The following is a 129,566-nucleotide window of genomic DNA, read 5'->3' on the forward strand; positions in this document are numbered from 1 at the left end:
GTATATTGATTTCGATAACATTTAAGTTGTCATATGAACCAATGGTGGTCTCCTTTTAATATCAATTTAATATATCATTTGGTATTTAAACTTGATATTTTTTTCTAATTTGATATTTAAATATTTTTGATTCAATTTGGTACCTAAATTTGACATTTTTTCTTAAGTTGGTACTTAAACTTTTGGAGATCCAATTTGGTACCTAAACTTGACAAATTTTCTTAATTTGGTACCTACTCTTTTTTTTGTTCGATTTGGCAATTGTCAAACGTTTTACAAATTATTCAACATACTAACAATATTATTTTTATGAGGTAAAAAATAATCAATGTAAGACCGACATGTGATAGATGATATGATTTTTGTATTTTATATGTTCAATTACTTTTAATTTTAATTAATTAATTATTTTATTAATTGAAAATAATGAATTTCTTTTAGTTTGGGATTTTAAAAATATTTTTCTTATTTAATATTAATTAGTTAAGCGTAACTCAATATTTTTTAACATGAATTTCCTCTTGTAGAATAACAAACAAAATTTTAACACTTAGTGTTCTGCGTACTTTGCATAATATTTAATAAATTTAGGTACCAATTTGAATCTAAAAAAGCTTATGTACTAAATTAAAAAAATGTCAAGTTCATGTATCAATTTAAACCTAAAAAATTTAGATACTAAATTAAAAAAATATCAAATTTAAATACCAAATATTATATTAAACTTTTAATCCATAGCAACCTTAAAAGAACTCAAGACTATAATCTTGTATGCGTAGGTGTAATTGAAGGCTCCATTTTCAGTTAGTTTTGTAATATATTTATACTAGTTTTTCTTTTGGATTTTGCTTTTCTAGAAATTTTTTAAAATTATATATAATACTAATATTCTCTCAATATTTATAATTTAAAATTAGTTTATTCAAACCGATTAAGTCATAACTCGACATAATAAAAATTATTATCACTACAAGAGGACGTAGGTTCAAATTCGCTGAAGCAGATTCTCCTTTTATTTATGAGTTGATAAAAGATTATGAATAATTTTAGACTTTATATAAAAAAAGAACTGATATAATAAAAAATATATAATAAGATTATTAAAAGAAAAAAAAACAGTTTACTCAACCTTATTAAAAACAATATACTAAAATAGTAACCAATAACATTATTCAACGTGGCAACCTTTAGACCAGTCGTACTAACACTAAGATTATCCAGCAGAAAATAAACTGAGGTGTGGCCGACATCTCGATAACGCCACCTGATTGTGAAGACATCAATGCCCTCCTCTTCTCTACCCTCCACGTGTCCTATACAACTCTCCCAATCTATATATCCGTACATTTTTCTAATTCCATTTTCCAGATCTAATCATCCATACAGTCAATCCCATCATTCATTTTCCTAAGGTCAATCTTGTACTTTCACAGCCCTATACCACTATTTTCGTAATTTTGTTTTCAAATAGGGCTAATTCTGTAATTGCATTTAGTCTGGTTACTAGAAGCTTTGAAAATAGATATTTGTCAGTCTTCAAAAACTTCTTCTATGCTTTTTTTTCACCCGATCTTCTAACAAATTCTCTCTTCTTCTTTTTTTTCGAATTTTGGAGCGAAAATTGTTGGTAAATGCAAGACATCCACTTGATCGAAGGTGGCCGTTTGTTTAACGGCGGCGGCGACGACGGAGGGGGAGGAGACAGAAAGTTACGAGCACACCACCAAGCACTTAAGTGTCCCCGCTGCGACTCTTCCAACACGAAGTTTTGTTACTACAATAACTACAACCTCTCTCAGCCACGTTATTTCTGCAAGAACTGCCGTCGTTACTGGACAAAAGGAGGCGTCCTCCGTAACGTCCCCGTTGGCGGTGGTTGCCGCAAAGCCAAACGCTCCAAAACCAAACCTTCTTCCGAAACCACCGTTTCCGCCACCGTCGTATCTGCACTGCCACATCCGGAGCAACAACAACGGCAACACCAAAACAGCGATCAACGTAAAGCAGATTCTCATTCTAGTACTGAGAGCTCGAGCCTTAATGCAGCAAATTGTAAGGTGGCAGTGACGAACAATAATAACAATAATAGCAACAGCAAAAATAACAGTTCTTTAGTCGGCACAACGGAGGCGGCGTCGGCAATTACATCTCGCTCTACGTTTTATGGAAACCCTAATAATTTAGGGTTGGAGCCAGGATTGCTAGAACAAGGATCGGATGGCGGGATTTTTGCGGAGATTGGTAGTTTAACGAACTTGATTACTTCACCAAACAATGAAACACTGTCGTTTGATTTCGGGACTGTATTAAATAGGCCAGGGCAGTGGCAGCCGCAACAAATGACGATGAGCATGGGAGGGGAGGAAATCACAAAGGGATTGCTTGATCAGACGGTGCAGATTGAGCAATCAAATTTGAATATTAAATTGGATAGTGGATTTCAGCCGTTGGATTGGGAAGGGAGTGAAGATCAAGGATTGTTTGGTCTTCCGAGCACCGTTGATCAAACATATTGGTCAGTGGACTGATGAAGATCATCCAACTCTCTATCCCCCGTAAATTATTGCTCACTCTTTTTCCTTTTTTTTTCACCTTAAATTATTCATTTACTAAAAATGAAAAAAAGAAAAGAAAAAGAGAGCTCTTGGGAAAAACAAAAAGAAAATGAGGAAAAAAAATTCAAAGAAAACCCCAAAGCTTCTTCTTTTTTTTTTAATTTGAAAAGAGTTATATTGATATATATATGAATTTGACTTTTTCTTGAATTTTTTCTTTTAATACTTAAGTTTTATTTGGGTGATTCTGAATGGTGTTTCCGTTTGATCTTCTCGAGTTTTTCCCTTAGTTCTTGTAAATATTCTTTTATTGTTTAAGATGGGTTGTCAATTAAATTAATCAAAATTATTAGTGAAAAATACTTTGTTAAATGTTATTGAGGTTAAATTCGATTGAAATAAGTATAATTATCAACACAAGATAATACGAGTTCTTGTGCAGTAAAATATCATGTTATTTTCTTATTTAAAACTTTATTTTACTTAATTTTAAGCATAATTAAGATACAATGCGATTATTCAATACCAATTGACATTTAGACATGGAAGTAAATTTCGGTTTTTTAGCATTTGATTTCGTATATTTGATTGGTAGGTTTTGTCTTGTAGCATTGTGCATTTGTTTTGCGATGGAGAAGCTGAGTGTGCGCACTTAGATTGACATCATGACACAATTACGTCATCTGCTATTAAACTAAATAAATGATCAATTTAATTTAATTAAAAGTGTTTAACTCATTAGGTGAGCTTAAGTGATATATACACACATATATGCATGCCAATCCAGCATTGTAGATTTCGTGTTTTCCACGTCTAATCGGTAGCCACCTTCTTGATGGCATTCAAAAGTTTCTTTGAAGATAATTTTTTTATCCTCCCAATATATAAATAGTATAAAGATTCATGTTTTGAACATTATAAATATAAGCTATTTTAAATATTAGAATAATTATTTAAGATATTGAAAGTAAATTTTTCATTTTAAATTGTTATATAATAGTTTTAGATATTATACCGTACTTAAATTACCAATCAGGTTTATATTTGGTATTAATATTATTTATTTATACTTTAAATTTGATGTGATTAAAAAATAAAATTATTAAATGGTATATTATGTTTTAGAAACTATTTATAGATCATCAAATTTTGAAAATTATAATTATACCTTTTAATTTTATTAGAAAATTAATTAAACTCTCTTAAAATATTAAAAATTTCATTAATCTCAAAATTTTCTAAAAAATTAATTAGCTAGACCCGTATTTTTAAAATCTCATTAATTTTTAAAATTTTTAATTAAACTCTCCAAAATTCAATCTCAAAGTTCGTCCCTAATCCTATAAATTACATTGTCTATTAGGATGGACAACAAAATTTCAAAGTGATTAATTTTTATAAATAGTAAAACATCGATGACATAAAGAAAAAGGAAATTCAATTATTTTTAAGTAATGGATTTATTAGGTTAAAAACACATGGGCCAGGGAATTAAGAGAATCCAAGGTGTATATTGTATAACAATAGCCACGTGGAATCATAATGGATCGTGGAACCAGTCACTACTCACTACCTTAATGGGACCCACACCCTAACTGACCAACAGTCTATTTATAGGAATAGCAAGTAACTACCTTGCTTGCTGTCCGTACACATCCGTCAATTTTCATGAAGATAATAATAATAAACACCGCCCGCCGTTGTAATTATCATTACCGTTTTCCTTGTTTAGCCATGGCGTGGCTTATTTTCAACCCGAACGACACAACATTGTTGATGTTTTATTGACTGCCATATGGCCTATGACCCAATTGCCCAACAAAAACAATAAATAAAGCTATATAAAAATACTTTTAATAGTTTGTACTTAATCAATGTGGTAAAAAATAATGAAAAAGATGATACAAGTAGAGTCAGGTAAAAACATATATAAATATATAAAAATTATTAAAACATATTTATGATAGGAGAAAAATATATAAACATGATACAAATATACGAATTTAGTAGGTTTAATTTTGATGATGACGACATGGTAAAATGAGGGCCCAATTTAGGTGGGTAGTGCTGGTGGTTAGTAGCAAAGTGGTGACGGAGGTGGGGTCCAAAGGCATGTGGTCCGAAGTCTAAGTCTCACCGCCCCATATGAGTCATGCACCAGATTCTGAACTATGATCATGAGTGATCCCCTACCCTTTCTATCTTTTAAGCATATCCAAGTTGTCATGGTTTGTTTGATTATTATTATTATTTCAATTTAGAGAGATTTTGGATAAAAGATAAAAATGAAAAAGAGTATGTTGGATTGTTTGATCGAGTGATTTAGAATCTATTAAATTGGTTATTGATAAAACGTTATTTGTTTCAATACCTTAATATAAATTATATATTTTATTTTTTTAATGATACCTCAAAGTAAGTATGTTAACATCAGAAGAGATAAAATTAGATGTGGCCCATTGCAAAAAAGAATAAAAACTTGAATTGTAACAATTTCAAATTAAACTTATCCACTAATTGAGCCTTTGAACAATAGGTTTTCAAATTCGGATAAATTCGACACAGTGGGAATTAAAATTAAATAATAAAAACCATTTCATTAATTTTAAATAATAGAAAGAGAAGTCAAATATGATTCAAGGACACCTGTATTTCAAACACATAGGTACAACCTTGAAGGAGGTTGCCTTGTCTACGAAGTCTAAAATTAGGGGGTTATTTTCATCAATCAACCAGGCTATTAGGAAGGGTCTCATGTCTAGATATTAGGCTGGACCACCAAATGCCGCCGCTGATAGAGGCATAGGGCCGGTGGTAAGTGAAAGTTTTCCAGCTGACATCTACCATTACTAATGGTTTTTTTTTTTTTAAATCTCAATTAACTCTATTTTACATGAATGATCCTTTCCCTATATGTTAACCTCTTACAACAATATAGCATTTTTATTTGTACTCTTTAGGTTTCGTAATTGAGTCATAATCATATTTAAGTTTTTTTTTATATATATATATACGTTTCGATACACTAATAATTCATATGAAATACATGAACAACTAAGTTTTAAATTCGTTGGCGGTCTCCTCCTTCCGAGATGCTAAAATGTAATGTTGATGCTTCGAGATTGGATCGAGATAATATAGTAGAGCTTGTTGCTATTATCCGAGATAGTCACGGCCGTGAGATTAAATGCTTCTCTGGGTTTGAAAAAGCTTTTTTATATAGTCCTTGTTTAGTTGAAGTGTTTGCTATCAGGGAGGTTCTCTCATGGTTAAAATCATTGCGATTAGATGATGTGATTATTGAATCGGATAGTCAAGTACTTGTGATTATTGAAGGAGGATTGGGTCTGAGAGATTTGGAGAGCTGGAAGAAGGCAAGTATACTACAGCATATATGGCTTATCCTTACTCAAGCAGGCTCTTTGTGGATTGCTTGGGTTGAGGCATATGTGGTAAAAGGAGAGTCTTTGATGCAAATCCCAATGAAATCAAACAGAAGCTGGCATTGGAGGAAACTTTTGAAGGGATTTGGCACCTAGATATATTGATCAATCAGGAATTTGGGATCTCTCTGGGCAGAATCAAATGGCTAGTAGGATCTGGTATGGGATAAGGGAAAGAAGTGAAAAGGTTCCATGGAGTAGGTTGCTTTGGTTCCCATTTTGTGATATCTTGACTAGCTATACAGGATCGACTTCCTATAAAAGCAAGGTTTATTCAGAAAGGGATGAATATTGATGGAAGATGCAAATTGTGCTTTGAGAGCAAGAAACTAGGGACCATCTGTTTTTTGGTTGCAGGTTCTCTAAAGTAATTTGGGAAGGAATTTTGCAGCTCTGTCAATTGCAAGGCAAGCTGGAAATTGGCAGCATGAATTGATGTGGGCAATGAGGAGATTAAAAGGGAGGCATTAATAACTATTCTTTTGAAGCTTGGATGGAATGCTTGTATTTACTGGATCTGGAAGGAACGAAATAATAGACGTTTTACAGCAGTTCAAATGACAGAGGAAGAGGGGCTAAACAGAATTGAAGAGGTGAAATTTTGAGACTAATGGGTACTAATATTAGAAGAATCGATACTGTAAACAATAGATTATGTTTAGCTTGGGGTATACATGATATTAGAGGAAATTATTAGTCATTACTAGTTCATTTCACTGTTTCTATTATAATACAGAGTTTCTTATGTAGCAAATTTCTGCTTTCTTTGGGTAGTAAAATCACAATGATCCAAATAACAAATGCTTTGTCACGTCTGTCAAATGATGTGTCAAAATTGGGATTGTTGATTAGTACTTGTGATGCTGAAGGATTAATTTCAACATTTTTCCTTCTGTTCGACTAGTCAAGATGCTAATTAGGCAACTCATTCTCTAACTTGAATGATCTTATTATAAGCAAACCATTCAAAATGCGATGCTCCTTCCTCATTTATTGCTTATGAACTTGATATTGACAGTATTATAGATTCCATGAGCCAAGCCTGTTAGCTCAGATTTTAATAGTCCTATCTTTATTAATTTGATTTATGGTATTTTGCATAGAACGATTTTCCTTAAAAAAACTGTTTTACAGTTTTACTGATCAAATCAAAGGTTAACTATTAGATAATTCATTACCCAAATATCTTTCAGATCAGCCAATCAAGGTTTCTTCTGGTTTGCTCATCTCCTTGCGTTGATAGGTGAATGGATCATGTTAAAGATTCATTGACGATGGACCCAAGATTGCCTTAGCATGGCCACTGGCATGGATCGCGACTGAAAGTTAGCACCTCGAATGTTGGCCACATGGTGGTGGGTCCTTGACTCGCTCCTTTGCTTTCTGGCCGTTGGTCATTGAACCTTAAATTTGTAGCACTGATTTTAATTTACGCAATCGTTGAGTCAATTTTAGTTGCCAAATTGAGGTCACCCTTTATTTGGGGTTTTCAGAACTTGTGGGTTCAGCAATTATGAACTCAACTAAGTCACCTGAAATTAGTTAAAACCTCCATAGGAGATTACCTGGATGTAGTCGCCACACTTCCAATAATGTATAGTTACAAGAATAAGCCATAGACAGCAATTAACAAGGACAGAAGTCACTCGGTTTGCCAATCTTTATGTTCTGTTCAGTTAAGAACCTTATAATTGCATTTCTTTGCCACCCCTTAAAACTCCTGAATCCACCAAAATGTAGCAGTATTTAGTATATTTTTTCCCCAAGTTTTCTCCACATATTTGGTGGGACTTTAGAGGACCATATCCTCGTACCCGTTTCTGAATATGTGGGTAAACCTATACTAGAAGTTAAATTACATTTTATTTATTCTATTAAAAAATGAGTAAACTAATCCTTATATGTTGGATCAAAGAACAAATTGGCCCTTTTAAAAATTACATCCATTTCTATTGTTAAAAACTGATTTCTGCACCTCAACATGAGGTGCACATGGCACATCATGTGTCACTGTCTAACTATTTCGTCACGCATGCCGGTTTTTAACAGTACAAATGAATGAAATTTTTAACAAAAAATACTAATTTTCTCTTTGATCTAATGTATAGGGAATAATTTGACCATTTTTTTTAGTAGATGGTACAAAATGCAATCTGACTCGTAGTACATGGGCCTCTATGATTCTTTTACCTAACAAATATGAAAAGTCGGAGTAATATACAGATTAACTCACTTGTGATCTAGATGTGCTAGAACTTCTCCTCCAGGGAAAGCCAATTTGGTGGTCTCAAATGCAACTCTGATTGTTTCTCTCCAAGTTCCACCAACAACAGTTGAATTTGTTGGTGATTTTGCTTCTCTAGGATCTTCCATCAATAGAGAATACCCAGGCAGCATATGGCCTATCCAAACACCATCTTTCCTGAAAATTTTGAACCCGGAATAATTTACAGAGCTTTTCATTTAGGGATCATGCTGAAAACACGAAACAGTTTCCGAAATGGGCTATATGAATTTTAACGTCAAGCGCTAGTTGACAACTATGTTGCTCTGATTGCTCAGTTTCTCTTCAGTACCAGTCGAGTCTCTGCCACAAATTCGGACATGGGCATGGAGATATGATTCTCCAAATATATTAAAAAACTTATAATAAGTTGAGTAATACCCATATTGGACACGTATCCGTATCCAATACCCACCTATAAATGCAAGTAAAATAGGTGGTCAACACAGTAAACAGTAAAAATGAATACAACTTCAGAATGCCCAATAAAATCTAAATTAAAACTAGTGTTATAACTATGCTACTTAGACTCAAGTGGGAGAGTCAAACACAGGTGTTTCAACTTTTTCTAAGTTTTTTGAAATATATGGAGGACCATTGAAGGTCAGTAAGTCATTTCTACCTCAAAAAAAAAAAAAAAAACGACCTGAATAACACAACATTAGGTGATACTAGAAAATTTGTGTAGTAACTTACCGAACAATATCCATATGCCTAGGTACGTAGTGACCACCGCCTATACCAAGAAGGATTTTGTTTCTATCATTGTCCCTGCATCATCATACTCTTTAATGAACAGCAGAAACAGCAAGTGAATTTCAGAGTATGTGGTTAATCGAAATTAAACTAATGCAAAATTTAGGTGGAATGACAACACTTTCCAATTTAGGTCCTTTTGTTTTCCTTCCCATAGAGATTTTCTTATTTCAGCCGGTCCAGCCCGACCCTAATTACAGTTTCAGTTTGTAACAAAATTATTAAAATATAATGGTAAAAGTATTATTTTAAATACTGATATGGGCTTCTGAGATAGCTTGAGCTTAAGAAAAAACAAAATCTAAATTGTCGCCTGACCTGACCTATAGATAGGTCTAAATACACAGTTCTCATAAAATAAAGAAAAAATTTAAAAAAAAAAAGGAAAAAGAAAAGATATCTTACAATGATGTCAACGCTATCAGATCATGCAAAGCAAATTACAAAATAAATGGCTAGCAGGAAAATACCTGCTCCAGTTTCCAACTGCAATTCTTTCTCCAAGACCCAGTCCTTCCCACACCAACTTCAAACGCCACATTATTAAAATTCAGTCCAAAATAAACAAAAATCTTTGGTTACTTGATGCTAAACCATCCCATGTGCATAAATCGAGCAAATTATCTATGTTATTCGGATTTCGATATGAGCATCGAATATGAGTATGTGTCTAAAGGTATGTTCATTTTCTTTTTGTAAGTTTTTTGATGTATTCGGAGGTTTTTGGAAGATCATATCCCTATATAAATTTCCATATGAATGCCGGATATGGGTGCTTCACGAAAAATGAAGAATTGGAGCAACATAGATGCTATTGTCAAAATAAAAATAAAAATAAAAAGATAGCATTTCTCAAAGTTATATTAATGAAGTGAATTCAGAAGAGAAGCAAAGGTATAAAAACATACCTTATGGAATGACTGCAACATGCTGGATATAAAGGTCAAATGAAATTTCTTCTGGTAAGTTCAATTATGCATGCTCATGCATTTCATGATGGTGAGTATGAACAAGCTATGCTACTTCGACTCTTTCTTTTCTTAAAGTACTTGTGTCTTACACCCATATCCAATGTTTCTTCAAACATGAACATAGAGATATAACCCTCCAAATGCATAGAAAAGCTTAAAATGATTGAAAATACTTGTGTCGATCACATACCTATATCCGACACATATCCAAATCCGAGTAGTGAGTACTGACATGATCATATTGAAAAAAATAAAAAATGATAAGCATTGCAAATATGCTTATCAATAAGTACTGAGAAGTGAGAAAAGCAGCATTTAGTTCTTACCGAGAATTTAATCAAGTATTTTGCTTTTATTAAGTTAGTTGCATTACATTTTCTAATGCTTGATTGCAGTCAATTTGGTTCAACTTAGATACCCACCAGAGCAATGGCTTGTGCAGCATCCTGTCTCTTCCAATACTCTTCTGTACTACCTAAGAGAAAGCATAAATCCGAATTTCAAAACCACTTCTGTTTGAATATGTATCAAACAAAAGTGTCAAACATGAGTACTTCAAGAAAAATGAAGAGCCAGAGTAACATAAGTTAACAAGGTTTTACCAATTTCCACGAACATGGTTGGCGAATTGATTTCAGGACCATGATGAGTAGCCTCCAATGTGACCTACAACATGATCAAACAACATCAAAAAGGAAAAGGAAAAAAAAAAAAAAACTTGTGCAATGCACACCACCTATAAGTAATTCAGAAGTCTCAACATTTGTAATTATCCAAGTCCATCAGTGGACTAAACAACAATAAAAACTTTTAAAAACTCTTAACTAGGAGCTCTAATTTACTAAATTCGAAGCTTCGCCTATTCGGTTTATGAAATCACTTTTAGCAATAGGTCTAGATTTCAATCTTAGCATTTTCAACCATGTTCTTTATCCGAGACCAGCCATTTTTTTTCTTTTTCCTGGTACAAAGAAGGTTGCAGTCAGAGAAATAGGAGAAGGGCTACAGATGCTAAGATTTGAAATCCAAGCTTGATAGATGCTACCGCTTAAACATGGTTTCATCAACCAACTAAAATAAGTTTCTGGTTCTTGCCGGCTTCATTTATACCATCATCATCATAAAGCCTTAATTTCCTAGAACAATGTATGCAATTGTACAATAACAATGTATTGCGTTGAATTACCTCAAACTCAGGAACTAAATTATGTGAATTAGCGATGTTCTTCAATAGTCTAAACCACGGCCCAATCCGGGGGTTAGGTGGTGCAGCCCATCCCGGCTTTCCGCCAGCAGTCAAAGCCTCGCCTTCACGAAGGTGCGGCGTGCCTAAAAAACACTTTTATAAGCTTGAGGAAATAAACACCATACTAACAGGGAAAAAAAATCAAGGGAAAAAAGATGAAGACCTATGGGGTGAATCGTAAGGGCAGGTCTATTAGAAGAAGCGACATGTTTGCTGAGAAAGACGACGTCGTCGACAGTCTCGCCGGTGGCTTCCTCCCAACGCTTGTCCAGATGGTTCTCTACGACGAGTCGCTTGTCGAGCTTTATAAGCCTCACTTCCTTGTTCGTATAACTCGCATCATCCTGAAGAGTGATATCGGGGACAAAATGCAAGACTAAAGAAGATAACCGAAAGGAGATTAGAGAAAAATGGAAGGCTGAAAATTGATTGAACCTGGAGAGAGGGGCCGGGGTGCCAGCCGGGCATAGCTAAGAGAGAAGAGGCCGGGCCGATGGAGGCCGGATCAGCGCTTGTCGCCACAACCAGTGTCACCATGTCTTCGCCACTCGAGCCGTCAAGGTTTCTTAGCGCGCCGTTATTTTTTCCAGGACTGACCCGCCATAACAATATAATAAATAAATTAACCTTTTTAATTTTATTTTTTTTAAATTGTCAAATATTGAAAATTTTCAAACCCCAGCTCAATTCATGAATGTTTTTTTAAGTGATAACCTATCATTTTTTTTAAAGAATTTTGAGTTAATACTTTTTCAAAATGTATTCTTTTTATTTATCTTATATTCGGTAAATTATAAGCAATACTTCAAATAAATTATTATTCAGTTTGTAACTTATGCACTTAATTTGAAGATTAAAATTGTAAATAAATGTTATTATTTAATTTTTTATATAGCTAGTGTGTGAAAATTTGTAATGCAAGTGCATGTATTAAATCAAATAATAAGGTGATAAAATATATTTTCCTCACTATAATCAAATTTTAAGTTGGTAAGTACTAACTATTTTGTTTTTATGTGATACGAATCAATAAAATAAAATTTAATCATTTTAAGTGTGGTTTGAGTTTGAATTGTGCTAATTACGTTGTTGTTAGGGCTTTACGTTAATTGAAGTTAATATTAATCTATTTAATCGATATCTTAACCTTAATTCTTATCTTGAAACAATCAAATTTATCAAAATAATACAATTTGATGGCCACACAAACAAAATAAATAAGCATATGACTATATAAATAAGTAGTAATGATAGAAACAATCGAAAATAAATTAAATTAATTAACTAAAAACAAGATTAATCATTGTTGTAAGAAATATAGTTAGTTCATGTTAATGTTAAGTTGTGTGAAAACCACATGATAAGAGATTCAAAATAAATTTTCATTAATAAAGAGTAAAATAATAATAATTTAAAGAGAAAATAGTTGTAAATTTTATACTGAGCACTCTAGATCTCTTTTATCTTTTGTAAGCTTGAAGTTTTATTTGTGCAAGAGAATTGTTCATTAACCTCCAAGTTAATTTAATACTATTTTCCTTCTTCTTTTTCTATAAATCATGTATTCCCTTGCTTAGATGTAGAAATTACAAAGGATTAGACTATTTACTATCAGAATCTTTGAATTGAAGATCGTGCTTTATTACACAGTATAAAGAGAAAAATAGTAAGTAAATCTAATTTAACTCTAAAATATCAAAATCATATGAAATATAATTAATTCAAAAACTACAAAATATAATAAAACTAACATAATTACTAAAATTATTTTCTAAAATACTATAAAATTATACTAAAATAACTCCAAATAAAAAAAGTTCTCAATCCTCATATGTATTAGATTTATAATTTAATGTATTACTGTCTATTAATAAATTGATCTCAAATTATATTTAATTCTTAGTCTGATAGTTAATTTTTTTGTCAATACTAATACCTAAACTATTAAATAATAATTTAAGTTTATTTAACCAAAAAAAAAAGATTTATTTGAAGAAGAAAACATTACCTTTTTTTCCCTTTAAAAACTTTCCCTATATTTACTTTTTCTTTGAAGAAAACATTACCTCTTAACCCAACTCAATCTAGACCGAGGAGAAAATGTTGTTTTGGAACCGACTAAAGTCAGACCTAATCCGAACCGGGCCCAACCGGGGGATATTTGTGAAAAAGGAAACTAAAACTCCCCGCCAAATTCCCTAAGCTACCCTTTGTCCCTGCCGGGCTTATATCTAATTGTTTCAAATTGATAAAATTGAAAGCGTGCTGAAAAAAACATCGTAGAAATTAATGTAAAAGTTCATGGCGGTGACGGAAATCGAAGTCCGAACACTGAGTGGTGAATCCACCACCATTACCGTATCTCCAGAAACAACAATTAACGATCTCAAACATCTCTTGAAACTTTCTTTCGCTCCCGCCACTTCGTCTCCCAATTTCCACCTCTTTTTCAAGGTATGAAGTACGAACAAATCAACATTTCTTATTCTCACTGTATTAAGCTCAATCGTTTTTTTTTTTTTGTTTGCAGGGCACTAAATTGAACTTGCAATGCAAAGTGAGTAGCCTCGCCTTTCAGTCTGGCGAATTCTTTGTTTTGATTCCATTTACTAAGAAAAACAAGCCTCAAGTCGAAAACCCTAGCTTTTCTAACGACGCAAGCGCTGCCTCAAGCTTTGCGGATTCTACTTATTCTGATATGATGCAAGAATTCTCATATTTACGCGACAATTCGAGAAAGTTTAGTGAAGGTAATAATAACAATAGTAATGGTCATGGTGATGATGATGATTATTCCTTTAAGAGTAGAAGAATACAAGGAGGAAATATTGATAAGGATGAGAGAAATGAGGGGCATCCTTATGATTTATTGTGGAATGTATTGCGGTCTTCAGATAGGGATTTGTTTGAGGAGAAGAATTGTGAGAAGTTTGTCGAGGTTTTACAGTCCATGAATTGTTTGTCCAGTCCATATTCTGGGAAATGTATGCTGTTAAGTGAGGCCATATTCCGGACTAGTGATGATCATGCTTCTTGTTTGTGTCCTGCTTGGTTGAGGGGACTTGTGGAGGCCTTTGCTTTATTAAGCATTTTGTGGGCGTTTCTTCAGCTGCAAACAGAGAGAATGACTACAAGTCGTTTGAAGCAAGTTCTGGGGCATTTAGAAAAATTTGGAGTTGGGATTTGTATGGAGGACATAGAGCATCTTTCTGTTATTTGTCCTAAGGTTTGTTTCTCTCTTAGGTTATATAGACCACCTCTTAGTCAAGTTTCTAGCTGATACAAAGCCCATCCATCAATGTTCCTTGTTGGTGGCTTAAGATTGAGATACTTTCATGCTAACTTTAGACATGTGTACTGGTTTCCACATGCTTTTCCATTTGGATTAAGTGGATAGGGTGACTTAAAAAGATGAAGTAGAAGGATTGTGCATGATAATTGCTGTATAACTATTGGAAACTTTTATCTAACTGTACATGTTGCATTTTGGGAGGGAATTTTCCCTCTGGCTAAAGTACCTGTGCTGTTAGCTACCAAACCTGGTAGTGCATGGATAGCTAAAGAATGCATACTCACATGTATGCAGCTGTGTAATCATGGATAAAATTGTTTATTGCATATTATCTTTGAGGGGTCTTTGTATATGGATCCACTTTTGTGTCGTTAGGTATTCTTCCCTAGTATGCTTTTGATGATGCCTTGCATAATTTGTGTGGTTTAACTTTATGTTTGACTTCATTGTTCTTTTTGAAAAGTAAACAAGAAACAGGGGGCAAGTACTCATGAAATCTAATGAAATCTAATGTTAAGTCTCGGAAATTTTATCCTTGTTCTTCTTGTGTGCTTTATGTCACAATTCCTTTTCAACTTAGCTTTCTCTGGATGTTTTTGTGGCTGTACAATTTGTAGTCATATTTCACAATATTGAATTTCTTTAATTATATTGTCATCCCTTAACTTGCTGTGACAATGCTCTTGAAGCACTTTTGATTTTTATCTGTCAAATAGTGCTCGTTTAGAGCTTCTATTTCATTCGCATGCTGGAGTAAAGCATTTCATTGTGCTTATCTCAGGTGGTGTATTTTGTAAATAATGATATGGAGCCTAAAAATTTTAGCAATGCACTTGTTATCACCCATTCTTCAACAAAGGAGGCAGACAAATTTGCCAGCAAGCTTGGAGCTGGTATTACTGAACATAAATACATCTTCCGTTTCTTTTGGTTAATTTTAGATAAGCTTCCAAGCTAGTAAAACATTTTGGACTGTTCAACCTGCTTGTTCACAGGTAAAACATGCAGGTCTCTTTCAAAGATTTTTAACTTAATGAAGAAATGGGAGAGTTCATTCAAAACTAGCTTGTGGGAGACTATCAAGTTGTTAATGGTAGTATTAACCGCTTCCAATCCTGATTTTGTTTCTGTTTATCCAAAGCATATATAAATATTTCCTTTGTCGATATTCTAGTGGTTCTTAGGAAGCTTGAAATCTACGAGGACATGTTTATTAAATTGATTTGATGAGCTCTTTTTTCCCTCTCCTTACTTTCCTGTGTGGCAAGTATTAAATTTGTCAAGCCTTTCCACAATGTCTTTTGTTTCTATTGTAACTCCACCTAACATTAAAGGATGAGTCTGATCCATCATCCATCTATTCTCACAGTTGTTTCTGTAGCTTTCAAATGACGGATAATATGAATGACATGATTTTCTGTTTTGGGGCAAGTTGATTTTACATGTATGTATCCGTTGATTTTTTTTTTCTTTTTCAACCATAGCATTTTATGATTGAAAAGTTCACTGTTACCAAATAATATGCGCTTCAGGTTCATAACTAGCAACGGACAATTTTCACTTTCAATATCCAATGGGGAAAGTATCATTTCTTTCCTCCGGATAATCTTGTAGCACTTTCATATTATTGATTCACCACTTCCAGTTTCTTGACTGCCCCTGCATTATGTTTTCAGCTGTAGGCATTTAACACACTTTTTCTTTTTCCTATTATGAATAACTGAATAATTATCTTTGTTTTGTGCAGTCTAAAAAGAATTATGAGAATCTCCTATCATTTTCCTTAGAGGATTTGCTTTTATTTGTAAAGAAAGGTGATTATGTTTTGGAAAGAAATGAAGCAAAACGGGCAAGGAGAAGCAGTTCCTCTGCTTCGAATTCTCATTCAGTCAAACGACGATGTCATGTATGTGCCAGTTCACACTCAGTACATGGTTATGGTGCTTTTTCAAGATCTAAATTTTATCTTTGCATAACAAAAAAATGTGAAAAAGGAAAAAAAAAATTGAAAATATAGATAATTTACCCTTGAGCTGAGTGAATAGTATTTTCTTGCCATATTGGGGTTAAATTGTGTCAAATACTTAATTTACATATCAATAACCTTTATTCATGCTGTTTGGCTATCATAGTTTCTCTAGCTCATATGTTATGTAAGCATTAGAAGTTATTATTTGTTGGAGATCATGAATTCTTTACGATAGGCTTAGAACAACATTTGAAGGTCAGTTTTGGGCTGTCTTTGACCTTTCTGTTATTAATATTTTAAAACTGTTTTTGAAGTCTAAGGGACTTGTATCATCATAACACCCTCTTGATTTAGCAGGATACAAGTCAATTGCTACCATCAGAAATGGTTGAGCACCTCAGAAAGAGCATTGGATCAGATGGACAGGTTATCTTCTACACTCTGTTTGGGTTCTCGGAAAGACATATTTCTCCGATTGAATTTCATAGCCGCTGGTAGGAAGGCTGCTGTGCAAATATAATGGGTTTATTTTCTCAAAAACAGCTTTGGGATCTTGTACATTCTTATGCCTCAGTGTCAAATCGCCCTAACATGCTAGCATTTTTATTGTCTCTTATTTGAAAGAATTTTTCTAATTGTCTCTTTATTTATGACTGATGCAGATGGTGCATGTTGAAAAAATTGGTGCTAGGAAAGGTTCCTATGTGGAGATACCTAATGAACTCTCAGACAAGTCAAAATCTGCCCTTAAAAGCATTGGAATCAATAAACTTTACAGCCACCAGGTATGGATTGTTTCTACCACTGCTATCCTATTAAAGGTAAGATCTTGCTTATGTCTGAGCCCTTGCTGCCTTTACAGGCAGAGTCAATATTGGCATCTCTTTCAGGGAAGAATGTTGTTGTAGCAACAATGACATCTAGTGGAAAATCTGTTTGTTATAATCTGCCAGTTTTGGAGGCATTGTCTCATAATTTGTCGTCATGTGCACTTTACTTGTTTCCCACAAAGGTTTGTTGCTACTAGGCTTTTCAATTTTATGAACACGGTCCATGGGCATTATCTCTATTGACAATTTTTTCTCCGATGCAGGCCTTAGCTCAAGATCAACTAAGAGCTTTGTTAACTTTGACAAATGGGTTTGATTGTGGCATAAATATTGGGGTATATGATGGTGATACTTCTCAGAAAGAAAGGACATGGCTTCGAGAAAATGCTAGATTGGTATATTAGCTAAAGTATCAGCTGTCTCAAATGTAGAGTTAGTCTTTTCCATCCCTTCCCCCCAGTTGTCATTTAGCTGTCTTTTATCTAAAGTCCTTGCCATTTTTGCATGCAGTTGATCACAAATCCCGATATGTTACACATGGCAATCCTGCCGTTACATAGACAATTTAGTCGAATATTATCAAATCTTAGGTGAGATTCATCAGAAAACATTCTTTACACTATATCTTGAGTCAAATTGTGGCCCGTTTAGATGTGATGTTCCTATTTATTACTTTTTCATCACCAAATTCTATCTTCTTGTCGTAAAGTTTTGTAGTGATTGATGAAGCTCATGCTTATAAGGGGGCATTTGGGTGCCATACTGCCCTTATACTAAGAAGACTTCGCAGGCTTTGCTCTCATGGTAATAAAAAAGAAATTTAGGGATTCCTACTCATATATATCCTCTTTTTTCCCTTGACTTGGTGAGGTCGATTTTGTAGTGTATGGAAGTGATCCATCTTTTGTTTTCTGTACGGCAACTTCTTCAAATCCTCGTGAGCACTGTATGGTAAGATTCTTAAAGACTAGTCTTTTCATTTGCTTTTATTTCTATTACTGCTTGTTCCCGTTATGATGGTTCTTCTTTTGTATTTTGGTGCTTCTGATTAGGTTGGGCCAGCATGATCTACAACCTTTATATTTATTCACTGAATTGGAATATTTTTTTCTGATGCTTCAGGAACTTGCAAATTTGTCAACGTTGGAGCTGATTGAAAAAGATGGAAGTCCTTCTTCGGAAAAGATTTTTGTTCTCTGGAATCCTGTTTTACCTTTGAGAACCGTGGGTCTTTTTGCTAATATTGTTGTCTTTTCTATTTTGCCATTGCTTTGCTTGGGTAGGTTATGATATATACCTACTAATACTGTTAAATTGCAGGAGCTAGATAAAAGTGAGTTTGGCATAGATGGTAGAAATGCTTCTGATAAGAGTTTGAGGTTTGATGTTATAGTCTTCTCTCTTCCTTGAAAAGAATGATGTTTAAGGGTCATAAGTTGTTATTCATTTGCATATCATAATGATGTTTCACTTTCTTGCTCAGCCCAATCTCAGAAGTTTCCCATCTTTTTGCGGAAATGGTTCAGCATGGACTTCGATGTATTGCTTTTTGTAAATCCCGTAAACTTTGTGAGCTAGTTTTATGTTATACGTATGTCTCACTTCATGATTTGATCATATACTAGTTATTCTTCAAGCTGTTATCCTATGCAAGAAAATGGTGTATAACTGTATTCATATCATATACTATCCAGGCGTGAAATTCTTGAAGAGGTGGCTCCCCACCTTGTCAATTCTATATGTGCCTATCGTGCTGGTTATGTTTCTGAGGTCAGTTTAATATTTGTGGTAATTATTGTCAATAAATTTTGACAATGAAGTTGATGGCATGCCTAAGTTACACCCTTGCTTCTTTGAATTCAGTTTTTGTTTGCTATAAATTTTTCTCAACATGGATTCTTGTCTTAGGGCTAATATTGTTATCCTACTTAAGTCTTGACTTTTCTTTTTGGTTCATTAAATTTCGGTGAGAGTCAATAATTTATTTATGAAATAGTTTTCTAGTTTTCATAATTATCTTGTTTAGTGCAAATTTGCATTTGTTGGAAAACAGGAGTTAAAAACTGTGACCTATGATTCTCTTTATTTTAATATCTATTGACTATGGAGCAGGATAGGAGGAGGATAGAGAGTGAATTTTTTGGTGGAAAGCTTTGTGGTATTGCTGCAACAAATGCGCTTGAATTGGGAATTGATGTTGGACATATTGATGTTACTCTGCATCTAGGATTTCCTGGTAGTATTGCAAGGTGTGGTGCAAATTCATCATCATTTGATTTGTACGAGTATTATTTTCATAATTTTTAATTGGGGGTGTTTCTCTTCTGAATTTAGCCTATGGCAACAGGCTGGTAGGTCTGGCAGAAGAGAAAGGTCGTCTCTTGCTGTGTATGTTGCATTTGAGGGGCCTCTTGATCAATATTTTATGAAATTCCCTCAGAAATTATTCTGTGGTCCAATTGAGTGTTGTCATATTGATGCTCAAAACCAGCAGGTATTTTGTTTTCAGCAATTGAGATATCAATTTATGTTAGAGGTTCCAACAAATGTGCAAATCAATGCTGAGATGCTCTATTCATTCAGGTGCTTGAGCAGCATCTGGTTTGTGCAGCTCTTGAACATCCATTGAGTTTGCTTTACGATGAAAAATATTTTGGCTCTGGTCTGAGCAAAGCCATAAATGCTCTTAAAAATAGAGGATACTTGACTTCTAATCCTTCAAATGATTCTTTGTCTAAAATATGGAGTTATATGGGCCATGAGGTAAGACACTTATGTTTAGGTTTGATAGCTGGTTTACTTCTTACTTTTGATGACTAAATATTTTCTTACACCCTGTCCTTTCAGAAAAGGCCTTCACGTTCAATCAGTATACGAGCAATAGAGGCAGAGAGATATATAGTAATAGATAAACAATTGAATGAAACCCTAGAAGAGATTGAGGAAAGCAGGGCTTTCTTTCAGGTATAATTTTTTGATGCATGACAAGTTCACACTTATTTATGGACTAAAATATTGAGAGATTTTATTTAAAATACTATATAAAAGAAAATATTTGTAGATTTGTTTTATTTATCCAATGCTTGGTAAAGTAGTAGCTTATGCATACAGAACTTATTCTGATTCTTCAGTAGCTTATGTTGATGATGAATGCAGCTATTGAGAATTGTTGTTAAAGAAGTTGGCCCCTCTTATTTCTCATTTCTTTCCTATCCCTAGGAATCCTCTATTTTCGGCCTTGTCCTTTGATTTGCCTTTCAAATCTCTTTTTCTTCCTCTATTTCTCTGTCAAATTTTATTTTCCTACCCTTTTCCATATCACTTCAGGCGTGCTTTTTCTCTTATTTAGAACTTAATTAAAAAAAAAAAAAGACTTATTCATCAGACCCTTGTGTATTCTCTTTCGTCATAGTTTATTGGTTGTTCCTAATTACTTCTACATGTATATACAGTGAATTTGTTCTTTCTTCACTCCTTTTGTTGAGTTTCTTTTATAATTGTTACTATGACACAGGTATATGAAGGTGCTGTTTACTTGCACCAAGGGAGGACCTATCTGGTGAAGGATTTGGATTTATCGAGAAAAATTGCTTATTGCGAAAAAGCTGTCATGGACTATTACACAAAGACTCGGGATTATACAGACATACATATTGTTGGTGGTAAAATTGTAAGTCAGACTTCTTTTTCTCAAATTTGTTGAGGTGCTCACACTTAAACTTTGTGTTTCTGATAAGATGTTTGAAGTTGGTATTGGCACCTCCTTAGTCTTTTCCTAGCCTCATAGTTTTTAAATTTAAAAAATGGCTGTAGGACTAGGTGTACGAGAGAACTTTATTACCTGATTTGACTAACATTGAAATACACTAAAAACTAAATAGCAAAGAAGGCAATCTTTAATGATTGAAGAGAAGTTTCATATCGGACATAAAATTGAAATGAACTGAAACGATATATTTTGCTATCAGATGTCCTCTTTTTCACCTTCTCAACATAACTTTTGTTGGAACTGGTATGCGAAAGCTTCACCTGCCATTCATCTTGGTTTTCCTTAGGCCTATCCAGCCCGGGTCTCAAAAGATCAACTCCCAAAAACAACAGCTCAAGCAAATCCTTGCAGTGTAACAACTACTTGGTTTGGTTTCCGCCGAATACGTAGGGGGAGCAACCAAGTCTTGGACACTGTTGATCTTTCTCTGCCTAGATATTCATATGAATCACAGGTTCTTTTAGGATCAATATTAACCATTTTTTATTTCAATTTGATTTTTGATAATCGTTTGGTAACTAGTATGCCTTATTTATATCAATTCACATGCTTGCAGGCAGTTTGGATTAGTGTTCCACAATCCTTAAAAATAATAGTAGAGAAGAAGTACTCATTCCGTGCAGGTCTGCATGCTGCTTGTCATGCAGTTTTACATGTTGTACCATTGTAGGTATTTTATATGTAAGATCTTTTCAATATCTCAGCCTTTCATATAAAAATGTTGAGCTCTATTTAACCTTTTTGAGCCTTTCTTACCAATGAACATTAGACATTGGTGCTCTTTTTGATCTTTTTTTACTTTTTCTCTTAATAATTCCCTGTCGTAGATATATGAGATGCAATTTATCCGACTTGGCTCCAGAGTGTCCGAATCCTTATGATAGCCGTTTCTTTCCTGAGAGAATTCTATTGTATGATCAGCATCCTGGAGGGACTGGTGTCTCGAAACAGGTAATGTAATGCTGGAGTCTTACTTGACAGTACTACTGGAAAGCTACGGATCTATATTTTTGCTTGAAGACTTTGAAGCATGCGAGTGAGTGTTACTTTGAATTGAAATTTGAAATAATTTCATTTTGTTCAAAATCTGCTAAAAGTGTTGAGTTATTAGAAACTTGATGAAAGATAAATCCTTTAACTTTATCTAAGGTACAGTGGCTTACAGTAAAGCGGGCCTCTTCACCTTCTGTCAATAGATTTTAGATCTGGTAGCCATTATAAAATATCACCTTATGGTATATGCTGCTTGCTGTTTGATGCAATTTTGAACTTAATCATCATAGATTAGTAAACAAGTGGAATAAGGCAATTGCATGTTTTCCATGGAATTGGAAGTTTTTATGCAAGTTTATGGATGCTTGGTTAGTTGAATCATTATCAAGAAAAATTCTACTTTGAGTCAATTTTTAATATGAAAAGTGAAAACATTCAAATATGCGACAGATCCAACCATATTTCACAGAGCTTTTGCATTCTGCTTTGGAACTTCTCACATGTTGCCACTGCTCATCAGACACAGGTTGCCCAAATTGTGTTCAGGTTTGCCTTAATTCTCAAGTAGTTTATTTATTTATTTGTGGTTCTCACCACCTATTTTATCCTGATTCTTTAGTTTTTCCTAAAGCACCTATGTCCGGCACTTGTGTCTGACATATATTCTAATATAGGTATGGAGGTTAAATCTACCAAATATATGGAAAACTTAAGTTAATCATACCCATATCTGGCACTCATCTTGAGTCTGGTAACATAGCAAACACACCACTCTAATAATTTATGGGTCTTGTTGATTTCAGAATCTGGCTTGTCAAGAGTATAATGAGCTAATAAACAAGGATGCAGCCATCATAATTATAAAGGTTATACTCTCTAAGCCAATGGATTTAAACCTGCTGCTTTTAGGTAAGACTGGCTACTGAACTCTTGTTTGTTCAGGGTGTTTTGGATGCAGAGAAAACATATTTTGAAGGGCACTCCGATTCAACACCCAGTTGTTGAGAACAGAAAACAAAAGATTCAACGTTATAAGTAAGCAACATTGGCTGATTTTACATGTTGACTTGCATTGCTTGTTCCTACGATCTGCTAGATTTATGTTGCTCCAGCTTTTCTTTAAGTAAAAACCTATGCTTGACACGCATGGATGTGGATACCTTGATATGGTCTTCCAATGACCTTCTAAACACATGAAAATCTTGAAAAATATTGCTAGATCTCCTTCACCTACGTATCCCATAGACTTCCAGTTAATTTTCTTTTGTACACCAGACATTTTTTGCTAACGTCATCTAATTACAGTAACACACGTTTTTTGGGTTAATTAAATTTCATTATTCAAAGGAGTGCCGAAGTTTTGTTTCAGGTTCAAGTTAGGACCTTCCAGTAGATCTGACAATCCGGGTATTTGCGTCATTCTCATATAACGTTGAATTTATATAAATTGACATGTTATAATAATTATTTTGTATGAAGTTTGATATGTTCATCTTGTTCGTGTTTGGTTTTTTGTTATTTTTCTTTTTAGTGTTAGTATCGTAAAATAGTGTCATGTTTAAATGGGTGCCATCAACCTTGCTATCCCATCAGTTGAGTTGGTTTCATAGGCGATTTAGCAGGGAGTGGTGTAACTAAACTGGAGCTAGCTCTGGTTCATGCTTGGATTTGCTTGCTGAACCAACCGTGTTTAAGTTTAAACCAAAGTTCCCTTTAATTTATTAATCTCACCTCTTTTTTCAAAGCTCCAATATAATATAATATAATAATGCAAAGTTTTTCTTTATACAATATAATTTCGAAGTCACACAAGTAAATTTGTGGGTCGAACCTTGGTCTCAGGTTTACGTGAACTTTCTTTCTGCCAATGAGTCTACCGCTTGGGTTAAACAGTGCGAAGTCTATGGCAGTTTGTATTCTGTTTATTATTATTATTATTATTATTATTATTATTATTATTATTATTATTATTATTATGAAAGCTTATAAACAATATTAAAATAATATTTTTTATATTTTATTATTAAACTTATTTTTAATAAAAATAATTTGGACGACTCTAATGAGAAAATTTACAGGATCAGCATTGAAATTGTCATTTTGTAGCCTAAATCTATAACATATATATTAAAGTATTTTTTCACAAAAAAGTATTAATGGTTATTTTATAAATTCCTATTGCAAATTTCAAAGATTGAGTTTTATTTTAAACTTTAAAGAATCAACGTCTATTGAAATTTGAGCTCTTTAATTGGATCCTCGGAGTTTAGTGAGGTGTCATGCAAATTATTTTAAAGTTCTTTTATCAGTGTTAATTGAAAAATAAATATAAAATGTGGTAAATTTTAAACTTTTATGGATTAAGAAAAACAGTAACAAATATAAAATTTAAAAATAGAAACAGGCATGAACTGAGATTATGTCAGATAAAAAACTAACCATAGTGTCTTACTCATCACATGTTTAGAAAATGAGAAAACATCATCCATATGCTTTTATATTTACTACCATTTTCTATTAGATTTCAGAGAATGTAATTACTAAATTGATAATGAAAATATTTTAATACCGAAAACTTCTGCAGGATTGAACCAAGTGCGGGCTTGGAATTTGGAATTATGTTTAATATATATATCATAAATATATATATGATATGAAGAGATAATACAAATAGGATATTGTGTCATAAATTATTATAGCATCAAATATTGAAATATTACATATAAATATAAAATTTTAAAATGATAATAAAAAAACAATATGCAAACATAATAGAAATATATGAACAGGGCAATTTGTTTATGGTCGACAAATAGTTTGACCCATACAAGTAGATCTGACCATTTGTATATTTATATTGTTTAAAGTATTATATATTTAGATAAAATTTTGATGTATTAATACTTCATTTTATAAGATTTTGGTACAATCATGTATCAACAAGTTGGGTTAACTTTCCTTTTCCATACTATATTTTAATTGTTTTTATATTCTCTAATTACATTGGGTTTAAATTTATCACCTCTATATTCGATTTCTAACTTATCGTAAGGTGATTGTTATTTGCACAAGATTAATTAAGTTAATAGAGCATGTGGCGCATTTAAAGAATTTATGATACCTAGGAAGCTCTTGTTGTAAATAAAAAAATGACGGTTCCGATTGGCGTTTAAAACAATAGAGAATCTTGATTTGGTGAATTTTTAAAAATTATCTAATTTTTAAAAAATTCAAGTTGATTAGAGTGATATATTTTGCTACATAATTATTAAATAATTTTTTAATTCCAAAACTTTCCAGCAAATTTAATAGAATTTTTTAATAATGTTAATAATTAAATTTGAATTTTAAATTAAAAAGCATTCATCTCATGCTAATTTCTTGAGTTAAAAAGATACAAGAGAGGGAGAGGGCATTTCGTGAAAGAATATTTGTGCTAGTTTCTTTTGTTACTTTGACTAGCCTACCCATTGATCTAAGCTGTTTGTACTGGTTTGGGTATGAGTCTATATTTACTTTTTTGAATGTCAATTTGTAGAATGTCAGGTATTAATAAATTTATATAAAAATATAAGAATAAAACAAAAAAATGTCCCTAGTTGATGCATGATGGTTTGTGATCCCAATTTAATTAGAGGTTAGTATAGTATAGATAACAAATGGGTTTTAATTTAAATTCAATGCTTATCACATAAAATGTCAGTTAAAAATAATTTAATAATCAATTGAGCCCTTAATCAAATTTAAGCAATCAATTAAGCCATTATCCTTTGACACCATTAACTTCATTATGTGGCATATTAAGATTATACCATGCGGCACGCCAAGGTTGTGCCATGTGGCAAAATAAAATAATTTTTGTTATACTTGTTTAAAAAATTCTAAAGTATTAAAAATAGAAAAAAATTTAAATAGACTTTTTTAAAATTATTAAAAGCGGTCTTCGATATCTTTAAGCTCATTGATAAGACATTTTCGATTATATACAACATTTTTTGACGACTCTGTTAACTTCACATTTGATTTAATCCCAGACTCAGACTCTTTTCCACTAAAATCTTCTATTACATTATCATCATCCACTGTATTCTCAACTTGTAAACTTGATTATTTACTTTGAAACCATATTACCTAAAAACCTACCATCAAAAAATGGAGGAAATCAAAAGGCCATAAATAGAATTGGGTTTTTTTTTTAAGAAAAAAAAACACACCATTTTTATTTCAACGTAAAGCAAATAAAATACCCAAACTGGACTTCAAAAAGCGCTTTCGTGACCCCTACTTCGTGGCGGCAGCAACCAGCAGACCTTAAATAACAAAGCTTGAAGATCAAGTATATAGAGAGAGAGGAGAGTAGGTCCGAAAATTTTTATAAGAAGCTTTTTATAATTTTAAAAATTCTAAATTTTATTTTTAAATGATTTTTCTGTTATTTTTTTATATTTTTAAAAATTTATAAATAAATATCATAAAATTATAATGAATAATTATTTCTCTTTAAAAAGTTAATTAAATTACGTAAATTAAACCCTATAATGAAACGATATTTACTCGATAAATAAATACTACCAAAAGAAAGAAAGAAAAAACCTATAAGAGTTAAAAAGGGAGGGGGGAGTTTTATAGATTTAAGACAGAGGAGAGGTGGGAATAAAATGGGGTGGGCTATAGCACTCCATGGAGGCGCCGGTGACATCCCACATTCTCTGCCACCAGACCGCCGCCTCCCTCGTGAAGCTGGTCTCCGCCACTGCCTTGACGTTGGCATCGCCGCTCTCAAAGCCCATAAGCACCCTTTGGATGTTGTTGAACTTGTGGTATTTGCTTATGTTACTGTATTAAACTTTTCTCTTTTTCGCTTTACTTCTGTATTCTTTGAGTGCTTCTACGATCTGGGTTCATGCCAAATAACTACAGCTTCACTTGTTTCTTTCTCATATATAATTGGTGACAATGGAGTCCCCAAAATGATCAAATGGTTGGTGTTTAGATTATAAGTAAATATGGGGGCATTTTTAATTGTAAAACTCTGCAACTCTGATACAAAGATGTACATATAAGTAAATGTAAAATGATGTTATTTTGATAACAGTGTTAGTGATGCATGAAAACCGAATAAATCTAAATTTCATATTGTTTTTTTATTTATCCCTTTGTTAATATTGGGCACATGTATATATATAGGTTCGTGAACTGGAAAACTACCCACATTTCAATGCTGGGAAAGGATCAGTGTTAACTTCATCAGGCACGGTTGAGATGGAAGCTTCGATAATGGATGGAAAGAGCAAGAAATGTGGGGCTGTTTCAGGTCTCAGCACCGTTGTTAATGCCGTATCACTGGCAAGGTTAGTCATGGAGAAAACTCCTCATATATATCTGGGATTTCATGGTGCTGAGGCCTTTGCTAGGGAACAGGTAAGTCACATTTATCATGTTTGCTTTTAACTTTTTCGTTTTGACACTCTTTTATGGGTTATTTATTTTTGTATCAAATTGCTCAGGGTGTTGAGGCTGCTGACCCCAGCTATTTTATCACTCCAGAAAACATTGAAAGGCTTAAGCAGGCACAAGATGCTAACAGAGTTCAGGTATTTTCATTTTTGACAGCTTTGGTATGCTTCAAGATATGCTTATCGGATATAGACCTGTGAAAAACTTCCATTAAATTTAATATGCTCATATGATGGTCATATTTAAACCCAAATAAATTAGGTCAAATTCCTGTTAGTTTACTCATCTTTGTAGCCTAGCTTCAATAGTGGATTCCTATCTTTTACGAAGTATTGTGTTTAGTATTCCTATCAAGTATGCTTTTGGATATGAATATAAAGATATTATCCTTTAGTGATCTTTCAAGTTATGTTAGTTTAATCTTTCTAGTTCAATTTTTCAAACTCGGGTTTGAATTTTGAAGTTTACATTATTGAATTTATGAACTAAAAAAAAAAAAACAAACATATAAATGATACTTTGATCATAAAAATATGAAGATATGAGCATATATATGCTAAAGAAAAGACTTTTTTTTTTAAAAAATCTACAGACTAGTGCTGAAAACATAGCACTAGTCAACACTTGAATTCTTTGGTTTTTAAGCCTTTTTAACTTTGTTTAAATCTGCAGATTGATTACACCCAACCAGTTCAAAAAGAGGCGAAGGATGCTGCTGCTACAATTCCTAATGGCGATAGCCAAATTGGTACGGTTGGATGTGTGGCGGTGGACAGCGAAGGAAATCTGGCTTCGGCAACATCCACTGGTGGACTAGTGAACAAAATGGCGGGTCGAATTGGCGATTCTCCAATAATCGGTGCAGGGACTTACGCCAACCATCTCTGTGCAGTTTCAGCAACCGGAAAAGGCGAAGCCATGATCCGTGGCACTGTCGCAAGGGATGTCGCTGCTGTTATGGAGTTCAAAGGTCTTTCGCTCAAAGAAGCAGCGGCTTACGTTATAGACCAAGTTCCGCCGGGCAATGCTGGGTTGGTCGCTGTGTCATCGACTGGAGAAATCGCCACGGTGTTCAATACTACCGGAATGTTTCGTGCTTGTGCCAGTGAAGATGGATATTCAGAGGTTGCCATATGGGATTCTCCATTGAAGTAAGCAATTAATATGCCTTTTAATTGTTTGCGTTTATGTCCGTTAGAAAAACTGGGAAATTGCTCTTAAACAACATTGATGAGTTCATGTAGTTTATAGACAAGATTCGGACATCATTTGGTTGCAAGTGTGCTAATATTTTTTAGGGTAAATTCCATAAATAGTCACTCATCTTTGGTGAATTTTCTCTTCTTTTTTTTTCACTAAATTATAAAAAGTTACAATTTGGTCACTAATGTTATCGAATTATAACGTTTTGGTCACTCATCTGTTAATAGTAATTGAAAAATAAGGTGACATATTAACTCAATGATTAATATTTAATTTGATCCTTGAACTATAATTAAAACATCCAATTTACAACGTTCAATTATAGTGCCAGATTTTGTGGGGTATTTTTGTCACGTAATCATGTGTCTTGAAATGAAAACAATTGTAGTGATGATTAAATTAATAGTGGCCCAAATAACAAAATTTCCTTAATTTTGTAACTTTATTGAAAATAATTTTTTATATATTTTAATTATTTTAATTTGTATGTAAATATAAAATCGATAATTAAACTGATCAAATTACCTACTCTTTATCCAAGGATAGTTAAAGGAAAAATAATAAAAACATATTAAAAAAATCATATTTAGTAGAATTGCAAACTTTTATTGTCAGGGTTTTCGGTTTTTTACTAGTTATTTTCAATTGAACACTATCAATCAGTCAGTCAAACCATAATGGATGCAATCAACAAGCCTTGTAAAAAGTTAGTATTGACCTCGGTCGCATACAGATGGGTTACAAGTTTAAATTTGGAGAAATGCACTTGTTTTGGTACTAATCCGATAAGAATTAATGTGAGTCGAGGAAATCAAAATATACAACAGAAAAAAGAAATCTTTAGACTTTGAACGTCTACCGAACCTTAGCTTCACATTAATAATAAGGAATTGTCTACATCCTTCAGCCGGAACTTAAAGACTGCTTCACGTTTACAGGGAATGATTCAGCTTACAATAAATATATATATGTAGTCCAAATGATCAAACAGATTATTACAATAATTTGTAAAAAAAGAAAAAAAAATTCTGAAGTTTCTTTTTCTTGCTTGAGGGGATCAACAAAACCCCATCAACCAAAAATGAATTTCCCACAAATCTTTCACCTTTTTCAAACTTTCTTGTGCATAAGAAAATCATTCCTTTTCCTTCTCAAGATACTATGATGAACCAAAAAAAAAAACTAACAAAAAAGATATGTCAAATCTCCTAACAATGTCAAAAAAGAATTTCCGCGATCGGCCTTTTCATGGGTTTATATCATTGGAGGTCGAGCAATTGGAACCAAAAATAGAGCACAGAGCACATTTGTCTAACTTGTGACACATTCTTGGAGATATGGGTGGCTAAGATTTATGTACCTTTCCCATAGAGGCTTATACCTTCCGATGGCTAGTTTTAGCCATGGCTTCATGTTTCCATTGAAGTGAATGACTGCTGCACTCTCGATCAGGCGGTTGTCGATGTTAAGATCGTAACCTAAACCTAACACATGCCATCTCCGATCAAGTGGTTCTGTCAGCCCGTAGAAAGCTAAAAGGCCAACAGGAAGAGTTCCAAGTTTCCAAAGTGTCTTATCAGAGTTTTGCTCCTGCCAGTAATGGTATCTTGCAGTAACATTCGCTTTCCTCCAGGCAATTAGATCAAAAACATTCATGCCAAATGCCCATCCACATGCTTGCGGATCGAATTTCGAGCTGATGATTGGATTTGAGAAATTCAGATACTTGTAGTAACGATGATATGCCTCGAGACAAGTCTCCACTGCCCCATTTACATTTCCATGCAAATCCAATGAGAAAAGCGGAGTTAGATCTTTCTGCACAACAACATCATCATCAAGGAATACTATCTTCTCAAGTTGCGGATAGATCTCTGGTATGTAAAACCGAAGGTGATTCAACAAGGAAATATATTTAGGGTTCCGCAATTTTGGCTCAACATCAGGATTTTCCCCGAAATAATAGGTCCTTGAATCTACATCCAGTAGCTGCTTTAGGATGGGAGCATATGAAACATTCAACCATGAAAATTCCTCGATGTTCTGCACCTCTATCGTGGCCCCCTTGAAGTCATTGCTAAGGAACCAAGCTTGCATAGCACCATAGCTAACCCCATTAGTGATAATGTGGAAAACTATTTGTTTAGAATGATCAGCATTGGAAATTGTAGAATTAATGACAACTGAGGTAGCCAGAACATTGTCTGAAAATAAGCAAAAATGATAGAGATTGTTGTCCACGAGTCGAGGAGAGTTTCTCCGCTCGTTTGCAAGGTCTTGAAGGGGCAGCCTTTTAAGCCAATCAGCCGAAAGCTTGAGAATGAGGCAGTGAAGACTCTTAGGAAATGCCTCAGCTACCAATTGTCCAAACACTGTACTCTGAACAGTTGCAGCATTGGCTCGCTCTTCAAGAGCTTGAATATGAGATTTCATCGTCACTATCGTAGTTGCAATGTCATAATGAGCATCTTCTGCCTTGTATATTAGAGACGATAGGCGGCTAATTATTGGCTCTGCTTCCTCCAGTGTGATAGGCTTCCCTCTCATTGCAGCTTTTGAAAGCAAAAGCTGGCAACTACGAATCATTGAGCTTAGCTCCCACGCAAGGTGAAAGTTATTGTGCTCTTTTGCAATTACAACATAAGCTTTAGCAAGTGTCATTTGTTCTGCCAACTGCCGAGACAATGATGTAGCACTCAATATCTCTTCAGTCAAGTTTAACTTCTCATGAACAACCCGCTCCATTCTTGAATCGTCCTCCTGGCAAAGCAAATGTCATTAACGAGTAACTCATGCATCAATCAGATCAAAAGATAAAATCAGTTAACCTTCAAATATTTAAAACTCATATTGATGGATGGAGATGAAAGATAAAATCAGACACATTGAAGACTACATAAAAGCATAACAGGTTGCACCCCAAAAGCACAATGAAAAAATAAAAGACACAGACATTCCATCTCGTTCTTCCTTTTGATCTTAAAAGAGAAATAGAGTCAATTTCAGGCACAAATTTATTTGCCATTACACCAAGTAATTATCATTTTCCATTTTCAGCTCTGTTCCTGAAATAGTATTCCTACCGATCAATCAAATGAAGATACAACCCAGGTACGCCTATTCATGAAAACCAGAACGAAAAAGCAACATAAGTTTTTCAATTTGCAGGTAGTCTGACAGATTATGAAGACACTGGAAAACACAAGTTTCAGTATAAACTGTAGTATTAGCATTACTATGTTTGTTGCCAGCAAAATAACACAAGTATTATGATGCTAGATAATTATTATATGGTTACAAACTCAAAAGATTTCTCTCCACTCAGGTTACAACATGAATCCTATTTTAAGTTATCATAGAACTTTCATAAACCAAGGTTACAACATCCATGTGTCTATCATCTTATAAATTTTATAACAATACTAGATTTAAGTGAAAAAGCCTTATCATCATAAGATGATTACTTTTTATATTGTTCCAACATTTATTTGTATATTTCCCTCCATAATACAAACATCTAATTATAATTTATTCAACATTGAAAGTATTTGACACAAAATATTATCGCATCAAAGCTTTTACTTCCTTTTTTTTAATCAAAGATGAGGAATACAAGACAGTTTCTGAACTTTTGCAAGTTGCGAAAATGCGTTCACTATCGACACTGGTAAAATCTGGTCTTAAACCTGAATAGCTCTAAATAAAGGTTGGTTAAGCAGCATATCATAATGTCATTTCGGAACAACAGTAATACTAAAAGTGGGAGGCTTATGCAAGTAACGGTAGTGACTCTGTCGCGCAGAAATATGATGGCGGCAAAGAGACAATACTGCAACTGACTAGGGAGGGTTATGCAAGCAGCAATACCTCATTTCGGATTACAGATTACAAGGACGGAAACACCAAGATGAAGCTTGAAAAATCAAGGTCATTTACTTCATCATTGGAGCTAAGGGTCACTACCTCATTTCGGATTACAGATTACAAGGACGGAAACACCAAGGTGAAGCTTGAAAAATCAAGGTCATTTACTTCATCAGTGGAGCTAAGGGTCACTGAGAGCATTGCTCCTACAAGCAATGCAGAAGGGCTTTAGGCTGGTTTCCTAGTGACACTTGGTTTAGGTTTTAGTTTCATTTCGAGACGTGAATTGATTTATGGGTTTTAACAGATTAGATCATCCATTATTATTGGGATTGTGCTATCCATTATATATATACATACATAACTGAGAGTACAGCTAAAGTAACACTAAAATAAAGAATTTCATATTCATCCTTATGCTTTAAATCCTATAACCAAGAATTGAATAATACAATAACAATATAAACCCACATAAACAGAACCAGATAAATAAACAAAAACATATAATTAAAAGATCAAAATTAAAACAAACCAGATAAATAGAAAACATATAATAAAATATCAAAATTAGACAGATATGTGTTGTTTATGTTCTTACATGAACAGGATGTTCGACCCGATCTTCATTATGATTATGATGAACTACAAATAAAACCAATACAGCAACAACAAACAGCCCAAGCAACGCACAGATCCAATGCGAAAACCTCCTTCGGACCGGGCGCCGGTAATCGGTGGCCCGCCGCCGCATCTTATAAACCAAATACCCTCCACAATTTGACCACCAAATCAAGGTTTTCTCAAATACCCTTTTTCTTCAGATTCGATCATAAAAAACAATTTCAAAGAAAAAAATTATATACAACCACTCCACTCTTCTTTTCCCACTCTATCTAGCAATAAAAAGAAACAAAAACAACACTGTTAGGATTGTTTTTAGATGCGAATCAAAGGCCTATATGAATAAGAACTGACAGTAATGGGATCTTGGTTTTCTTTGTTCTGCATGAACAGTTAAAGAATACAAAGGGTAAAGATTTTAACCAGAGAAGAAGGGTTTGTTTTTTGCCCTTTTTTTCTATTATTTTCGAGTTTTTTGGTTTAATATTTTGGTTTATAGATGTAAAGAGAGGGAAACGACAAGGAAAAGAGAAGGGGAAAGGGAACAAGCACATGAGACCATGTGATAAGCTTACGTTTTTTTTTCTTTTAAAAATCCAAATAATCCATATATTTATCATAAAAAAATAATTTATATATTTAATCATATTTATACTAGATATTAAAAGTTTAAATTATTATTTAATAATATATTTATTTTATTTTATTTATAAAACTTAAGTTTAATGTAATTTACTTTTAATTTATCAATTAGATCTATTTTATCCTTATTTTTTAAAAATCAATCTTTAAACTTGAAATCTAATATTCGTGATATTTTAAAACTATGTCACATCATCGTTTAATGAAATTTAAGGTCAAGAATTGAAATAAACCTAATTATAAAATTTAAGTATAAAATAAATTTTATATAAATTTACATTAAAAAAAGTACACCGTCATTTACATATTTTACATGTATACTAACCCATTTACATATTTTATATAAATTTTAATTTATATTTCATAAATATTAATATATTTATGTTATATTCTTCTTCTTCTTCTTTTGCCTGAGATAATAATGAATGCCCATATATACTCACAATTTTTTTAAAATTATTTGCCATTTATAAGCCAATGAAAAGGCAGGTGAAATTGGTATTGTATTTATATAATTTCATTTAACGTTTATTTATGTAAATTCTGAAAAAAGAAATTGGACAGATTTTTATGTTGTATTTATTTATATTTGAATTTGCATTTATTGTTACTTTTACGTTTAAAACTATGTGCTCCAATTTGGCAATTATATTATTTTACCCCACAACAGACAAATCCAATCTATCATTTACAGAAAGTTTGGATTCTACTATTTCCGGGTTAATTATATATGGACTATGGAGTAGAAATAAATTTAGTTTTTAATTTTATTTATTTTATTATTTTGGTCTAATTTTTTATGATCTTAAATTTTAATCAAATTACTTTATTTTGGATGAAAATTGACTACTCTATTTAAAAACATATTATTTCATTGTCAGTGGGGATTTAAAAATTATAAACTTTTTAAATGAATTTTAAAATATTTTAATTTTTTTTGCCTTTTATGAAGTACACATTAACTTCTATACAACTTGACATGTCAGTTTCGTTGAAGTGAATTTTGAATTTAAAATATTTAATTTGAATAGATTTTAAATTTTGAGAATTAAATAATCTAAAAAGTGACTAAAATAATAAAAAGGACAAACATTAAAAATTAAATTTATTATTATGCCATTATATATAGTAATAACCTTTTTGCATGGTAATCGTTAAATGGGTCGGATCATAATTCCAGCATTAAAAAAACACTATGTCAAAAATCATAAATAGCACGGCCATGGGCCATTTGATAAAGACAGTACAATAAAATTATGGCAATTTAATAATTAAAGGAACAGAATCAAAAACAATTAAAAAGAACAAAATATAAGTTATATTATTCTTAAAATATTTATTACTGAATAAATAGGGGTTATCATATTTGCAGTCATTTGATATTTGGCAAGATTTCGTATTTATATATTTAGTACTTATATTTTAATTTGATCATTTTAATTTTTATATTTTAAATTTTAAAATTTCAGTCCTGAATAATTGATAATTATTAAATTCATTAAGTTAATTTTATCATTTTCAAATTTTGATATAAATATATTATCGCATATGTAATGCTATGTCAGTTTATTATTTCTATATATTACTCATACAAAATTAATTAGTAGATTTAATGACGATTGTTTATGTTAAGATTAAAATTTTGAAATTAAAAAATATAGCGACTAAATATATAATTTTATGCATAATACAAAATTAATGGCATAATTTAATCGAACAGATTTAATTGCTACAATTTGGTCTAGACATTTGATATTTTATGTTTATTGCTTATACATTTTCTAATATAATTTGTAGTATGATTTAGCATATTTTTGTTTCCTTTTAATAATATTCTTTAATATGTTTAAAATTGAAATGGTAGGTGGCCTAGTTGTTCTTTATTTTTTTTCAATTTATTTTATCTTTGCATTATTTTTTAGAAACTTTTAATTAAATACTAATATGCAACTTAATAATTTTTTTTTAAATGCTAAAATTAATCAAGCTACATGCATGGTGGTGAGTAATAATTAAATTTTAAAAAAAAAAGACAATGACAAAATTGACACGTTTGAATTAATTCAAGCCAAAAGCCAGAAATTCTTGTGAAGCTTCGTGGTAATCAAGTAGCCACCAAGCTGGTTGCTCTTCCTCCTCACGGCCATCGTCTTGCACGACGAAGGAGCGTTTTCAATGCAGTAATCAACAACTCCGCCGCCACTGCCTCTTCTCTTTCCATACCATCTCCTTAATAAACGCCAAATCACGCATCTCTTCCTTTGCCCTAACACCAAAATGGACACTTTTCGTTGCTTTGCTGCCTCCACAATTACTGGACCCTTCTCCTTTCCTTCAACCTTCGCCACCTCAACTTCAACCTGCACACAAATGTGTACATGCGCATATCCATTACTTCCTAATGTAAACTTGGCTTAAAAAATTAGGGATAATAATTTAGTAAATTTTTTAAAATTTTTTTGAACCAAACTAATTATCAGATCAATCAAGATACCTCAACCTGTTCTTTCTTTTACGTTTTTACCCTTAAAAGTGAAGTGAAATTAAAGTACTTACCCCTGGCTTGTTCATCTGACAAATATTTTTCATGGAGTGAAGCAATTCATGTGCCCTTGCATTACGTTTCTTATTAGACCACTCTGCATAATATCAAAATGAACTCGTAAATTATTTGAAATCCAATACCAACAAACTTAGAAATAAATCAATCAACAAAACTCTAAAATGAAGTAACGAATATGCACAGAGAGATCAGTTTATTCAAAGAAACTAATCATTTTAGAGTTAAAAGTATCATTTATATATATGTAAACATAATATTTAGGAAAAACCTCTTCTTCTGGGCTTGGCTACATGAAGAAGAACAATGGAATCATGATCTTGAATAGCGTAAGATAATGCCCACTCAAGCGCTGCCTTAGATTCCAGGCTCGAATCAACCACCACCATAACCTTATTCCCGCGTTCATTGTAGATAAGATTATCAGTATCGCCGCCGTCACCTAAGAACTCCGCTGCTTGCTGATCGTTTTCGAAGCAATTCGCGGCTGATTTCCGCCGGAGAGACGGTGAGTGGACGCGAACTCGAGGCAGGGATCGGCCGAGGCTCAATTTTGGTGACCCAGAATGTGATCGACCCATGGTTTTTCACTTTTTTGAGTGGAAATTTAGGTGGGAAAATTGGTATATGTAAGGGCTGCCGACAAGTGGATATATGATTATAATGTGATAGTCCTCGGCACTTGCGTTGACTTTGCAACCGAATCCCCGTTACTCATTTTCTTGTTTGTTTCTTTCGTTTTCTTCGTGGTGGGGCATTTTTCCGGACGTGCCTGCCATCAAGATTTATGGTTATTAGTTGCAAGTCGGACAGGTTATATAAAATCCCTGACTTTATGTTAAAAATCAATCATATATCAATTTCATTAGAAAAATTATAAAAATTTATCTCCATATTTAAAAATAAATTATATTATTCTAAAATATTTTATTTAAAAATAAATTGATTTGATATTTATACTATTATTTACCTTATGTTTAGATTGAACAAAATAAAAAATAAATAAATAAAAGAAAGCAATACCATTTCCTTATTTGGTAACATTCTTTTGTTTAAGTAAGAGGGTTTGAATATATTTATTTTCCTTGAATTACTTAATTTTTAATTATCCTGAAAAAAGCTAGTGAAAAAAATGATATTTCATATAAAATATCGATTTTATCTTATTAACCCTTTACGTAAATTATTTTATAAAAAGAGTATAATTGAGAATATATTATAAAAACCATTTCCTTAACTTTCTCCAATTTAACCAAATAAAATAATAAAAATCCTTCACTTTCCTTTTCTTTATTAAATTCCTTTTCTTTATTAAACGAAATAAACATATATTGTTTCTTTTCCTTTACAATTATTTATTTACATAGTGTTAAACTCGTGGTCACAAATTAATTGAATATCAATTTAATTAAAATATATATAAAAATACTTTTTGTATTTAAAATAAACTATATTATTTTAAATTATTTTAACCTTTTAATTTTTTAAATTAATAAATAATTTACCATGCAATTTGCATTAATAAAATTTTAACTTTATAGTTAATTGACATTTTTTTGTTTGTAACAAGTTCTTTCTCACTATATATAACTGGGGAAGAGGAATAAAATTGAACCTAAATTTTCATGCCTACACTATAATAATAAAATAAAAAAAAGAAACTCAACATACATAACTATGGTACCAGCAAATATTAGGGCCCGCCCGAAATATGGGAGGGTTTGGGTAAAAATATAGGCCCGAAATATGGGTTTGGGCAAAAAAATGAGGCCCGTTTAAAAAACGGGCCGGGCCTCGGGCACGACTTTTTTGGCCCAGGCCCGGCCCGGCCCGAATATATAATAAAAAATATTTTTTTATATTTTTAAAAAATTGGTGTTTATTTTTTAAAAAAGGGCCGGGCCGGGCCGGACTCGGCTCGGGCCTAAGAATTTTTTCCCGAGCTGAGCCTAGACAAAATTTCAGGCCTATATTTTGGGTCGGGCCGGGCCCGAACCTAGTATGCGGGCCAAAAAATTTTTTATGGGCCCGGCCCGGTCCATGAACACCTCTATTACACTCCAGAAAAAGTTTATTTTACTCTAAATGTCATAACTTGAAACACTTTTAACAATTTATTACTTTTTGTTTCTAGTTGCATCCAAAACCAGTTTCTAAAAACTTCTGTTTGATAATTTTTACAATTTGAATTATTTTATTTAGTAAAATTTTCAATTTTTTGGGGTTGAAAGTAAGCCAAAATATGAAATTTTATTAAAATTTTCTTTGAGAGATAAGAATTTAACTAATAATTTTATTTACTATTTTTAGTGCTTTGTTCTTGGATGAAATGTACCTATTTGATTTGTAATTGGGTGGTAAGTTAAAAGAATATTTAAATAATCATTAGATTATTGCACAGTTATAATGTGAGTAAAAATATAATTATATAATAAATATATTTATAAAAAATAAATAAATGAAATTTTGATTGAGCTCATAAAATGTCTAAAATTGTAATGTTTTAGGCTCAAATTTATTTCTCTTATATAAAAGAGTTAGAAGAAATAAAATACATTCAAAATATTATATTTGGATAAACTATCAAAATAGTCACTTTTGTTTTCTTTAATTGCATTTTAATCACTTACGTTAACGTGTTGTAAGATTTTAGTCACTTAACCCGTTAATTACCGTTAATGATGTAACGGTAAGCTAATGTGGCATGTTAAATCATCATTTCAAACAAAATTTTAAGTTAAATTATACAACTAATTCTTTTTTTTCATTTTGAGCAATTTATTTTCTTTATTTCCATTCTCTTCGCTTCTCCTATTATTTTCCTTCATTCTCCATCTCTTTAAACATAAAAAAAATTGCTCAAAACAAAAACATATATGAATCAATTATATAATTTAACATAAAATTTTCATTTGAAATGATGATTTAACATGTCACGTTAGCTTACTGTTACACCGTTAACAAAAGTTAATGCTCAATAACTAAAATATTACAATACAATAGCGTAAAGGACTAAAACTTAACATTTTAAATATAAGTGACTAAAGTGTAATCTGAAAAAACAAAAGTGACTATTTTGATAATTTACCCATTATATTTTTATATGCAAATTGGAATATATATTAGACATATATTAAATGCTAGTACTTTCAAATAAAAGAGTAGCTTTACGAAGGAAATAATCTCTCAAATCATACCAAGTAATATGGTAAATGAATAGATCTAATAATCTCTCCATCATGCTAAGTAATATGGAAAAATAAATAGACGTAATAATCTCCCAATCATGCTAAGTAATATGGTAAATAAATAGATGTAATAATCTCTCAATCATGCTAAGTAATATGGTAAATAAATAGATCTATATCCCCCCCTGCAAAAATAATCATTCCAAGCTTTAATGCAAGACCTTGAACAAAAATGGATGATCAGCGATAAGAGCCAATAGCAGCTAAACTTAACGCGAAGTAAGCTTATTTCGAGGCACCATTAGGCAAATCAGAAGATTTTGAGGCACCTGATGGATTCAGCTCATCCCATGCTTCAATCCATGTCACCATAGCATCTGCAAGCTTGTTAAAGTAGTCATCGACCTTGCCGAGTTTCGCCTTCACCTGCTTGGCGATTTCAGTGTAGCATTTTTGAACGCTGGTGCAGTCCTTCGGAAGGGTAACCGATTGGAAGAATGGGATCAACTCTTCTTGCCAGTAGATGCCTTTGTATTCTTTCCTAAGATTCACGAATGGGTTGCTTGCTTTGCTGTGCCAAATGTATGGCAATCCGGTCTTCACTCCCCATCCGAGGTGATCGCATATAACCTGCACGACAACGGACAAACTATTAACGGCTGCAGTTTAATAGGCTGGCCATAAGACTATAACGGCAGCGACAAAGATAAGATACCTTGGTGCACCAGCCAGCCCACATATCATCGTATCGTCCAATAGGTTGGCCATCGCCCATGAGTCCAAAGTACATTGCCGGGCCGATCAACTCACGGTCGAATGCAAGATTCATACCACACATGGGAAACAAGGTTCCCTTAGGTATTGTCATAACAGCATCAACGTACCTGATCGGATTTAGACATGGTTTAGTCTTCGATTAAAACAATAACATGCGATCATCACCGGTTATATATATACACATTATCAATACCTGGTGTTCCTCTCAAGAGGCTTGACAAGCTGAGTTGGTGCGTCATAATCCGGGATGTTGAGCCAGAGACCGTGAGACACGGCGGTGGGAACACCCTCGCGGAGACTAAATGGGTACCCGCGAACAAAATCGGCACCAGCTCGGTATGGATCGTAAAGGGTGTTGAAGAAAAACGGAGTAGAGGGACTCAGAAGGTTCTTTATGTGCTGCTCCAATGCATTAATGTCTTTTCCAGATGGATCTTTAGCAACCTGTAAAAACCAAGCAGCCTCAAACTTTCAGATTCACAAATTCATCGGAACATAGCCGGAGCAATCGATTAGTGGAACATAACCGAACATTTATAAAATTTAAGCTCTAAGATCTCCGAAATCGAACTCGGATACGAGTGTGTGGGATATGTATAGTAAAATTTTTCTAAATTTTTTCATATATACAGAAAACACAGATCAGTGCATGTTATTTGATGAACAATGCAAAACAGATTTGTAACGGATGGATTCATAATTTAGCAGGGGGGAAAAACAATTGCAGATCCAAGTGCAAGTATCACAAAATTTACATTAAGAAAACAGATATTTTGAATTGAAAATTCAAGCCGCCAAAATACCAAATCAAATTTCAAATTAATTCAAGATCTAAACAGAAAAAAAAAATCATCACTAATTTAACCCAGATCTCGAAAAACACCACTAATTTAAAAATGAAATCAACAATACCAAGAATTAATAAAGGCATGAGAGATGAATATTGAGCTTACGAAACAATCGTCGTCAATGGTATAGATGTACTTCTTCTTGGAAATCATGTATCCAAAGCACCGACAAGCAGAGTCCTTGAAAGAGATGCAAGAAGCTTTAGGACCCAAAATCCTATTGATATCGTTCCTGTTGTAAAGCTCGTAATCAAAGCCTTCAGGAACTTTGATAGCCTTTGAAGGATCGCCGTCTTGAACTATGATGAGATGGTAAGGTTGGAAAAAAGGTCTCCACATCTCCAAGAAATCTAAGTTCCTAATGGTGGGAATCACGATGTCAAGCTCATCTTTCAACAGCGTGGCTGGTGAGATAGTCGCTGGATCCGCCATTGATGAGAGCTTGGAGTTTCAGAGCAAAGAAAAAAAACAAAACGAAGTAATGCAAAGCTGAAATTGAGTGGGGAAAGGAGGGTGGAGGTGTTTGTTTAAAAGGGGGAATAGCACGCGGATGGCACGTGCGAAGAAATAAGGTGACTGTTTGTAATAAAACAGCTTTACTAGATTCCCGCGTACACCTGTTCAAGGCTGGTAATGAGTGGTCCTCCTGACGTGGTGGGTCCGACTCGATTTGAGTCGAATTTGGGTTAAAGTTTTTTTTTTTTAATTATCTTGAATAGCTTGATTTAAAATATTTAAATATTAATATTAATATATAATATATATAACAAATATATTTATAAAAGATCATTTTAAAATTAAATGAAATTTTAACTTAAATGATAAAAATATTAAATAATAAAGTTTTAGATTTAAATCTTATTAAAGTAATATTAATTATTTTATAAAACGAAAAATTTTCAAAATTATTTAATTAAATTGAGATTCAGTTAAAAATTTAAACCAATTTAATAAACATTTTAAATAGTACTAGACTAAATTTGGATTTGAGCTTAGAAAATTTTTGAAATCATATTACAATTCGGTAAGATTCAACTATAAACAAATTTACCAGTCAAATCAAACTTAAATTAAATCGAGTTTTATAAAATATTTTGTAATTTGAAATTACCTATATTTAAATTTAATTATATTTATAAGTCCACAGAATTTCGAATAATAATTCTCAACTGGACCCGGCTTGACCTCCTATTCATCTTATATTATTAAATGATAGAAGGGCAATGTTAGAAATGACATCAATTAAAGTGATTTAAAAAACTAATAAATGTTCTTTCAATTTAATAAGAATAAATTTTAAAATGATAACTAAATAGTATTTAGTCAATGTTTGTATTAGCAATTGAAATTTTGATCCGAAATAAGACCGATTTATCCTCCTATATAATAATTTTTTTTTTTAATCTTAGAATTATTATACTTTTTTACCACCACTATTTATCCTCAGTAAAAGAAAATTCTAACAATAAAATTGGGACGTGCGAGGCCGGCATGGCCGACACGATGACTTGTCTGAAAGGTTTTGTCAACATGGGGGCGACTATTCCAATTTGTACTTCAAATTCAAACTCGCCGGTTTAGGTGGCTTTCATATTCGTACCGACGAGTGTATAAGCCAAAAAAGAAGTTAGGCTAAGGAAGAACACGTGGCAAATTGGTAGAGGGAGGTCAAATTTTTTTATTTTCAGATCTAGGCTGGAAAATTCGAAGTTGGGAAAAGTGACTGCTTTCAGTCAGTTTTACGAAGAAATAAATAAAAGAATTAGTCAAACTGGAAAGAAGTTGACGAGTGGACTGGATTCTGTTTTGCGCCAAAATTAAAGGAGAAAAGGGCGAGCATTGATTTGATTGATAAATCGTACTGGACACGTACAAAACCGCGCCAAGGGGTTTACCGAAGACTCATCATATGGAATATTTGATTTGTTAGTATATTCCTATTTGATACATTTTATACATTATTGGAATGTTACTCTATTTCTATTTTAAACGAGTAGTTTGACGAGTAACATTTTAGTATATCTCTATTTTTATATTTTGTTAGTTTATTTTATTTAACGAGATACAGATTGTTCTATTATGGTTCAAATATACTTCATAATGATTCGAATTCGATCAATATAATCGAACAATAATATGTCAATTTACAGTACGTCAATAATTGTATCTATTGTACTTATGACACGTAAAAATTAAATTAAATTAAATTAAATCGACATTTCATGTCTAATATTAACTAAAATCAGATTTCGTTTTGAGTTTTGAGATTTATACCTTTGAATATTCAAGATTACAAGACCATGCTTTTACATTTCAAATAGCATGAAATTAGGATACATCCAATTTGATAAAATATCGTCCCATTCTTGATTGTGAATATGATCGGATACGGTTATGGCGGAATAAGTGAAATTCAGTCTGTGATAATGTCAGTTTTTAAGCATGGATCAAAATCCAGGTTGGTTTTGAAGAAGATGATGGTAATTGGTGATGATGCGGCAACAAGGACAATTTTGCAGGTGGGTTGGCAAGCAGCTCTTCCAATGAAGATTGATTTTTTATTCCAATTCTTTCGATACATACATTACATACATACATACACGCATGCATACATCATACATACATACATGCATACAACCAAGAAATTTCAAAATGCTTAAACCTGATCAGCATGAAGAATCAATGGCCTACAATGTGTGAAGATCTACGTGCTTCTTATCCTACATATTTGTTTGTGTGCTTCAATTATGAGCAAAAGAACTTGGAGCATAGTAAGAGAAGAATGACGGATAACAATGGCCGTTCATTCTCCTCCAACCCCCCTTCCCCAACAAAAAACAACAAAAAAATATCAATCAATTAATGATCAAAGTGAAAGACATTGTACCCTATCAGGTAGATTCCTAGGCATTGGTATTCCGATAACGTATCTTTGGGAGAATTTGCGAGGACTCAAATTTGAGGACAATGAGGTCTCAGCCCCGTCAGCTTGCACCCGGCTATGGAACTTTGCAAAACGATTGATGACTGAAACCTTCTCTAGATCCTGACATTCCAGTCCCAAGTCCAAGATTGAGGCTCTCTTGTCCAGACTGCTTAAATACAGAGCAAATATTAGACACAACAACAAAATCATGATGAGCTTAAGGCAAAACCATAAATGGTGGCTGCATTGACCAAACAAAGCAAAGAAAATTATCCAAAAGTAACAAATAAATAGAGGTGCAGTCTAGCCTAGACTCGGCAATATTAGTTAGATACGGCATAAAACACAATGAGAATGCACAGATTACTAGGTTTAGTCGAGCCCCAAGCAAAATATTACTTCTAAAATAAAGCGAATGAACAAACAATATCAAATTCTGAATTCAGACATGTTGACACACCCATGAGACAACAAAATAATAAACTGAATGGGTGGTCTGTGACGGAAGTACTTAACACAAAATGTTGAACTTCAAGACTCCTAAATATACACTGGATGAGATATTATGCATGAAGATGAATGGTAAAAAGTTTATGCAAGTTACCTCTGTAAATCGTTTTCCAGCTTCTTTGCCCTGATGATAAACTCTTCTGCAGCCTTTAAGATGAGTTGATTTCTGTCCTCCCTAAGCTTTTTAGAGAGGCTAAAAGCAAATAGACAAAAAAAAAATCATCAGTAAGATGGTATGCTCACAAAAAAGAAGATGCTCAAGGATTTCAGAAATAATTAACCAGTTCTTACATGCTTCCACTTCCAGGAGGAACAGCTGTATTACTTTCAGGTATATATGCCGTGCTGCATGCATCCCCTAAAACTGATCTAGAAACAAAATAGGTCAGAGTCTCATAGTTTTTGCTGGCATCTGCAGAAAGAACTACTCTTGGAGGAGCACGAAGTAGTTGCTGCATAAGCTGTGTTGTCAAAACAAGCCTTCTTTTGGATCTAAAAACTGGCAGCCAATCTTCAATCATTTCAGATTCATCCTCAACCTGCAATTAAGATCAATGTCTGTAAGCTGAGAACTCTCGGAGTTTTAAGAAGGAAAAACAAACATTCAGAGCTGACATTGAACACACCTTCTCAATCAACCAATTTGCTGCATGAGCCCATTCCATTTCTGCCACACTGTAATCAATAGATAATTCCAAAAAGAACAAAAAACAATAGGATAGTGAGAGGAGAGCAATTATATTTTGCATGTTAGCAAATTATCAATCAGAAAATTTTGAGCACTTTGGACCATCAACATGTAAAATGTTAGAAGTCATTGCAACAAACGGGATATTGACTCCACTCACCTGATGTTCTGAGGCCCTTGAGAACCTTGAGTCACCTCTCTATGCCATGGTAGAAACTCAAACATCATACTTTTGCGCTTCTTTGCTCTCACAACCAAATTCTGATTTGCAATATCAGGTGGCAGTGAGTGAGGGGAGATGTACTCACTTGCTATTGGCATAAAGTTTGAGCTTTCCCGGGCTTTATCCATCAGACTAGCATCAGCAACGGTATTAATCTGCTTACTTGAATGAACAGGCAACCTGTCAGAAGCCCAGCCAACAATGGATGCTTTTTCTGTAGCATTCATCATGGCAATTTTCCGAGCATCATATATGGGCAACATTTTCCCATTTTTAATTGCCCCACACTGATTAAACCAGGATGGAGCCATCTCAGGACTGATCTGAGAGTGTTCAACCCTAATATTAGGAGCTGAATTATTAGAATTGAAGAAATGTTGGGGATCATTCCGAACAAATGCCAACATATTATCAGCAGATAACTGTGTCTCATGGTTATCTCCAGTGTTTGATAAAGAGCTCAGCATTTTAGAATCTCCAGAAGGAACTGAAGTACGGTTAACCAGGGCATCTCTCATCGTAGTACTGGATCCATAAGATAACTGCTCTGCACCCTGGGAACTTTCCTGCTGAGCATCCAAACCAGAGTCTGGAGGTGGACCTTTAAATTTTTTAACACTCCTTGGATCAACCTCTGTATTTCTCAACGCCTGTACCTGATGCAACAATGAATCATTCTGACAGACAGCACTATCTGGTCTTAAAGAACGGCCAAAAGCTTCAATGTCTCTTTGCATTCTTAAAGGATTTTGGATGGCATTATTCTCCGATAGTCCCAGTTGAGCTTTTTCTGGTTGCTCTTCTCCAACAAAGCTTTTTGGTTTAGCAAAGCCTGCAGGGAACTCAGATTGGCCACTATTTCCTGCCTGCGCAATTTGATCATCTAGCTTCTCTGATCCAGGAAGAGTTTTTTCTGAGTTAATATTTGACTGTTGATGAGGATTCAACAAATTTTGTGACGCCTGAGAGAACCGAGTTCCTAATAAATGTTCTGGGGCTGAGACACTGGTCCAAACATTGGGCATTTGCGTATAAGCACCATGCTGAGAAGATTCAGCAGTGGCAGAGGGTTGTGAAGCTGGCATAGCCTCCAACACCGGAAACTGCTGACCTGAATCCTGTGCAAGGTTTTGTTTTCCAGTGCTACTAATAGGAAAAGAAGTCTCTGAAGAAGAAAAGTCGTCATCTGGAGCAGTTTTACGTTTGCGAGGTGCTGATTTGCCACCCAATTGACTAGTTCGAGCTCTCTCAGAAGAGTCATCAATCTGCTTTGACTCAGATGCCAACCCAACAAAAGGTGCATTGACAGATTCATTTGGTGTCATCTGTCTACCCGCACCAATAAAATGCTGGCTTTGAAGATGACTTTTTAAATAAGAATAATCAGAGGTAAAACCCGCAGAAACATTGCCCTGGATATTATACTGAGAACATTTATTGCCGGTTAGACCAGAAACACTTGAAACATTATTCGTAATATCTTCATGGGATGCTCCATGAGTCGAGGACTGACCAGAAGCTGTTGAACCCAACCATGTACGATCCTTCCTTCCTACCTCAGAAGAAACATGAACTGAATTTAAAGAATTAACTCCTAGCAGAGAACTCTGAGATGAAATTACACGATCTGGAATAGTAAACCTTTGAGATGGAGGACCCAGTTTTAAACCAAAACCCTGAGATGCAGAAGGCTTATTATACTCAAATTGGCCTACAGATCCATCAGAAGTCTCTGCATCTGGCATTTCAGATGATTGATTGCGTTCAGAAGAGCTCAAGTGTGTTGCAGTACCATGTTCCCTTGGCTGATCAACTTTTTGAAGAAGCTCCAACATATTTTTACTGCAAAAATTTGAAAACTCAGGGCACAAGAAAAAGTAAATAGCACAAATGTAATGGTAAGGAAAGCAGAATTGTTGGCTTTACCATATTTCAAATGTCATATGATGATGAATGAGTTTTTACCATCATAGCTTAACAATCCAAAAGACTATATCGTACATATCAGTAACATCCACAATAAGAATTGAGAAAAGCAATATTCAAGTCGAGCTAAAAATTGAGAAGTACAAAATATTCGCCTACCTATTTGAAGCTGTCTTGTTTGGCATAAAACCACCAAAAGATCTCTCACATGAAGAACCAGGATTTGAGCTTCTGGAAGGTACCTCGTCTACTTGAATGCCCTGAAAACAACCCTAATATGCAGAAGAAAGTTAATAAAAGAATGTTTGGTCTTCTGAAGGCTACATTAATAAAAGAAAGGCTATTTCAAACCATTAACATATACGGCCAAACAAAGAAAATAACCTTTTCAGTGTCTGTAGACTCTCCAGCAGCATGACAAGTATATTTTGACTGCCCAAAATATCCTTGGTCATGAACTTTAGATCCTTGGGAAACATTGGGTATTCCCTGCATTTGTGTGACACTTTTAGTTCCATAAGAACGTTCAACCTCCGCATTCAGATCCCCCATAGGATGATACTGAAAGTTACGGGTTCCATAAGGTTTATGACTAACTTGAACAGATGACTTCTGTTTTGCTCCCTGTGGATCATTTGCATCCAACCAGACATTTTCTCTATTGCCACCAGTGGAAGTATGGTGGGATAAGTTACGGCGAAAACTGTCATTTGAATTTTCTTTGACATTGAGGTTCTCCATATTTGCTTCAGACAGTCCCTTGTCCAAGTAATTATTTCCAGAGGAATCAAAAGCTTGAGGACTCTTATCCAGATTTTCCTTAAAATTTGCTGGCATCCTGCTTAATCCAGAATTTACTTTAGAATCAATGCTTCTCCAGAGAGTAAGATTATGGCTGTTTGGAAGCTGCTGGCTGCTCTCCTTGGTGACCCTTGTGGTTCTTGAATCTGTTATTGCAGCAACATTATCCTGATCAAAGCCTTCCCTATTCACCTCTGGGCTTCCCAAGCTGGAATTCACATTCCGTGATTCAGGATGATCAAGAGCAGAACCATGACCTCTCTCATACATAGAACCTACGTGATCATTATTCTGAGACGATTGCAACGAGCTTTCAGCATCCTGACTTTTTGATATGGCACCACCACTACGTGATGCAGACTCAACAAAGTTCCAACTGTTTGGCTTATTGTGGATTTGACCACGAGGATCATATGCAGCTATGCCTTGGGGACTTGAAATGCTCCTTGCACTTACTTGCACATCAGGACTCTGAGCAACATTTTCCAAGAGTTGAGCACTTTCAGCTGCATTCCTTGCACTTACTTGCACATCAGGACTCTGAGCAACATTTTCCAAGAGTTGAGCACTTTCAGCTGCATTCTTTTGTAGAGGACTCTGATATAACCATTTGCTTCGTCCGTCTGTTAGCTGTTGAACAGACCTCTGAGGGGTATCATTATGCATCCTCATCTGTTCATTTGCAGTCTGAACTCCTGATTGTTGAACCCCAGGAACACTACAAAAGTCAAAATTGATATTGGCATCCATAGACATGGGAAACGGCTTAGAGTTCAAAGTCAGGGCCTTTTGCAAGTTGTAATCAGTCAAAGGGGATAGCTGTTTGCTGACGTCATTGACAGTTGATGCAGGCATGTTCCCATTTGGAGGTTCACAATTCTGCATACCCAAACCACTCCACTCTTCCTGTACCCCTATTTTATTACTCGGTGTTTCTGCTACAGCAGACTGCATAAGAGCACTCCAACTTCCACTTTGCAGAGAAGGAAATCCCCCTAAAGAGTCTGTAGCATCCAATACTGAACCCGAGTTGGTGCTCTTTCCAAAGATATCCCACATACTGTCATCTGAACCAAACAAAATCTTTTCTTCAGTTGGATCCAGCATAGCCACATTCTGGGAGGAGGAAACCTGAACTGCTGACTTCTCCAGGGATGCTTCTGGAGGACTGCAATGTTCTTGCCTCCGAGGAGACTGTTGCATCACAGCATTTTTTGGCTGGATAACCATTTGCTGCAAGTTCTGTGAATGAACGCTATTTAAACCTTGCACAGCCACAGCCCCAAATACATTTTTACCCTGATCATGCTGTCTAGAAATCAAAGTTCCATCTTGCAAGCCAACTTGATCTGAATACATAGCAGACTGATTACCCGGAAAGGAATTACTGCTAGCTGGCACCTGCTGTATTAAAGGTTTATCCATTTGAGCAGAAGAATATTGATATGGATTTCCTCTTGCACCAGTGGTAGAAATCCCATAAAATGACTGATCAACCTGTTGAGGAACCAATCCCATCAAATGCTTCTGCCCTTGTTCAGGGGAAAACATAAATCCACCAGAGGATCCCTGCACGGCTGGAGAGGCACCATGCTGTAGCCAATTTGCATTTGGTGTCATGTGCTCAGACTGCCAGGTATGATTTGAAACATCACGGACAGGAACACCATTGATTGGAGCTGGAGAAAGGCTGTCTGATACCTGATTCGTAGAGCTCAACTGCCTTGCTTCTGGTAGGTGAAACTGTGGCTTTGGAAGTTGTTGTCTCAGTAATTCTTGCATTATAGCGTGTTGCTGTAACAGCTGCATGTCAGTCATACCTGATTGCTGCCTTGGCAAAGATTGGATCATGCCAGGATGCTTTCCGCTAATTTGTTGTTGCCCTCCAAAAAAATCATAATTTTTGGGAGATTCAGTAGGTTCTAACCTTGATAAATTTTTTTTATGAAAATCAGGGCCATTTTCAGTTGGTGAATCAAGAACTGACAAGCCTCTAGATGATGCTCCTAAAAAGTTTGTTTCATTCTGCCTTGCTGAGAAAGCCCGATGCCCTTGTATATAGCCATTTGCAGTTGGTGATTGGTTTTGCAATTGACTTCTGGCAAAGTCAGGCCTCAGACCTGATTGACTGAAGTAAACCCCATGCTGCAGGCTTGAAGACTGACCACCATGTCCTCTGTCAGACTCTGCTAATGCCAAAGGAAAATAAAATAATGTCAAATTAAAAAGTAGTTTAGAAGCATGTAACAACAATGGATTAATATCTCGGTACAATAATTGTTGTACCAGAGCAAGTAGAGACTGAAAAACAATCAAGATGCCTTAATTATTACCTAATTGATGAACACTTAAATTCTTCAAACTGGAAACAAGAGGCCCGCCAACTTGTCTCTGGCTTCCAACCCAGAGATTGTTACTTAAGCCAGGCCAGGTACCATCAATAACCTGTGATTGATGCTGACCCTGGGAGAAACTCTCTTGGCCAAGGAAATTATGGATCCTGTCTCCAACTTCGTTCCCAGGCATAGATAATCCAGCCAAAACTATTCGGCAGCTAAATTTTTGTGAGAAGAAAATTACTACCTACAAGAAAAAAGAATTAAGTTAAAGTTTTCACATGCCTGAAATTCCATTATAGAGCACACAATCATATGAATCCTTCATTAAATCAAATTGGAATTAGAAACATAACTCGTCTGTACATTTAAAATTCACTCCAGATGCCATATTTCAAAAGATATTAGCTATTGAATAGTAGATGATCTTCCAACTCCAAAAGTCAAGCTAGGAACTCGAGTATTTAGCTAAAACAGCTATGCTTCAACCTTAGGTACAAGCAATAAGAGATTCTGTGAAGCCTCCCATTAAAATACAACATTTTGGGTATTGAATGAAGAATGCAAGCTCATTGAACAAACATTAATCAAATTCCATCTAGGCTCAACACAGAGATATAGAAGGGAGCGGACAATGAAGACCCAGTAAACACTTACCAAGGAAAGAAGAGACAGATGTATTTCCAGTATGGAGCAAGATGAACCAAGTACAAAAAGCTCACCCAACCAAGGTGAATAATCACTCATTGTCCACAAAATAGCCACCCAAGTGAAAAACCACACAAACATTTCCGTATAAAACCTTCACTGTTTTTGCAATCAATCTAACTCCTAATACAATATAAACTCATGAAGCTTGACATCCTCCTCCAGCTAACTACTATAGTATAGACTTCACAAATAATTCTACTTCCATTCAGACTTTCATTAGCCCACATTCCCTTGCATTCTTAAAGCTTCTTAAATTGGTATCTCAACCCAACCAAGGAAGCAGAATGAGGAAAGACAACATCCTGTATGTAAATTTTCGTAAGCACATTCCTGAATACCCTAAACAAGGGTGAGGAGCGTTCTGATGCTAAATATGCTGAAAAGAGTTTACTCTGAATTCATAATAAGTGGCAAGTTGTTCACAACCTAATAATTAAGTTTCTTATTTCATCACTCCAACAATCTAATGCCACTTTTTTGTTTGTTTTCTTATTTATGGTGCATTCTTGTTAATGGACATGGAAAAAGTAAAGAGTAAAAATACAAGCTTCATAAATTCATATAGGTCAAATTAATGAAGGTAGAGCTCACTAGATCACAAAATTCAGATGTACATAAAAGAAGCACGGTCTGGCAAACCAAACAAATAAAGATACGGAAAGCAGAAAGCTAGTACTAAAACCAAGTAAGCATCAGTGAATAGGAAAAAGGAAACAAAAATGAACATTAAAAGCATCAAAGACTACCCTAGCAAGCTCAATGAACTCCAAATACCATAAAAAGGAAAAGGACATTCAAAAAGCAACCAAAGCAGCCACTAAATGTGAAATACTAACATAAATCCACTACTAATGAGAAATATAGGAAACTAAATTAAATATAAACGCTAATAAATCAGAATAAAAATTTCATAACCCTTCACAGAGCAGGAAGAAAAGAACTATCATAACTTCAGCTCATTTTAAGCTTTGCAACTGCTCAAAATAACATTTCCCCAGCACAACCCATTTTCAATACAATCAAACAAACACTAAAACTCAAAATTACGTAAAAGAAACTCAAATTTCTAACCAACACAACAAAAGATCGAACAAAAAGCAAACAATTCCCACCACAACTAAAACTACAACATAAATAATATTAACTGCCCAGCCCTAGAATACCAGAGCCCTAACACTAACACAAATGCAGCAGCTCGATATGTGTTGAACAAACAAAGGCATTATAGTTTCAGGAGAAAGAAAGAAAGAGAAGTGGACTTACAGTAAAGTAGTGAAGAACTAAGCTCGAAAAAAACCGATCTTGAAGAGTGTCAAAAAAATTCTGGAAAATTTTAAATGAAAAAAAAAGTTAGGGTTTGAAAGCGAAAGAGATTTTTTCTTTTTCTATCTTTTTAGCTGGGAGAGAGAGATAAAGTGATTTAATTAATGCGAAACTTTCAACGATCAGAGAGCGGAGCAAAATGAGGTTTGGACCCGAAGGTGAGGTTGGGAGTCGAAGCTTAATAAGGATAGAGTTACTGAATTGTGCAAATGTTCGGGCAACCGATTTAATCAGTACCCATTTAATCAAATGGAAAAGTATGAAACTTATCTAAAAATACAACAAAACCCCTCTATTATCTCTTGAACGCATAATGACATTTTAAACCCTCAACTTAGGTTAAAAAAATCAATTTAGCGCTTTTTTTTGCTTTTTGTTTTATTTAGCTTTTATACTTTTAATTTTGTCAAATTGATCAAATAAATATGAAAATCTGATGTGACATTCAAGCGCTAACATAGTATCTTGTATAATTGTTCATGTGTGTTTATTATTGATAGTATATTATTGTTTTATATATTACGTCAATAAATAATTATATAAGTTAAAAATCCAAAATGTCATTATATCTATTTTGAATTGTATTTTAGCCTTTTACTAAAAATATGGTAAACTAACCCTTATATGATAGATGAGTGAGCAAAACAATCCTCTGTTAAAATTTGGTATTTATATAAGATATAATAGTAAATCTAGCCGTCAATCTTTACATATTTATTTAATTTAACCCCTATTCTTAACAACACCGACCCAATAGAGGAATATGGGTCAAATTGAATAAATTCGTAAAGTTTGAAGGCTAGATTTGCTATTATATCTTATATAAACATCAATTTTTAACGTCATGGTTGTTTTGCTCTCTCCTCTAACATATAAGGACTAATTAGCCCATTTTTCAATAAAAGGGCTAAAATGTAATTTAGGGTACAGTATAGGGAGTTTTTTTTTACTTTTACATGGAACTTACCAATGTTGGTAAAAGTCTTATGGAGGTCCTTATATTAGGAATCAAATTACATTTTCCTCCATCTACTCAAAAAGGGACAAATTAATCTTTACATGTTAAATCAAAAAATAAATTGTTCATTTTTGTTAAAAAAATTCATCCATTTGTGTTACTAAAAACTAATATGGTTGACAAAATAATCAAATAATGACACGTGGCATACTACTTGTACATCACGCTAATATGCATAAACTAATTTTAAAAGTAAAATAAATGAAATTTTTAACAAAAGATTAATTTATTCATTGATCTAATATATAGAGATTAATTTACCTATTTTTTTAAATTAAGAGGACAAAATGTAATATTGCTCTTAATCTAAGGCTTAGTGTTTGATATTGGAAAATATTCAACGACCCTCAAATATATATTAAACAGAATATATATATATATTAAATGAAAACTGAAAATATTTGTACTCTCTCTCAATGAATATCACGTTTTTTATGATTTTTAAAAAAAATTTAATATAGATTGTTTTAGATATTTTAATTAATGGCTTAAATTTACATTTGACCATTGATTATATTTTCTTAATTTGATATTTATGATTTTTTCTCATCTTAATATTTTTTTTCTTTTGAATAAAACAAAGATTAAAAATATCGGGAGTAGTCCCTGTACAGGTACTATCCAAAACCAGAATATGCTCCATTGCAACTGGCGGCTTCAAGATCGACCGGATTCTACGAGCCACAGCTATGCTCTGTCGCGCATTCCCCTCGTTCATTAGAAGCTTCACAGCAGCAGCGTTGTTCGATTCCACTACGATATTCCGGTACCCATGCTTCCACAGCAAGTCCAAACCATCCAGGATCTGCCACAACTCCGCTTCTAATACCGAGCAGCGTCCCAGGCTTCTTGTATATCCCCACAGCCACTTCCCATTCTTATCCCGAACGAACCTTCCAGCAACAGCTGCAGCCTGCACGGTCGGATGATCTCCATGCTCCATCAGTGTTAAGCTTCACGGAATTATCCGCTGGAGGTTCCCATCCTGTTGATATCCTTCTACACGTGCCACAAGATACAAGAACCAAAGCATTCCTTTTAACAGATTTCGCCCAACTCACACAACCCGTTATAATGCTGACAGCATTACTATGTATACCAGCAAATAAAAATTGGTTCCTTTGCTTCCATATTTCCATACAACAATCCCAAATAGGGTTCCCCAGTCCATATCTTCAAAGTCTATTCCCCATATTTTAGAAAGATTGTTGAACAACCACTGCACTAACGAACTAGATAAAAACTCATTAATCATCAATCTTCGAGGAAGAACTTGGGACCAGATCGTGCGAGCTAAAGGACAATCTGGAAAACGTGCAAAGCGTCTCCTAACACGTGTCCGCAACAGCCACAGGAGGGGTCATTAGAGAACCCTCTACGACATCCCTCGCTGTTCGTCAAAATTCGGCCATTCAAAACTAACCAAAAAAATTGACGGATTCGTTGGAAGCCCTTATACTTCCACGCCAAAGACCAAACCTTATTACTATTTTCCCAAGAACCTTCAACCAGTTAGAATAGGCTGATCGGACCGTGCAAATGCCGTCCGTATTCCATTTATAGACCAAACGATCAGGAACCGCATCAGGGGTGGGTGGAAAAATGGCTGCAACAAGCTCCAGGTCTTCCTTGCACAAAATACGTTTCCAATATTAATCCCAGTTCCAATACCCTGAAGCAGTCACGGGCTCCTTGAGAGTCAAATCAACGCCACCAGCTGGATCATTAGGGACCCCTTCAACCCGCGTTCACTAATCCAACAATCCGTAGATGCTTTAATGCTTTCCCCATTCCCAACCGACCAGTATAAATTCTCCTTCGAGAGGGGCCAAACTCGAGCTAAGGATCGCCACAAAGAAATAGTTTGTGCGATGAAGACTATCCAATAGGTACTGTCAAAGTTATATTTAGCCTTAAGTACTCTAGTCCACAATGCATCAGTATTTGAGACCAAATGGTAAGCTAATTCATCAAAAATGAAGAATTCTGCACCATTAAAAATCTCAAATCAAGACCACCGTTCTCTAGTGGTTGACAACACTTTGACCATTTAACAAGAACTGGTTTGAGCCCCATATAAAGCTTTGTGCAACTTTCTCAATTTCTTTACAAATGCCACGCGGAATTGTCATCGTTTGCATGAAAAAATTAGGGATAGCCATCAAGACGGACTTTATTAGAGTGGCTCGACAAGGAAAGGAGAGTTTAGTATAGCCTCTAAAGAATTAAGTTGCTGCTTGACTTTCTCCCAAAGATTTTGGAAAACACCAAATAATATAATGAAATTAGTAACTCAAAACGAATAGAGCAACGAGAGAATTGAAAAGCCACAATGAAGTAGTGCACACTGCACACTAATACCAATATATTATTTAACTCAATAATATTTGAATATAACGGGATTATTACAAATGAGGAAAAGATTTTTATTTATATTTATAGTTGAACTCTCCAAAATCAATAATATAGATTTGAGTTAGGTTAACAATCCAAATTAGAGTTTATCTACGATTGAGAGTACTAAGTGATTTAAACTCTATACAATTTTATTGGATTTACACTATTTACCTTGATAAGTCTAATTTTATTAGAGTGTTACATTGAGCCACCAATACTTCAAGTAAATGGGCTTCTCTATAACTTTCACGAATCAGGTCAATTCATAAGAGTCAAATGAGCCCCATATAATAAGTTGACATATATGGACGTTTTGTGCGTAATAGTCATGAGCTTTGATTTGCGATCCGTGACACATTGAACAACTAGAATGAGATAAGTTAGGTATAACCTGCAACTCAGGACTATCAATAACTTGAGTCGAACCACTACTTTAACCAAGGACCATAGTAGTAGGTTTCTTTTGTTGGCTACAATATCGCTACAATATTCAATTTCACTGTCATAGTTGTTTTTACATTACTCGTAAGTAAACGCACCGTTCATCCAAATTTATTCTTAACAAAAAAAAATTGTCCATTTTCAATGTCCATGAGACTGAAGGAAGGAAACGACTTCCATAGAGCATAAGCCTGATTGGTGAGCGCACTAATGCTAATACGCTTTCCAATAGCTTAATAATAATCGTGCTTGCCATACTGTCTTTGATAAGCTTGTGGATTCTGTCTGGAAACTTGATCGCCGGAAGCCCGTTGACAACCGATTTAGTTACGTCTCCCTCGTGAACTTCAACATATCATCTTCATCTACATCAAAAGCGATATTTGTACGCTTATAATCTTTCTCTGCACTATGTTCGATCGGTACTATATCTTTAAAGTATGGTCTGAAACCCTTTGAAAAGTCAACCACCATGTCTACGCCGCAGCAGTCATGTTCGTTTGCCTTGAATCTTACTTTTTTGGTTATCCAATCAGCCTCTGAGCTATCACCGGTCGCCTCCATCATAGCTTCCTTCAAACTAGATACTTATCTAAAATGTAGAAAAAGGACTGTAATCTAAAATTTTTTCTTAAAAAAACATCTTACACTTCACTCAAGGGAATTAATACCTAAACTTTATTCAGTCAACTATTTTATTTTATTTTTTAACAATGTTAGGTAGATACATCTTATTAAAGAATCATTTGAAAAATTATAAAAACATGAGAAATAATATATGGAAATGTTAAGAAACTAAAAAGTATACAAATATAAATACAAAAGTAAAATTAAATATAAATTTTAGATTTCACCAAATATATATATATATAAATCTTAGAAAATACAAAACCTGACTCAAAATTAAATAAAAAAGGTTTCTAGAAACTTTAACCTTCATCTTTTCTTTATTTTTATTGAGTTTGTCGGTGTATTCTCGAAGATTAAGACTTTTTTATATTCTTTTTTTGGGTGAAAAAATATTATTTTGAGTAGAAATTTTTAAAAATGGCTGTCTCATGCGGTAAGTTTAAATTTATTTATTTATTATAAATTTTACATAAAAAATATAAAAAATTATTGTCTTTGTTATTCTGTAAAACAATGATTTTTTTAATAGTTTATCATCTGAATTTCGATTAACTTCTCAAATGAATTTAATTAAATATTTTTTAAATATTAATCTCATTGTAGGTTTTTATTATATTTGTTTTCTTTTATACAAGGCTTAAAATTATTCATAGTCCTTTTCCATCCCTTAAATAGGAGGATAATGTGTTTCAGCGCACTTGAACCCACTCCTCCAACATTGGTAACATTTTAATATGATAATTTAAATTGAATCCATATTGATACTGACTTTATTAGGTTAGACATGTTTATGAGTCAAGTTTTTCATCCAAGCCAGCAGCTTAAAATTTAAAAGGGTTTGGATAAAAATTTTGAGCTCCAAAAACAATATTAGACAAAAAAATTAAACCCATTTAAAATATGGGTCAAGCTTGGGCTCAAACATTTAGGACCTAAACTTGGCTCGGCTCGATTTAACCCACTTTTTATGCTTATAATATATTATATAATTCATAACATATAAAAACTAAATCTATAATATTAAGATGTATACATATAAAATGTTAATAAAAGAGGAAATATTAAATTTAAAATAATCTATATATATTAGGGATGGGTTTGGATCGGCGGTTGGGTGCGGTGCGTTTAGCTTACTTTTTGTCTCACGCTACAGTATCTAATCTCACCGCCACCGCTGTTTTTACACTAATCGCAGGTAAACGCACCACCCATCCAAACCCACCCTAAATAAAATAGGCAAGCTTAAAATGAGTTTGAGTTAGTCATTTACAAATATGAGCGAGTTCGGATAAAATCTTAGGTTCATATTTCGGGCTGGATCAAATTTGAACGAGTATAAAGTATGTTAATATCATGAGCGCGCTTGAGTTAAGGTTTTTTAGTTTTGGACCAGCTCGTTTACTATTAAAAAATAACAAAAATTTATAATTAAATTAAAATAAGATATTTATTATTAATTTTTTAAAACCATGGGATGGATTAGTTGATGAGCTGAGCTCGGAACCGGCCTGAATTTTTTTCTGGAATTGGGCTTAGATCCGACGATGAACACCTCTATATATGGGCTTTGGACGAAATAAAAAGAAAGAAAAAACGATTTTCACATTTTTAATATCAGTATCTTCTCTTTGGCATTGCTTGCTAAGTAGCTATTGTCCTTCGCATTTCCCAATTCGTACGCAACGCATCCCGTTTTTCAGTTTGGGGCTTCGCTCACTCACTCTCTGCTTTATTGAAAGCTCACAAATCTTTCTTGCGCTCACCCTCTTAAGCTCAAATCACCCACGAATCTGGTACTTTTGATATTGCTTTCCCCATATCATTGATTCCAATCGATCTCTATTTGATCGTTATAGCTACAGTATATTATTGATATGCTAATCGCTTGCAAAATCTTGTTCTTTTATTTCCTGTTGAATTTTGTTGTTAAATATGCTTCATACTATTTATTTCTGTTAAAAGGGTTCTTTTTGGGTTTTCTTTTATTTATTAAATTGTCTTAGTTGTTTGTAGATTGAAAGAACTATGTCTATGCCTTATATCTTTATAAAGAGTTTGTTTCCAGTGATGGGTATTTATTGTTAGTTGTTTATTGATTGAAAATTGATAGTATAGTGTCTAATGTTAGCACAAAGATCTCTTAGATTGTAAATTAGCTTTATGGTGGAAAAAGGGTTTGTTTCTTAACATCTTTATGTCTTCTTGTTCTGCTTTATTCTGGTCAAAGTTGTCTAGGCGATTGAATATCCGCACTTTGCTTGTTGAGCTTTCGGCATTTGGGTTTATGCAAACATTTCATTGATCTCTACTCTCATGTTTAGTGTAATTTCTAAACATTACTTGCAAAAAGTACTTTTCTTTCATGCTTCATTTTCTGTTGTCATGAAATGATAATTAGTTGAAGTTTCGTTTATCGGTTACTTGAATATCATGTGCAGATGGCCATGCAGGAAGGAAGTCCTGCTGACACTCATACTCCCAGTGCTCAAGTCGTTGGAAATGCTTTTGTGGAGCAGTATTACCATATTCTTCACCAATCACCGAATCTGGTGCACAGATTTTATCAAGATTCAAGTTGTTTAAGTCGGCCAGATATGGTTGGCAACATGACTACAGTAACAACAATGCAAGTAAGTTTAGCCAGGAGTAATTTCCCATTTGAAGGGGGCAGGAGTCATTATCATATTGTAATCAAGAATTCAAAAATGTATGGCCTTTGTGTGGGAGATGCTGTTGCTAGACTAAGTTGATAACAAGTTTTTGAGAATAATTTCTGAAAATTTGTAATTCTATTGAAAAATCTACTTCAAAAAGTATGGATGTTTAGCCTTCCTAGGTGAAGCTTTTAATGGCTTCTTTGGTGGATATGCTAAACTTTAGGAATGGATATTTTTAATGTTTGTTTGTGGAGATATATTTGATACAGTAATATTAAATTTTATAAATTGAATAGACATTCTTTAAATTATATCTTAGCTTTAACGTGGTTTTATTGACTAGTGCACTGGTATTTGCTTTGGAGCAGGCAATTAATGAGAAGGTACTATCGCTGAATTACCAGGACTATACAGCAGAGATAAAAACTGCAGATGCTCAGGACTCTTTTGAGAAAGGGGTCATTGTAGTGGTAACTGGATGCTTAACAGGGAAAGATAATATTAGAAGGAAGTTCACTCAAACCTTCTTTCTAGCTCCACAAGACAAAGGCTACTTTGTCTTAAATGATATTTTCAGGTACATTGAAGACAACGAGTTGCAAAACACTATTCCAGTTAATGGCGTCAGCGAACAGGCTTCAACATCTGTCTTGACATCTGAACCAGGTTTGACCTGATTCTTTTCTTTTTAGGCATTGCGGTAGTATTTTCGACACGCTCAAATCATGGAATTGATTTACATTTTGCTTCCAGAGCCCTCTAATGACCACCCTGTGGAGGACCCATTGACTTATCCTGAGGACGAAGATATTAATAATGGTGCTGAAGTTTGTGACCCCTCAGATGAGGAGGAAGGTTCAGTAATTGAAGAAGAGGTTGTTGAGCCTCAAAAAGTTGTCAACCAGAATGAGAGTGTTGTGGTTGATGATTCAACTCCTGCAGTTCTAGAAGATGCTCCAAAGAAATCCTATGCATCAATTGTGAGTTAAAGTTAATTCCTTTTTATCTTTCTGTTGATATTTTAGTGGTTCCTTTGATGTTTGATTGAACTCACTGAATTACATATTAGGTCAAAGTGATGAAAAGTAATGCACCACCTACTCAGGTCAATGTTACTACCAGATATGCAAGGGTGGTACCTGCAGAGCAACGATCAAATGTTTCTGCAAAACCTGCTCCAGTAGCACCAATAGTAGCAGTACCTAATAGTGATAGTGCACCTGAAAGTAGCAACGAAAACGAGGAAGGTAATTGTAATTTCATTTATGGCTAATAGAAGAACAAGTGTTCTCTGTGTCACTCCAACTCTTCATTTTTCATGAAGTAACCATATCCAACGCATATCGAGGCATAGGTTATAGGGGTATAACCTTCTAAATATCTTCCAAATACATGGAAACACTAGGAAAGAAATGAACATACCTGTGCTGGACACTTGCCAATATTCGACACTAACACTTGAGTCCGAGTAACATACGCTGTTCTCTTTGTTTGATGAAGCTAGATCCTTATCTTTTCAATTTTAATCAATTATCCGATAAGGGAGTAAAGAAGATGTACTTGATTTTGACATGGTTAATTTTATGTCATATCTATTTTCTTTCCTCTTGATATGCTTAATGCGGATTCTTTGTTGTTTTAAAATATAACCTCACGTGCTTTCTTCTTACCAAAGCTGAAGGACACTCCATATATGTACGGAATTTACCTTATAATGCAACACCTGCACAACTTGAGGAGGCATTCAAAAAATTTGGACCTATTAAGCGCAATGGCATCCAAGTCAGAAGTAACAAGGTTAACTAATATATCAAATTGGCCTTCTGCTTCCTATTTGACATTTCTAGTTCAAATTCTCAGTTCTTACTGTTACATGTATTTCTTGCTTCCTGCAGCAGGGGTTCACTTTTGGTTTTGTCGAATTTGAGACTCCGAGTTCAGTGCAGAGTGCACTTGAGGTATTGTCTCACACCTTTTATCACTACCGTTATAAATGTGATGCCATATGATCACCATCATAAGTCACTCTTCCATTCAATCTTACACAACAAATGTTTTCATAGTTATAGTCTACCAAATATATGCCTAATGTCAGACAAGTTCTGTTAAGTTATTGAAGCACAAAAGTTGACTGAAACAGAAACGTACTCATTTATTGGGTTAACCTTTCATCAAGTGCTGGAGTATGTTAAACCTCATCCTTTCCCTAAGCAATTAAAATGAATAAACAAGAAGCAAGAAATAGAACCCAAATTTTAGATCAATGTCTTCTAAGTGGCCAGAATGATTGAATGGATTACCTGGGCTTTTTGGCTCACTTGAAAAGTGTTTCATTAGATGATTTCATCTAAAACTTTCTTCAAAAAAACTCTTCCTTTTGTGTAGGTACTCACATCAGCTGGTCTAAAAGAACAAATCCTCCTTTATTTGGCATCTTATGTTGCTCCAACTCTTCATGATTTGTTACATACCCAACATGGGTAGAAGAATATGATGCTCCTAGGATTTTTTATGTACATGCAAACTGTGAAAAAAATTTACACATACCTGTGTCGGACACACCTGAGTCCAAGTAACTTAGCTGTGTTCTCTTTCATTTCCTTTGTTACCTTTTTAGACAGTATATAGCCATGAAACAGGGACCTTGTATGTTTCTTATACATTTACATCTGATATTCTCCCTGACCTTATATTCATCTTGTAGTTTGTAACTTATTTACAGCCTTGTCAAATTAAGCTGGAAAAGTTGAATGCTTAACCCAATTAAATGTTAAACTTGGTGTTTTATGGATGTTATAAAATTTACACATTAATGGCTTCTAAGATCCTAAATCGAAGATTTAACTAAATATCATCCCTTATGTTTCTTTTTATGTTTGTGCTGAATGGCATTTCAGGCTTCACCGATCACAATTGGGGATCGTCAAGCTGCTGTGGAAGAAAAGAGGACAAGTACTCGAGGTAATTCAAAATTTATTTGGGAAAAATGCTTTTAACATTGAAATTTCATAAAAATTCCCATTTTTACTAATAATATTGTTTTGCATGAATTGGACTTTTTAGTTCATCTAATGATAATACTGAGATTAGGAAAATATGGTCTCAATTCAAATTCGTCACTGTGATGCAATATGTTCCGCATTTGTATAATATATCTATACTATTATTTAAGTTTGTGACTGAGTTGGTGTCATGATTCAACTCGACACCAACTTAGTCAAAGAAATTACTAAAATAACCATATTTCAAATAAATTATATCATTATAAGGGTACTTTTGTCTTTCACCCACATTGTTTGTATATATTGATAACTTGATACCAACTCAAGAAAATGACAATACTAGTTTATGATACACAATTGAGTGCATTTAATATTCTTGATCTGATGTATTTACCTATTTAAATTTCATTTACTCACAATTTAAACTATCATTTGTATTCTAATTTTGTACATATTGCATGTGTTATTATTATTATGTCCAAACCTTACATTTCATTATTTATTGTACGTTGTTTTTAAATGCTCACATTTGATCTAAATATGTGATTTCCATGCTCATACGTGTGTAATTGAATTTCTGGAAATATATAATATACTTGAGAAACTGCTGCTTTTTGCAGTTGGTAGCAGTGGGAGAGCAAGGTATACATCAGGTAAAGGTGGGTTTCGGAGTGACAGTTTCCGTGGTCGAGGGAACTTCAGCGGTGGCCGAGGAGGAGGCTATGGCAGGAATGAATTCAGAAACCAGGGTGAGTTTTCAGGACGATCAAAAGGTTCGGATGGACGGAATGGAGACAGTTATCAGCGGGCTAATCAGAATGGAACGGGTGGCCGTCAAGGTGTGGCCCCTAAACCATAATTCTATTTGTTTTCAGACATTAGCTGAGAAAGTGACCAGGTGATTCTTTTGACAGTATAAACTAAAGGTAATGAAGGAGCTAAAGATTCGTAGTTTTTAATCTTCATGAAGTTCCAACTGTTGTGAATGAATAAAACTATTTTGGATTCTTTGATCAATTTTCTTTTTTGGTATTTTTGATGATATGCTCTCAAATCTTCCCTTATTACATTTATTTACATGAAAGCATCAATCGATAGCTTATGCATGAAGGGGGTGTAATCTAGCTATAAGAAGCGCAAACTCGAATTGAAATTCTTGGCTCAAAGCTAGGTTCGAGAACAATCTGGTTCCATGTTCAAAGTTTGAACTTTATTTGAGGTAAGATTGAAATTGATTCAAGCTCAATTATTTGTGTTCAAACTTGAGTTTGAATTGAATTTCCAAGACTAGTTGGCATTCTTTTAAGATAAATGGATCTTAATGTTTTTCAATTCAATGGATAATGTAATAACAACAATAGGGAGAAAAATTGATAAATGACAGTGAAAATAGAAGCCCTCATAAACTTGTACTGCTAACATGGAATCCATGGTGCTTGTTCATTCATTGCAATGCAGTAGTAGTTCTGTCAAGAACCCGAAGAGCAACAAGAGAAGCATCCGAACCATTTTCTTGGACCTCCGCTTTTGGGTGCATTAGGTGCTGGAGACTTTGGGGTTTCCTTAGGGCTTTCTGAGGCTTCTTTAGGGCTCTCAGGTGGTGTCTGTTGTTTACTAGCTGTTTCTGATGGTATCTCGGGGATTGTTTCAGGGGTGGAGGGCAGTGATGGTTGGGTTTTGTTCTTTGTACCTGGCGCCTCTGTTCCATTTTTATCTGCTTCCCCTGTCAATCTTCATTACAAGGAAAAAAAATGTAAATCAGCATGTTATTGCCTTGCCTGTGATACTACAGCATTCAGTTTGAATATCTGCAATTTCCGAAATGTTGCAATAAAAAAAAAACACATTTTCTTGATGAAAGCTTACATAGGGAAGGCAAAGGATTTGAGACTTGCGTCCGAATTTCGGGACACACTTGTGGAATGAGGTAGGTCTGGAGGAACATTGTCCTTATGTTGAGATTCTTTCTCCATTGTTTCAGCCGCATTTGCTTCGATAACTCCATTGCTGCCCTCCTTTGAGTCACTTCGTTGCTCAGTAATTTTGGCTGTTATCTGATTATTATCCGGAGTTTCTGGTGGTGTGAGATTGTGACTGTAATTATGCTCGCCCGATTTCGACATCCAGTTCAGTTGCTCCCTTGTGTAACTCATGTTCCCCATTTGAATACTAAACAATGATTCACTGGAACACATGCTCCAGTCCGTAGGACCTGCAGTGGTTGTTCTAGCAAAGACATATGATGGAAGCCTATTTGATGAGTCTTCAGCAGGTTGTTCCATAGCTGCTGCTGTTTGAGGATTTGGTGTGGCTGAATCAGATTGTTCGCTTTTCGGCATAGAGTTAACCGGATTACATTCAACCAATCCAACCACTTGATGATCACGGATGAAGATGAAGATAATGAGAGAGGGGAGAATTTAACTTTTTGTCCAATGAAACACGACGGTTTTTACTCGGAGTAGCAACTCGGTCGTATTTAAATCACCGCTGATGTCACGAACTCCGTTCACATTTCAGGATTCTGATTTCATGTGCTGTACCATCTCAAGACCCAGAAATTAATGCTGTAAATGACACGCCCGCCAAATCAGAGTTCCAATTTTTTAAGAAGCAAAAACAACAAGCGAATGGAACTTAAAACCAGATAGTTTCTAACAAATAAAAACTAAAATTGCTTGTTTGTTAATTATTTTCTCACCAAATTAGATGATTAATCGTTATTAACCAAAAAAACCCATCAAATAATGAATTTCCCATTTACATTATCCTAACAGAAAATCAAACTCACACCAAGAAATAAGCATATACCAAAAAAAAAAAAAATTAAAACTTACATTAAAAATAAGAAAATAAAACGAAGGAAAACAACGAACTTTCAATGAATCCCAAATCAAAATCTCTAATTAATCATCCACTAACAGAGTAACAATGAAACTAAAAAAAAAACGAAACAGAAAAAAGAATTTTCGAAAAACAAGAAAACTAGAAAATATGAGAGAGAAAATGATGGAAAATTTTGGAAATTTTGGATGAGAGGGAAAATTTGAAGGGCCTGGCATTGGTATAGGCAGTTTTGTTTCTCTGTTTTAACTATAGTAATAAACGGACTTTATCCGCCCGCTTCCAACTAACGGAAAATTAATATCGATACAAATTAATATCAGTTCTTCCCGGGATGAAATTCTCAGGGTGACACGTTACTCTTTAGCCGTTAAAAATGTTCCTATCTAAAAAGTCAGCATAATCAACAGTTAGTATCCGTTCTCCCGAGATTGATTAGTGAAATAAACTAGAACCTGGTAATTTTTGCGAGCTTGATAAAAAAAAACTGGAGCAAGGTTCAAATTTGATCTCTAATTTTGAGTGCACAAATGGCTAAAAATCAAAGAGAAGACATTATAAGAATCCTAACCCCTAACTCAATAACCCAAATTATAAAGATTTTATATTTAAATTATTTATACTATGTATTTCTTAGCAGCGTGGGATTGGTAATGTAGCAAACTACTAAAATTCATTGGAATGTTTGTTGGTTGCATATTGGTTTACTCCTTTGCCTGAATAGACTACTTGGGTATTATTAGTTGCCGTGGCTTTGTATGATCTTGCTGCAGTTTTGTTGCCTGTTAGGCCCTTAAGGCTTCTTCAGTTTACGAGGCCAGACCCGTTACTCGTCGTGATTACGGTTCAAAGGAGGGTTTAGAGAGAAAAAGAGAAATGTTGGGCAGGATTCGGTTGATAGTTCAAATCTGAATGGCAGCGTTTTATATGGTTCTAATTCTACTCTAGTTACTGTTTAAAGCAGCCATAATGGCATGAGAATTGCTATAGTGGAAGAGAGGCGGGTTTCCGAGAGGAATGTTGAGCTTCCGGCACCATTAGTTGATCACCAAATGACGTCTCGGCCGAAAGTTCGGGCGAATCTAGGGGCTAGCAGGGCCCAGCCCTTTAAAATGAAAATTGTTATTTAGACTCTTTAAAAAATTTAAAAATTTAAAATTAATAAAGGTAAAATTATACTTTAGCTCCCTAAAATTATAAAATTTTGATTTAATCCTTTAAAAATTATAAAAATATAGACTATTAAAAAATAAAATTTCATTCGGTCCCCCTAAAAAACTTTTCTGAGTTCGCCCCTGTCTAGGGGTTGAGTTTCTTGCGGTGTTATCGAGCTTGGACCGGGGGACCTAATCTTCTATATTGTGCTAGTTGGTAGGGCAGCAATGCATGATCTTCATGACAGTGTATGCATGTTATCTTGCCATTGTAGCTGGTGTTTAGGATCAACTTCTTATGAATCATGATTAATTTCTTCATGAAGTTCTAGTGCTTGCCTTTAGGATCAACTTCTTTTAATTTTAAATTTAGTGTAAAATGTTACAATGAAACTTTATCGAAGTTGCAAAGAAGCTGTATGTGTCTACTCTGTAAATTTAGCTTTTTAATCTTTTGTTTAAATTCAAACCAAGTGACATAAGGGTAATAAAATATTTAAAATTTGCTTTCTATTAATATTTATATAATTTCATAATTAAATTCAAATAAAAGAAAAAGTAAATTACACCCAAGGTCACTAAGTTATTAGTGACTTCACATTTTGGTCACCTAAAATTGAAAAATTACAAAATAGTCATTAAACTATTCAAAATTTTCATTTAAGTTCTTGGACTTGTAATACCACGAAAATTTTTACAATAAGATATTATTTTGATATAGTAAGGAAATAAAGTGACAAAAGGAGAATTTTGAGTTATGACAACATTGGGAAGTATATTATGACATATTAATTCAAGAAAGGATTAAATTGTAAAAGTGAGAAAATTTTGTTACCCAATAGTAAATACTCAAAATTTGAGGGGTTAAAATGTAAATATGAAAAATTTGAAGTATCAATAGTGTAAATATTTTAAGGGTGGAGTAATCTAGAACCTAAGGAAAATGGATGAATTGGAACCAAAATGAATAGATGAAGAATTATGAGGGACCAAAATGTAATTTTACCAAATTAAGTGATGACTCAAGGATGGAATTTTAAAAGATCTAAAGGGAAAAATGGTCAATTAGAAGAGAGAAATCTAGAAAATAATGATGATGTTGGAGATATTTTAGATTAAATAAATAAATATTAGTTTATTATATTTTGATTTGATTTTTTTTTCTTAATGATATTTTATTATTTTATTTAGTATATACATATATGTGGAAAGAAAGATGGAAACCATCATCCCACCATTTTTCCATGCATCAACGTGAGAAGAAGAGAGAAAGAAAGAAAGTTTTGCTTTCTTTACAATTTGGTCCTCACACCAAAAATTCACCATTTTCACTTAAAATTCAAAGAAATTTCCATAGCCACCAAGAGAGAAAATTGATAAGGAGACTATTGGGAGCTAGAATATCAAGTTAGATTCAAGAAATAGAGGCTGGAGGAGAGAGAATCAAGTTAAAGATTGAAATCAATAGAGCAAGGTAAAAACATCAAGATTTCAATATATTTTTGAGTTTGATATTATTGAAAAAGTATGAAATTGATGTTAATGTAGGGTTTTATTATATAAGGTTCTATATTCTTGATATGTTAGTGAAGAAAAATAAGAGAATGTGATGGGAAATTCTATGGAGAAAGGGAATAAGGGTGTTATAAATTTAGTAATCAACATTTTGCACTAAAACAGCTTTTGGATGAAACAATAGGTTAAATTTGAAAATCACCATAAATTATGGAAATTAAATTATAGGATGAAAAATATGAAATTAAATCTTATTGAGTCTAGTTTCTCATATAAGAAACGGTGTAATCAATGGAATTGTAAATTATGAGATATAATAAATTTTGAGACACAAGGTCAGAATGAATTCTGGTTCCCCTGTCTTGACTTTAGAAAATCATTAAAAATTGTAAAAAAATTATTATAAGTTATAATTTATATGATTAGAATCCTTAATAATTCTATGTTAAAAAGGAACAAACGAGGAAATCATCTGAATCCTGTACAAGGAGATAATTAATTTTTAATGAAGAAGGGTCAAAACTGTCAGATAGCAGAACAGAGATGATTTTAAAGAATAAAATGTACTTATTTGCTGAACCAAAAATTATGAAAATTTTATGGTAAGAATGTATGTGAGTCTAGTTTCATAGAAAATTTACAGATCTCAATTCGGAGTTCTGTAGCTTAAGATATAATTAATTTAGTGACTATAACTCAAGTGAACGACTTGTTATGAGTAAACAAGTAAATAATGGTAATATATATATCAAGGATGTGGAATGGAGTGGAGGAGGAGGAAAAATAATATATGTGAATATTCAGCTAATATGAGTTTATTTTAAAATAGCTAATTTACATGTTTTAGGTTAAGGGACTAAATTGAATAAAAGTACAAATTTAAGGGTAATTTTGTAAAATGTCAAAATGACCAAATTGCATGAAATGAATTGTTTTATCATTTAAATTAATAAATTGAATGAAATATTAATTTAGATCAAGATTTGGGTGGAAATTCGAGAAAAATGGAAAATTACCAAAATGTCTCTGAATTTTGATATTTCTGCAATTTAGCCTGATAAGTTCGTGTAACTTGAATTATATTCTTAGATGCTTGAAATGTATGTTATTGATGAAACATTGATATATTTGATAAAAAGAAAAAAAATCCCAGTTGAATGGAAGGAAAATTCGATGGATATCTGAAAAGAAATTGACGGTAAAAAGGATCTAGCCCGGACGGGTGATCCTATCCTGATATAGCCCTCCCAAAGAATATGTGTGAAAAATATCTAGCCCGGATGGGTGATCTTGATATAGCCCTCTCGAAGAATACGTGGAAAATGGATTTAGCCCGGACGGGTAATCCGAATTAGGATCTGAATTTAGCCTGGACTGGTAATTCAGATCCAAGCTCATTAGAGTAATTGTCGTTGCAGGAGATTTAGCCTGAACTGGTAATCCCGACAATACTCTATGAGTTTATATTACAGGGCATTTAGCCTGGACTGGTAATCTCGCTGTAAGAAATGAGGTTCGCGGGAGTGTGCTCTCTTGCAGGGGATTTAGTGTGGACTGGTAATCTCGCTGTAAGAAATGAGGTTCGTGGGAGTGTGCTCTCTGAATTGAAAAATGTGCGCACGTGAATATGAATTGACGGACCCGAATTTGTACACTAAAGTGTACCCTTGAAAATTCATCGAAATTTCGAGAAATTCAACTGGATAAAAATAGAAAATAATAAGTACATAAAATCATGAAATTAAACTTGAAATACATAGAAATGATAATTATTTGATATACTAAAATATGACATGGAAAATACAAGTATGTGAAACTTACGATAATTATGCATATCCAAGATTATGAACTCTTTGGAATAAATATACATTGAACTTATAAAAAAATTATGGTACATGAAATATTGTCATAATGAATTGAATAATTTATATTTAAGAAGAAACAACAAGAAAATGATATGTATCATGACATGTAAATATGAGACTATCTTTGATACGTTGATACAAGGAAAATTATGTGTATTAAGACGAGTAATAAATTTAAGTGTGACATGGCGAGAAAATAAGTTTGTCAATATTAAAGTACGCTAACCAATGTTGTTGCTTAAAGTTTAGGCAAGTGCCAAATTATTGTTGAATGGTAATATGTTTAATTATAAGGTGCATTGGAATGGTAAGTGCTTAGATGAAAATATAATTGAGCTTATAAAAAAGTGGAAAGGTTTCAGTTATACAATTTCTTATGAAAATATTTGTTATGTGATACGCCCATATGAACCCTGCACCTAATTCGGAAATAAAAAAATTTTAAAATCTATATATATATTTAGGATTCTGTTAAAAATTCCTTATGATTCCGATTTAATCCCAGTAGGTTCCTAATAAATGTTTTGGGCTTCGATAGCCCAATAGAGGGATGTTATGATTATTTTTAGAATATGAATAATAATTTATTCAAATTTATTGAAAATGTTCAGTAAACTCCGGTAATGCCTCGTGCCCTATTCCCACAATGGATACGGGTAAGGGGTGTTACAGGGCTGTTAAAATCGCTGTTGTATGGTCTTCTTTGTTCACCCTGCTTACACCAATTAAAAGTTTTTTTGTCCCTTTCTCTTCAATTTTTTTCATGAAACAGCTTTAAATGTAACAAATTTGAAAACAAAAATCCAAACAACTTTCTTCTTCGATCTTTGACACTGTCATATTGACTCGGATCTAATGTATGTTTTTTTTACTCATCTATGGGTACTGATTCACCATATCGATCGTCGAATTATTGTTTGGAGCTTGCTAGTCAGACCTTTAAAAAAAAAAAGACTAACAACCCAATAACTTAAATAAAAACTTTGGAATGGTTTAGTAATCATGTTGTAACTTTTTGAAGTTAAGTGATTAAAACATAAACTTACTAATTGTTTAGTGACCTTGAGCATAGTTTAACCAAAAGCATATTCTATTATTAAATTACTATAATTTAACCTAAATTGAGTCCACCAAACTCTATAAAATTTTAAAGACCCATCGTAGGCCCGATGTTCTTTGTTCTAACAACCTGTTTTCAGTGAAATCGGAACAGTGGTTTCGGGACCACAAATCTGAGTTTGGAAGAAAAATTATTTTAATTTTATTTCATGGTTTGCACTATGATAGAAAGGTCGTATGAAAATTTCGTAAGGAAATTTTACCGATTACATGTTTAATTAGATGGAAAGGACCAAATTGTATAAAATGCAAAAGTTGAGTTCTAGTAGCTATAAGTATCAAATAGCTATGAAATTCAAAATTTGAGGTCCTTATATGGTAAATAGACCAATTATAAGGGTTAGTAGATAAGGATGATTAGTCATCAATGAAAAATTAAGAAAAGAAAATGATAAAATTGGAAAGATGTAAAATAAAGATGATAAATAATAAAATAAAGAAAAATATCATCATTTTATCATCATCTTTCCCAAATAAAATATGGAAACCCTATCCATGGATAATTGAAGAAAGACAAACTTATTTGGCCTAATTAGGTGAGTATTCAAGTCTCGTTTTTAATGATTTTTATATTTTCGAGATCGTAATAGCTTAATTTAGTTGTCTCTGGGATTAATTTGCAAAGTTATCAAAGTACTAGGGTTTCTCCATGGATGAATATGCATGAATTATGACATTTATGGTAGAAAATGAAAGGTTGTTGATAGATAAACAACTTTTGTAAAGTGAATTTTGATGAAATTGTGATTTAGGGACTAAATTGTAAAGATGTAAAATTCATGGAAAAATTCTAAATTTTATGAAATACATGGGCTGTTATTTTTATATGTAAAAATCAGCTAGGCTTGGAATAAGGATTAAATTGCATGAATTTTATTTTCAAAGCCTAGGGACGAAATAGTCATTAATTAAAAGTATAGAGGCAAAATGGTAATTTTGTCTAAGATGTGAATTGAATATGAATTGTATTAAATTGATGTTAAATTCTTTCGCGTAGATCCGAATAACTCAAATACGAAGCTAAATTGTGGAAAAGAAAAAGTATCGAATTAGTAGATTTTGCGTATACGAACACTTGTCAAGGTAAGTTCGTGTAACTAAATTGAGAATTTATATGTGTTAATTGAATTGTATGTATGTGATTGTATAATTTTCATTATATGAAAGTATTCACATAACCGACAATGATCGATAAGTATTAAGTCTCGTTTGAATAAATGAAATTCGATGGATACAGGGTTCCCGAATTGGTTGTGGTCTTGCATATGTTGCAGACACGCAATAGCTCAAAAAAGCGTCCCGTTATTAGCTCTTATGAGCATCCCGATATATGGCCCTCTCGAGCTTCCCGTTATATGGTTCTTGCGAGCTTTCCGTAAATAGCTCTTCGGAGCATCCCGATTGGTTGTGATTCTGCATGTGTTGTAGACACACCATAGCTCTTATAAACGTCTCGTTATATGGCTCTTTGTGAGCTTCCCGATTAAATGTTCTTTGTGAGCTTTTTGATTAATGACTCTCCAGAGATTCCCGATATGGCTTGTTTGAACTTCCTGCTATATGGCTATCCAAAGCTTCCTGATTAATGGCTCTTCGGAGCTACCCGTTATTGGCTCACATGAGTTTCCTGATTATAGCTCTTATAAGCTTCCCATTATACAGCCCGGATAAGCTTCTCGTTACATGGCTCACATGAGTTTCTCGTTATATGGCTAGTAAGAGGGCTTCCCGATTATGTGCTTAAATGAGCACCCTCAAATATGAATTGATGGATTTTAGATTCGCACACCTCATGTGTACTACACGGAATAATATGAATCTGAGATGAATTGTTATGAGTATATATTTGAAACACAAAGATATGATTTGTACATGTTTCATGAATACTTGACGTGAAAAGTATAAGTATATGAAAATTGATTATTGATGAACTCATATATGTTTCTTAATATTCATGTGAATTACATGACTAACATGCTTGATGAGGATATGTGTTTAGGCAATTGACCAATTTGCTTTGGATGTAGTTTATATGCTTACCTTAAATGTAAATGAATGGTAAGTTAATTTCCCGTTATACGAACTTACTAAGCTTTAAAGCTTACTCTGTTTATTTTCCTTGTTTTATAGTATTCAGAAGCTCGTAAAGGTTGGAAGCTGATCGGAGCTACATCACACTATCCTTCAGCTCGTTTCGGTATAAATAATAAAAATTCTTTTAGGTATAATGGCATTTACAGGCTAAATTTGATCAAATGATGGCATGTATGTGTTTGGTTGTGAATTGCCATTGGTATATGGCTTATGTTTGATACATTTTGATATATATATATATATATATATATATATATATATATATATATATATAAGTATATGGCCTTATCAAGGTTGATGTGTTTTGGTATAATTGATTGATGGTTAACTAATAGGCAAGTTGTAACATGGCTTGAGTTGATACAAAATATGAATATATATATATATATATATATATATGCAAGTAATCAAATTGTTAAGCATGGATACTTGATTATATAAGATGAAATGTTATGCATAAGACTTGGTTTTGGTTTGATTCAAATGTTTTATATTGGATTGGGAATATGTTTAAGTGTTAATGTAGGTGCAAGACATGTTTGGGTGAGAAATAAGGCGTGTCTCTTGGCCGTGTGAGCCACATGGCCTGATCACATGGGTGTGTGTACCCTACACCTAGGAAAAATTTTGAAATTTCGCGAAAAATTCTCTGAGTATCCGATTTAGTCCCGACTTGTTTCTAATGTATGTTTTGGGCCTCGAGAGTTCATATAAGAGACTTTATGAATAATATCTGACATGTATGTTAGATAATATGAAATGCCTATACTTGATTTGTTTAGTTCGGTAATGCTCTGTAACCCTGTGTCGACGACGGATACGAGTTAGGGATGTTATATTTGTAGCAAAAGAATATCTATTTATAATGAAAAAACCTCAAATTCAAACTTATTACAATCATGGGGATAGAACTTAAGTTTGACAAATTGTGAGGCATTAGACATTCTCTTTGCTTCAAATCCGCCTAAGTCAGCCATAAGAAAATAATGCATCAAACGATTGAGATTAGTTCTAATCTACAATAAGAGAGTCAGGGCCAAATCTAGGGGGGCTGGCAGGCCCCGACCCCCTTAAAATGAAAATAATTTTAACTCTTTAAAATTTTAAAAATTTTAAATTAGTAAAAGTAAAATTGTACTTTGGCCCATTAAAAATAATAAAAATTTGATTTAATTTTTAAAAAATTACATTTTTATTATCATAAAAATGACAATTTAATTTTGACCCCTAAATTTTTTTTTCTAAATTTACCCCTAAAGAGAATTCTAACAGATTTAAACTTAAATATTTGCAATTTAATCAAAATTATAGCAATAAACATCAAGGTGTGCCTCGATAGGGTTCTTTTGCACAGCGGGTGACATTACCAACTTGAAAAACACTGCCAATCACAAGCTCACACGTGTTAAAAAGGTTATTTCAAGGAGAGTATTTATAGATTATGAACGCCGCTCCGTCTTAAAAACCCCGAGGGTTTTACTTAGAGACGAACCGGCAAAGAAATATATCAGTCACTGTCCGTTCTCTGCATTCAGTTCCATAGGCAAGGGGTAGGCTTCGAAAAAACCCTTAATTTTTATCCATTTAATCCCTTATTCATTTTTTTTTATTTTGATTATTGACCTGTTCGTTAGACTGTTTCATTTATCGTTACAGGTGTTTACTTTTTCAAAATTTTCTTTAGTATTATATATTTTGTTTTTATATTTCAAATTAATATGTATGATTTGCTTTGGTTTGGTTTTTTGTTTGCTTAAGATCAGTGAAAGATTGGTTTTGGGGGGACAATGTTCGAAAAAGGAAAAAAAATGAGTGTTTCTTAGAAAAGTCTGAATTTTGGGTCTTCCTTTTTGTTCCTTTGGGGGTTTAAAACCAATTAAAAAAGATTAAATCTTGTAAAATATGTTTTTAAATTTTACCTTATAGTATTGGATCACATATTTTGATTATTTTTATGTTAATTTATGGCTCTTTCTTTAGAAGCTATCTTTGTTTAGTACTATATAAGTGATTATTGTAATAAGCCATCTCTTTTCTTCTGCATTTCTTTAGATGTTTTTATAGTTTGTTTAGGTTTTTGCCACTGATATGTTAGTCATGGTTTTGTGTTTTGGTTTGTCATAATATAGTTTATGCTTATACAAATTTTAATACTTTAATAAATTGTATTATATAGATTTTGATAAATTCATTTTTTTGTGTTAGATTTACTAATCGTGTTTGTATATTGTTAAGTCTAGGTATTAGCTTTTATAATTTATCAATTTCGTTTGCTGGTTTTGATCTTTCTTTACTTATTTGTTTACTAGGTTATAGCAATGGCTTTCTTAAGTAAAATTGGAAGTATACTTAGGCAGACCACAAGTATGCATGTCAATGCTGAGTTGTCTGCATCAAGACCGGGCCTATTTCAAGTGTTGAGAAGCATGTCAACATCGCCAAGCTCGAAACTTTTTGTGGGAGGTCTGTTGAACTTTCCACTGTAGCAATCAAGCCATTTTTTAAGTTCCCTGGTTTTCTTCCAGCTTATTGTAATAATTTTTTTAATTGCAGGTATTTCGTTCCAAACAGATGATCAAAGTCTGAGAGAAGCTTTTAGCAAATACGGTGAAGTTATTGATGGTATGTTATGATGAATGAATTCCTTAATTCAACTTGCTAGTGCTGTTATAACCAAACTGCAAAGTCTCAAGATGTTTTAATCTTGTTTTCTACATTTTGTATGACGTATTCACGTATTTTTTTAGTATGGGCTGTGTTGTGTGAACGTTTTAGGTGTCATCCACGAACTGTTCTATGAAATGATTATTTGTTTCTGACTTTGAGTTTGCTTATGTCTTGGTGCTTATGCTATTGATTCGTTAATTGAGATATGTTTATTTGTTTCCAACTTTGAGTTTGCCTATGTCCGGGTGCCTATGCTATCGGTGCACCAATTGATTTCCCTGTTGGTTTTCCAATCATCGATGTTGTTTGCTTTTTACCAGTTTCAACTTTGTAAAACTGCTGATTAATTTTATATTTCTTGTAGCACGAATAATTATGGATCGAGAAACAGGCAGGTCCCGAGGATTTGGCTTTGTCACTTACACCAGTTCTGAGGATGCTTCCAGTGCACTACAGGCCTTGGATGGTCAGGTAATAATATAGAAGTGTATTTGGATTTTGCTGATTCATGTGTTACTTTGATTAATGTTGTTCCAAGTATTGTACCAAAAAAAATGTTTTTACTCTTTGTTTTTCTTTTAAGTATTTATGCGAGACACATATTTAGACATGGGTATGGATGTGACTCTTTCAGGACCATTCAAAAACATATTTTAAAACAAAAAACATAACCATATCTTACACTCACTACTCGGGTCTGAGTAACTAGCCTTTGATTTTGGCAATATGGAAATATCAATTGGTTGCTGCTGGTAAACCTTATAGGATCCTAATATGTTCATACACATGTATGCATATGTGTCAAACACCAGTATTTCAATCAAGAATCAATGAAAAATAGAAACAACACATGTATTGAGTATTTTGTAAAATCAAAACCCAAAATGGTCCACTACCAAAGTGACCCTAAACTTGAAAATAACCTAATAATTTTAAGGCCTAAATTTACCTAACCCTAATTAATCGACCCCATCCAATTGACAGGTTTAGTCTCAACTTGTAACTTTTTGTTACTAAAACAATAGGTAAGAGTGTAACGCGTGGTTTTATCATCTTTTTTGGGAACTTTTGTGGCTGAATTCTTGTTTGCAGGTTCTCCATGGCCGTCAAGTAAGAGTAAACTATGCAAATGAGAGGCCTCCTCGTAACTTTGGAGGTGGAGGTTTTAATAGCGGTTATGGCGGTGGTGGATATGGTGGTGGCGGTGGCGGCTATGGTGGGGGCAGTGGTGGCTATGGAGGTGGTGGTGGGGGCTATGACAGAAATGATGGTTTCTCTTCTGGAAATTATGGAGGTAATGTTGGATATGCTAACACTGGTGGTAGCAGTTATGGAGGTCAAGGAAGTTATGGTGGTGGTAATAACTATGGCACAGGTGGTGTTAGCTATGGTAGTGATTTTGGTCAATCTGGTGTAGATGGCGGGAATTTCAATGTAGGAGGCGGTGATAGCTTTTCAACTGGTGGTTCGACCGGGTATGGAGGTGACTCAATGGGATTTGGTGGTGGTGAAGATGGGTACAAAGGAGGAGCTTATGATGGAAATGATGCCCTGAATGACAACTCAAGAGATGAAGATGAAAGTGGTGACTTTGTCAAAAGGGCATGAAATAAAGGTGTTTGAGCTTTGAGGTATAATTTAATGGCGGATTTCTTTTGGCTTTAGTTTTAGTAATCTTTTTCTCTGAACTAATCTTCTTTATCATTTTAGTTTTGTGTGAATCGTTATCTCTGTAAACCTTGATACTTTTCAGTGTTTATCATGGAGAAAGCTCAATATTGCTTGGAATAATAATTTATGCTCCAAACATTTGCTTTATTTTTCATTTGGCGTGTTGATTTTTGTCTGTGGCCAGATTATTTGTTTGGCTCAACAGATTTGTCCCCCACAGCCTTTTTTTTTAACTACTAATTTTAAAAAATATTAAAAATTTATATTAACTTGTAAAAACTTTAAAAAAATTATATAAACTTTTAAATTTTTTTAATTAATTATAAAAATGAATGTTTTAAAAAAAATTATAAAAATTAATATATAATTATAAAAAGTTATTTATTTGTTCTTTGTTTTGAAAATTAAACTTTTAAAATCAAATTAAACACGTGGCAATAGGTATAATTGAATAATAAAAGTTTAGTTTTATAGTATCTAACCATATAAAAATATAGGTCAAAATTACAGTAATGTACTAAATTATCAATAAAAAGGATAGAGTCCCACTATTATTATTTATTGGTGCAAGATCAAAAATATTTGATTCGACACGAAAATCACTTCAATGATTTGATAATTATTTTCATTATTTAACAATTGGTCTTATGTTATCACTTCATTCTGATTTTAAATTTATTTTCTAAAATAAGAAAGTAACAAATGTTTTTTTATAAATTTATTTTTTATATTTTTTATAATTTTAAGAATTTTTAATTTTATGATTTTTAAATATTTTAATCAATTTATAGGCTTACAAAGATTTTAATATTTTTAAATAAAATTTCACATCTTTTATGATTTTCATAAAATTTTATAATTTTTTATTAGAAAATTGAAAGATTAATTTAGGTTGTCATGTATTGTTATTTAATTAGTCCGTCAGTTGATTTTAATGATTTAATGCAGTCAAAGATAGAAATCATTAACAAAAGAACTTAATTGATTTTTTTATTAATGACAAGTGTTCAATTAAATGCGATTGCGAATTAAGTCAAGGAGGCAAATCGGTTTTTTCTAAAAGCATTTTATATTTATTAAAAATCCTATTACACGTTAAATACAAATTTAGAATATAAATGTGTGTTTAAAATAATATATAATAAATAATAAAATTTATAAATTGAAAGTAATTAATAATAACACGTTAAATATGTATGTTACTAAAATTAGACTAAATTATTTATCATAATGTTTTCATTAATATTGAATTGGTGTCGAGTTAATTTGTGACACAAACTTAATTAAATACATTATTAATACATATAATTGGTGAAAGTAATAGAGTGTGCATAATAAAATAAAATGTTTAAAAATATTAAAATAATGCTTTAGTTGAATGGTAAATAAAATGTTTTATTGATGTAATTGATGTGGTTCAATTCTACCATATAGATATTTTCATTAAGTTTTTGAAGTGAAAAAGATTTAAAAGATTAAAATACCCTCAAATAATATCACTTTTTTATTATAAGAGGATATTTTGATAATTTAATAATTGAGTTGATGATCAACTCAGTAAAACATAAATAATAGTATAAAATAATTAAGCGAAAATAAAATAAAATTAAAAATAAAAAACTAAGAAAAAGGGAGGGAACGTGGGGAAGAGAGAGGAATGAAAAAGTAAGTCTACCTAAATGTTACACACCTACCTCGGTGCAGTAAAATAGATATGGAACTAATTATTGAAACAAAGAAGATGAAAAGTTTTATGCATATCAGACGGTCAAAAACATACTGAATGATGGGCGTCATATCACCGATTATTCACCACGTGTCTGATTCTCCATGCAGGATCACCAAATTCGTTGTAAACCTCACTACAATTACCAGTTTCCCAACTCCTCCATTTTTGTTCAACCCCATCTCTCTTTCAGCTTCGATACACCAAACCTTACGTTCGGATCCAAGCCTCATTTTTCACTCTTCACACCTTACTGATCCTTGAAACTATGGCACTAATTTGATTCACTTTGTCTCCCCTGTCTCAGCTAAAAAAATATCCATTTCGCTTTCGAGCCCTAACTTTTTTTTTTTGACACTTTTTCAAGGATCAAGTTCAACGGCTTCACTACGTTACTGTAAGTCCACTTCTATATTTCTCTAGTAACTATAATGTCTTCGTTTGTTTAACTCATCTCGAGGCACTGAATCTCTGTTAGGGCTGTGGTATTCTAGGGCTAGGCAGTTATGTTATTTGTACTTTCGTTTAATATGAGTGGCAATTGCTTCGATATTTTGTTGTATTGGTTACAGTTTTTAGATTTTTACGTAAATTTTGAGTTTTAGTGTCTGTTTGGTTGCCTAGAAAATGGAGGATGCTGGGGAGTTTTTATTTTGAACAAATTGCATAGTTTAAATTTAACAAAAGTTACGATAGTCCGTTTGTTACTGCTAATTTGTTAGTGTTTATCTCATTAATAGTGGATATACGTTACTATTCATATTTAGTAGTTGCTTTGGCTGCTTTTTGAATGTCCCTTTTCTTTTTATGGTTTTTGGAGTTAGTTGAGCTTTCAAAAAAAAAAAAAAAAGAGTTAGTTGAGCTTGCTATGATAGTCTTTGATGCTTTTGATGTTTGTTTGTTTCTGTTAATGGGTAGCTGCCTTTTCTTTTTATCTTGACTGATGCTCCCTTGGTTTTATTTCTAGCTTTATGCTGTCAGTATCTTTCTTTATTTGGTCTGCCAGACTGCGGTTCTCATATGTACATCTTGATTTAGTGAACTCTGCCTGTAATCAACTTTGACCTATGTGAAGGTTGTTTTTCATGTTGGTCAACGAGGATGCCCCATAAATTGACTAGAAAACAAAGAAACATCGTGCCATTAGATTGCAATAGTGAAAAAATACTAAGCTTTAAATGTTAGGTTGGAGGCAACAACTAGCAACTTAAGATGAATTCAGAGCAAACACTTTTTAGTAGATTTACTGTCAGAATGCTATGCGCTCTTGTCTAGGCTATTCAGGAACAATAGTTTATTTCCACTGTTGTATTTTCTCATTCGGCTTCCTTGGCTGAGTTGAGATACCTTGTAATAAGCTCTGATAATGCAATAAAATGTGGGCTAGCGAATGTCTGAATGGCAGTAAAATTATTTAAGAACTTTATACTTTTAGTAGTTAACTGGGGGACAATTTCAGGCTTCATAAGTTTATGTTGTATTTAAATTTATATTAATTGCAAAAGGAATGAAGGTTTTATACAACCAAGTTTGTGTGATTATTCACATTGGTGGCTGTTCTGTGGATAATCTTGGTTCAGTGAGCTTCTTGTACCTGGTTCATCCTTGCTCCATACAGGAAATACATTTCCGTCCCCTTTTGTCTTAGTAGTTTCATACAAGAAAATGGAAGGCATTAATTATCTTTCTTCTTTTTGCAAAAAAAAAAAGAAAAAAGAAGAAGTGGTTGTATGGTTGAAGAAATTTGAGAATTGTTTTATTGAATAAGTTGTATTTGTAGCGTATTAGTTATTGAATTTATGCCATGCTGCTATTTAATTTGTTTGCTGGATGCCTTTTTTTTTGACATTTTTATACTCATTGCTACGCATTCCCTTACAAAGTGAAGAGAAGAGGTGAATTTGTTGCTTTAACCTTTTTTGCCATGAAGACGCAATATGTTGGTTTTATTCATGCAGGATAAGGTTGAGTTTTGAAACGTGGCAAGTGGAGTGAATATTTCAAATGTACAGGAGCTTAGTTTCTAGTTTCAATTTTATTTAACGAATGATTCCTATGATTGTGTGCTCTGTAATGGAATTCCAGGCATCTGAAAACTTTATCTTAATTCTTATTTCTTGTAGGTAGTAATTTTCTTCTCTCAAAATTGTAGTTGCTGAATATTTTTGGCTTGGATTATCTATGCCTGGCAACAAAGTTGGAGACAGGATCCATAATTTCCTTGGCCAAGAGAGTTTGTCCCGTGGCCAACATCAATCGCAGGTAATTGATAGTACCTGGCCTGGCTTAAATAACAATCTGTGGGTTGGAAACCAGAGACAAGCTGGTGGGCCTCTTGTTTCCAGTTTGAAGAATTTAAGCGTTCATCAGTTAGGTAATAATCAAGGCATATTGATTGTTTTAGTTTCTACTCTCTGCGGTGCCACAACTATTGTACTGAGATCTTAGGCCACGGTTGTTCCATGTTTCTACTGTTCATTTGACATTATTATATTTTCCTTTGGCATTAGCAGAGTCTGACAGAGGACATAGTGGCCAGTCTTCAAGCCTGCAGAACAAGTTGAACTTCACTCAATCAGATCTGAGGCCTGAAATTGCCAGAAGTCAATTGCAAAATCAAGCACCTATTGCAAATGCTTATGCGCAAGGGCACGAGTCTTTCCAGGCAAGGCACAATGAAACGAATTTATTGGGAGTGGAAATGGCGCACAGAGGCTTATCACTTCTTGATTCACCAATAGGAAATTGCCCTAATTTTCATAAAAAAAATTCATTGAGGTTGGAATCTACTGAATCTCCCATAAATTATGATCTTATTGAGGGGCTACAACAATTTAGTGGGAAGCATCCTGGCTTGGTCCAACCTTTGTCAAGTCAGCAATCAGGGATGACTGACATGCAGTTGTTACAGCAACAAGCAATAATGCAAGAATTACAGAAACACCAACTTCCAAAGCCACAGTTGCAGTTACCAGAAGCAAGGCAGTTGAGCTCTGCGAATCAGGTTTCCTCTGTTGTTAAACAGGTATCAGATAGCCTTTCTCCAGCTCTAATCAATGGCGTTCCTGTCCATGATGCTTCAAATTATTCCTGGCATCCTGAGCACATGACACCAAATGCAAATTTTCTGCGGCATGGTGCCTCTCCAGCAGTGCAGGTATCCTCTGGTATGTTTTCCCCTGAGCAAGGTCACATGCGTTTGATGGGTTTGGTTCCTCAACAAGTTGATCAATCATTTTATGGGATTTCTACCAGTGGTGCAAGGGGAAATCCATATCAATATTCTTCTTTTCAAATGGATAAGCCTTTGATGCAGCAGGTGCCAGCCAGTGGTTATTCCTTTCTGGATAATCAGTATGCTATGTTTTCTGATAAAGTGGGCTTGCAAGATGGAACTTCAGTTTCTAGACAGGGTGATCAGGATAATAATGTATTTGGGGCTGCTCAAGGTTTAAATAGCATATTTCATTCAGAAAACTTGCAGCAAATGGTTATCGAGCCAAAAAATGCAGTGATGCAGGAGTCTCCTTGGAGGCAAGAGCATCGCAGTCCTCCAGAAACATCCCTGGAGAAGTCAGCAATTCAGGTCTCCTCTGCGCAGAGTGTGGCTACACTGGATCCAACTGAAGAAAAGATTTTGTTCGGTTCTGATGACAGTATGTGGGATATCTTGGGAAAGAGCACCAACCTAGGTTCAGGGTTGGATGGTACAGACTCTTTAGGGGGATTTCCTTCTGTGCAAAGTGGAAGTTGGAGTGCTCTTATGCAGTCTGCTCTTGCAGAAACATCCAGTAATGATACAAGGGTACGGGAAAAATGGAGTGGTTCAGATATGCATTGTTGTGAACCTCTAAAAGGAAACTTGCCAGCATCAATTGTCAATGATGACAGTAAACAGCAATCGCCTTGGGCTGATAACAACTTGCCTGATGCCTTGTTCCTGAAATCTAATCCTTTAAGTATGGACAATACTGATGTCCCAGAGAATAATGTCAGCCAAAATCCTGCAAGCATGCAAAGAGACATCAAAGCTTTTGGCCATTCTGTAAGATCCAATAATGCTGAACATCAAAACCATTCATTGTTGCATCAGGTGCAGGCTGTTCGAAACATAGAGGTTGATCCAAGTAATAGGAGTATTAAAAGATTCAAAGGTCCACCTGCAGACTCTAGTTTGGATTCTCAGCAGGTAAGTTCCCCAGGTGCAGAACAATTATCTTATGGATCCAATAGTCTGATGAGAGATGGCCTCGTTAATAATCCTTCAGTTCCTTCTGGAGACTCTAAACTGCTAAGCTCTTTATCAAACATTGGAGATAATCATGAGACACAGTTATCTGCTAATACACTGGCATTTCTTCAGGATAATTCCCAGCATTTCTCCAATTCTAATAATTCAGCTGCTAACATCAGGGGTGAACACTCTCAGATCAGTCTCCAGATGGTTCTGTCCTGGTTTGATCAGTATGGGGCAATTAAAAATGGGAAAATGTTCCCCATACATGATGCCCAGAAAACTGCCTTGAATGGTACGGAAAAAGCATTCATTGGTGTTCGGTCTTCTGACAGTTTGCATGTTCATTCAAGTGAGCAGCTAAATGCTGCTGCTGATGCTAATCCACTAGATAAAGCCCAGCAAAGCTCAAAGTTTATGCCAGTAGCAACTGAGTATATCTCCCCTCACTCACAGCCACCTGATGTTGCAAGTCAGAATTTGGACACTGTGAGAGCAATGAAGCGCAAAATTATGACATTTGAGTTTTTACCGTGGCATAGAGAAGTGACACAGGGTTCTCAAAGGCCTCAAAACATCAGGTGAGTGGAGTAAATATGCCATTTCTTGCATTGCTTTTAACATTTTAGATTTCAATGATCCAAAGTGCTAAAATATTCCAAATGATAATTTGCAAAAATGCAAAAAATCAGTCTTTCTTCTCTTACTATTGTCACCTTTTTCATCTTTTTGAATTATCTATCACAGTGTGGCAGAAGTGGAATGGGCTCATGCAGCAAATCGATTGAATGAGAAGGTGCATTCAGTGTCAACTTTATTTGAATGTTTGTTATTCCTTATTAAAACTCTGAAAGTTCTCAGCTTACAAACATGGTCCTAATTGCAGGTTGAGAATGAACCTGAAATGATTGAAGATTGGCCACCAGTGCCTGGATCAAAAAGAAGGCTTGTTTTGACAACGCAGCTTTTGCAGCAACTAATTCGTGCTCCTCCAAGAGTAGTTCTTTCTGCAGATGCCAGCAAAAACTATGAGACTCTGGCCTATTTTGTTGCCAGATCAGTCTTAGGAGATGCATGCAGCACAGCATATATACCTGAAAGTGACACAGCTGTACCTCCTCACAGTGGAAGCATGTAAGTACATTCTTGGAATCCTTGACCCTGCTTTTTCTGGCTCTCATCTGGGGATCAATATTGTTAGCATACTATCTTACTATTTTCTTTTTCCTTTAAGCCTCCCTGAAAAGCTTAGAGAGCAGCGAAACCAATCCATCTTAAAGGCTGCAGAAGAGTTTATCGTCAGAGCGAAGATGTTGGAAAATGGTTTACAAAGGTAACTTCGCATTGATTTTTACCAATACCTTTATGTATAGCATCTCATTTAGTATATGAATCTTGAAATTCAACATTTAGATTCAGTTTGACTATTTTGTTCTCTCTTGGGTGCGAAGGTGTCATATATCGGTTAATTTATTGGCATGACTAACGAGTTTGATTTGGCTTTTAACTGGGCAAAATCAATCAGAAGGGTATACTTCTCAGATACCCATGGATAGTATTAATTTCCTTTCTGTTCTTAATAGTTTACCTGCACGAACTTACTAATCCTTTGGAGGATGCAAACTGCTCTCAAGTTGCATTTTGGTATTTTATGTGAGCTTTGGGAAAAGGGTATTCTATTCCGGTGCATTGTTTAATATATTTTGAAGGAGATTTTTGCTTTGATTTGCTTCATTGTTATTATTACTTTTGCTCGCTTTTACATACAAAGTAAATATGAAGATTAGAAATTGATTGCCTGAATTCAGTATATTACTGGATTCAATCATGACTGGCCTTCTCATGTCTTATCAATTCAGATTTTGATATTGGTTGGATGATTTGCTTTATGTAAGAAGATTGATTTTGCTCGGGGGTAATTTTCTTGGATTATGTTATGTCTAATGTTGTCAAGTTTATGCTAGACTGCACCTGTAAGTTCTTGTTGCCAATGGTATTCCCTTCTAATATTTGCTCTCTATTCAAGCAGTCTGGTCAAGAGAGCCTCAATCTTGGACTTAAGACTGGAATGTCAGGATCAAGAGAAGGTTTCAGTCATCACTCGTTTTGCCAAGTTCCATAGCCGGGGGCAAGCAGAAGGGATTGGAACATCATCGTTCCCAAATTTTGTTGCGAAAGTTAACAGATTCTTCGGGCAAAGATACGTTCTTGCAGTACCTATGCCTAGGAATCTCCCTGATAGGGTACAGTGTCTTTCACTCTGATCATTAATTACTGATTTCCCCTTTTTAGGGGGTCAACTACCGTTATTATCCCACCTCCTGCTTCTCTTCTATGCTCCAATTTCTTTTGCTCGTAATTGAAGCACACAAATGAAAATGTAGGATCAGAAGCACATAGGGATGTTCCCACATTGTAGGCCATTGATGCAAGTCAATCCCTAGGAAATTAGTCTTCTTGCTGATCATATTAAGCATTTTGATTTCCCACGGTTGTATGTATGATCATGCATGCGCGCGTGCATGCATTTGTATGGTGTATCGAATGAGCTGGAATCAAAGAACAATCTTCTTCACCGAAAGAAACGCATGCCACCCCGCCTACAAAACTGATCTTGCTGATATTATATGCGTGTGCAATGAGTTCAAGAGAACTATTGAATGATCCGAAATCCGTAACCTCAAATGAGCTTGGAATTTGATTCATATTTAAAAAAATAACCTTGTTCTACCATCATAACTCATTAGAGAAATTTAATATATACTAAAGATCCGAAAATATCTGATCTGATCTGAACCAAAACCATTTATCTAGTACATATTTGAAGGGACCTTGTAGCTACTCCTTCACTACTCAAATAAGAGTTTTTCGTGGCTAGAAACTGAACTTTGAGGCTCATAATTTCTAGGGGTTTGAGCTTTTCTGATGTTGGAATACAGGATAATGATTTTAATAGTTTTAGACATAACTTGCATTACGGCTAAAGAACGAATAGATCTGTCAAAGAGTAAATATACCTCATAGCACGTATTAGCAACCATGTCCCCTATTATATTCAAGATGTGCTTCTAACACATATATTTAAAAAAACTTACTTTAGAAGATTATACATGATACTTATGTATTACTATGATCCGAACACGAGTTGGAGATTGATGTTCTAGGGAAAATGCATATGTTTGAGCAGGGGCATGCCTGTGGCGAAATGGTTCTTTCAGGTCATATCTGAGAAACTATGAATATTATATTTCCATATTTGATGTGGGGAAGTGTTGACCATGTTCCACAGACGCAAAATGAAGTCTGGTGGCACTTGACAAACAATGTCCATGACGAATAATTCCTCCAGGGCCTATTAGCTTCTTTAGATTCAATTTAAGAGAGAGAAACATGAATTTCCTCGCCAACCACCGCAATTATTTCATCCACCCTATCAGTGAAAAACAAAAGATAGATAATCAAAACTTCTGAACCAATTCGCTAGTCAATCTAACCACAACCTATCTTGTTCACAAGTTTAACCACAATCTATGCTGCTTGGACTTATGAGCAAGTGCTGGATAAGGGTATGAGTACGAACATGTATGTTCAACTTTATTTAACTTTTTCATGTATTTAGAATATAGAGGATCATTTTCCTGTATGTGTTAAATACAGATGCTTAAAGTAGTGTGTTCAAGTGGAGAGTGTATGCAAGAATAACAATGGAAAATTTACTCTCAAATTCAATAATTTACCTATGAACATCTATGTTCACCTCTGCAAGCCAGGTTGTAATATACACCTGCAAAACGAACTATAACTATTAGCATCCATGGTAGCTTTAATACTTAATTATGGATGAGATTTAATAATCAACATTTAACCCTATACAAGGGCATTGAAATATGATCTTCCAATGACTCATAAAATGCATGAAAACTCTTCAAAGAAGCAAATATATATACAAGGGCATTGAAATACGATCTTCCAATGACTCATAAAACGCATGAAAACTCTTCAAAGAAGTAAATATACATGTGTCCAGCGCCTACACTTGAACCTGAGTAACGTGGGCATTGTGTGCTAACCTTTAGTGTCTACAAAAGTGAATTCAGATACTCCTAATTGATATTGGAATGTAGTTTCTCTACCACTATCCAATCATAACTAATACAAATGCAATTTAATTGATTCTATGGCAGAAGCACATATATGATCTAATCTGAGAACCCCCTTATTAAATCCCAAGTTCTGGATTAAGGATTTTGATCCATAATGTTATACATATATATATTGCTCTTCATTTTTCTTTAAGGAAATCTGTGTCCAAAACCAGTGTTTTCCGCATATCTAGACATAAGCATATGGATGTCCCTCAAAATACAGGATTTAGAAAAAATGAATATATCTATGCTAGACACATACCCATATCAGACACACCTGAATCCAAATAATATATTATCAGTGTATTTAACATCTCAATGTTTTTGCAAATTCACTTGTGCATACCCAAAAAAGGGTAGATCAGAAACTTCAAATTTGTTGTGTCATCATATAGTTAATTCAGGCCTAGAAATGTAGACACCGATTCATTTTATGGTAGTGCCTTATAACTCTAGACTAGGGTTTTAAAGTTGGATACATGCATGTACCCAAGACGGGTATGTTCTTTTCCTTTTAAATTTTTTTTCATGTATTTTGGTGTTTTTGGAGTATTACATCCCCATACTTATGTCATAATATGTTGGACATGAATACTTCAAGCAAAATGAAGAGTGAGAACAACATAACCTCCAGCAACTGTTGAAAATTACAATGCCCCTAATTTGCTACGAGATGCAGAAGCAATTATGCCAAATGCAAAATCTACAAGAAAGGAACATCGATAATTTAGCTAGGTTCATGAAGATAGACACTGATCTATTTGGGATGTTTCTGCAAGAAGATTCTACTGCCATGTTTCATTATGGACTGGGTTACTCAGACAGGAGTGAGTGTGGAAGGGGTATGGAGCATGTTCAATTAAATTCTTGAAAGGTCATATGCTATACACATGCCCCAAAATGCGTTGGACATGAGTACTTAAAAAAGTGAAGAGTAATAGCACCTGCAAGATTTCGTGGTCTGGCTGGTGGTTGCCTCGTAAAGTTGGCACATCAGATTTCCGATCCCTCAATCGTGGACAGAGTGGTTCAAAAGTTACGTCGGAAAATAAGTTGCATGCTTTGAGATCACCAAATTCTCCAGGATAAAGCTCTTCAGACCAGCAGAACTGATTGCCTTGTGAAACTTCACAACTAATGGACAGAAACTCCGATACAAGCAATCGCTGCAAAAAATGAGGGAATGAGAGGAATAAAGGATAGAAACATTAACAAAGAAACTCATGTTACACGGACTTTGAAAATGAGTGTCCAATATGAGTATCTGTTCAACCCAGGTATGTCAAATTACTTTCTAAATTTTTCTTGTATTTGGAAGATCTTCAAAATATCAATTTTCGTGCTCATGCTTGAATATTTGGATATCGGTAGTAGGTACACTAAAAAAATTGAAGACTCAGAACAACAAATAGAAACATATTCCATAAAACATATCAACTATGTTGCTTAACGCTTCATTTTTGTTGTTGTTCTACTGTGTCTAATACATATGTCCAACACATGGATATGAAATACGACTTCGAAGTATCCCCGAAATACATGAAAAAACTTTGAAAATATTTATCACACCCCTGCCAATGGCATACCCCTAATCCAACACTCATAGCCAAGTCCGAGTAATATAATAGATCTGTTGTGTGGTATAACACTTAAAGAACATTCCGTTTACCTTCAAACTTAGTTCCAACTTAAACATCCGAATGAGCTCTTCAGCTAATTTTTCTGGGGATCATTCAAAGAACATAATCAACCAAATGAAATGCATATAAACTCGTGCACATAATATCGCATAGTGTCTTAGATTATCAATTTAACCTGCAATTTCACTAACAAAATTCATTGTGTATGGCTCTGAATGATTCTAGTAATATTGTATAAACAACTAGCTACAACAAATTTACAAATCTAAGATTGTTAGGGTCAATGTTATTCGGATGCTAGCATGAGTGATGGATGCAGAGATGAGTGCCGTATATGGATTTGTATCCTTTCAATTATTATTATTTGGAGAGTCAAATCCCATTCTGATGTCTAAATGTGCTTCAGACACAAATTTCAAACATAGTTACTTCAGAAAAATGAAGAATCTAAGTATCATAGGTTGGGGTCTTTTGATTTCTTGATACCTTTTACCGTTGTTTGAAAACTTGGTCAAAATTTGATTCAAGAATTAATTCCTAAAAATAATATGCAGAACCTTTTGCCGTGATGAGTAGAAAAGGATGAAAAAGGATGATCCAGTCTATGTTACTTAGACCTGGTTGTTAGTGTCAGCTATGGATATGTGTCCAACAAGCGAGTGTTCATATTTATTTTAAAGATTTTCATATCTTTGGAAGATCCTTGGAAGATCATGTACCTATTCACATTTCTGGATATGCATACAAGTATTTTAAGAAAAATGAAAAAACAGAACAACGTAGGTCTTAATTTTTTGAATCTTTGCATGTTAAATAATCCCACAACTCCCTAAAAGCTATATCGCAGTTCAGATTAAAGGCTTACCAAATGAAGATATCGACCAAAATCCAAAGACAGCAACCCCACCACAATCACCGGTGTCATTAACATCCTCGCTTGAGCTTGAAAAGTGTACAAGTGAACTACTATTGCCTCCTTTGAGATAACATCTCATGGATTGACTAGCATTCACCATGTTCACAACAACCGCCACCTGTTGATAACTTACTAACATGAAAAACAAATATTTCAAATTCACTAATAGAGAACGACCATAAAGGCATTTCGATAGATAATCTAATAAAAGATCAATCAGTATGGTTGATTGAGAATTATATTTAATAAACCGACACGGTCAAGAAACCTTCAAAACCCAAACATCTAGTTAATGGAACTGATACAATAATGAAGTTCGAGTGCAGTTTAGCATAGATGCATATAACCATGCGTGTCTGATGGAGCCTATAGATATTATCATGATTTATCAAATCCAAGCCAATATAAGAAAGTTTAGACATACATATATTACTGTGAGATGCACTTGCAATGTCATAAGCTATATTACTAGATTCGGATGTAAGTGTTGGATATGGAGATGTATCCAACCCACGTATGTTCAATTTTTGTCAAGATTCTCAGGTCTTTGAAAATTCTTTTCAAGATCATACTTCTCTACCTATATCAGGATAGACTTCGAATACATATACTTTAAGAAAAATGAAACTTTGGAAGTTAATAACACCAATTATCATGAGTAAAAAGTACATACCATGTCCTTGTAAGATGATAAAAGTTTGCTGCCATGAAACTCCTGAAAGAAATATTCATTTAGTACAATTATATATGAGAAAAGATATTTTACATGAAATTTAAAAGAGACTAACATCTTGCATGTTCGAAATTCATCCTTTTTGTAAAAAAATAAGCCTTGCAGTTATACAATTTGATCTTTCTCTTAAAATTTCATCTATTTGTATTATTAAAAAACTAGCATGGCTGACAAAATGCAAAAACCCTAGAAAGGGATAAATTTTAATAGAAAGATCAGTTTACTTTTTGATCCAGCATATAAGGATTAATTTGCCCATCTTTTAAGTAGAGGGGTAAAACGGAATCAGACTCCTAATTCAGGAGCCTCTCCAGGGTACTTTTACAGCTAATATTCCCAAGTACTTTCAAGGACATTTTCATTTTTCATTAAAAATGAAACATCCATTAACATAATTTAACTGAAAAAGGAAACGAAAGAGCGAAAGAATGAAACTCAGATGAAATGAATAGCATACTTGCTGCTTAAATAACTTCAAAGAAGCTTTTTTTCGAATATCTGGCATATCCTTTAGAGCTCCCAACTCCATCAAAGGCATGTATCTGAAATCAAAATGATGAATAAACTAATATTTAACAACAAAAAGAGATAGACAATCGATGATTTCGGAAAACAAAATATGGGTTTTATTCACTTTTGAGATAAATAGACGTTGACGAGTGAAGTGGCGTGAGTTCTAGCGGAAGAGGAAGAAGAAAGCCATTGTTGGCGGTAAGACGCTATTTTCGACCACTGGTTCCTCATGTTTCGTTGCGCAGCTGGTCTCCATAGCCTTTCCGAAGACGATGATAGTGGGAACGGGGAAGACCTTGAGCTTAAGCTTTGTGGTTTAGGCTCAGGAGTTCCCATCTTTACAGTCGAGGTTTCAGTTTCCGTGACGGTGCCGCCATAGTTGCAAAGTTGAGCCTTCTTATATCATTTGCTTATAATTTAGGCCCATATTAACATAGATCGGTCTATTTGGACCCACCTTAACATCAATTGGCTGGGCCTTACGTCTCGGTAACGGGTTTAATATGTGTATAAAATTATTTAGAATATAATATATTTGTCTTCAAATATATTACATGCATAGTGGAAGATAAATATTAATGTTAAACAAATAAAAATATGTAATATGAGATTATAAATATATTTATTCTATGTCTAAACCTTACACTAATATATGATGTGAGTAATTTAATAAAACTTGACATATTTTTAAACATAATTGGAAATATTTAATAAATAAATATAAATATAAATTATTTATTTTTTAATCGTAAATAATATTAACATTAAATTTTTTTAAATAGCAACCACATTAATTGTTTCTTAAATATATTTACAGATTTTTTAACGTTCATAATGTTTTAGAAGATACAATTAAAAGTAATATAGATTTTAATTATGGGTTGTGGTGTGATGACTGTTCACCCCATATTTAATCACGAGATTAATAGTTTAATCCCTGGTATGACGTAATCTAATAGACACTAAATATATAATCTAAATCAAACTAAAAAGCAAAATTAATGTAAAATTTAAAAAATACCTATATACGTAATATATCTAAAGTTATTTTTTAAATGCAAATATATCCGAAGTTATGTTATGTTAGGGAATGTTTTAATTGAACACGCAAATTTATCATACGTAATATATCTAAAGTTATTTTTTAAAAGCAAACATTAATGTAAAATTAAAAAAAATTCAACCGATTGTTAATTATAAATATATTTTAAAATCAACCCATTATTTAAAATAATATATCATTAAAAATATTACAATGTATTTATCAAAATGTGAAAAAATTGTTTTAAGATACATCATTAATTTTTTTAAGTGTGACTTTATAATTTACGTTTTTTAATTTATCATTAAATTAAAATTAATATGTATAAAGTGATTATTTATCATTAAATACAGTTTTAATTCAATAATACTTAATAATTATTTTTATTTAAAAATTATGTTCAGTACTTAACATTAGACGCATATTAATTTTTTAAATAACTGTGGGTATAATATTATAACCTTTTATTAAAATGTGGATAACTTTTTAAAATATGTCATTAAAATAAAAATAAAATCTAATATTTACTATTTACAAAACAATAATATAAATATGTTCACGTGTTATAAAAAGGGTATGACAAGTGTCAATTAAATAAGTTGTTCACATCAACTGATCAGCATAGAATTTAAGAATTTGTAATATATAATATACTAGTTTACATACTCGTACAATGTACAGATTAAGCGTACGATATACACATTAGACAGAAATAAATTTACTATTCATAACACAATAATATAAAATTGATATCATATACTTTTAAATTTTTTAGAAATTATATTTTAATATGTATATTTTATTCATTTTAAGATATGATATCAATGGAATTAATTAATATATGATAGTTTCTAACATTTTATAATTTTAACTTGTATCCAATTAATCGAGGAGAAAAATAAGTTCAAAAGTAATTACAGACTAGTAAAAGTAATTTTTTTATCTATAGTTTTTAATTTAGAATACTTATTATTGAAATATTTGAATGATAAATTTTCATTTAGGCCTGAAATTTTAAATTAGTAATGGTAAAATTACATTTTGGTCGTCTAAAATGATAAATTTTAATTTAATCATTTAAAATTATAAAATATATGTTATTTGTTAGGATCAACCCGATTAAGCAACAAGTAAAAAAATAGCGGAATAAATTGAGAAATTGAACATGTAAATTTAACGTGGAAAAACCCCTCCAAAGAGGATAAAAAATCACGGGCAAAGATAATTTTACTATGATGGCAAAAGAACAAATAGTACAAAAGATGGAGATAAAAACTAAATCCCAAAACCCCAAAAAACAAAGAACCCTCAAAACGTAAACACAAAATTCTCTAAATGTGTTATGTGTTCTAATCTCTAATGGGTGTATTTTTTAATGTTGCAAAAGAACCTATTTATAGGCTAAATTAGTAGGTCAAATAAACTATGCTAATAAATGTTAAATATATTATACTAATAAATATTAAATCTTCTAGAAAGAAAATATATTTTGTTTAACTTGACTTGTAAGTGATCTCTTAGAATTTGGGTCACACAACTCTAACAATCACCACATCGACACAAATTCTTACAACGCCATCTTTGCCAAAGCCCGCCACGGGCCTATCTTGAACTATGTAGGGAATTAACTGGGTTGAATATGTGCTTAGAAGCTGGAAGACTTCTAGCCTTCGACTTGTATATTGCCAAATCAAAACTAACTCGGGTCTGATTTTCAAGAACATAGTGCCATAATTTTTCAAAACTTGCATCCAAAAGAGAATCTCTCTTCAACGAAACGATCATACATTTTTCCCTCCTATGACCAAGTTGCCTCCGCTCCAAACGAGTTGACTTTGACTCTGTAACAGACGAGGGACGTTCGATTTCACCGGTTACTGTAGAACATTCCATAATATAAAGACTGCCAGTTCTTTTACCTTTTAACAAAACAAGAGCTCCACAAGATACTTTAATGTCGCTCGACTTGATGTTGATTCTGCATCCTTTCAAGTTTAAAATACTTAAGGAGATGAGATTATTTCGTAACTCAGGTACATACCTAACATCTGATAGTGTCCTAATCGTCCCATCGTGTATCATAATTTTAACAGTACTAATACCAATTACCTTACTAAATGAATCGTTTCTCATGGACACAACTCCACCTTCAACTGAACTGTATGTGGAGAACCATTCTCTATTGGGACACATGTGGAAAGAACATTCTGAATCTAGGATCCACTCGGACGTGAGTTTGGAGTTATCGCTCGTTGACATTAACAAGAAATCATTACCGCTTTCATCGGTCAAATTAGCACCAGCTACATCTTCTTCGTTACTCTCAGCAGCTCTTTTATTTCGCAGTTTATAACAATCTGCTTTGACGTGACTTAACTTTTTACAATAGCGGCACATTTTGCCTCATTTCTTTAATGCTACCAAAACGGAAACTTGCCTATTTGTCTTACTATCCAAACCAGACTCATTGTCGAGTTTGTCTCTACTCAACAAATGACCCTTCATATCTTCGAACGAGAGTTTGTCTCTGCCATAAATTAGGGTCTCTCTGAAAGACTTGTATGAAGGGGGTAAAGAACACAATAATAGCATAGTCTGATCTTCATCGTCAATATGAACCTCAATGTTCTTTAAATCATTTAAAAGGGTAATGAATTGACTGATGTGATCTCTAAGAAGCTCATATTCATTCATGCGGAACGTAAATAGATGTTGTTTCTAACCTTTTCCACAAGGCAGATGAGGTATTCTCCATCAATACGTCCTGTAATACTGTATTCGCGAGGCACAACTGGATTACAGACATGGCCTTTTCATCAAGCTCTTTTCATTCTGTTTGATTTAGATTATCAAGCTTTTTCCCGGTAACAGGTTTGAACTAGAATTGTCATCATCCGAACTTGTCACAGATTAAAATTTGTCTCACCATTGAACTTCTCAATTTCAGAACTTGTTGCTGCCATCTTTGAACGGGCTAATCTATGAAAATTGAACTAGCTCTGATACCACTTGTTAGGATCGACCCAATTAAACAACAAGTAAAAAAATAGCAGAATAAATTGAGAAATTGAACACACAAATTTAACTTGGAAAAACCCTTTCAAAGAGGATAAAAAATCACAGGTAAAGATAATTTTACTATAATGGCAAAAGAACGAAGAGTACAAAAGATGGAGATAAAAACTAAACCCCAAAAATTCGAAAATAAATAACTCTCAAAACGTAAACACAAAATTCTCTAAATGTGTTATGAGTTATAATTTCTAATGGGTGTATTTTCTAATGTTGCAAAAGAACCTATTTATAGGCTAAATTAGTAGGTCAAATAAATTATGGTAATAAATGCTAAATATATTATACTAATAAATACTAAATCTTCTAGAAAGAAAATATATTTTGTTTAACTTGACTTGTAAGTAATCTTTTAGAATTAAGTCACACAACTCTAACAATATTAAAATGATAAAATTACATTTTTATTATAGTAAAAGTATATATTTTAATTTCACCCTAAAACATTTCTAACTTCGTCCCTGAAATCACTTGAGAAAATTTAAAATTTATTTATTTGTTTTGCTAGATCTAGTTTTACTTTATTATATTTTTTAGATACGAGGTTTTATTTATTTTATTCCTATCAATTTATATTTCAGCTAGGTTATTTAAGTGGACGATGCTTATGTGTTGTGTATTTTTACTTTATTTTCCTAAATCTAGTTTTACTTTATTATATGTTTTTAGATTTGACGGTTCAAAAAATTAAAAGTCTCCCAATTTTAAAGTTCAAATATTGTTTGGACTCAATCAAGTATTTTACCAAATCAAGTTAGGTCCCGTCACAAAAAAGGCGTTGTGAAAGTACAAGTTAAGATGAAGATTTGTTTAAATCGTAAATTATATTTTTGCTAGATTTCTAATGGGGTTTAGCTTTGTTGGATGCAGAAATGTAGGACAGATGATTTTAGAGTGAATGCAACTGAGTAAGTAATTTTAAGATTGATGAGTTCACTCTATTTAACATTGGGAATTGTATTTGGAAGTGGTTTTGACAGTTGATATTTGTTGTTTAGTATCCAAAATAATAAAACATATACAGGAAAGTCGAAAATTTTTGAAAGCGGGTAGGTGTCAACAAATTGCCAAAATTTCCCACCATTAGTTAGTCCCATAGATTATCCAATCAAATTTTGTTGGTTCGCCAACCTCTTAGAAACCCCCTTTATTCAAACAAAATGTATACCCATTAGCCAGCCTTTCTCATTATTTTTTTCTCTTTATTCGAGTGGCACTCCTCGTAATTATCACCTGATACGTGTCCTTTTTTCAGGCTTTTTTCCATTTTCTGTTTACGAAAAAAAAAAGAAAACGAAGGTAAACCCTAAAATTTACCCCTCTTTTCGTCTTTAACGAAATCCTCAAATTCGATCTCGATACATGTAGTTTCTATTTCAGTATGTTTATTCTAATCACGCTTAGATTTGATTCATTTTTCTATCGACCTTCCTCATCTTTTTTTTTTTTTCGTTTCTTAGATCGTTTCTACGGTTTAGGGTTCCTTGTTCTTTTTAATAATTTATGGATCTGTAAAGTTCGGTTTCGAGTTTCGCCATGTCTTTTTGTGGATCTGTATTTCAGTTTCTGATTTGAAATTATTTCTTTAAAAGAATCAATTTTTCAATGGTCATTTTATTTCTAGCATTCGATTCGTAAAAAAGATTGTTTGATCTGTAGATCGTCTTTAGAGTTAAATATGTTGGGAATAGATTTCTTTTGTTCATGTGTCGGCGTCAATTTTGTAGATTTCTTTGCAATTTCAAGATCTAGGGTTAGGTTTTTCTGATATTTGGGGCTTTTGGTTTTTTCGTTTAATTAACTTAGGGGAAGGTCAATTCGCATCTAACATCGCAATCTTAATCCTTTTATTTCTTGTTAATTAAGACGTAATTTCCCAATTGTAACCCGATCGATCATTTCAAGAAAGGCCCCTTTTCCTAAGGTATTAAAATAACTTTTTTATATTGGTTAATTTCAAATATAAGATTCCCACATGTAAATTTTAAATAATTACCCCAAATTACTTATCTCAGCTTTCTCTTAATAATAACAGTGACATAAATGTCTATACATATATACACACATGTATATATGCATATATAGATATGTGTGTGCATATGTATAATAGTTAAAGCAAAAAACTTTTTCCTGAATTTATAATCTTAATTGTGTTATGTCATAGAAATTATTAAAGTAAAATGGCTGTTAGTTTAGGCTTTTATGCTTCTCTTATGTTTTGGATTATTAGTATTGTTTGTGCATTTCTAACATGTTATTGTTCAATATCTAGTTCGGCTCTAGAATGTGTTGGTTGATTATGACATTCTTTTACTATATCCAACTTTAATGAGTTTCGAGTCGTATAGTTTTGATGTGTAGATTATTATTAGGAAATGACTTAGAGTGAGCAGGGATATATCCTAGTGAAATTTGTTAGTGTTATGACACATTGGTAATTTCATCTTAGTACTGCCGTTAATAATGATTGATTAGTCGTTTAGAGCTTGTTATAGTGAGCATGATCTGATGTTTTCCCCCACTGTTCATCTATCTTTATAAGCTGTGTTGTAATTTGACTTCTGTCAATGACTCTGTTTGGCCGGAAAAAGAAATTACTGGCTGTTGTTGTCGCTATTTTTCAGTTTTCATCGCCATTGAATATCTGTTTTTGGTCATTGCTTCCTTGGTGCAAACCCACAGTTGGCTTATTTTGTCAGTAATTCTTTTACTTTATTATTCTCTCATCACTTCAATGTTTTGGTACAGTACAACATGGTACATAAGCGGCCTTTTGCTGAGAAGGACGAGTTTGAGGTTTCATTCAAGCAACCAAGACAAGTGGAACATAGTGATCCGCAGGTTTTAACTTCAGAACCTTTTTTTTCTGAAGCCCTGATTTCCGATGGTTCAGGTACATAACTTCTAGCCTGTAATAAACTACATTTGAGACACTGAGGCTGTGATTTGGGCATGTTAACTTGACATTCCTATTCCTGGTGATATGTATATTGTAACAGATTATGTAAACCCCATATTAAACAGACCATATTCATACTTAAATGAATTCTTTTTGGCTCCTAAATTCGATGGACTATTCAATCTTGTGTCACTGTTCTCTATGCTTTTTAATTATTCCCAGATGTTGATTTCGTGTGCCTGGATCGAATTCATTGTCTATTTACTCTCAAGTCAATTTCATTTGTCTTCTGGAAACAGTGATTGTATTTAAGTAACACCAAAGTAGTAAATGATTCAGTTGTAAATATGTCAAATTTATTCTCCCCTTTCTGTAATTCTTTTCAATTATTTCTTACGGCATTGTAATGTGTAATTGGTAAAGGTGAGGGCAGATTCACAAACACTAATATTAATAGCGATGAGAAGCATGCAAATGCCTTTGATACTGAACACCCTGGACATGCTGATGACTTTGAGATCAATGTTCCTGGCTGCATTGCCAACTCTTCCCAGGTTACCTGTAGTGCCAGTGAAGCGGTCTCCTGGCCAGAAGAACCACTTCACATCACTTCTTGTGGAGAATGTTTTAACCCTGAACGTCCAATGAGGATAATATCTCATTTGGAAGATATATATTCTATACTTTTGCAATATCCTCCGAGGAAACCGGTTCTTGTTGGACCTAATTACCAAGTGGATATTCCAGAATGGGAAGATTCACTGGTTGCAAGAAACATTTGTTATGATACTGATGTATCTGAAACTGCTGCTGGTAGATATGAGAATGAACTGATGGGAACTTGTATCATTCCAATGCCGGCTTTGGAGTCTTCTGTGTCTTATGACAAAGTTGGACGTGGCAGAACTGATTGCAATTGTGAGGATAAGGATTCTGTCAGGTGTGTCAGACAGCACATATTGGAAGCGAGAGAAGAACTTAGAGAATCGCTTGGGCATGAGAGATTTATTGAGCTTGGTTTCTGTGAGATGGGTGAAGTAGTGGCTGATAAATGGAGTGAAGAGGAGGAACAGCTATTCCACAAAGTTGTATTCTCTAATCCTGTATCCATGGGGAAGAATTTCTGGAAAGACCTTGCTTCGGTTTTCCCTTATCGAACCAAAATGGATATTGTCAGTTATTACTTCAATGTATTTATGCTGTGGAAGAGGTCAGTTCAGAACAGATGTGCATCAGTGAGTATCGATAGTGATAATGATGAGTGGCAGGGAACTGATGATTCTGGCAACAATGAAGTTTTCTCAGACGAAGATGTATGTCAAGGAGATTTCCCTTATCATCAGAATCAGGAAAGCGGATTGTGTGTTTGTGATGAGGATGCTGCTGATGAAACTTGTGATAATCACAGTATATATTTCGATAGTGCTGCAGACAATATCAAAGTTTCAGAAACGTATTCGGGTAAGCTGTTTAGCAACCAAGGTCCCATGGCTCAGCTGCATGAAAACAATCTCAAGGATGAACAAGCAAAGCACAAGAAACTAGAGATCCAAGATGATTCATGCACATCTTCTGATACAGGGGCCGCATCATAAGAAACACCAGTGGCTGCTGACAACGGTGATCAGCGGCAAGGTAACCCAAACGGGTTAAACAATGGTGGCAGCCATGGATATGTTTCAGAATCATGTGATACTAAAGTTTGGGATTCTGGATATACAACAACTTGCCAAAAAACCAAGATGGACTTCTTACCTACATGTAGTATGATTGAAGAAGTTTTTGGAGATGGGTCTTGAATTGAATCTTTATATTAGAGAGCACAATATATATACATATGTATGTATGTATGTATGTATAACTTTGAGCAGTTTTGTCTGAATTGTTTTGCTGTGATGGGTGGTATCAAAAGAGGCTACCATCAGAGATTTACCGTTAAGGTAAATCATAGGGGAATTCTCTCTTCTTTTAGATTAAATTCTCTTCAATAAATAGAATTCAAATTTTTTACTTTGTACATATAGACAATTTTAGAATAATGATAATCTTTGACATAATTGTTGCAAGCGTAGAAATTATTTATTGCAATGTTGTAAACTACTACTGACAATAACATTTGTATAAAATCAATTCTAAATTCCAACATACCCTTTCGGTAACTCATATATTATATAGTCTTCACTTTTTGCTTCCAAATAGAAATGTTTGTCCAATGATGAAGTGAAAAATGAATAGTATAAAAGATAGAGATAAAATTAAATCACTCTTAAAACGTAAACACAATGTGTAATGGGATATATTTCTAGAGTGAAAAAAGGACCTATTATATATTATATAGTCTTCACTTGTTGACACCGACAAGAAATTATCACCTTTGTCATTGACCAAAAAAGCACAAATTAAATCTTCTCGTTGCTTTCACGGTCCTTTTATTTCATACTTTATAACAATCTACCTTGATATGAGCTTTTTTACAATAGTGACATCTCTTGTCTTGCTTCCTTGAAGCTACCAAAATCAAGACTTGCTTATCTGACTTGCTATTAGAACTAAACTCATTGTCGAGTTTGTCTTTGATCAACAGATAACCTTTCACATCCTCGAATGATAGATTATCTCTGTCATAAATGAGGGTCTCCTTAAAAGACTTGTACAAATGGGGTAAAGAGCACAATAATAGCATAGCTTACTCTTCATCATCAATCTGAACCTCAACGTTCTTTAAATCTTTTAAAAGAGTAATAAATTGACTAATGTGATCTCTAAGGTGCTCACCTTCTTTCATGCGGAACGTGTACAACCGTTGTTTCAACACTAATCGGTTAACTAGAGACTTAGTCACGTAAAGGGTTTCTAACCTTTTTCATAAGGTGAATGTCGTTTTTTTCCATCAAAACCTTCTGCAACACATTATTTGTTAGACATAATTGAATCGTGGATAAAACCTTTTTATCTAACCTATCCCATTATGATTTATCCATGTCTATAGGCTTCTTCTCTATAAGGACATTGTCAAGATCACCTTGAATCAGAACTGCCATCATTCGAACTTGCCAGAGATTGAAATTTGTGATGCCATCAAACTTAATAATATTAAACCTTGTTGTTGCCATTTCTGAACGAGTTGATTATGAAAATCGAATTAGCTCTTGATACCAATTTGTTGGGGATAAACCTGGTTTAAGCAATGAACAAGTAAAATAACGAAGAAATTGAAAATATCGAATACAAATATTTTACGTGAAAAAACCTTTCTAAAGAGGATAAAAAACTACGGGTAAAAATAATTTCACTAAAACGGAAAAAAATGAAAAATATAAAATATGAAGATAAAACTAAACCCCAAACCGAAATAAAAACTCTTAAAACGTAAACACAAAATTCTTTGAAAGCTTGTAAAAACTTAATATGTGTAATGAATTATCTTTTAGGGTGGAAAAGGAATTAATTTATAGGCTAAATTTGTAGGTCAAATAATATTAAAATAACCTACACTAATCAAAGTTTAAATAGAAAACTAATATTAAAATAACATATATTAATCGAGTTTAGGTGTGAAACTAAAGACAGTTTAATTAGGAGAGAAAAGCTAAAAATACGAGGCATTCATACACATGCAATAAAATTTTTAATAAAATTAAATTTTATAACTCAGTTATACTTATATATATGGAATAATAATCCTTACATATTTGGATCACATTCATAACTTTTAAACTGAATTATATTCACATAATAATTCTATTTATTTATGTATTTATTTAACCTATTTTTATCGAATAAAACGTGTCTGTATTATGAAATATTATTGATTGTGGCATATGTTTAATCATATGGATTATACTATGTGATTACTTCATACTCTTTTTTTTATATTATACACAATAGTGGAGTTAGAAAAATTTTTAGGAGACTGAAATTAAATTGTATGTTTTACAATAGTAAAAATATAATTTCACTATTTTAATAGTCCATATCTTTATAATTTTAAAAGATTAAATTAAATTTTTATAATTTTTTAGAATCAAAATATAATTTTATCACTAATTTAAAATTTTATAAATTATAAAAATTTAAATGAAAAAATTCATTTTAAAGATCGGAGCCGAACCTGCCAACCTTCTTAACTTCATCATTGATTATACCCCATTTAATGAGTAATTTTTCTACCGTCTTTTAAACGATTACAAACACGTTTATTTCATAATTATTCAAAATAATATTAAAAGTTTTAAAACAAGCGTATATACATATTAAATTCGTATGAGACCAGTTTGAATTCATTAAAGCTATGTGCAAGCCGATTTTATTATTTAAGAAATATATATTTATATATGATTATGATTAAATTTAAATATTATATTATTAAAATTTTTACATCAGTCGGTCCAACTCGAGTTACACTAAACCTATCAGACAAAAATGGTAGCACAAACATTTAACATGTCCTAAATATATATCGATGTTAATATAATACTTATAGAGGGACCAATATTAGAAAATATAAACATAAGTATGACTTATATAGGGAGCTCGATTGCTCAATACCTCTAATTTAAACTCTCATTATTGATGTGTCAAATAAAAATCATTAACTACTTTATATTTTTATTTAAAAAATAAATTATTAGCCAAATTCGAGTTAAGAGGTCAAGAAATCTGAGTCCTGGCCCAGGTAGGCCCATGAAAAAGGAAAAATAAGGCAATAATGGGCTTTCTTCTTCTAATATAAAACCCTTTTCTTCTCGCTTCCCTCCTCTCCTTCCTTTGTTCCTCCATGGAAAAGAAAAAGTTAAATAGAATACTTGAAAAATCCCATTTCCTCAAAAATCCAAACCTTTCCTTCTAAAAAGATAAAATCTTTTGTCGTAAATTACCCATTCTTCTTTCATTTCGCATTTCAGGTTTTTTTTTCTTCTGACCGGTTCAATCACCCACTCTTTTGTAAAATTTTAATTTACCCAATTTGATTTTGATCATGTTGATCGTTTCTGATTAACAAGGTTTACATTTTTATCTACAAATCGGGAGATTCTTTTTCTTTTTTCCTTTTGCTGTTGTAACACTAGGGCTTTTTTTTATGATCAATTATAATCCTTTTGTTGTAAAGTTCTTATTTTCAGAGGGTACTTTGGGGGATTTTATTGCTTGGAGATGATGGAGAACAGTGAAGAATCAGCAGTGGATGATCAAGGGTCAGGATGGTTTCAAGTGAAAAAGGTGTTCTTCCTTAAACCAATGTTATTAATTCCCCTTTCGCATTTTCATAATTTGTTGATTTTTGTTGCCATTTTAGTTTATTATTTGTCTGATTACTATGAAAACTGGGGATATAGGAGAGTACTTTGTCTCTTCATGTTATTAGCTTAATTAAGTTTTATTGATGCTGCTGCATTGAGCTTTACTAACTGATTTTTGTTTTAGTATGGAATATATATATTTAAGTATTGAAGTGATTGCTTTTCTCAGCAACCAGCAATATGCTAAGTAATTTATTTATGTATCTTTATGCTGATTTCTGAGCTAGGATTGGTCATAAGGTTAGATTATGAGTGGAATGTCCTTTATTTATAATCTGATTAACATTGGAAAGTGAATTGTTTGATTTCAAATTATCATTATTAGTTTGATAATTGAGGTTGTTAAGGTTTAATGCTTGACCATGGGAACTAAGAGTCCAGCACTTCAGTACTGAACCACTCGACTATTGGCAATTACAAATTATTTGGGTCTATCAGCTTGAAGGAAATATGTTCCATAAGTTTTCATATGATTTTAACTGAGTACGATTCCAATGACAAGTTTGATAGGTGAGTGTTTTTGTTAAAAGATAGAATCAGAGTCTTAGACTTAAAAGATTCTGTTATTCAGTCAAGAAGTTTGGAAACTTTGCTTTGTTGAAGTTGTTCATTGCAACCCGAGGCTTCGTTTTGCTTAACTTTGTTCTTGATGTGGAACTTTTAGTGTTATTGGTTTTTCTGGCTTGTGAGATGATCAGTCTTCCTTCTTGGATGTCATCTGCTACTCCTAGTTGTGCTTTTGGTCTCTCGTCTTAACTAAAACATTTCTTAGAAAACTACCTTAATATTCTAAATCTCTCTCGTAAACTAGATTGTTATTTGTCAGTGTCGAATGTTGTTTTCATTATTAGTTCTTTTTATTTCTTTCCCAGAAGCACAGAAGCAGCTCGAAGTTTTCTGTACAAAGTTGGGTTGGGGGGTATTCGACCAAAAATGCTAATAATTTGGTGAGAGGTCAGCCATTGTCAAACAAGAAGGGTGGAGCTGTGCAAGGAAAATATAGATCTTTGCTTCGATCATCTGGGGGGAATTCAGATGGACATACCCAGGATGGTTTTGCAAATTCTACTGCCGAGTCAAATGAAGATGAAAAGAGCGTGAATTATCTAGATAAATGTGTTCTTAAGAAAGACTGTGAAGACCCCACATCCCCCACTTCTTTTGTCAAAAATTCTAATGGCAGCTGTGCAGTTAACCCAAAAATTCTATCAAAGGATAAATCCCATATGGTTCACAAAATCAAGTGGGGTGATTTAGAAGAAAATGTTCTGGTAGCTCATCATGAAAACAATATTGGAGCTGAAATCAAGTTCGGCGATATTGGAGATGATAATGTGCTTGGCTGTTCAAAGAATGTGAATACTAGTAATTTGATTTCGTGTTCTTGTACTGACCTCCAAGAAAACACAGTAGAAGCATCCATGGATGACAGAAGTCATTCTTGTGAGGTATCTTCATTGACTCCTAAGGATCAAATAATGGAAGAAACCTGTAAAGAGGTTAATGAAGTGTCTTCAGAAATTGTGGAACCACAGATTGATAATGAAAAAATAATTTCTGCCGAAGACGTTTATAAGGACATAAACACTCAACACATCAAACCAATAGAGAATAGTGAAGTAGATCCTAGTTTTCTATCTTGTCAAGCCTCTGAAACGGTGGTTATACCTGAGGTGCCTGATATCAAGATGGAGGTTGGCGAGCCAAAAACATGTGAAATTCCTATTGTAGATGGTGATTCAAGCATCGAGATGGTTTCACTGGATGCAGTGTCATTTCCACCCGAGAACATTGGACCTGAAACCTTGAGACAATCAAATGTGACTGATTGTGTACAGGATGGTAAAAAACCTGATCTGTCAAAAGCTCAAATTATAACTGCCCTTGGAGAAGATGATGCAGGAGAAAGCAAAGAAAGGTTTAGGGAGCGGCTGTGGTGTTTCCTTTTCGAGAATCTTAATAGGGCAGTAGATGAACTTTATCTTCTTTGTGAATTAGAATGTGATATGGAGCAGATGAAGGAGGCTATTCTTGTTCTTGAAGAGGCTGCTTCTGACTTTAAAGAATTAACTACAAGAGTGGAAGAGTTTGAGAATGTGAAAAAGTCCTCTCAATTGGCTGACGGTGTGCCAATTACTCTAAAGAGTGAACACAGAAGGCCGCATGCACTCTCATGGGAGGTAAGGATGCTTAACTCTTTTCTTCTTCTTCTTCTTCTTCTTCTTCTTCTTCTAGCATCATGTTCATGCCATCTAACCATTCAATATGGAACACTATAAATGCTTTATCTTGAATGCAGGTTCGTAGAATGACAACTTCACCTCACAGAGCAGAGATACTGTCTTCATCCCTAGAGGCTTTTAAAAAAATCCAACAAGAGAGAGCTAACCGACTTTCATGTAACAGTATGATGTCCCTGGGGCAGGACAATTCCAATTGTGCTTCTACATCTGGTGATAATTTGAAGAAGCCACTTATGCCGTCTGATGTAACATCCGTCGATAAAGAGTTGGGGATAAAGTCAAGAAAACTCCGTGGAGGTTCAGATCTTACTCAAGCGAACCTAAATGGAGAGAAAAGAAGCAATGAATCAGGCAAGTCCAGCAAATTAAACTCTGTTCAAAATGGTCGTGACCCACCAAAGAACTATATCTCTTCTGATGTTGCTTCATCTAGGTCACTTCTTAAGGACAATCCCTCCGCATCTGTTATCGGAAAGAGCAGGAGAGAATATCTTGGGTCTGAAACTGAGAAGCTGCTTTCTAGGAAAGATAAAACATTAACAGAAAATATTGTTGAAAAAAAATCAAAAATTTTGGATCAGGTTAGGAGGCAAGTTCCTCCTGATAAGGACAAGGATAAGAGAAATGCTACTTCATGGAAATCCATGGATGCATGGAAGGAGAAGAGGAATTGGGAAGACATACTTTCATCTCCCTTCCGTGTTTCTTCTCGTGTATCTTACTCACCCGGAATTGGCAAGAAAAGTGCTGAACGTGTCCGTATTTTGCATGACAAACTAATGTCCCCTGAGAAGAAGAAGAAAACTCCAGTTGATTTGAAGAAGGAAGCAGAGGAAAAGCATGCGCGGGCATTGAGGATCCGAAGTGAGTTGGAGAATGAAAGAGTTCAAAAACTTCAGCGCACCTCAGAGAAACTCATTCGAGTCAATGAATGGCAGGCTGTTCGGACTATGAAGTTACGAGAGGGAATGTATTCCCGTCAGCAACGTAGTGAATCACGACATGAAGCTTTTCTTGCAGAAGTTGTGAGGAGAGCAGGTGACGAAAGCAGCAAAGTTAATGAGGTTCGCTTCATTACTTCATTAAATGAAGAAAATAAAAAGCTTATGTTACGTCAGAAACTGCAAGATTCAGAGTTGAGGAGAGCTGAAAAACTTCAAGTGATGAAAAGTAAACAGAAAGAAGATATGGCTAGAGAGGAAGCTGTTCTAGAACGCCGAAAGCTTATTGAAGCTGAAAAGTTACAACGTCTTGCTGAGACACAGAGGAAAAAGGAGGAGGCTCAGCTTAGAAGGGAAGAAGAACGGAAGGCATCAAGTGCAGCTAGAGAGGCAAGGGCCATAGAGCAGCTTCGGAGAAGGGAGGAAAGAGCTAAAGCTCAGCAAGAGGAAGCTGAACTCCTTGCACAGAAGTTAGCTGAAAAACTAAGTGAAAGTGAACAACGTCGTAAATTTTACCTTGAACAAATACGGGAGAGAGCTTCAATGGATTTTAGGGATCAGTCTTCGCCTTTACTGCGTCGGTCAGTTAATAAGGAGAGCCAGGGCAGATCCACACCAACCAACAGTGCTGAGGATTGTCAAGCAAATGGCAGTGCTATGTTAGGAAACTCTGCACTTGCAGCAGGCAATAGTGCTTTGCAACACTCGTTGAAGCGAAGGATTAAAAAAATTCGACAAAGACTTATGGCTCTGAAATTTGAAATTTCTGAACCTCCTGCTGCTCCTGAAAATACTGGTATTGGATATAGGACTGCAGTGGGAACTGCTAGAGCGAAAATTGGGAGGTGGCTTCAGGAACTTCAGAAACTTCGACAAGCAAGAAAAGAAGGAGCCTCAAGTATAGGGTTAATTACTGCAGAAATGATCAAGGTATACCAATTTTTAGACCACCATTCAAAGATATTATGATCTTAACATCTACCACGGTTGTGATTTATCAACATGGGATGTCTTCTTTAAGGATATTATGAGTTTTAATGGAATTTATATGAACCCTTTAGTGGTAACATTCAGAAAATATTTTCTTTGAATCATTCTAAGGAATACTTCAATTAATTCACTCTTCTGATATTTCAGAGGATTACAAGTACACAGATCTACTTTAGCTTATTAATGTCTTTTTTCACTATATGCTGTTAGGATCATCAATGCTCTTTTATAAAATAGAGTAGCTATGCATAAATTCACGTTCTATTCAATCTTCAGCACCCATTCAAATGGTGGGCGGGGATTTGATGCTCTCTTTCTAACTTATTTCTTATGAAAATTTCCTGGTGATTAGTTTCTGGAGGGAAAGGAACCCGAGCTGCATGCTTCTCGCCAAGCTGGTCTGCTTGATTTTATTGCTTCTGCCTTGCCTGCTTCACATACATCGAAACCCGAAGCTTGTCAAGTGACGATACATCTTTTAAAACTTCTGAGGGTGGTGTTATCTACTCCTGTGAACCGGAGTTATTTTCTTGCTCAGAATCTTTTACCTCCTATGATCCCCATGCTGTCAGCAGCACTTGAGAACTATATAAAGATAGCTGCATCTTTAAATCTCCCTGGAAGCAGCACCTCACTTTCATGCAAAACATCTCTTGAAAATTTTGAATCAGTCTCTGAAGTATTGGATGGTTTTTTATGGGCCGTCTCCTCAATTATTGGTCATGTAAGCTCTGATGAACGGCAACTCCAAATGCGGGATGGCTTGCTCGAGTTATTAGTTGCCTATCAAGTTATTCAACGGTTCCGAGATCTTTTTGCACTTTATGATAGGCCCCAGGTTGAAGGGTCCCCATTCCCTTCATCTATTCTCTTGAGTATCCATCTACTGGTTGTTTTGACATCCAGTCCCGGAAATAGTTGCATCAATTGGGAATCCTTACCTATTGAAATGGAACCAGGTAGTGAAAGTCAAGAAACTAAGATTGCAGCATCTGTGGATTCTAGATGTTCCTTTGTAAATAGCAGTACTGGAGACATTATCCCTCAATTTTGTGCGCTGAATGGTAGCACAGTGACCCAGCTATCTGAAGTACCAGAGGATAGACCTTTGGATGAACCTTGTGGAATAAATAAAAATGATAATCTAGTATTCATCGGAAAAGACGGTGAAAAGCAGATGACGGATAGTTCAGTTGAGTTGAACAATCTTAGCACTTCCAAGATGGATGTTACAGATGCATCACAGAAAACTCTGGTTGAGCAAAAGGAAGAGAAACCTGTCATAGTTGCCAGGGAGGAGAAACCGAATGAAAACATATCAAGCTTGAAGCAACCAGTGGCATTCCTTCTTTCCGCTATATCAGAAACTGGATTAGTGAGTCTTCCTTCCTTGTTGACTAGTGTGCTACTTCAAGCAAACAATAAACTACCTTCTGAGCAGGTAACTTTGCCACCTTTTGAAAAGTTACTTTTCCTTCTTTTCTTCTTTTTGATTTTATGTCATGGAATCAAATAAGATCGCTTTATGGAATCTTTTAAAAACTTCTGCTCCTTCAGCCCTTTTGTTTTTGATCCTTACCTTTTATTCTGATTCTATGATCATTTCATGTGCCTATAATGACTTGGGTATCGGCTTATGTTATATTCAGTATATTGTCTTTCACTCTATGCTTATTGAGCAGGGAAAAGGGATTCATGATAGGACATGACCAATACAAATCTGAGCTGCTTTATTTCTGATGAAAATAATTTTGGTTTGAGCAAATTTTATCACAATCTGTTCATGGTTTGATGAGACCGTATTTTATCTAAATTGTTATTTACGAAATATTTGGAATTGGAATGTTACCAAGGGTATGGTTTTGAATAGATAAAGTGGTCAACATCCCTAGAACCAAGCCACTTGTGGGAAAACGGTTACTTTGTGATTGTTTTCTTCATACTGAAGATATCATTTTTGTTATTGACTGTCAATTCTGTTTCAGGCTTCAAATGCCCTTCCCTCTAATTTTGAGGAGGTAGCAACTGGAGTGCTGAAGGTTCTGAATAATTTGGCTCTATTGGATATTACTTTTATACAGAGAATGCTGGTGAGTGAATTTCATGCACTATATTGGATATTGGTTGTATGATAATGGTGATAGAGGTTTTAGCTTGACTCCACGATTCTCGTCATATTTATGCTGATTTTGATATATGTCGTGATAAAGAGAACTAATCCGGTCCCCTTTTTACCCCCTTCAGGCAAGGCCGGACCTGAAAATGGAGTTCTTCCACTTGATGAGTTTCCTTCTTTCTTATTGCACAAGCAAATGGAAAGCAGCTAATGATCAGGTGATGTATTTTGTGCTCGTCACAGTTTTCTAATGCATACCATCTTTCGTTAAATGCATGCGTGAGTTAAAACCGATATGAGAGGAATCATGCTGTACCCAAGAAATCAGTTTGAGTTTCAAAAATCATATTCTTGACATATGCTATCAAATTTGTCTTAGATTGGTTTGCTTCTCCTTGAATCCCTGCTGCTTCTTGGTTATTTCGCATTGTTCCACTCCGGGAATCAAGCTGTTCTTCGATGGGGTAAGAGCCCCACTATCCTTCACAAGGTCAGTGATCTTCACAGTTTTTTCCCTCTTTATCTTTAAACATTTCTCGAGATACTAACTGTTGAGGTGGAAGGGTACAGGTGTGTGATCTGCCATTCGTGTTCTTCAGTGACCCAGAATTGATGCCAGCATTGGCAGGGACGCTTCTTGCGGCCTGTTATGGCTGTGAACAGAATAAGGATGTAGTTCAGCAGGAACTAAGTATGGATATGCTACTCTCCTTGTTAAGATCTTGCAGAAGTATCTTACCAACCGTCAAAACATCCAATCCCCACCCGGAACTTCTTTTAGCAGACGAATCGAGCGAGTACAACCAGCAGGGTTCTGATATAAAAAGATCTCAGGCTGATATTCCCTTAAAATCTAGTCGATACAACACCAGAAACACAAGGATCACTGGCGGAAAGGGCGGCACCATAGGAAACAGCCTCAAATTCAGCAAGGCGAGAAACCAAAGAGATTGCAGAACAACCAAAACTTGTGAAGAAACAATTACCAGACATAACAATAACCTGCCAGTTTTGGGGACATCACTAACGTTATACTGCAGATTCCCGAGCAACTTCATCGACAGAGCTGAGCAGTTCTTTTCAGCTGGGATCTCCGATGACAGAACTGTGAGTTAAACTAACATGAAATACCACTCATCGTAGTTTGACATATACAGGCCTTTTTCCAGTGGGTGAGTTCATAAACCCTAAATAACTGCTACAGTTGATCAAGATTTTGTTCATGATTACTGATTTTCACTAGGCTTTTTCCCAAGCTATCTGTGGTTAAATAAATTCTTTTTAGGGAAAATGCTAACCACTGCCTGTGTATTAAATGAAAAAAAGAATGGTAACTCGTAAAATTATTATTGATTAAATAATCCTTAATGTCTATAGGCAAAAATGTTGGCTCATGAAGGTAGCATATGTTTCAACGGTGGTCTGGTTTTTGCTTTAAATTTTATGAAGACGCGAATTATTGATATGAAAACACGAAAAGTATTTAAATTTTATGAAATATTTAAAATGATTATGACAAAAATATATGTATTCAACATAAATAGACAAATTGTCGAGTGTAATTGACGCATTATTCTGTGCTAATTATACGGAGAAAAGTAGGATACAAAATAAGCTATAATACAGAGCATGTAAAATGAATATAAATCTATTTATATTATATATTAATTATTGAGTTGGTGTTTATGAATAGTTGCAATAAGCTTCTACTAAGTAAGGATGAAAGTTCGATCGAATCAAATGAAAAAGTTTTGAGTTAACAAAACCAATTTTATTATCCTAATGAAATAAATGAAATTTAAGTCTAATCGAATTGAGTAAAATTATTTGGGTTAAATTAAAAATTAAACATATTAAATTAAAATCTTGTTATAGTATAACTCATTCAATAATTTTGTTATAGTATAATTCATTGTATGTTCGAGCACATAAATTTGAAGCCATAACTTTTTCAAAGTAAAATAAGGTACTTTAATATGATAAACTTGAATTATTATTAATTTATATAGGTCTTAAAATTATTGTTTTAGAAAATTTTAAAATTTTAAATTTTTATATATTTTTAGAATTTATTTAAAAAATTTTAGTTTCTAAAAAATATAAAATATGGAATTTTTATGAATATTCTGAATTTTAAAAATTACTTTGAAAGTTTTTGTAATTTTTGTTAAGAGTGATCAATTTGTTTATTTTCAAAACTGACAAAGACTAAAATAGCATTTACACTAATCTGCTATTTGAATTTAAAATTATTTTTTTCGATTTTTTCGAATCGAATCAAGTTTTACTCATTTCTAATTATGATCAATTGCAACACACATTAGGCAAAAGTAGTAGGGCCTCCTAGAATAAAGCAAACCACTAGAATAGCGACCACACAAGTGACACCATTGCCGATCAAGCAAGGGCTTCAAGGTTGATGGCGTTTCGTTGAAACCAATGGTGCTGGTTCTGGATAATTCAGCACAGGTTTTGTGAAGGGAGAAATTGCACTTTGAATAATCATAAGATGGAGTTGAGATTGGGAGCATGCACCCATCACAGGGCCTATCATTGTCCTCTTTCATCTTGTCTTCTAACACCAAATTGTCTTGGCTGAAATGTTGCACCCCTATGGTTTTCTCCACGTACATTCAAATTCAATCAATTAGACAATATGTGTGTAAACATGAAAGATAATCCTTAAAAATCATAAATAAAAAAGTTTAAAAAATTAAATAACTGATAAATTTCATATTTTTGAAATGTTGGATATTATTTAAGATGATAAATAGGTGATGACTTGTCAACTATGAAATAAATTTATTTATAAATGAGTATAATTATGGTATGTATTTTTTATTATGTTTAAATTTAAAATTTAATCTTTATAATTTAATTTAATATAACTTGGCTTCTCTCTTTTTATAATATTATTAATTAACTCAAATAGCTCTTAATTATTCTCGTATTGATGTGAATTTAAAAAAAAAATTCTAATCTATCGGGCTGACATGATTTTTATTATTATTATTGTGGAGTGTTTTTAATAGATCAAGGCTGCAACATACTTTTATTACTTAAAAAAATGGGAGAGGAGAATGATTGACAGGGGCATCAACTTGAACTCTTGGTGCTTTAATGGACTCTAGGGGCATGGTCGTTGCTAATGAAGGAAAAAGATTGTATTAAACATTGATGTCATGTTATTTGTGTTCTTTTTTCAATAATTTTATGTCACATCAGTATTTTTATATTGGATTTCAGTATTTTTATTTTGAAAAAAATTAAATACAAATTAAAATCTTGAAATTCAGAATAAAATTTTTGATGTGACATAAACTATTGAAAATGGATAATATCTCTGTTTCACGACCAATGAATGATGTATAAAAAAAGGATAATCTGAATAAGATATAATACAAATCATGACATGTAAAAGCAATGAAAATAAGATATGATACAAATTTAATACTGAATCTATCTATATTCTATAATAAGTTTTTTAGTTGGTGTTATTAATAATTTGGGTTTTAATTTCTTTGTAAAATTATAAATAAAAATTAATTTTTTATAAAATAATAAATATTATTTTAAAAGTATCTATGTTTTTTATATTTTTGATAAATTTAAAAAGATACAAAGTAACAAATATTAATTTGAAAGCATTTATTTTTTAAGAAAATAATATACAATTGACAAGATTCATGAGACTTAAACTCAAGCCATCATAACCTTTGTTATCTCATTATTACTGGTTATAAATTTATTATCATTTCAACTAAAGTCACATTTGATTTTTTCACCTGTTGTGTAATAATCTAATATGATATAGAATGAGTAAAACAAATTATATTAATATGCTAAAATTGAAAGAAAAAATTTATGCGATAAAATAATTCTCTTAAATTTGAAGATTTTTCTTTAAAAAATAAGATATTCTTTTGAAAAATTAAAATATACAATGTTGTTTTGATTATTCCTTCTTTATAACGTTATTTTGGATAATGTGCATAATTTTCAATAGCTTTGATTAAAATAATTTTCATACATCCTCAATTTTTATTTAAAAATAATAAAAGTTCTTAATTCTATTTGTAAATTTCTTATTACAATGGGTATACAAGGCAACTTTGGTTTTCTTATCGATCCAATTTTGAAGAAGGAAAAAAAAAAGACCATTTTCCATATTTTCAGGTGTCTGAGATTCTAAAAACAGAGCGATAAGTAAATGCATGTTTTATTAACAATTTATTAGATTTAATATTTATTTTTAGCTTTAAAATCCCATTTAAAACAACCAGCTGGTTTCAACAGGATGAACCAATTACACATTGGAACCAGAGGTAACATTGGTTTAACTCCACCTTTGGATAGTTTCACTACATCATTTTCATTGCCGTTTAAACTTCATATTTAACAAAACTTGATCCAATTCAAAAAAATAATTTAAATTTTGAGTTAATCAAATCGTATTATTCAAGTTTATTCAAATAAATAATTCGAATTTCAAGTCGAATTAAATTTTACAAATCGAATAACTCCAATAATTTAAATAATAAATTAATATAAATACCCTGTGATCCTTGTCAATTTTAAAATAAACAAATTAATCTCTCAATAAAAATTGCAAAATAATTTTTAAATTCAAGATGTTTAAAAAGATAAAAGAATATATAAAAACCTAAAATTTTTAAAAGTTTCTAAAATAACAATTTTAAAACCTAAATAAGTTTATTAATTATTCATGTTTATTATACTAAAATATCTTCTTCTTTTTTGCCTTGAAAATTGAGTATATATGATTTCAAATTTAAGTACTTTAACATGAGATTAGTTATACAATAATAAGATTTTAATTTGACATGTTTAATTTTTTAATTTAACTCAAATAATTTCACTCTATTCGATTCAAATTTCATTTCACTTCACTCGATTCAATTAGAATCTGGAACTTTTTTCACACGCTCACCCCTACCTCCCCTACCTCAAATAGCTTGGAGATGCAAAACAACTATTTTATAAAGAATCCATATAAAGGAAAACAAAAATGTTCCATGCCTTAAACAATAACTGAAAATTTCATGAAAAACCAACCAAACAAGACATAACATGTAAGTTAAGATTCTTTTAAGAAACAAAACAGAACTTCATATTGCTACCCTATGCAGCCAGGCAGGCTTTGGAAGGCGCAACTTACTAATGACTCGTATATCGGGAACTATACGTCCAACCTCTCTGCATCTTCAAGTACAAGGGTCTTTGCCGGCTTTCCCAACAGATCGGTATACTCTTGGAAAGGAGACCTTGTGAAACGAGTCTCTTTCCAGAAATCGGGAGTCAAGAAACCATAAGTTTTCAGAAGACACTCAAAGGTGGCCTGCAATTCCATTTGCAACGGCAACAAAATCAGATAAATGAAGAAGCTTCTCCACATAAATCATGCAGTAAATATATAACTATCAAACTATGTTAAAAGGACTAGGGCCATTAGATGTGTTCAATACAGGTACATCCCCAACAGCAACAGATAATCACCGATACGAGTGCGTATTTTTCATATGGGTATTTTCAATTTTTTATGCATTCTTCATACTTGAAATATCACATCCCTATATACATGTTTGAATATGTATCAAACAAATCAATAACTTAGATCACTCATGTAATCTAAAACAAATCAAGCATACAGTAATAACGGTTAAAGTACTTGGGAGGTCCCTATATTATAGGGATGGGACAAAATTAGTCCCCCTATTATTAAATGGATCAATTTAGTCCCTATATTGTTAAAAAGAATAAACTAACTCCAAATTGTAACTAAGTTAACATCTACAGTATAAAAATGTCTTGAAAACTTTTTCTTTTCAATTGCAATTCAATTCCATACAAGAGATTTTATTCACAGAACCATAGAAACTTTGAAAATATTAACTCTGATAAACAGTACATGTTAACTCTATTCCAATTTGACCTTATTTGATTCTTTTTAATAGTAGAGGGACTAATTTGGTCAGGTCCCTACAATAGAGAGACCTCTCAGGTAGATTCGCCCTATAATAACTCAATCAAAGAAACTAAACCAACAACCTCAAAGTTCAGGAACAGGATCTAAAACATTTAACAACCCATTTCCAAATGCATCTAAATAAATCCATAAACAATATAAAATAACAACAAAGCTGAACTAATTTGAAGATTCTATATAGGAAAATTCAATACCTTGACAAAGTTACCAAGAGTCTTAGTGGATCCCCTGGAAGAAGTGAAAACATCTTCGATCCCTGCAAACTGAAGAACTTTCTTGGGGACCCTAGCAGCCACAATCCCCGCACCTCTCGGAGCAGGCACCATCCTAACAGTAACGGATCCACATTTCCCGGTAACCTTACACGGCACCGTATGGGGTTTCCCGATCTTATTCCCCCAGTAACCTCTCCTCACCGGGATAACCGACAACTTCGCCAATATTATCGCCCCTCTTATAGCCGTCGCAACTTCTTTGCTGCACTTGACACCCAATCCGACGTGTCCGTTTCCGTCTCCGACGACGACGAAGGCCTTGAAACGCGTGCGCTGGCCTGCACGTGTTTGTTTCTGGACGGGAGTGATCTTCATGACTTCGTCTTTCAAGGAAGGGCCGACGAGCTGGTCGATGATTTGGTACTCTTTGATAGGGAGAGAGTGAAGGTAAATTTGTTCGAGGGACGTGATTTTCCCGGATTTGACTAAACGGCCGAGTTTCGTGACGGGTACCCATTTCTCCTCTTCGTCCTTGCGGCCACGGCGCCTGCCTCTTGGACCACGGTCACCCCTTCCTCCACCGAAGCCGCGCCTAAAAGCGCCACGCTCTCCGCCGCCTCTTTCTGCCATTTTTTGCTCTTTTTTTTTTGTAGGCTTTGAGGGATCAGATAGTGGGAGAGATGAAATGGGGCGGCTAAGTTTAGGGTTTTAAATGGGGTGAGTGTTAAAAAGGAAAATTAGGGTTTGGGGACATGGGCTATGGTATATGGACTTTACTTGCCCGAAAATGTAAGCTTTTTCTTTTCCTAAAAAAATACAAAAAAAAAAGTTTGATTTAATCGTATTTATATTTCTATGGAAAATAAATAATTAATTTAGAATTCAAAATTTTAGTAATAAAAGTATTTCTGACTCATTTTATAATTTAAAGATTATCATTAATGGATTTTCCATGTTAAATCATGTATTTATATCAATATTTGTATTTACTTTTCAAAAAATCAATATTTGTATTTTTATTAATTTTATTATTAAAATTTTAATTAAATTGAGTGGAGTTTGTTGGAATCAAACCTATAATTTTTCAAATTCAATTTAATTGTATAATTAAATTTTAGGTGAGTCTAATTTTTATATAATTCTTAAATTATCATATCCATTTTCATAAATGTTATTAGAATGGATGGTTAAATAAAAAATCAATCGATTTTCTAATTTGAAGGAGCCAAAGGGTATTAAACCACTTTTTAAGCGAATTATCCACAATTACTTTTCAGAAACTTGATTTTTTGAGTGATTAATAAAATTTTGACCAAATAAACTATTTTTAGCTCAATTGTTAAATAAATAAAAAACCAATGAACTAACATGAATCAAAATAATTAAAATTATTGGGTATTTGGAAGATCTTAAATTTTAATTTATTATATTTAACCCAAATACGAATCAAAATAATAAAAAAATTGATTAAATTCTTTCAACATAATGAATAGGAAAGTTTTGTTTACAAGAAGAATTACAACAATAAGAATACAATTTCTTGTGTATTTTAATTATTTGTATATATTTATGAGTTATTATTTGACATCCTACGACAATTATCATGAGATGCCATAGTTGAAATCTGCTCGGTTGCTTGTGATTCTAATTAACATACCCAACACCTCTTTCATGTTCGGTCTATCTTGTGGAGCTTCGGCCGTGCATCGGACCCCGATCCGAAGCAGCTCAAACATCTCCTCGGCACCAACCGACAGTCCTGATCCCAAAAGCATAACCGGTATCACAGCTCGACTTGATACATTTCGTCCCTTTCCCATAATACGTTTGCCCCATTCCACCAGGCATTCTTCACCTCCGTCCACAGCTCGTCGACCGGTTGCAAGTTCCATTGCTAATACTCCATAGCTGTACACATCACCTTTTGTCGTAGCTTGCCATGTCTGCCCGTATTCCGGTGCTACATAACCGACAGTTCCCGCCACCATTGTGCTGACATGGCTATCGCCAATATCGACAATTCTCGCAAGACCGAAATCCGTGACTCTAGCCCTACCATCTTTATCTAACAGGACATTGCTAGCCTTAACATCTCGGTGAACAATGGCGGGGTAGCATTCATGATGTAAGAACACTAATGCTCGTGCAATATCAACCGCGATATCGATCCGTTTCCACCATGTTAATCGGATTCGGTCCGATATAATATCTTCCAAACTCCCACCTCCCATGTATTCATACACCAATATTTTCTCTAATCCATGAAGGCACCAACCATAGAGCGTTACAAGGTTAGGATGTGGCCAACCAAAGCCATTGCCACTGAGAACTTCCATTTCAGCCCTGAACTCCTTTTCACCTTCAATTCCTTCTCTTTGTAGCTTTTTTACTGCTACTTCTCTTCCATCCGGCAATACACCTCGGTACACTGTCCCGAACCCTCCTTTTCCGAGAATCCTATCGTCCGAAAAGTTACTTGTGGCCCTCAAAATATCAGCATGTGTAAAAGCTGTTTTGTCCAAACGGATGACCTTGATAGTATCCGATGATCCACTAGAGCTAGATGCTAGATCAGGTCGATACTTCGTATCTTGTAAGAGATATCTCTGGGGTTCGGATCGGGAATTCACCTGTCTGCAAACCAAAACCGATAGAACCACAAAAGCGAGAGCAGTTAGTGTGAGAGCTACTGCCACTATAAGCACAGCAAATCTGGCTGATCTTTTTCGTGTACCATTATGGTTGGGTAAATGATCTGTTTTATTATCCATGAAATCTGGAACATCCAGTAGCGGATTTCCAAGGTACGAGTCTTTCTCGAACGTTCCGAATTGTGCGGTTGTTGGAACAACCCCAGAAATGTACCGATTGTACGAAATGTTGAACTTGGTGAGATCGGTCAGGTTGCTGAAACTTGTTGGAAATATGCCAGAAAAGTTATTGTATGACAAATCTAGATTCTGCAAGCATTTGATATTGCCAATCTCTGCTGGAATTAGTCCCGAAAACTGGTTTCGGGTTATATTCAGGACAACAAGTGGCAACTGACCAATCTGTGCAGGCAGTTCACCACTGAAGTCATTGAAACCCAAGTGCAGCATACTGAAATTCTGCATTGTACCGATATCCGAAGGGATCGAACCCGAAAACTGGTTACCGCTAAGTTGAAGATATCCCGAGATTTGAAGTGTCCTAACCGTTGAACCTGCAGTGCAAACTGGGAAAAGACCGTAGCCTTTAAGCAACCTGTCCCATATGCTCCTACAACTCTTCCTAGTGAGAATTGTATACACAAAACTGAAAGGTGGATAGTCTGCTGGTATCCACCTCATCATTGCCGAGCACTCTCCCGAACCAGCAATGATCGTGTCGTTGCGCAACCGATTCAACTCAAATGTTCGGGTAGCGCTTCTTCCAATCTTAGCCAACTCAGGAGGGATTCTTCCAGATAGTTGATTGTTAGCAAGATTTAGCCATAACAAGCTAGTGCAGTTCCCAATCTCTGAAGGAATTTCGCCACTAAGAGAGTTGTTTGCAAGCATCAACCATAACAGAGAGTTCAGTTTCCCGAGCTCGGGTGGGATCGATCCCGAAAGCCGGTTGAAGGACAGGTCTAGAGTTTGTAACTGTGAGAAGTTTCCATATTCAGGTGGTATACTACCTGTAAACTGATTGTTGGACAGCATCAAGAAATTCAAGCTTGGCATTTGACAAATTTCAACAGGCAATGAACCAGAGAATCGATTATTACTCAGGTCTAATCGAGAAATGTTCTGTAGCTTGAGAATACCGGACGTATCGATCCCTCCTGTGTATGCATTTCCATGTAACAACAGAAACTTCACCTGTTTGAATCTCCCAAAAATCTTTTGAATCTCCCCACCAAAACTGTGTTTGCTCACATCCAAGAACTCCAAATTCGTTAAGTTCAGTAAAGATTCTGGTATCGAACTCGAAAACCTGTTGTCCCCTAAGAACAAGGCTTCAATACTGGAAATCGATCCCAATTCTGATGGAATTGGCCCTGTAAAGTTGTTTCCCCCTACATTCAAGATAACCAAATCCCTGCAGTTTGATATCTCGCCTGGAAGTTCACCATGAAACTTGTTTTCAGACAGGTCTAAATCGTGTAAACTACAATTGTCTGCAAACATCGAACCCGAAACCACCCCGGAAATAGAGTTCTCCGACACTGAAAATCCAACAAGCCTCGAAAATCCACTCCATAAACTACCAGAAAAATTGTTGGAACTCAAATCAAGATGCATCAAGTTCCAGCATTCATCAAAGCAGCTATCGATTTCACCAGTGAAATTGTTAGTTGAAAGGTTTGCAACAATCAGATTCTGGCAAATCCCTGGGAAACTAACTTTGATATCGCCATTAAACCTGTTCGTAGACAAATCAAGCTTTTCTAAACGATTCAACCCTTTAAACACTAGGTTTCCTCCAAGGATATTATGTGACAAGTTGAGGTACACAAGGCTTTTGCATCGGTTCAAATCGTCCGGTAAGGCTCCGCCGATGGTGTTGCTCGAGAGATCGAGGTGTTGAAGATTTGTTAAAGCTGAGAAATTATGGAAAATTTCCCCAGAAATGTTGTTTTCAGACAAGTTTATACCAATGACTCTTTGTTGTCCAACAACAGACGATGAAGAACAAGAGATTCCTTGCCATTGACATGGTGAAATGGATTTATCAACATTCCATTCTGAATATATTCCTCGGTTTACTCGATTGTGTTCTTCAAGGAATGCTTTCAAATTCAACAGAGCTTCCTTGTCTGTTTCTAGTGAATCTCCATTGACAACATTAGCTGTAAATTAAAACCAGACACAGAAATCAATGTCTCAAACATGTTGTAGACATAAAATTTCAGTTTAAGTCAACAGAACAGAATCATCCTTGGAAAACACGAAATCATTTCAATGCATGCATGAGAAAATTCAGTATCAAAAAGCAAGTTTCAAACAACTGAACTGAACAAAGAATCCCCAATGGAGAATCCTAAACTGATAAAACGAAGATTAAAATTACATACCTGAAATCATAAGGGAGAATATGAACAAAGTGAAACAACGCCATGAAATAGCTTGGTCTCCTGATATGATGAACTTCTTCTTCATGTTTTTTTTTCCCAGCTATTTTTGTTTTCGAATAATGAGTTACTTAATCAATTAAGCACCCATCAGATGAGAACATTTGAAGAAAAAGATGAATGAAATTTAGAGTTAAATTAAACCCCAAAAAAATTAAATTAAAATGTAAGAGAAAAAGTTGTGAACGTTTTCTGAAAAAAAAGAAAAGAAAAGAAGAAAGTCAGTTTAAGAACACAACGCCTACACATAAAGACCAGAGACCAATACTTGGTAGACAAGTTTGCCAACAATATCTTCTTCAAATAATTCTTTTAAAAAACATTAAAAACTATATTAATTTCAAACATTGTGTAAATTGGTCTTACTCTTAATATAAAACAGTTATGTTTTGGGGGTAAAGTTATGATCCTGCTAATTCATCATTCATTTGTAAGACTAAACCATTTGGGAACTTAATTGATAATATAATATCATTATTTCTATTTCAACAGTCTCATCACGTGTTGATGAAGATAAACAAAAGCAATATAGTATCAACTTCATAAAAATTATATTTTCAAAAATAGGTTTTATATAAACATAAAACAAGTATGAAGGTAAGCTCACTCGTCCTGCATGCATAATGCTTTGGGTAAGGCATTTTCGTAATTTAAATAATCTCGATTAAATTGAAATTAACATTTAATAATTAATTTATCTAAATTATTAATTTTTATGCAACCAAACCCAATTTTAATTCCACTAAGATACAAATGTATCAAATAATTCGAAAAAATCAAAAAGTTAACCGAAAAAACTAGGGAGTTGAAGCAGAGAGGTGGGGATGGCCGCCTATGTTGACTGGGGGTTCAAGTATAAGATGAAGGCATATATAATGGCAACCTTGAGTACGATTTCACATTTTTTTTTCTTCTAAATTTAGATTTGTATTTTTTTTTTCAACTTTAATTTTTTCATTTTGACTAAAACCATATATGTTCACGATGAAAATTGAAAAGGTATCACTCTTTTTGTTGGTTGGTTCTAAGAAAATCCTCCATAAAAACAAATGAACAAAGGATTAGAATTATATATTAAAACAACCCTAATTATTTCCTTAAATCTGATAATTTATCTATTTACTGGTTAATTATTATTTTTCTTTGTTTGTCACAAAAATTTAATATTAAGTTTTCTAACAACCCATTTAAAAAAAAAAGTGGCTAACGAATTTGGTCCACTAAAAATATAAATTTGTTATGTTTTTTAAAGCAATTGTGATGTGAGTAGAGTTGTCTATCTAACCCAACCCCAAAAATAGGTATAATTTTTATCTAGATTCAGTACGGATAAAAATGTTAAACTTGTGTTTGGTCGTATTAATATTTTTATTTTTATATAAAAAATTTAAGAATATAATACACCAAATATACTAAAAGATTAAAATAAATATTTTCTAACAAATTAAAAATAAATTAAAAATATTTATACTTAAATAACACTAAGATAAGTGCAACTTTACAAGAAAATATATCGAAAATAGTAGCAAAATTAACAACAAAATAAGTATTGTACAATACCCAAACATTAACATTAAAATAGTAGCAATATAATAGTGAAATAATAGCAAAATATGAAAAAACAGTAGCAAAATAGCAAGTTTTTTTATTACAAATTTGGGTTGGGTCGAGCCAAAAAACTTACCAGAGGCCCGGCCTATTTTCTAAATGGTCCTTATTTTTTCGTAAGCCCATTTTTCGAGCTTATATTTCTATCCAAACCTTCTAATTTTTCAAGTGGACCCCGGTCCGATCCATTGACAACTCTAAATGCGGGTAGCCTGTTTTATTTTCGTTGAAGGTTATAGTGGTGTCATTAGCTGTATTTTTTTTTTAGTTATTATCACATTTAGTTTTTTTTTTTAAGAATATTTTGAAGATTTCTGACATTATCGTCATAGTGTTCAAATTTTATTATCAACATAGTTTGATGGTGGCAAGACTATGATGCAATTCACAGTAGTTGATCACAATAGTGCATCTATAATAGTCTACCATTACCAATATAGCAGTCATTGCCATCTATCTCTCTCCACCAAATTTTTCATGACGAACGCGACATGCCGTAATTTAATTGAAGTATTTTATTTTCCTAAACCATTTTATTTATGATAGATATATGAATAAAAACAAATGGTTCTAAATTATGATTTCAAACTTAATTTTTTTCAATATAATATTTTTTTCGTATTTGTAATTGATTTCCGTTACTTAATAAGATGTGTTGTTATTACAATTGATATCTTATTAATTTATAACTTGCGTTACCGTGTTGACTTTTAGAATTACTACAATTCAGGTAAAAAATCCTTGTCTAAATAAAAAGTAAATACGTGTCTTAGCCCTTCAATTACCGACCAGTCTTTAAAGCATGTTTCACATGTAATTTCCCATATACATTGTTATTCTCGTAGAAAAGATAAAAGTCAAAAGAAGAGATAGCAATTAAAATTAAGATGTAAAACTTTACGTGGTTGGATGAATTATATTTTAACAATCTTTTATCCATTAAAATGCAAGTCAAAAGAAGAAATGGCAATAAAACCCGGTCTCAAACTTCTGACAATCTTTTATCAGGTTGAATTATTAATACAAATTACTTTACATCTATTACATACGTATGGTGTATACATATAGAAATCACAAATTTAGAAAATAAATTTCTGTTTAAAACAACATAAAATAATAATGAAACATATGTTTTGAAACTAATTAATAATAGCATATGAAATATACATTATTAAAATAAAACACATTATTAATATATACAACTGATGGATGTAGTAAAATATGCATAATAAAATTAAAACGTATAAATATATTAAAATAAAGTTTTAGTTGAGTGGTAAATTAAAAATTTTACTAATGCAATTGGCATGGATTCAAATCCTACCATATGTATGTATTTATTTTTAAAAGTGAAATGACTAAAATACCCTCGACAATGTTATTTATTTTAATTACGAAGGGTATTATTGTAACTTCTTAACTAAGTCGGTGACCCGGTTGAGGGTGACACTAACTCAATCAAGGGTTTTGTTAAATAATAAATAATTTGGTACCTAAGTTTGATACTTATTTCTAACGTGATACTGTTTTTTTATCTAATCGATACTTGTATTTGACATAAATTACACATTTTGATACATAAAGGTAAGGATATTAACTTTTAATGTTTAATTCAAATTTTAGTGTATAAATATTTTACATGTTTATAATTTATTTCAAGTAAATTTTGATGCATGTCTGACTTTTTAAGTAAAAAATATTTTTTATATAGAAAATTTAATAATAAGGCTGGCAAATTAAATTTAAACATGTCTTGAGGGATAATGATAATGTTACTAAAGGATAGTGATAAGGTTATTGACTGCATAACCAAAGCAACAGAAGGAGGAATGAACCAGTTGATCGTTCTCATAGATCTACCTGTCACATGTGCGAAGTTTATTAGAGAATGACATAAACATTTCGCTGCATGAAGCGACGCTTGGACATTAATCTTGTTGGAAATTTAGTCATGTACTAATTTTATTTTCTACAAAAAAAAAAAAAGAAGACTATGTATTAAAAAACAATATGATAGAGTTTATTTATTTGAGTCGAGTTTTTGAGAAGATTATCTTCGATTTGAATTACGTTGACATGAATACAATATTCAAATTATTATGTTAATAATAAAATAATACTTGATATAAATTTAATTATAAAAGTATAGTCGATTGAGTATTAGCTTGATCGTTATCGGTATTATTGTGAGTGTAGGAGGATATGAGTTCGAGTGCGCTGAAGCACATTATCCTACTATTTAATGGTTGAGGAGGGGTTATAAGTAATTCTAAACATTATGTAAAAAAAGAGTAGAAATATAGAGATTATGTTAAAAAAATATTTAAAAAAGAAAAAATAAATCAATCAATTTGTAATTAAGGCATTAAGGGAACAAAGAAGAAGCAATTTCTCTACTCCAATCATGAATATAATAAAAAATATTAACTAGTTGAAAATCGAGCCGCCCATGATGTGCTGGGTGCGGACCATTTTCTTATGATTATAAATTATAATTTGAATGAAAATTTTAGAAACTATATATATATCATACTCCAACTATGTAATTCTTTTTTCTTTCTTTCTTGAACGGGGAATAATAATATCCAACTTACTTTAATCACTAATCTAAATACTTATTGGTAATTTAAATTTCATTTCGATGTATTTATAATAATTAATAGTGTTAATTGCATCATACGTTCTCAAATCATAACTTTCATTTTGAATTGGCCTCATATTTCCAAACATTTTAATCACATCATTAAATTATCGATGTTATATTAATTAGGTCTTTCAATTATTAAAATCATTAATTTAATCTTTAAATGACACGAGTCTTATATGACATAATTTAAAATGAAAATTAAAAAGAGAGTAAAACATTGTCCCATAGCTTTGAAAATAAAAACTAAAAATAAAGTAAAATAGAAAAAAAAATCAGCGATAAATTTGTTGTAGTTAAAATGTTTTACAATTTAGGGACTAATATAAAACAAATGTTATAAGTTAGAGATGTATCGTGAAATTAACCCATAACTAATATATGGGATAAAGGTTGATAGGAAGTATAGATCTAAATTATCCTTACCTTGAAAAAGTTTCAAGGTTTAAAATCATTTTTTCTTTTATTTCCTTTTATTTTTCTTTATATTTATTCAATGAGAGTATTATAGAGGCTTTTTTTTTTAATTCAGTGATAGAAAACAAAATAATAATCTTCCAATGGAGTGGGAATTGACATTTATAATTGAATTTAGTTTGATTTTTTGACAAGTCCTTTCATGTCAAATAAAAATTTAATTATTCCAATTTTAAAATTATTGTGAAAATTAATTTAATTTAAATTCAAATCGTGATTTCGAGTTATTTTTAATTAATTTAAGTTTATTTTTGAGAAATTTAAAATAAAAATTAAATTATGAATTCTTTCAATCAAATAATATTAAATTGAATTTAAATTCAAATAATTTTTGAGTTAACTTTAATGTGTATTTTCAAACCATAAAAGAACAAATAATTTTTTTATTAAATCTATGTGGTTTGAACTTTGAACACTTTTTCAAATAAAAGCAGTTAATTGAATTTAAAATTGAGAGAGAGTCAAATAATACAAAATTTAATTGATAAATTAAATCAAACATATATTGTAAAAATTAAAACTCATTCAATATTAATTTATATTATGTTAAAAATCTCTTTAAAATATAAAAGCAAATCAATTAAGTCCTATATTAAATTCGCCATAATTAAACCCCTACCGTTAACTAAAATAATCAATTAAGCTCTTCTATTAACGGTTTCATCATTGACCAAGTTGAGTTTTAAAATGAATTGACATACCAATTAGATAGTGACACATAACAATTTTTGGTTTAATATAATATTTTTCTCATCAAAATTAGGAAAATATAAAATTAAATATTAAATATTAGAATTGATATAATTTTATTAAAATTATAAAACTTACAAATACTATAAAAATATAAAAAATCTAATAATTTATAATATATAATTAATAAAACTTATTTAAAATAAAAAGTAATAAAATTCTTAAAAAATAATAAGAAATTGTAAAAAAATATTTAAAATATTAAAAATTTATAAAAACTATTAAAAGACTATAGAACTTGAATTAAACCGGTTAGCTCGAAATCAGCAAGGGTGCCAATTCGAGGAAAGTCATGAAACAGGTTTACTTGGGAACCGGGCAGTTGAACTAATTTTTTAATATTTTTATCAAACCAAAATTTTAATATTCAACTATTAGCATATATCAGAATGATAAATTTTGACCAAAGATTTCAGAACTAGTAGTCAAACTGATCAGGCCATTGGTTTTCAATTGAATTGATCCGTCCAATTCAATTAAATAATATATAAAAAAACATATTAAAAAATAAAAAACTGGCTCAATTGTCCGGTTCCCAGGTCAATCAATCTAATGGCTTTCTTCGGATCGATACTCTTGCCGTTCTCGGTCTAATCGGTTCAACTGACTGAATCGATCTAATTCAAGTTTTTATGTTTTTTTTAATTTTTTGTAAGTTTATATCAATTTTAACACTTTTAATATTTTTTATGATTTTTATAGAATTTTAATATGTTTTTATAAAAATGTAAATATGTTTTATTAAATTTTATCTTTTTTAATAAATTTTATATTTTTTTGATGATTTTTTATATTTTTAATTATTTTTTATAAGAAAAAATTAGATTAAACCAGAACTTGTTACTTGTCACGTGTCACCATCTGATTGACTTGTCAATTTTTTTTAATGACGAACGTGATCAATGAGAAAAACAATTAACGGAGGGATTTAATTGATTATTTTAATTAACGACAAAGACTTAATTAAATGTAAATTTAATAGAACGACTTAATTATTTTTTGTTTTTATTTTATATTTTTAAGAGCTTTTTGACATATAAGCGTTGAATTTTAAAACCATGAATTTAATAAATATATAGTTTTAAATTAAACTAATAAGTTAAATAAGAAAATCATCAATTTCAACTTTCCAAATCCATTTATGTTATTGGTTCACGAGTGGTAATGACTTGTAAACAAAGCCAAATTTGGCTGCTCAGTCAAAGCCATCTTCAATTAATTAATTATTTAGTTAGCCAAAGAAATAGGAGGGCCCTACTTAATAATCACAACAAAATATTTATTTTGTTTATTGTGATACAAACAAACATTTTGCATAATTACATCTTAGTCGATTGAATTTTAATTTGATTGACATTAACATTATTATTAGTGTAAAAGATGTAAGTTTAAGTACATCAAGTATATTATCCTCTTAAAAGTCGAGGAGAGACTATGAATAATTTTAAGTATTATATAAAAAATAAATATAATAAGAAACTATAATAAAAAATTAAAAAATTACATCTATATAATTTTTCTTTATTTTTGAAAAAGAAAACCTTTATATTGTCAAATAAAAATTCAACGAGGGAGGTGGAATTAGTACCATATACACGTCATCAATAATATTATATATTGTCAACTGGTGGATCTAATTAGATTTGCTCACGAGCGGGATTTTGTATAACAAAGGGTTCTAATTTTGGATTGGATACTAACCCTAACTAAGATTAGAAAATAAAATTAAATTATAATATAATATTAAAGGTAAAATTAGACAACTCCGTATAATTGTCGTCGTAGATGTCTCTAGATGTCCCTTAGTGTAATAAATACTCTCCTTTTTTTTTATGAAATAGATTCTTTTCTCAGACTTTACAAATGTAAATTGAGAGGTATTTATTATTGAGTCGGTTTAAATATAATATTAATATATTCTATATTTACTTGAAAGTTTGGTTCGATTTAAAATATGAGTTTAAATTTTATATAATTTAGTTTATATTTATAAATGACTAATTCAAACTCATTTTAAGCTTGTTCATATTATATTTTATATTTTATAAATATTTATATTATTTAAAATTTAAAATTTAATAATTTTATACAATTTTTCATATATCAGCTTTTTATATGTAGACAACTTAATTTTTTTAATGTTCACATTATGGTATTATATTACTATAAAATTAATTTTTGAAATAAATTACAAAAGATTATAAAAATAACATAATATATTAGGAAATTAAAGAACGAGCTAGACTCGAGCTTGAATAAGTCTAAAATAAAATGTAATTTTTAAATGAGCTTATTTTTGTTTAATCTCATTTTTCAAGCCTGTTATTTTTCTCATATCCTCTTAAATTTTGAATAGGCCTTTGGAGTTAGGTGGATAACTCAACTATTGAACAAGTGTAAAATATAATATAATTATAAGTATAATTCAATTACAAATACATGTAATGTTAGAGCAATTATAAAATATAATT

At 33.2% G+C, this 129,566-nt stretch overlaps 15 protein-coding genes and 1 pseudogene across 34 annotated transcripts; 8 read left to right on the top strand and 8 right to left on the bottom strand.

The window, feature by feature from the left end:
- The first annotated feature begins 1,366 nt into the window (after positions 1–1,366).
- LOC105802085 (dof zinc finger protein DOF5.4-like) lies at positions 1,367–2,915 on the top strand (annotated as a pseudogene).
- Positions 2,916–7,091: 4,176 nt separating this feature from the next.
- On the bottom strand, positions 7,092–11,865 carry LOC105802084 (D-aminoacyl-tRNA deacylase). 3 transcript variants are annotated; one of them, XR_001136104.2, is made up of 10 exons: positions 11,691–11,865; positions 11,419–11,599; positions 11,196–11,338; positions 10,612–10,675; positions 10,432–10,484; positions 9,509–9,564; positions 8,979–9,053; positions 8,232–8,420; positions 7,564–7,718; positions 7,092–7,401 (listed from the first exon to the last, which is right to left on the bottom strand). XR_001136104.2 is itself a non-coding variant. In XM_012633526.2 (9 exons), exons 1-9 carry the CDS (start codon positions 11,790–11,792, stop codon positions 7,625–7,627), a joined length of 957 nt encoding a protein of 318 aa, XP_012488980.1. In that variant the 5' UTR covers positions 11,793–11,865; the 3' UTR covers positions 7,510–7,624. The 3 variants fall into 3 exon arrangements, 1 of the variants encoding a protein (XP_012488980.1); XR_001136103.2 differs by having other exon boundaries at positions 7,092–7,416; XM_012633526.2 differs by lacking the exon at positions 7,092–7,401 and having other exon boundaries at positions 7,510–7,718.
- Positions 11,866–13,481: 1,616 nt separating this feature from the next.
- LOC105802082 (uncharacterized) lies at positions 13,482–23,572 on the top strand. Of its 7 annotated transcripts, XM_012633519.2 has the most exons (27): positions 13,485–13,709; positions 13,786–14,481; positions 15,329–15,440; positions 15,543–15,640; positions 16,295–16,453; positions 16,874–16,942; positions 17,179–17,301; positions 17,379–17,528; positions 17,610–17,741; positions 17,857–17,936; positions 18,056–18,150; positions 18,230–18,297; positions 18,469–18,570; positions 18,667–18,725; positions 18,830–18,937; positions 19,041–19,116; positions 19,459–19,595; positions 19,681–19,840; positions 19,930–20,109; positions 20,194–20,310; positions 20,861–21,016; positions 21,402–21,569; positions 21,672–21,781; positions 21,943–22,066; positions 22,559–22,654; positions 22,912–22,974; positions 23,051–23,572. In XM_012633519.2, the coding sequence occupies exons 1-27, from the start codon at positions 13,557–13,559 to the stop codon at positions 23,111–23,113; spliced, it is 3,654 nt and encodes a 1,217-aa protein (XP_012488973.2). In that variant the 5' UTR covers positions 13,485–13,556; the 3' UTR covers positions 23,114–23,572. The 7 variants fall into 7 exon arrangements, 5 of the variants coding, with proteins under 5 accessions (XP_012488979.2, XP_012488978.2, XP_012488973.2 ...); XR_001136102.2 differs by lacking the exon at positions 23,051–23,572 and having other exon boundaries at positions 13,484–13,709; positions 21,943–22,151; positions 22,912–22,962; XM_052624334.1 differs by lacking the exon at positions 19,930–20,109.
- A 3,183-nt stretch (positions 23,573–26,755) lies between these two features.
- Positions 26,756–28,899, top strand: LOC105802081 (isoaspartyl peptidase/L-asparaginase 1). Its single transcript, XM_012633518.2, has 4 exons — positions 26,756–26,928; positions 27,296–27,529; positions 27,616–27,702; positions 28,238–28,899. Exons 1-4 carry the CDS (start codon positions 26,767–26,769, stop codon positions 28,718–28,720), a joined length of 966 nt encoding a protein of 321 aa, XP_012488972.1. The 5' UTR covers positions 26,756–26,766; the 3' UTR covers positions 28,721–28,899.
- A 708-nt stretch (positions 28,900–29,607) lies between these two features.
- Positions 29,608–33,728, bottom strand: LOC105802080 (hexosyltransferase GAUT11). The gene is made up of 2 exons (XM_012633517.2): positions 33,231–33,728; positions 29,608–31,528 (listed from the first exon to the last, which is right to left on the bottom strand). Exons 1-2 carry the CDS (start codon positions 33,381–33,383, stop codon positions 30,080–30,082), a joined length of 1,602 nt encoding a protein of 533 aa, XP_012488971.1. The 5' UTR covers positions 33,384–33,728; the 3' UTR covers positions 29,608–30,079.
- Positions 33,729–35,840: 2,112 nt separating this feature from the next.
- LOC105802079 (uncharacterized) lies at positions 35,841–37,186 on the bottom strand. The gene is made up of 3 exons (XM_012633515.2): positions 36,727–37,186; positions 36,452–36,534; positions 35,841–36,255 (listed from the first exon to the last, which is right to left on the bottom strand). Exons 1-3 carry the CDS (start codon positions 37,034–37,036, stop codon positions 35,959–35,961), a joined length of 690 nt encoding a protein of 229 aa, XP_012488969.1. The 5' UTR covers positions 37,037–37,186; the 3' UTR covers positions 35,841–35,958.
- Positions 37,187–39,602: 2,416 nt separating this feature from the next.
- LOC105802078 (probable UDP-arabinopyranose mutase 2) lies at positions 39,603–41,778 on the bottom strand. The gene is made up of 4 exons (XM_012633514.2): positions 41,374–41,778; positions 40,614–40,864; positions 40,359–40,527; positions 39,603–40,273 (listed from the first exon to the last, which is right to left on the bottom strand). Exons 1-4 carry the CDS (start codon positions 41,698–41,700, stop codon positions 39,929–39,931), a joined length of 1,092 nt encoding a protein of 363 aa, XP_012488968.1. The 5' UTR covers positions 41,701–41,778; the 3' UTR covers positions 39,603–39,928.
- Positions 41,779–43,806: 2,028 nt separating this feature from the next.
- On the bottom strand, positions 43,807–52,922 carry LOC105802076 (uncharacterized). Of its 4 annotated transcripts, none has more exons than XM_052623048.1 (9): positions 52,653–52,922; positions 50,676–50,921; positions 47,926–50,528; positions 47,701–47,813; positions 45,553–47,457; positions 45,331–45,379; positions 44,996–45,243; positions 44,799–44,897; positions 43,807–44,360 (listed from the first exon to the last, which is right to left on the bottom strand). In XM_052623048.1, the coding sequence occupies exons 2-9, from the start codon at positions 50,866–50,868 to the stop codon at positions 44,135–44,137; spliced, it is 5,436 nt and encodes a 1,811-aa protein (XP_052479008.1). In that variant the 5' UTR covers positions 50,869–50,921; positions 52,653–52,922; the 3' UTR covers positions 43,807–44,134. The 4 variants fall into 4 exon arrangements, with proteins under 4 accessions (XP_052479008.1, XP_052479007.1, XP_052479006.1 ...); XM_052623047.1 differs by having other exon boundaries at positions 50,676–50,925; XM_052623046.1 differs by lacking the exon at positions 52,653–52,922 and adding an exon at positions 51,336–52,187 and having other exon boundaries at positions 47,701–47,801; positions 50,676–50,925.
- A 5,878-nt stretch (positions 52,923–58,800) lies between these two features.
- Positions 58,801–63,889, top strand: LOC105802074 (nuclear transport factor 2). Of its 3 annotated transcripts, none has more exons than XM_012633509.2 (9): positions 58,801–58,991; positions 59,637–59,828; positions 60,224–60,521; positions 60,609–60,835; positions 60,925–61,102; positions 61,531–61,652; positions 61,754–61,813; positions 62,753–62,816; positions 63,478–63,889. In XM_012633509.2, exons 2-9 carry the CDS (start codon positions 59,637–59,639, stop codon positions 63,714–63,716), a joined length of 1,380 nt encoding a protein of 459 aa, XP_012488963.1. In that variant the 5' UTR covers positions 58,801–58,991; the 3' UTR covers positions 63,717–63,889. The 3 variants fall into 3 exon arrangements, with proteins under 3 accessions (XP_012488963.1, XP_052480076.1, XP_012488962.1); XM_052624116.1 differs by having other exon boundaries at positions 60,961–61,102; positions 61,751–61,813; XM_012633508.2 differs by having other exon boundaries at positions 58,802–58,991; positions 61,751–61,813.
- Positions 63,890–74,841: 10,952 nt separating this feature from the next.
- Positions 74,842–77,940, top strand: LOC105802073 (glycine-rich RNA-binding protein 2, mitochondrial). The gene is made up of 5 exons (XM_012633506.2): positions 74,842–74,998; positions 75,758–75,911; positions 76,002–76,070; positions 76,480–76,586; positions 77,208–77,940. The coding sequence occupies exons 2-5, from the start codon at positions 75,767–75,769 to the stop codon at positions 77,721–77,723; spliced, it is 837 nt and encodes a 278-aa protein (XP_012488960.1). The 5' UTR covers positions 74,842–74,998; positions 75,758–75,766; the 3' UTR covers positions 77,724–77,940.
- Positions 77,941–79,656: 1,716 nt separating this feature from the next.
- On the top strand, positions 79,657–86,531 carry LOC105802070 (uncharacterized). Of its 4 annotated transcripts, none has more exons than XM_012633500.2 (7): positions 79,657–79,909; positions 81,636–81,886; positions 82,026–84,327; positions 84,494–84,542; positions 84,633–84,880; positions 84,981–85,079; positions 85,776–86,531. In XM_012633500.2, the coding sequence occupies exons 2-7, from the start codon at positions 81,694–81,696 to the stop codon at positions 86,008–86,010; spliced, it is 3,126 nt and encodes a 1,041-aa protein (XP_012488954.1). In that variant the 5' UTR covers positions 79,657–79,909; positions 81,636–81,693; the 3' UTR covers positions 86,011–86,531. The 4 variants fall into 4 exon arrangements, with proteins under 4 accessions (XP_012488954.1, XP_052479133.1, XP_052479135.1 ...); XM_052623173.1 differs by having other exon boundaries at positions 81,640–81,886; XM_052623175.1 differs by having other exon boundaries at positions 81,665–81,886.
- A 159-nt stretch (positions 86,532–86,690) lies between these two features.
- Positions 86,691–92,084, bottom strand: LOC105802072 (uncharacterized). Its single transcript, XM_012633505.2, has 8 exons — positions 91,815–92,084; positions 91,638–91,722; positions 91,121–91,162; positions 90,397–90,565; positions 89,561–89,613; positions 88,836–89,057; positions 87,484–87,530; positions 86,691–87,176 (listed from the first exon to the last, which is right to left on the bottom strand). The coding sequence occupies exons 1-8, from the start codon at positions 92,027–92,029 to the stop codon at positions 87,122–87,124; spliced, it is 888 nt and encodes a 295-aa protein (XP_012488959.1). The 5' UTR covers positions 92,030–92,084; the 3' UTR covers positions 86,691–87,121.
- A 4,797-nt stretch (positions 92,085–96,881) lies between these two features.
- Positions 96,882–100,763, top strand: LOC105802069 (uncharacterized). 4 transcript variants are annotated; one of them, XM_012633494.2, is made up of 3 exons: positions 96,882–97,106; positions 98,556–98,700; positions 99,130–100,763. In XM_012633494.2, exons 2-3 carry the CDS (start codon positions 98,562–98,564, stop codon positions 100,299–100,301), a joined length of 1,311 nt encoding a protein of 436 aa, XP_012488948.2. In that variant the 5' UTR covers positions 96,882–97,106; positions 98,556–98,561; the 3' UTR covers positions 100,302–100,763. The 4 variants fall into 4 exon arrangements, with proteins under 4 accessions (XP_012488948.2, XP_052480227.1, XP_012488947.2 ...); XM_052624267.1 differs by having other exon boundaries at positions 97,105–97,186; XM_012633493.2 differs by lacking the exon at positions 96,882–97,106 and adding an exon at positions 97,193–97,731.
- A 2,700-nt stretch (positions 100,764–103,463) lies between these two features.
- Positions 103,464–111,690, top strand: LOC105802068 (uncharacterized). Its single transcript, XM_052623218.1, has 8 exons — positions 103,464–103,926; positions 104,879–106,186; positions 106,306–108,120; positions 108,533–109,621; positions 110,166–110,270; positions 110,425–110,514; positions 110,676–110,786; positions 110,867–111,690. Exons 1-8 carry the CDS (start codon positions 103,861–103,863, stop codon positions 111,410–111,412), a joined length of 5,130 nt encoding a protein of 1,709 aa, XP_052479178.1. The 5' UTR covers positions 103,464–103,860; the 3' UTR covers positions 111,413–111,690.
- Positions 111,691–115,279: 3,589 nt separating this feature from the next.
- On the bottom strand, positions 115,280–117,230 carry LOC105802067 (40S ribosomal protein S2-2). Its single transcript, XM_012633492.2, has 2 exons — positions 116,498–117,230; positions 115,280–115,655 (listed from the first exon to the last, which is right to left on the bottom strand). The coding sequence occupies exons 1-2, from the start codon at positions 117,146–117,148 to the stop codon at positions 115,497–115,499; spliced, it is 810 nt and encodes a 269-aa protein (XP_012488946.1). The 5' UTR covers positions 117,149–117,230; the 3' UTR covers positions 115,280–115,496.
- Positions 117,231–117,974: 744 nt separating this feature from the next.
- LOC105802066 (probable LRR receptor-like serine/threonine-protein kinase At1g74360) lies at positions 117,975–121,888 on the bottom strand. The gene is made up of 2 exons (XM_012633491.2): positions 121,560–121,888; positions 117,975–121,334 (listed from the first exon to the last, which is right to left on the bottom strand). Exons 1-2 carry the CDS (start codon positions 121,642–121,644, stop codon positions 118,120–118,122), a joined length of 3,300 nt encoding a protein of 1,099 aa, XP_012488945.1. The 5' UTR covers positions 121,645–121,888; the 3' UTR covers positions 117,975–118,119.
- Between the last annotated feature and the right edge of the window lie 7,678 nt (positions 121,889–129,566).

This window comes from Gossypium raimondii, chromosome 11, assembly GCF_025698545.1.
Source record: "Gossypium raimondii isolate GPD5lz chromosome 11, ASM2569854v1, whole genome shotgun sequence".
Lineage (NCBI taxonomy): Eukaryota > Viridiplantae > Streptophyta > Magnoliopsida > Malvales > Malvaceae > Gossypium > Gossypium raimondii.

Bases quoted from the DNA above. Each gene is read 5' to 3' on its own strand.
- LOC105802074 (XM_012633508.2), top strand. From the start codon at position 59,637: ATGGCCATGCAGGAAGGAAGTCCTGCTGACACTCATACTCCCAGTGCT. The intron at 60,836-60,924 runs GTGAGTTAAAGT...ATTACATATTAG, and splicing joins AGAAATCCTATGCATCAATT to GTCAAAGTGATGAAAAGTAA. The intron at 61,814-62,752 runs GTATTGTCTCAC...ATGGCATTTCAG, and splicing joins CAGTGCAGAGTGCACTTGAG to GCTTCACCGATCACAATTGG.
- LOC105802078 (XM_012633514.2), bottom strand. From the start codon at position 41,700: ATGGCGGATCCAGCGACTATCTCACCAGCCACGCTGTTGAAAGATGAG. The intron at 40,865-41,373 runs GTAAGCTCAATA...TGGTTTTTACAG, and splicing joins CCATTGACGACGATTGTTTC to GTTGCTAAAGATCCATCTGG. The intron at 40,528-40,613 runs GTATTGATAATG...AAATCCGATCAG, and splicing joins CCTCTTGAGAGGAACACCAG to GTACGTTGATGCTGTTATGA.
- LOC105802068 (XM_052623218.1), top strand. From the start codon at position 103,861: ATGATGGAGAACAGTGAAGAATCAGCAGTGGATGATCAAGGGTCAGGA. The intron at 110,515-110,675 runs GTGATGTATTTT...AATTTGTCTTAG, and splicing joins GGAAAGCAGCTAATGATCAG to ATTGGTTTGCTTCTCCTTGA. The intron at 110,787-110,866 runs GTCAGTGATCTT...GGAAGGGTACAG, and splicing joins GCCCCACTATCCTTCACAAG to GTGTGTGATCTGCCATTCGT.
- LOC105802072 (XM_012633505.2), bottom strand. From the start codon at position 92,029: ATGGGAACTCCTGAGCCTAAACCACAAAGCTTAAGCTCAAGGTCTTCC. The intron at 91,723-91,814 runs GTGAATAAAACC...TTTTGATTTCAG, and splicing joins AACGTCTATTTATCTCAAAA to ATACATGCCTTTGATGGAGT. The intron at 89,058-89,560 runs GTAAACGGAATG...CATTTTTTGCAG, and splicing joins AGTTGGAACTAAGTTTGAAG to CGATTGCTTGTATCGGAGTT.
- LOC105802067 (XM_012633492.2), bottom strand. From the start codon at position 117,148: ATGGCAGAAAGAGGCGGCGGAGAGCGTGGCGCTTTTAGGCGCGGCTTC. The intron at 115,656-116,497 runs GTATTGAATTTT...ATGGAATTGCAG, and splicing joins CTCTTGGTAACTTTGTCAAG to GCCACCTTTGAGTGTCTTCT.
- LOC105802080 (XM_012633517.2), bottom strand. From the start codon at position 33,383: ATGCGGCGGCGGGCCACCGATTACCGGCGCCCGGTCCGAAGGAGGTTT. The intron at 31,529-33,230 runs GTAAGAACATAA...TTGCTTTGCCAG, and splicing joins GGGTCGAACATCCTGTTCAT to GAGGACGATTCAAGAATGGA.
- LOC105802081 (XM_012633518.2), top strand. From the start codon at position 26,767: ATGGGGTGGGCTATAGCACTCCATGGAGGCGCCGGTGACATCCCACAT. The intron at 26,929-27,295 runs GTATTTGCTTAT...GTATATATATAG, and splicing joins TGGATGTTGTTGAACTTGTG to GTTCGTGAACTGGAAAACTA. The intron at 27,703-28,237 runs GTATTTTCATTT...TTAAATCTGCAG, and splicing joins AAGATGCTAACAGAGTTCAG to ATTGATTACACCCAACCAGT.
- LOC105802066 (XM_012633491.2), bottom strand. From the start codon at position 121,644: ATGAAGAAGAAGTTCATCATATCAGGAGACCAAGCTATTTCATGGCGT. The intron at 121,335-121,559 runs GTATGTAATTTT...TTTAATTTACAG, and splicing joins ATTCTCCCTTATGATTTCAG to CTAATGTTGTCAATGGAGAT.
- LOC105802070 (XM_012633500.2), top strand. From the start codon at position 81,694: ATGCCTGGCAACAAAGTTGGAGACAGGATCCATAATTTCCTTGGCCAA. The intron at 84,543-84,632 runs GTGCATTCAGTG...TCCTAATTGCAG, and splicing joins CAAATCGATTGAATGAGAAG to GTTGAGAATGAACCTGAAAT. The intron at 84,881-84,980 runs GTAAGTACATTC...TTTTCCTTTAAG, and splicing joins CCTCCTCACAGTGGAAGCAT to CCTCCCTGAAAAGCTTAGAG.
- LOC105802069 (XM_012633494.2), top strand. From the start codon at position 98,562: ATGGTACATAAGCGGCCTTTTGCTGAGAAGGACGAGTTTGAGGTTTCA. The intron at 98,701-99,129 runs GTACATAACTTC...TAATTGGTAAAG, and splicing joins CCTGATTTCCGATGGTTCAG to GTGAGGGCAGATTCACAAAC.
- LOC105802079 (XM_012633515.2), bottom strand. From the start codon at position 37,036: ATGGGTCGATCACATTCTGGGTCACCAAAATTGAGCCTCGGCCGATCC. The intron at 36,535-36,726 runs GTTTTTCCTAAA...GATATTATGCAG, and splicing joins AGCCAAGCCCAGAAGAAGAG to AGTGGTCTAATAAGAAACGT. The intron at 36,256-36,451 runs GTAAGTACTTTA...ATTTGTGTGCAG, and splicing joins GTCAGATGAACAAGCCAGGG to GTTGAAGTTGAGGTGGCGAA.
- LOC105802084 (XM_012633526.2), bottom strand. From the start codon at position 11,792: ATGGTGACACTGGTTGTGGCGACAAGCGCTGATCCGGCCTCCATCGGC. The intron at 11,600-11,690 runs GTTCAATCAATT...ATCACTCTTCAG, and splicing joins ACCCCGGCCCCTCTCTCCAG to GATGATGCGAGTTATACGAA. The intron at 9,054-9,508 runs GTATTTTCCTGC...ATGATGATGCAG, and splicing joins GCAGTTGGAAACTGGAGCAG to GGACAATGATAGAAACAAAA.
- LOC105802076 (XM_052623045.1), bottom strand. From the start codon at position 51,467: ATGTTTGTGTGGTTTTTCACTTGGGTGGCTATTTTGTGGACAATGAGT. The intron at 47,814-47,925 runs GTTATTTTCTTT...TCTGCATATTAG, and splicing joins AGTCTACAGACACTGAAAAG to GGTTGTTTTCAGGGCATTCA. The intron at 47,458-47,700 runs GTAGGCGAATAT...AAATTTTTGCAG, and splicing joins AACAAGACAGCTTCAAATAG to TAAAAATATGTTGGAGCTTC.
- LOC105802082 (XM_012633519.2), top strand. From the start codon at position 13,557: ATGGCGGTGACGGAAATCGAAGTCCGAACACTGAGTGGTGAATCCACC. The intron at 21,782-21,942 runs GTAGGTATTTTA...TCCCTGTCGTAG, and splicing joins GTTTTACATGTTGTACCATT to ATATATGAGATGCAATTTAT. The intron at 22,655-22,911 runs GTTTGCCTTAAT...TGTTGATTTCAG, and splicing joins GTTGCCCAAATTGTGTTCAG to AATCTGGCTTGTCAAGAGTA.
- LOC105802073 (XM_012633506.2), top strand. From the start codon at position 75,767: ATGGCTTTCTTAAGTAAAATTGGAAGTATACTTAGGCAGACCACAAGT. The intron at 75,912-76,001 runs GTCTGTTGAACT...TTTTAATTGCAG, and splicing joins CTCGAAACTTTTTGTGGGAG to GTATTTCGTTCCAAACAGAT. The intron at 76,587-77,207 runs GTAATAATATAG...TCTTGTTTGCAG, and splicing joins TACAGGCCTTGGATGGTCAG to GTTCTCCATGGCCGTCAAGT.